The sequence below is a fragment of the Panulirus ornatus genome, chromosome 1 (genome assembly GCF_036320965.1).
Source record: "Panulirus ornatus isolate Po-2019 chromosome 1, ASM3632096v1, whole genome shotgun sequence".
NCBI lineage: Eukaryota > Metazoa > Arthropoda > Malacostraca > Decapoda > Palinuridae > Panulirus > Panulirus ornatus.
Window position 1 is genome coordinate 68,213,820 of NC_092224.1, and position 144,179 is coordinate 68,357,998.

The window sequence follows — 144,179 nt, forward strand, 5'->3', positions numbered from 1 at the left end:
ATTCTAAGGACCACAGACTTTACATCGATACGATGACATTCAAGACCCGTTTGAGGCTCATTAAGGACAGATTTGGAAGCTAATTGTACAAGAGCAAAACACAAGTCGCGAAAAGTAACATGAAACAACGGTCTCTGAAGAGTCTTCACCATAACAACATTAACCAGGAAGTCATGAAGAAGGCCCAAGTTACGGGACTACAGAAGCCTCGATCTTAACCCGAACAGCCGAGGCCGAAAAAATAGTACCAGGGAATCGGAATACTCCTGTAAAAGTTTATCAAAATAAGAGGAAATATGCATAGCAGTATAATGATAGCAATGATATTGTATAGCAAGCACAGAACAATTGACTACTACGAGCAAGAGAAGGTTAAGAGCAGATCTCGCAAAAAGCAAAGGACCGATTATCATAGCCACGAATACCTCTCTCCTACCCTTTTATAACACTCGATCAAACCACCTTACAGCACATAATGTCTCGATCATTTCATTTCCAACATGTTCACCCTCCCCCGCGCATCCTCATCTAGAGTTCATGCCTCGCACTCATACGTCAAGACTGCATTTCCTTAAAACATACCCATTTTCACCCCCAGATAACGACCTCCCTCTCTACAAATTCTTCAATGCTCCCAGAACCTTCGCCCCTCACGCATCATATGACACTTCCGCTTCATTGATCCCATTCGCTGCCATGTCCACTCTCAGGTATCTAAAACTCCAGTCAAAATTTTCTCTAATCATACTCACACCCCCAACTAACCTGCCCCTCTGCTCTGCTGAAACTAATAACCTTGTTTTTATCCACATTTACTCAACTTCATCCTTTCAGACTCTTCCGAACTCGGCAATCAGCTTATGCAGTTTCTCACTCGAATTTGTTACCAGCAAACGATAATTGGCTCACTTTTCAGGAATCCCTCATCCTCAACAGACTTTGCATTTAATTCTTTCGCCACCCAATCCCTAAACAAATGAATCAGCCATGGTGACATTACACACTCTTGCCGCATATCCACCTTCACCTGGAACCACTCACTCTCTTCACTACCTACTCGAACACACGCTTTACAATCATTATAAAAACTTTGCTTCTAGAAGCTTACCCCGTACACCATATATTCATAAGTCTTTCCACAAGGTATCTCTATTAACCATATCATATGCTTTCTCTAGATCCATAAATGCCGCATACAAAACCCTCTGTTTCTCCAAGTATTTCTCACACATTCTTTAAATCAAACACCTGATTCACACATCCTCAAGAACTTCTGCAACCACACTTCTCTTCTCCAATGTGATGCTCTGTACATGCCTTCATCCTCTCAATCTTACTCTCCCATACAACTTACCAGGTATACTCAACAGACTTATACCTCTTTAGTTTGAGCACTCACCTTTATTCTACTTACCTTTATACAGTGACACTGTACAAGCATTCCGCTAATCCTCAGGCACCTCTCCATGATCCATACATACATTGAAAATACTAACTAACAATTGACAACACAGTTACCCCTCCCTTTAATAGATTCAATAGCATTACCGTCCACCTCAGCCGCTTTGCCGCATTTCATCTTACATAAGGCTTTCATCACCTCTTTTCTTCACAAAACCACTCTCCATGGCTCTCACTTCGCATACCACCCCGACCCAAACGCTCTACACCTGCCACTCTATCATCAAACACATTCAAATGTCCTTCAAAATACTCTCATCTCCGATTCACATCATCACTACCTATTACCACTTCCTCGTATGCCCCCTTCACCAATGTTGTTTGTTCTCATTTTTTTTTTTCGCATTATTGATTTCCTTCCAAAATGTTATTCTCCCTAAAGTTTATTGATGCTTACCTTAACTCTCAATTGCCTTCTTTTTCAACTCCTGCACCTTCCTCTTGACCTCCTGCTGCTTTTTCTCGTACATCGCCCAATTATTTGCACTCCTTCCATGTAAATACTGCCCATACGTCTCTCTTTTCTCTTTGACTAACAACAACAACTTCAACCCACCTCTCACAACCCTTTCTAATCTGCCCACCTTCCAACTGTCGCCTGCCACATGCATCTATCGCACATGCCAACATTGCTCCCCTGAATTTCACCCATTTCTCACCCATTCCCTTTGCTTCACTTCCTCTCCCCTTTTGCCTTAATACATTCATTCTTTCTTTGTATGTCTTCACAGAAGTCTTTTCCGAGCTCACTTACTCTCACCACTCTCTTGTCACGGATATTGTTTCCACAAGATAGTGATCAGACATTCCGTCAGCTGCCCCTCTCAGCACATTTACATCCAAGAGTCTTTCCTCTATATGCCTGTCAATTAATATGAAATCCAATAATGCCCGCTGACCATCTTTCTTACTCATGCGTTCACTTATTTAGTTCCTTTTAAACAAATTATTCCCAACCACCACTTTTTTTCAGCAAACTACTCCAAAAGCTGTTCACCATTTCCATTCATGATAGTAGATATCTCATGCCCCCCAGTTATACCCTCAGTTGCCATATTACTTACCTTCGCATTAAAATCACCCACCATTGATTAATACCCGGGTTCCTGATCAAAACTGCTGACACACCTACTCAGCTGCTCCCCAATACACATGCCTCTCGTAATCTTTTTTCGTGGCCAGGTGTATAAACAATGATTATCACCCATCTCTCATAAGCCACTTTCACTTTTACCCACATCAGTCCTGAATTTACTTTCTTACACTCTTTGGCACACTCCCACAACTCCTGCCAGGGAGAATAAAAGATGTTTTTGAAGGAGGTAAATAAAGTGCGTAAGACAAGAGAACAAATGGGAACATCGGTGAAGGGGGCAAATGGGGAGGTAATAACAAGTTGTGATGAATTGAGAGGGAGATGAAGTGAGTATTTTGAAGGTTTGTTGAATGAGTTTGATGATAAGAGTGGCAGCTATATATATATATATATATATATATATATATATATATATATATATATATATATATATATATATATATATATGTATATATATAGGGTGTTTTGGTCGAGGTGGTGTGCAAAGTGAGAGGGTCAGGGAGAATGATTTGGTAAACATAAGAGATAGTGAAAGCTTTGCGGAGGATGAAAGCCGGTAAGGCGGCGGGTTTGGATGGTATTGCTGTGGAATTTATTAAAAAAGGGGGTGACAGTGTTGTTGACTGGTTGGTGAGGATATTCAGTGAATGTATGGTTCATGGTGAAGTGCCTGAGGATTGGCGGAATGCATGCATAGTGCCATTGTACAAAGTCAAAGGGGATAAAGATGAGTGTTCAAATTACAGAGGTATAAGTTTGTTGAGTATTCCTCGGAAATTATATGGGAGGGTATTGACTGAGAGGGTCAAGGCATGTACAAAGCATTAGATTGGAGAAGAGCAGTGTGGTTTCAGAAGTGGTAGAGGATGTGTGGATCAGGTGTTTGCTTTGAAGAATGTATGTGAGAAATACTTAGAAAAACAGATGGATTTGTATGTAGCATTTATGGATCTGGAGAAGGCATATGATAGAGTTGATAGAGATGCTTTGTGGAGGGTATTAAGAATATATGGTCTGGGAGGTAAGTTGTTACAAGTAGTGAAAAGTTTTTATCGAGGATGTAAAGCATGTGTACGAGTAGGAAGAGAGGAAAGTGATTGGTTCCCAGTGATTGTCGGTTTTCGGCAGGGGTGCGTGATGTCTCCATGGTTCTTTGATTTTATGGATGGGGTTGTTTGGGAGGTGAATGCAAGAGTTTTGGAAAGAGGGGCAAGTATGCAGTCTGTTGTGGATGAGAGAGCTTGGGAAGTGAGTCAGTTGTTTGCTGATGATACAGCGTGGTGGCTGATTCGGGTGAGAATCTGCAGACGTTTGGTGACTGAGTTTGGTAAAGTGTGTGAAAGAAGAAAGCTGAGAGTAGATGTGAATAAGAGCAAGGTTATTAGGTTCAGTAGGGTTTAGGGATAAGTCAGTTGGGAGGTAAGTTTAAATGGAGAAAAACTGGAGAAAGCGAAATCTTTTAGATGCCTGGGAGTGGATTTGGCAGCGGTTGGAACTATGGAAGCGGAAGTGAGTCACAGGGTGGGGGAGGGGGCGAAGGTTCTGGAGGCGTTGAAAAATGTGTGGAAGGCGAGAACGTTATCTCGGAAAGCAAAAATGGGTATGTTTGAAGGAATAATGATCCAACAATGGTATATGGTTGTGAGGCATGGGCTATAGTGAGGATTGTGCGAAGGAGGGTGGATGTGTTTGAAATGAGATGTTTGAGGACAATATGTCGTGTGAGGTGGTTTGGTCGAGTAAGTAATGAAAGGGTAAAAGAGATGTTTGGTAATAAGAAGAGTGTGGTTGAGAGAGCAGAAGAGGGTGTATTGAAATGGTTTGGTCAAATGGAGAGATTAAGTGAGGAAAGATTGACAAAGAGGAACGAGAAGTGGGAGACTAAATTGGAAGTGGAAGGATGGGGTGAAAAAGATTTTAAGCGATCGGGGCTTCAACATAGAGGAGGATGAAAGGCGTGCAAGGTATAGAGTGAATTGGAACAATGTGGTATTCATGGGTCGACGTGCTGTCAGTGGATTGAACCAGGGCATGTAAAGCGTCTGGGGTAAACCATGGAAAATTTTGTGGGGCCTGGATGTGGAAAGGGAGCTGTGGTTTCAGTGCATTACACATGACAGCTAGAGACTGAGTGTGAACTAATGTGGCCTTTGTTGTTTTTTTTCCTAGCGCTACATTGTGCGCACGCGGTGGAGGGTGGTGCCATCTCATGTGTGGCGGGGAGCCGGCGGAAATGGATGAAGGCAGCATGTATGAATATATGTGTATATGTGTATATATGTCTGTATGTGTATGTATCCATTAAAATGTATAGATATGTATATGTGCATGTGTGGGCGTTTATGTATATACATATATGTTGGTGGGTTGGGCCGTTCTTTCGTTTTTCCTTGCGCTACCTCGCTAACGCTGGAGACAGCGACAAGGTATAATAAATATTTAGAAAAAGAAATTATATATATATATATATATATATATATATATATATATATATATATATATATATATATATATATATATATATAGTTTTCAAGTTAAATCCATGCATACTAGATGTAAGTTCGTGACTTCGTCTCTCGCGACAAGAAGACAAATACTATCCACGTTACCACCTCGTCTTTTGAAGGAGAGGTGTGGCTAGCTGAATGTTAGGGAATGGGGAATGTTCATAATAAGCCTTGGAATGTGTTATGAGAAATATTGAGTTGTTCTTACTGATTTGGGGAACTTGTTGAGAAAGATTTTATTTTTGGAGGCCAAATGTGAATATACGATTACACACACGGACACAGTCCTCGTGAATTACAATGCATTGAATATGCAGTGGTCTTATTTCGTGTGGATAAGATGGCCAAGTCGGTCTTTTCAATCATTGTCATCATAGATGAAGGGGTTTTTGAAATAAACAATATATTCAGTATGCCTGAGAAATAATGACATAGTAAATATTTATACGAACTCTCATTGAGGAATCTCAAGGTAGAAGTGTCGTTAAGGTAAAAACAATATTTTTTTTATATATATAGATTTTTAAGTGTACACATATTTTTGTATGATTTTCATGCTTTGTTTGTTAAGAAGATCCTGTTAAGTAGTGTAAAGCTCCTATCCTCATGTCATTTCATATGGTTAATCGTAAAAGGTTGACAGTAAATGTATGTGTGCACTTCTAGTCGGATGTATGAGTAGATGAGGAATTTAATGCAATATATCGTCGTAAGTGTTAAGCCGGTAACAGTGAAAAATGATGAAAAAACGATGCTGTGAGAAAAATTTATTATCATTTACTGAACTGTTATGACGAAGTAGGCGTACCTCAGGGTTTTCTCTTGGGTCCCCCGGCTAAAGTAACAGTTAACATAAACGTGCTTCCTAAGGCATTTTAGTTAGGTATTTCTCTTTTAAGTTCCTTACTTCAGCAAATTATATAATCCACAAGCCTCCTTACTTTAATACCAGTACTCCTATCCAGTAATTTTATATGTTGATAGCTTGTTCCTGTATAGGCGAATGTTTTGCAGGAATTATATTCTGGAGTTTAAGAGACACTTTTATTTATGAAAAATATTGTATAGAGAATAGATATGTGATGAGGATTGTGATTTTGGTCAGTTTTCCCCATGAATTCGAAAATAAAAAGTTGAGAATGGGGAGGGTTATGAAGATCAGGGAAGATGTCAGGTTGATTAATGCAAAAGTATGCAAAACATTTGTATAGGGTATCAGAACCAATAAAGATCTCTCCAGACTTCCACTAGCAACAAATGTGTATCTTTTTTGATGTATTTTTAAAAATATGTGGCTTATAGTCTCCACTTTACATGCTTTTGCTGGGAGGATTTTGCATTCATGAGTTCAAATGTACAGAAATGCATTAGGTAGTATGTAAAAGTAGTACACAGTACTGTACATCTTGAAATGAAATGATAGAAAAGATGATGGTGATGCCTGTATCACAGTTGGTCAGGGGGACCATGGTTAGGTTAGACTGGAGGAATATTGCAAGGTTGTTGGTTGTTGCATGGAAGATTGGTCAGTTAGGTGTTCCTTGGTGATGTCTGTTCTCTGGATATGTTCTGTAAGGTTCTCGCAGCATCAGGAATGGAGGATTGTTAAGAATATAAGTATAGAGGACCCTGTATTCCAGTGTTTTGTCTCCTAATGATTGGTTTATTTTCCTTAATGTGAGAAACTTTGAGTACTGACAGTTTTTGTATGTTGTTACATTATTTCTAAGTGCTTATGTTTTCATACATGATTTATCTGGTGAGGGTAAGTTACTGCGATTATGTGGTTCTTGGATCCCTCTTTTTGTAAGTGACTGGTGATGTGTCTTAAGTGTGAGATTTATTTTTTGAATTCCTTTTTAGATTTGATCACCTATTTCTGCATTGGTGAGGTAGTGCCAGGAACAGATAAAAAAGGTCACATTTCCTGATATCCATTCTTTAACTGTCATGTGCAATGCACTGAAACCCCAGCTTCCTATCTACAATCAGGCCCTACTGACCCTTCCATTGTTGACCACAGCTGCTTCACATGAATCTTATACCAATATGATTCATGTTATTCTGAAGTTTGCATTCTTCACTGGGCATTTGAATAATGTTTAACTAAAAATTGGACATCTTCAGGTGAACTACAAGCTTGTTGACAGTATGTAAGATTAACACAAGTGAATCTGTATCTTAAAATGATAGATGCAGTGTGGAGGAACATGACAAGATTGTTGGCTGCTGTATGGGAATCAGGTCAGAAGATATTTTCCTTAATGATGTCTCTTTTATTGGTGTATTCTGGTTGTCGAGATAATGATTTTAATGTGTGCTGTATTTCGATTTTTGAATACTTATGTCTAGGTTGTATGTCATGACATTGGTTTGATATCCTTTTGTTTTCAGCCATGATTTCTGTCTTGAAAATAGAATTTTGATGATTTTTCGTGTTGTAGTTTGTGCATTTCAGTACACAAGCATTTTCTGATGCAAATACTTTGCCAAAAGGAAAGACAATAACAAATGACAATAATGTTGGTATATTTTTTCTATAACATGGAAATTTAAGGCAAATCTTCGGTGAGACTCTTCCGATTTTAGGATAGTAAGGTAGCAAGTGTGCCCTTTTTGCTACTCAGCAGGGTTATGGCAGCATTCCCCAGTTCTTTGAATGCACCACATAAAAGGTGCTTGCAGCCTTAGATAAAAGTGGCATTCCTGCAGGTACTCTCTGGAATTGTAGGTGTGTGTGGAGTGGAATGTGAGAGGAATAAATGATAAGGGATGAATTTAAGTTGTAGATACTTTCCTTTTTTCATTCATAGTTGTTAGCTGCTTCATGTGTTATCATGGTAGCACCAGGAACATACATAGAAAGGCTGCATTTGTTCACATCCATTCTCTAGCTTTCATGTGCAATGCACCAAAACCACACCCTATTGATGACCAAGCCCCAAAGATCTTTCCATTATTTCCCCTTTCCACTCACAGTGACAGCATGTCACCCCTGTTATACCATATCGTTCCAATTCGCTGTGTCCCATGCATGCCTTTTATTAAAGGAAAATTAGTCATGGTATATTTGTGTGGAAGAGGGTAAAGGACAATGGGCTCTTGAATAAGGGACCCCATACCCACCTATCACTCCCTCCCCTACTTAGTCATATTCTCTCTCTCTCTCTCTCTCTCTCTCTCTCTCTCTCTCTCTCTCTCTCTCTCTCTCTCTCTCCAAAAGCCATTTGAAGTTCTCCCCAGAGAGTGTCCTTGATTTCTCTTCTCTCTCATTACACACTCCATATGCAGTCATGACAGTTACACTTGATGTTTTGCAACTATTAATTTTGCACTAATAAACTTGCAACTAAACATTTTTCAAACTATTATAATTCATGAACCAATACCTGTATTCCACTCAAATGGCAATGGTGACAGAACACTGATTGTATGCAACAGCATTCATGTTGGAAGTACATAATTTAGATGGAAAGATGTTCATAAATACATGCCGTATTGACACGGTAGACAAGAGCATGACATTTGTTTTTTGTAAGAAATGACACTGTGGATAGTTTGCTTGATATGCAGTCAATGAGGGTGGGGGATTGTTATATCAAATGATATTAAGATATAGGTTTGTGCTTTATTGAAGATGGTACAGTATTTAAATAGGAATGACAAAATATGAAAAAGTGGAAATATTGAGGCATGAAAGATTCAAGTGTATATTCTCGGATTTAGCAGAGAGAATCTGAAATTGTTTAGGATGGGAGTGGCAGCAGTTTAAGCCTGCTTTTGTGGAAGCTTCTCAGGAAATATGTAGTACATCTCATATAGGGTGTGGAAAGGGAAAGACAATATATATGGTAACATGATTTGAGGAAGCTTGTGGAGGAAGAATGAAAAAGACTCAAGTTTACAAGGATAAGGTAAATTTTCTAGAAAAGAGTGATGAACAGAGGACTAAGAGAGTAGAACTGTAGCACTGAGTAGTGATAAGGATGGTATATATCAATATAGGAAAGGAAATAACGCTCTCAGAGGAAAAGTAATGGACACTTTAAAGTTCATAATAAGCTAACCTGGATGGAAGTGAGTCAAAGTAGAAGAGAATTATGTGAAAGGAGTGAAAGTATGTTAAGACATGTTTTGGAGAGTGCAGATGACAAAAGATGGAGATGAAAAAGATGTATCTGTTATTACGATAAGAGTAGAGGTAGCATAGAGGAAAAGGTATATGGAAGAGGAAGGCATGACAAAGGAAGAAGTAATATGCTCATATATATGCCTATGCATTTCAATGTATACACACATATACATACACAGACATATACATATATACACATGTACATATTCATACTTGCTGCCTTTATCCATTCTCGTCGCCACCCCACCACAAATGAAAAACAGCACACACAGATGCACAAACACCCCAATGCGCACAAGGTAACTCTAGAAAAAGACAACAAAGGCCACTTTCGTTCACACTCAGTCTCTAGCTGTCATATGTAATGCACCCAAACCACAGCTCCCTTTCCACGTCCAGGCCTCACAAAACTTTCCATGCTTTACCCCAGATGCTTCACATGCCCTGGTTCAATCCATTGACAGCATGTTAACCCCGGTATACCACATTGTTCCATTTCACTCCATCCCTTGCACGCCTTTCACCCTCCTGTATGTTTAAGCCCCAATCGCTCAAAATCTTTTTCACTCCATCCTTCCATCTGCAATTTGATATCCCACTTCTCATTCCCTCCACCTCTGACATATATTCTCTTTGTCAATCTTTCCTCATTCATTCTCTCCATGTGACCAAACCATTTCTATACACCCTCTTCTGCTCTCTCAACCACACCCTTTTTAGTATCTCACATCTCTCTTACCCTTTCATTACTTACTCGATCAAACCACCTCACACCACATATTGTCCTCAAACATTTCATTTGAAAGACATCCAACCTCCTCCGCACAACCTTATCTATAGCCCAGGCCTCGCAACCATATAACATTGTTGGAACCACTATTCCTTCAAACATACCCATTTTTGCACTCCAAGATAATGTTCTCGCCTTCCACAAATTCTTCAACACTCCCAGAACCTTCGCCCCCTCCCCCACCCTGTGACTCACTTCCACTTCCATGGTTCCATCCGCTGCTAAATCCACTCCCAGGTATCTAAAACTTCACTTCCTCCAGTTTTTCTCCATTCAAACTTACCTCCCAATTAACTTGTTCCTCAACCCTAGTGAACCTAATTACCTTGCTCTTATTCCCCTTTTTCCCAGCTTTCTTCTTTCACACACTTTACCACACTCAGTCACCAGCTTCTGCAGTTTCTCACCCAAATCAGCTACCAGTGCTGTATCATCAGCTAACAACAACTGACTCACTTCCCAAGCTCTCTCATCCTCAACAGACTGCATACTTGGCCCTCTCTCGGAAACTCTTGCATTTGCCTCCCCAACAACCCCATCCAAAAACAAATTAAATGGCCATGGAGACATCAGGCACCCCCGCCGCAAACCGACATTCACTGAGAACCAGTCACTTTCCTCTCTTTGTTCTCATACACATGCCTTACATCCTTGATAAAAACTTTTCACTGCTCCTAGTAACTTACCTCCCACACCATATACTCTTAGTACCTTCCATAGAGTATGACTATCAACTCTATAATATGCCTGCATACAAATCCATTTGTTTTTCTAAGTATTTCTCACATACATTCTTCCAAGCAAACACCTGATCCACACCTCCTCTACTACTTCTGAGACCACACTGTTCTTCCCCAATTTGATGCTCTGTACATGCCTTTACCCTCTCAATCAATTACTTCCCAATCAGTACCCTCCCATATGATTTCCAAGGAATACTAAACAAAATTATTCCTATGTAATTTGAGCACTCACCTTTATCCCCTTTGCCTTTGTACAATGGCACTATGCATGCATTCCACCAATCCTCATGCACTTCACCATGAACCATAAATTGAATATCCTTACCAACCAGTCACCAATAGTCACCCGTTTTTTTAATAAATTCCACTGCATTGCCATCGAAACCTGCCACGTTGCCAACTTTCATCTTCCGCAAAGCTTTCACTACCTCTTCTCTGTTCACCAAACCATTCTCTCTGACCCTCTCACTTCGCACACCACCTTGATCAAAACACCCTATATCTGCCATTCTATCATCCAACACATTCAATAAACCTTCAAAATACTCACTCCTTCTCACTTTACCACTACTTGTTATTACCTCCCTATTAGTCCCCTTCACCGATGTTCCCATTTGTTCTCTTCTCTTATGCACTTTATTTACCTCCTTCTAAAACACATTTTTATTCTTTCTAAAATTTAATGATACTCTCACCCAACTCTCATTTGCCCTCTTTTTCATCTCTTGCACCTTTCTCTTGATATCTTGCCTCTTTCCTTTATACATCTATCAGTCATTCGCACTACTTCCCTGCAAAACTCATCCAAACACCTCTCTCTTCTCTTTCACTAATGATCTTACCTTTTCATACCACCACTCACTACCCTTTTTAATTTGCCCACCTCCCACCTTTCTCATGCCACAGCATCTCTTGTGCAAGCCATCACTGTTTCCCTAAATACATCCCCTTACTCCCCCACTCCCCTTACGTCATTTGCTCTCACCTTTTTCCATTCTGCACTCAGTCTCTCCTGGCACTTCCTCACACAAGTCTCCTTTCCAAGCTCACTTACTTTCACCACTCTCTTCACCCCAAAATTCTCTTTTCTTTTCAGAAAACCTCTACAAATCTTCACCTTCGCCTCCACAAGATAATGATCAGATATCCCTCCAGTTGCCCCTCTCAGCTTATCCCTGGAGATCGGGGAGAAAGAATACTTCCCTTGGATTCCCTTCTTGTCGTAGAAGGCAACTAAAGGGTACGGCACCAGGGGGGCTAGAAACCCTCCCCTCCTTGTATTCTAACTTTCTAAAAGGGGAAACAAAAGAAGGAGTCATGCGGAGAGGGCTCAGATTGGGATGTCTAAATGTGTGTGGGTGTAACCAAGATGAGAAAAAAGGAGAGATAGGTAGTATGTTTGAGGAAAGGAACCTGGATGTTTTGGCTCTGAGTGAAACGAAGCTCAAGGGTAAAGGGGAACATTCCAGTGGTTTGGGAATGTTTTGGGAGTAAAGTCAGGGGTTGGTGAGACAACAAGAGCAAAGCAAGGAGTAGCACTACTTGTGAAACAGGAGTGTTGGGAGTATGTGATAGAATGTAAGAAAGTAAACTCTAGATTGATATGGGTGAAACTGAAAGTGGATGGAGAGAGATGGGTGATTATTGGTGCCTATGCACCTGGGCATGAGAAGAAAGATCATAAGAGGCAAGTGTTTTGGGAGCAGCTTAGCGAGTGTGTTAGCAGTTTTGATGCACGAGACCGGGTTATAGTGATGGGTGATTTGAATGCAAAGGTGAGTAATGTAGCAGTTGAGGGAATGATTGGTGTACATTGGGTGCTCAGTGTTGTAAATGGAAATGGTGAAGAGCTTGTAGATTTGTGTGCTGAAGAAGGACTGGTGATTGGGAATACCTGGTTTAAAAAGAGAGATATATACATAAGTATACATATGTAAGTAGGAGAGATGGCCAGAGAGCATTATTGGATTACGTGTTAATTGATAGGCATGTGAAAGAGTGATTTTTGGATGCTAATGTGCTGAGAGGTGTAACTGGAGGGATGTCTGATCATTATCTTGTAGAGGCGAAGGTGAAGATTTTTAGAGGTTTTCAGAAAAGAAGAGAAAACATTGGGGTGAAGAAAGTGGTGAGAGTAAGTGAGCTTGGGAAAGAGACTTGTGTGAGGAAGTGCCAGGAGAGGCTGAGTGCAGAATGGAAAAAGGTGAGAGCAAAGGACGTAAGGGGAGTGGGGAAGGAATGGGATTCATTTAGGGAAGCAATGATGGCTTGCTCAAAAGATGCTTGTGGCATAAGTGTGGGAGGTGGGCAGCTTAGAAAGGGTAATGAGTGGTGGGATGAAGAATCAATCAATACCCTCCCATATGATTTCCCAGGAATATTCAACAAACTTATACCTCTGTAATATGAGCACTGACTTTTATCCCCTTTGCCTTTGTACAATGGCACTATGCAAGCATTCCGCCAATCCTCAGGCACCACACCATGAGTCATACATACATTAAATAACCTTACCAACCAGTCAACAATACAGTCACCCCCTTTTTTGATAAATTCCACTGCAATACCATCCAAATGCGCTGCCTTGCTGACATTTATCTTCTGCAAAGTTTGTACTACCTCTTCTCTATTTCCCAAATCATTCTCCCTAACCCTCTCACTTTGCACACCACCTTGACCAAAACACCCTATATCTGCCACTCTATCATCAAACACATTCAACAAACCTTCAAAATACTCACTCCATCTCCTTCTCACATCACCATACTTGTTATCACCTCCACATTAGCCCCCTTCACTGAAGTTCCCATTTGTTCCCTTGTGTTACGCACTTTATTACCCTCCTTCCAAAATGTCTTTTTATTCTCCCTAAGATTTAATGATACTCTCTCACCCCAACTCTCATTTGCCCTCTTTTTCACCTCTTGCACCTTTCTCTTGACCTCCTGCCTCTTTCTTTTACACACCTCCCAGTCATTTGCATTATTTCCCTGCAAAAATCATGGAAATGCCTCTCTCTTCTCTTTCATTAATAATCTTACTTCTTCATCCCACCACTGACTGCCCTTGCTAATCTGCCCACCTCCCACACTTCTCATGCCACAAGCATCTTTTGTGCAAGCCATCTCTGCTTCCCTAAATACATCCCATTCCTTCCCCACTCCCCTTACGTCCTTTGTTTTCACCTTTTTCCATTTTGTACTCAGTCTCTCCTGGTACTTCCTCACACAAGTCTCCTTCCCAAGCTCACTTACCCTCACCACTCTCTTCACCCCAACATTCTCTCTTCTTTTCTGAAATCCTCTACAAATCTTCACCTTCGCCTCTACAAGATAATGATCAGACATCCCTCTAGTTGCACCTCTTAGCACATTAACATCCAAAAGTCTCTCTTTCACACGCCTATCACTTAACACATGATCCAATAACGCTCTCTGGCCATCTCTCCTACTTACATACGTATACTTATGTATATCTTTCTCTTTAAACCAGGTATCCCCAGACACCAGTCCTTTTCCAGCACATAAATCTACAAGCTCTTCACCATTTCCATTTACAACACTGAACACCCCATGTACACCAATTATTCCCTCAACTGCCACATTACTCACCTTTGCATTCAAATCACCCATCACTATAACCTGGTCTCGTGCATCAAAACTACTAACACACTCTCTCATCTGCTCCCAAAACACTTGCCTCTCATGATCTCTCTTCTCATGCCCAGGTGCATATGCATCAATAATCACCCATCTCTCTCCATACGTGTAGGAAGAGAGGAAAGTGATTGCTTCTCATTGAATGTTGGTTTGCGGCAGGGGTGTGTGATGTCTCTATGGTTGTTTAATTTGTTTATGGATGGGGTTTATAGGTAGGTGAATGCAAGAGTTTTGGAAAGAGGGGCAAGTATGCAGTCTGTTGTGGATGAGAGAGCTTGGGAAGTGAGTCATTTGTTCGCTGATGATACAGCGCTCGTGGCTGATTCGTGTGAGAAACTGCAGAAGCTGGTGACTTAGTTTGGTAAAGTGTGTGAAAGAAGAAAGCTGAGAGTAAATGTGAATAATAGCAAGGTTATTAGGTACAGTAGGGTTGAGGGACAAGTCAGTTGTGAGGTAAGTTTGAATGGAGAAAAACTGGAGGAAGTGAAGTGTTTTAGATATCTGGGAGTGGATTTGGCAGCGGATGGAACCATGGAAGCGGAAGTGAATCATAGGGTGGGGGGGGATTCTGGGAGCCTTGAAGAATGTGTGGAAGTTGAGAACATTATCTCGGAAAGCAAAAATGGGTATGTTTTAAGGAATAGTGTTTCCAACCATGTTGTATGGTTGCGAGGTGTGGGGTATGGATAGAGTTGTGTGCAGGAGTTGCAGGAGGGTGGATGTGCTGGAAATGAGATGTTTGAGGACAATATGTGGTGTGAGGTGATTTGATCGAGTAAGTAATAATAGGGTAAGAGAGATGTGTGGTGATAAGAAGAGTGTGGTTGAGAGAGCAGAAGAGGGTGTTTTGAAATGGTTTGGTCACATGGAGAGAATGAGTGAGGAAAGATTGACCAAGAGGATATATGTGTCAGAGGTGGAGGGAACAAGGAGAAGTGGGAGACCAGATTGGAGGTGGAAAGATGGAGTGAAATAGATTTTGTGTGATCGGGGCCTAAACATGCAGGAGGGTGAAAGGCGTGCAAGGAATAGAGTAAATTGGAACGATGTGGTATGCCAGGGTTGATGTGCTGTCAGTGGATTGAACCAGGGCATGTGAAGCATCTGGGGTAAACCATGGAAAGTTCTGTAGGGCCTGGATGTGGAAAGGGAGCTGTCGTTTCGGTGCATTATTACATGACAGCTAGAGACTGAGTGTGAACGAATGTGGCCTTTGTTGTCTTTTCCTAGTGCTACCTCGCACACATGAGGGGGGAGGGGGTTGTTATTTCATGTGTGGAGAGGTGGCGATAGGAATGAATAAAGACAGACAGTATGAATTATGTACATGTGTATATATGTATATGTCTGTGTGTGTATATATATGTATACATTCTTCCCCTTCTACTTTCACTGCTTTAGTTATTAGAAAAATGACAAACAAGTTTAGAAAAAGAAAATAAGAAAATGTATACCTGTTATACGCAGGGGTGATAATGTAAGTTGATAAAAAGTGTCAGGAAATTGCACTATTTGATTATTCAGTCAGTTCTGTAAAAATAAACTTTAGGCATGTATTTTGAAACTTTTTCCATGGTACAAAATTTTTATGGTAGCCTTTTAACCATTTTTATTTCATGCTTTATCATATGTCAGTTCCAAAGTTGTTTCCCACAATATCATTTAGAATTATAGCAAGCAAGTCTCAAAAGATCTTATGCTAATGTAAGTAAAGGTGCAGGTATTGTGTTGGAACTGTTAGAATACCACATTACTAATGACCTTACAGATGTACTTGCATCCGTGGAACAATGTTATATATGATAGTGAAACAGCACTTAATTTTTTAGTCGTGGTTGCTGATGCAGTGTTATGTTTTTGGGAAATTTACTGCTAAGGAAGGGAATTATCTCCTGTATCCACAAGATCCTGATATACATCAAAATACTTTGCAGAGTTACCATGCTTTATAAAGTATTGTGAATAGTTAAAGGTGTGACTTACCAGGATTTTGCTTCATCATACCCTAAATTATTGTCCATTAGTGAGAGCATTAGTGGCAAGGCAGTGTCCTGACATTGGATTAGATTATCTTGTGTAACTGACACTGATATGAAGAGATAATGAGATAGTAAACAATGGGTCGGTATCATGTTCTTTAGGTACGCATTTGTGACCCCATTAGTTCATAGGCATGCATTGCCTGTGAATTTGCCAGTGATTTTGCTGTAGGAGTCTTGCATAAGCCAAAAAATATATAAAGAACCATTGAACAAGACAGTTTTGATATGAAAATGAAACAATAGTGTTTACCTTCTATGAACTGATTTTGGATATTTTATTTTTTCTATTGTTTTATTTATAATTATTTAATTGCTTTTTTTGATGGTGGATCTGATATTTGGAGAGAAGATTTGAAATCAGAATTAAAACATCAAGAGTCCTCAGGAATATCAAGAATCGTCAATCGCTCTGACAGCACACAACCATAGACATGAAGAAGAGTAAAGACTCAGCCTATTTACTATCTGTTCCTTTAGATGATGCTTCATCTTTAGACAGTCAAGTTTTTGTGAAAATGCATGAAATTACTAACAGTTCCTCTGTATCAGAATTTGCTGATGCTGAAGAAGACAGCCAGAAAATGAACACTGGTCACCAAAGCCAGATATCTCTGAGGATGTATGAAGTTCATCCCAATTTTTCCCCACCAGAGTGTTTTGAATCAAAAGATGATGGTCACTGTAATATTTCCCAAGACGTTTGGACTTACTCAATGAATAGGATGAATCAGGATGAGTGTAATGGTATCTTGTATTTAGACATGGACAGCATTTCTGATGCAACAGATGGGAAAGAGAGTGCAGACTCGGATGACAAATACAAGGAATCGTCTGGCAGTGGCTATTTTACGTGCCATTCAAGAAATGATGAAATAGATGGTATTATGTGAGTCTTTTTCAGTATTTGTATTTTTATTGTAATTTCATATGATAATCTTTGAATTTATCATTTTAGATTTACTGTAATGTAGAAAGTCTTTTACTGATATTGTAAAATGATGAAATACATGTTGTATTATTGGCATGATTGATGACTAAACAAACAGCATAGGTCAGCATCTCTCAGCTTTCACATTGGAATAATGCTCTCAGAATATTATGGCACAATTGTTATCACTGAGTCATAAAGCTTGCAAAACTGAGTGTGGTAATGCAGTTGGGTCGATATGGATTGCTTTTGTTATGGGCAGGTTTGATCACCTTTGAGTGAGATACTGTCTAAAGTGGAAAGTAGCAATGGCTATTTTTGTAATTTAGGTAGATGAAAGATTTGCAAAATACTGTTTAAAGGACTGAGTCTTTGGGTTAATTATGTGGCAGGCAAGAGCTCTATATATGTTTGAGAAATAGATATGGAAAAAGATATTGATATTCAAATGAAGGAAATTTTTTATTATTATTATTATTTTGCTTTGTCGCTGTCTCCCGCGTTTGCGAGGTAGCGCAAGGAAACAGACGAAAGAATGGCCCAACCCGCCCACATACACATGTATATACATACACGTCCACACACGCAAATATACATACCTATACTTCTCAATGTACACGTATATATATACACACACGGACATATACATATATACACATGTACATAATTCATACTGTCTGCCTTTATTTGTTCCCATTGCCACCCCGCCACACATGGAATAACAACCCCCCTCCCCCCTCATGTGTGCGAGGTAGCACTAGGAAAGACACCAAAGGCTCCATTCGTTCACTCATATTTCTGCTTTAAAGGTGGTGTCTGTGTTTACTCCAACATCAACACACATGTTGCATGCCTCAGGGACCTTGAGTCTTCAAACTTGGGCTCAAGGTATGTCTCCCAACTACCATGCTTTTCCTTTTTCACCTATTGCTGTCCTAAATTTTACAAATTGTATATCATTCTTTGACTATTTGAACTCCTGCCATGAGACTGTGGCATCGTCTCATCCAAAAGCCAAGATCATTTACTAATGGGATATCAGTGTTTGCCAAAGGGAATGGTTTTATTCCTCCTATACGGCTGGTGGGGAATTGGAGCCATCACATTCTACATTCTCAGCAATCTAGAGCAAGTTATCTCTCACCCTACCCATATTCCTGACGGCTGATATTCTGGATCTGTTTTTCTTCTCTAGTCCATCCCGCTGTGACGACACAATCTCCTTGCTAATTGGTTCATCAGATCACATTCTCATAAATGTATCTGTTTTAATGGCACCTCCCCATCCAGCAGCCCCTTCCAAGCACAGACATTGGCACTTCAATAAAGCTGACTGGAATAACTTACAAATATTCTTTTCTGACTTTCCTTGGGTAAATTACTGTTTTTCAATTGGTGAAGCTTCTATTTCAGCCAAGCGCATAGCAGAGGCTATTGTTTTAGGAATGGAATCATTTAATGGCTCTTCCTCTAAGATGGACCTCTTCTGCCAATCTGCCAATCCATGGTTCAACTGCTCCTGTTCTGAGGCCATTCAGATAAGGGATCAGGCTTATTAGGCTTTTATCACTGCCTGTAATCATTGCAAGTACATTATCCATGAGGCAAGGCATTCCTTTACACAAGGGAAGTGCAATAACTTCTCCCCATCATCCACTGATAGGTCATGCAGGCCTTTGGATAAGGGCATTGCTAACAACAGCTGTCGCTCCATCTTTTCCTCACTTTTCTCTTTTGTTGGTACTGTAGCTATCTTTTCCCAAGAGAAAGCAACTCTCTCTGGTCCCCATTTCTCTTAACTTTACTTAGGATGATTCTGGTATTCCTTCACCCCCTGATGCTCCTCTTGCTAATCTTATGCCCCTCTTTGTAATCTCTTTTCAGACTTTCAGAAAAGTGCTTCTCTCTTTGGACACCTGCAAGGCTTATGGTCCTAATGGCATCCATCCCCTTATACTGAAAGAGTGTGACTCTGAACTTGCACCTGTGATTGCTCATCTCTTCTGATTCTGCTTAAGAACCAGAACTTTTCTTAAAAGTATGCATTGGTACATCCCATCTCTAAGAAGGTTGACCATCCAAACCCTTCAAACTGTCGTCCTGTTGCTTTGACATCCACAGTTTCCATTTGTTCTCTTGGCTTTTGCACATTATATGCCTCCTTCCAAAGCATCTTTTTTTTTTATTATTATTATTATTTTGTTTTGTCGCTGTCTCCCGCGTTTGTGAGGTAGCGCAAGGAAACAGACGAAAGAAATGGCCAAAACCCACCCCCATACACATGTATATACACACACGTCCACACACGCAAATATACATACCTATACATCTCAATGTACACATATATATACACACACAGACACATACATATATACCCATGCACACAATTCACACTGTCTGCCTTTATTCATTCCCATCGCCACCCCACCACACATGGAATACCATCCTCCTCCCCCCCTCATGTGTGCGGGGTAGCGCTAGGAAAAGACAACGAAGGCCTCATTCGTTCACACTCAGTCTCTAGCTGTCATGTAATAATGCCCGAAACCACAGCTCCCTTTCCACATCCAGGCCCCACACAGCTTCCCATGGTTTACCCCAGATGCTTCACATGCCCTGATTCAATCCACTGACAGCACGTCAACCCCGGTATACCACATCGATCCAATTCACTCTATTCCTTGCCCGCCTTTCACCCTCCTGCATGTTCAGGCCCAGATCACTCAAAATCTTTTTCACTCCATCTTTCCACCTCCAATTTGGTCTCCCACTTCTCCTCGTTCCCTCCACCTCCAACACATATATCCTCTTGTTCAATCTTTCCTCACTCATTCTCTCCATGTGCCCAAACCATTTCAAAACACCCTTTTCTGCTCTCTCAACCACGCTCTTTTTATTTCCACACATCTCTCTTACCCTTACATTACTTACTCGATCAAACCACCTCACACCACACATTGTCCTCAAACATCTCATTTCCAGCACATCCACCCTCCTGCGCACAACTCTATCCATAGCCCACGCCTCGCAACCATACAACATTGTTGGAACCACTATTCCTTCAAACATACCCATTTTTGCTTTCCGAGATAATGTTCTCAACTTCCACACATTCTTCAAGGCTCCCAGGATTTTCGCCCCCTCCCCCACCCTATGATTCACTTCCGCTTCCATGGTTCCATCCGCTACCAGATCCACTCCCAGATATCTAAAACACTTTACTTCCTCCAGTTTTTCTCCATTCAAACTTACCTCCCAATTGACTTGACCCTCAACCCTACTGTACCTAATAACCTTACTCTTATTCACATTTACTCTTAACTTTCTTCTTTCACACACTTTACCAAACTCAGTCACCAGCTTCTGCAGTTTCTCACATGAATCAGCCACCAGCGCTGTATCATCAACGAACAACAACTGACTCACTTGCCAAGCTCTCTCATCCACAACAGACTTCATTCTTGCCCCTCTTTCCAAAACTCTTGCATTCACCTCCCTAACAACCCCATCCATAAACAAATTAAACAACCATGGAGACATCACACACCCCTGCCGCAAACCTACATTCACTGAGAACCAATCACTTTCCTCTCTTCCTACACGTACACATGCCTTACATCCTCGATAAAAACTTTTCACTGCTTCTAACAACGTGCCACCCACACCATATATTCTTAATACCTTCCACAGAGCATCTCTATCAACTCTATCATATGCCTTCTCCAGATCCATAAATGCTACATACAAATCCATTTGCTTTTCTAAGTATTTCTCACATACATTCTTCAAAGCAAACACCTGATCCACACATCCTCTACCATTTCTGAAACCACACTGCTCTTCCCCAATCTGATGCTCTGTACATGCCTTCACCCTCTCAATCAATACCCTCCCATATAATTTACCAGGAATACTCAACAAATTTATACCTCTGTAATTTGAGCACTCACTCTTATCCCCTTTGCCTTTGTACAATGGCACTATGCATGCATTCCGCCAATCCTCAGGCACCTCACCATGAGTCATACATAAATAACCTTACCAACCAGTCAACAATACAGTCACCCCCTTTTTTAATAAATTCCACTGCAATACCATCCAAACCTGCTACCTTGCCGGCTTTCATCTTCCGCAAAGCTTTTACTGCCTCTTCTCTGTTTACCAAATCATTTTCCCTAACCCTCTCACTTTGCACACCACCTCGACCAAGACACCCTATATCTGCCACTCTATCATCAAACACATTCAACAAACCTTCAAAATACTCACTCCATCTCCTTCTCACATCACCACTACTTGTTATCACCTCCCCATTAGCGCCCTTCACTGAAGTTCCCATTTGCTCCCTTCTCTTACGCACTTTATTTACCTCCTTCCAGAACATCTTTTTATTCTCCCTAAAATTTAATGATACTCTCTCACCCCAACTCTCATTTGCCCTCTTTTTCACCTCTTGCACCTTTCTCTTGACCTCCTGTCTCTTTCTTTTATACATCTCCCACTCAATTGCATTTTTTCCCTGCAAAAATCGTTCAAATGCCTCTCTCTTCTCTTTCACTAATAATCTTACTTCTTCATCCCACCACTCACTACCCTTTCTAATCAACCCACCTCCCACTCTTCTCATGCCACAAGCATCTTTTGCATAATCCATCACTGATTCCTTAAATACATCCCATTCCTGCCCCACTCCCCTTACTTCCATTGTTCTCACCTTTTTCCATTCTGTACTCGGTCTCTCCTGGTACTTCCTCACACAAGTGTCCTTCCCAAGCTCACTTACTCTCACCACCTTCTTCACCCCAACATTCACTCTTCTTTTCTGAAAACCCATACAAATCTTCACCTTAACCTCCACAAGATAATGATCAGACATCCCTCCAGTTGCACCTCTCAGCACATTTACATCCAAAAGTCTCTCTCGCGCGCCTGTCAATTAACACGTAATCCAATAACGCTCTCTGGCCATCTCTCCTACTTACATACGTATACTTATGTATATCTCGCTTTTTAAACCAGGTATTCCCAATCACCAGTCCTTTTTCAGCACATAAATCTACAAGCTCTTCACCATTTCCATTTACAACACTGAACACCCCATGTATACCAATTTCCTCAACTGCCACATTACTCACCTTTGCATTCAAATCACCCATCACGATAACCCGGTCTCGTGCATGAAAACCACTAACACACTCATTCAGCTGCTCCCAAAACACTTGCCTCTCATGATCTTTCTTCTCATGCCCAGGTGCATATGCACCAATAATCACCCATCTCTCTCCATCAACTTTCAGTTTTACCCATATTAATCGAGAATTTACTTTCTTACATTCTATCACATACTCCCACAACTTCTGTTTCAAGAGTACTGCTACTCCTTCCCTTGCTCTTGTCCTCTCACTAACCCCTGACTTTACTCCCAAGACATTCCTAAGCCACTCTTCCCCTTTACCCTTGAGCTTCGTTTCACTCAGAGCCAAAACATCCAGGTTCCTTTCCTCAAACATACTACCTATCTCTCCTTTTTTCACATCTTGGTTACATCCACACACATTTAGGCACCCCAACCTGAGTCTACGAGGAGTATGAGCACTCCCCGCGTGACTCCTTCTGTTTCCCATTTTTTTAGAAAGTTAAAAATACAATAAAATCTTTTTATTCTCCCTCATCTTTAATGATACTCTCTCACCCCAACTTTCATTTGCTCTTTTTCAGCCCCTGCACCTTCCTCTTGACCTCCTGCTGCTTTTGCTTATACTTCCCTCCTCAGATCCCATATCCTTAGACATCTTTAATCTCACAGTCTTCTCTCAGATCACTTGTATGCTTTCCATAAGGCAAGGTACAAGGGTGATATTCTTTCCTATTTCACTGATATCCAATCATCATCCCTGAAAGATTTTGGGGAATCCTGTGTGGTTGCCTTTGACATATCCAAAGGTTTTGACAGGAATTGGCATTGGGGTTTCATCACTTAGGTTCCCATCTTTTGGCTTCCCTCCCTCAGTTTGCTTCCTTATATCTAGTTTTCTCTTTTGCTGATCTGTCTCATTGGTTGCTGATGGATCAGCCTTCCTCCTTTCTCCATCAACAGCGGTATCCCTCAAGATTCTGTCCTGTTCCCTATGCTTTTTCTCCATTTTATCAGTGATTTTCTCTTTTCCACAAATAGCTAAAAGCACTCATACGCTGATTATTCAACAGTACAATCTTCTACATCCTTCAATTCTGCTTCTACTTCTCTCATATGAACTGCATCTCATCTCAACACATTTTCCTCAATAAACTTAGACTTGGACAGGATACCTCAGTGTGGTAGATGAAATCTGGTTAATGCCTTCAAGCCCAGTTTCTACTCATTTTTGTATAAAGATTCTTTACAAGTTTCCCCTCTCCTTTGATGGTTCTGTTATTCCACCCCTTAACTCTTATGAACATACTTGGTGTTACTGTAATATCCACTTTCTCTTGGAAACACCACATTAAGGAAATAGCTAAGTCTACCTCTAAGAAACTAGGAGTCCTGTTAAGATGTGGAAATTTCTTTACTTATAAACACTTTCTCCATTTATGCAAAGGATTGATCTTTCTTGTTCTCACATCTGGGGCATTGCTAGTTCTGCACCTTACTTGACAGAGTTAAGTTGAAAGTGGTCTGACATAAATTCCAAGGCTAACTTCAAAACTTGCCCTATTGTCCTATGCTGCAATGTTGGTTCACTTTCCATTTTCTACAGGTATTACTTCGGTTTTTGCTTCTAAAGAACTGGCTGCTTGCATTACCCCACCAATAGCTAGACCATGCAGTACTCAGCAAGCTGCTGCATCACATGGTTACTCTGTGGCTGTTGGCAGCTCATGGGTGGGCCGCTTTGATAATTGTTTCTGTTCCTACTCCGCATATCTTTGGAAGTCTGTAGCCTCTCATGTCTTAACCAATACCTATGACCTAGCACATTTTAAACAACAGGCTTCTCACTTCCAAAATTCGTAAATACTTTCCCTTGTCTCTTCTTTTACCTTTTCATTACCCTCTTTATATTTCTATTAAGGCCAGGCCTTGATGTAGACTTCTGTCCATGACTGGAGTCTTGAAAAAAAAAATGGTAGGAAACGCTGTCTTATTGAGAGGGCTGACAAGTGTGCATTGAAATGGTTTGGATGTATGAAGGGAATGAGCTAAAAAAAAGTTTAATCCTTGAAGGGCTATTGTTGCAACATTTGTGGACTTCTGACTTAACAAGTCTTGCAACTGATTTAGGCCAGATTTTTACACCCACACTTAAAGTCCCGCCATGCTTGCTTTTTTTTTCTTTTTTTTTTATTACCAGAGGTAAATATAGATGCCACATGTCACCCCAACTCCAACTAGCATATAGAACTATCAGTAGAGTGTACATGGAAATAATTTATGGTGAAAAGACATTATATACTCCTTCCACTCAGGCCCCCCTTACCACGTTGAGTAAACAAACAAGACAGATGATGAAAATAACCATCTGTTTTATCATTCCATGTCAGGGGATCATGGAGAGTGATCTGGGATATATTATTAGTGGGAAAGATCAGTCTTCAAGCACAGAAATTAGAATTACAAGGAGGATTATATTCAGGGACAGTAGTTACACATTTGGATTTAATGGCAATGGTATGTAGAGATCCAGTTATATTTTAGGAATTGATTAAATGGCTGGGGTTGTTTAAATGGTTAATAATTATTATTTTCACTATTTCAGTTATAATTAAAGATCAACCATTTGTGGGATACAACCTTTGGAGACAACCTTATAGATTCCACCATTCCAAAAAATGTTAAGAGAGTCAGTGTGTCAGAAGTGGCATTTATAAGGGGAAGACTGTGGAGATGGAAGGAGAGCATGAAGGATACTTTAAGGTACTGGGGCATGAACATTCAGGGCATGCTGTTAGTGGGCTGAACCAGGGCAGATAACGTATTCAAGTTACACTTAGGAGTTGTGTATGGGGCTTGGCCTTGAATGCTAGGCTCTGGTTTTGTTGGTTTATACATAATTGGATGTGTGCAGGTGAGCCTATTTTTCATCTTTTTTGATATCACCTTGCCCTGGCATAAAAGGCAGTTAGTTAAAGATTTTAAGCTTGTATAACAGTAAGTTCATTTTGAATAATATGAATAACAGTAAGTTATTCATATTTATTGACTACATTTTTGCAGATCTGATATCCGTGGCATTATGTCCCGCCAGCGCTCAGAATCTATTGCTTCTTTGGAATACTACCGTTCACAGGATGTTCATTTACAGGTATGCTTTTTTTTTATGAGTGGCACATAAGTTTTTTATGTGGAAATTAAGGGACCTTCTTTTCACATGCTATATCCATGCCCTGAAATCAGTTCTGAGATGTTTTATCTTCAAAAACTCATCCCAAAATAAGAATACTTCAGGTCCCTTTCATAGCACCTCACCTCCACTGACAACAGTAACATTTTAGTGCCAAATTTAAAAGTGACAGATATATTCATACATATGTATAAACTGAATGTAATTTTGTGATAAATACTAAATGCGCTTTGTTTAATTTTTTAATTTCCCTTTTCAGTTGGCTGACCAGGTTGTTTATGTTATAATGAGAGATCTTTGTGTGAATGAGTTAGAACCACTTAGAGAATAGATGTGAGCAAATGCAGCCTTTCTTCATTTTTTCTGGCACTACCTTGCTAATGTGGGAAACAGTGAATAAGTATGAAAAAATAACAATAATGGTAGTCGTAGTGATGATAGAAATGATAGAATTACATCAAAATGATAGTAAAAGAAATAGATTTTATAGCAGGAGCACTGTCCCGCCATATATCCCTAGTGACAGTTATAATTGCTGAGGTGTAAACAGGTGAGCATAAGTATATTAAAAAGAAAAAGGACTGAGAATTTCTGTATATGTGAGAATTCCTTCAACAGTCATTAGGGAACTGCTTGCTTATAAGAAAACCTGTTGCATCAACTATGCAAGCATAAACTGTAACATGATAAAAAGATATCAGCATTGCTTTACAAGCAAACGTTGTTTGTTGGTTATATACTGCAGACACACATCTTGCTTTTAGATATATTAAATGGGAATCTGAGGCAGATAAAGAAAAGTTTATGAAAGCACTACAGCACTACCCTCACTCTACAAGTGGATGAAGTTACAGGACTTCAATCCCATCACGGGGTTGGACAGTAACTTGGAAACAGGAAATGCTGTAGTGGTGATTATTTGATAGACTTCATCGACCCTGACACAGCTATAGAGGGAGAGTTCAGAGTGAAAATTTATGTTGAAAGTGTTCACAAAACATCAACCACATACATGAGCACAGAAGGGGACAGAGATGCTGATTTAGGCATGGAAGGAGAGAGAGAAAAAGCAAGCCATGATATGGCAAGCACAGGCCACGATATAGCAAGCACAGCCATGATTGCAGAGGCAGACACTGACTCAGATATGGAAGGAGAGGAAGAAAATGGAGGCCAGAAAACATCTAGCACAGGCGAGTGCAGGAGACAGAGATTCTGACTTGAGTGTGTAAGGAATAGGGGAAGAAGAAAGTGGAAGCCAGGAAACTCTCACAGGCTTGGCCATGGATATGAGGAGTGTGACATATGACAACATGAAAGAACAACAAATCCAAAGGGTGCTCAGAGTCTGTAGATATTATGCATGAATTGCATGTATAACAAAACTGTCACATCTTACTAGGGGAAAAGATAAATTTGATCACCTTAGAAAATTTTTGAACTGGCTTAGAAAAGGTAAATGCCAGTTTAGGATAGAATGCAGATTTTACTATCCAGGAGTATGCACATCATCACTAGAGAATTGGCACTGTTTGAATGAATAATCTGAGGACACCTGTGTATCAAGGACAACAAGACATATTCCTCATACCCTTTAAAATGCACATCCTTTTATATTTACAGACACAGCCAAACAGAGGCAAGGAAGAACTACCAGAGGAAATGACACTGGTCTGTCTCTTCTGAATTATGAAGGTCTTTCTCTTCTGAATGATGAAGGAACTGAAAGCACTTTGCCAAGTTCAGGAGAACAGAGCAAATAAACCCCCTAAAACAACATAGACAAACCATGTAGCATATTTTGTATATGCCAGCATTTATAGATTTAACTCACATAGAACAAACAGAATCTCATTTATATGTGGCTTGCAAAATGAGTCAGAAGCAGTATTTGTAGCCATCACTGAAAGACACATGTTAAAGATGGTATTAACGTTAAGGTCAACATCCCAATCTACAACCTGTACAGATGCAACTGGAGTGGATCAAGTGAAGGAGTTGGACTGTATATAATAGATACTCTTATAGCAACTAAGCTCTTGAAATCTCCAAGTGATTTAGTAGATGCACTCATTTTCATGGTTGAAGACCCAAATCTGGTCATTGTAGACCTTCCAGAGAAGCTACAGCTCACCCAATGAAGGAAAGAAAACCTACCAAATGGATTATCGGATATATGTCTGAAACTAAAAATGTCACTGGAAACACTGTAAAAAGAAGAAAATGCCATTTTTTTTTTTTTTCAATTTTCCAAAAGAAGGAACAGAGAATTGTGCCAGGTGAGGGTATTCCCTCAAAGGCCCAGTCCTCTGTTCTTAACGCTACCTCGCTAATGCGGGAAATGGCGAATAGTTTGAAAAGAAAGAAAGAAGACTTTTACTTGTATGCAAAATGCAAATCCAAGACCTCAAACTCCGTTATCCCTCTTAAAACAGAGGTTATTTTTACAGGTGATTGCCAGATGAGCGAGTTTCTAAAAAGGCAATATGAATTTATATTCATTGAGCCAAAAACCGCACTAAGGGTAAGTGGTCTAATAGACATCTTCCTAAACAGTGTTCCCCAAGTCTGAACATAGCAAATATCACCACCTCAACAAAGGATTTCAAAAGGGTTATTAAGAGCATGCCCATGCACTCAACCCCTGGTCCAGACTCATGAAACTAAGTCTTCATAAAAAATGCAAAACACGCCTAGCATGAGCACTAGATATCCATTTGAGAGAAGTCTAGATTCTGGCATCATTCTGAAGTGGCTGAGAATGACTCTCATCACTCCACTTCACAAAGGTGGAAGCTAAGCATTCCCAAAAAGCTTTTGACTAATAGCATTGATATTGCACATTATTGAAACCTGAAAGAGTCCTCCAAGGCAAACTGACAGAATTTATGGAATGAACAAAATGCATAACCCAAGACAACATAGTTTCAAGGCAGAGAGATCTTTCCTGTCTTAGTTGCTTGACCACAATGATAGGATCATTGAAGCTGTGGAAAACAAACAAAATGCTAATGTGATTTACACAACCTTTTGCAAAAGCTTGATAGATGTGACCATAGTTTCATAGTACATTAAATGCAAACTATGGGGATAACTAGAAAATCTTGGGAATGGAAATACAACTTTTTACTAGCATGTCACGGCACATAGTGGTAAAACCATACCAAGTGCCTCCACCGTTAAAAGCTCAGTTCCCAAAAACTATACTTGCACCCTTCCCTCTTCCTCATTCTTTTATGTAACTTTAACTTAAGCATCCTTGCAGATGATAAAAAAGAAATGAAAATCACATTAGAAAGGATGCTGAAAGGCTACAAACATAAATGAAGTCTTTAACTGGGCAACCGAGAACAAAAACTTTTCAGTGGGGATAATTTTCAACACTTCCAGTATGGGGAAAATGAAGAAATCAAAAACAAAGCAGAATGTTGGACAAACACACATGCTATCATAAACCAGTTGACTAATGTGAAAGAGACCTAACCTTCAACAAACACTATTAAACATTGGTTGCATCCTGCTGGTGGATGGCAGGCTGGATCCTGTGAATCTTCAAGATGAGAAAAAAAAATATTACTCAAGGTGCTAATTCTCTCTTGAATTGATTATGAAGCTGTGTAGGTATGTATAATTGCGTGTGTGGACGTATGTATATACATGTGTATTGGGGGGGGGGGGTTGGGCCATTTCTTTCGTCTGTTTCCTTGTGCTACCTCGCAAACGCGGGAGACAGCGACAAAGTATAATAAAAAAAAAAATAATAGTTGTCAAGAATAACATGATATCCACATAGATTTTTGACATTTTCATGATGGCTGCTATGTTTTCCAGTATAGTGTCGTAGCTTCACACAATGAAGAATTTATCATATTTTAAGATGAAATATGAAATTTTGCAATTGCTAGTCATTTTAAGATTGTACAGAATATATTTTAAAAACAAAGGGTTGCTATATTTTAGAATGGCCACCGAAACTGTTTTGATATGAGGATAAGGTGTACTCTCTGGTATAGTAATAATCATTACTCAGTTGAATAATTTAGATGTGTTACCATGTCACATTGGTCTAAACTACTGCTGTGAAACTCAGCATTGAGTTTAGCATCAGCTACTAAAAGCTCCTTGACAAACCCCAATAAAAGCCAGTGGGTCACACCCTAACCGACAGTTGTATGAGCAGAGGCTGGTGTAGTTTTGGAACCTAGTTTTGACTTTAGAATTAGTTATGCTGGTGTTCATATCCTTATGTAGAGAAGCAAACTTCCAGTTGTATAAAGAAACTCTCTCAGAAATCATTCCATACATATATTTGCTCTTGATCATATCAACCATGCTTGCTGACTGCCCATTCATCAGCATTCATTGATATGAACCATATGAATGTAGTATCAGTGTTTCTGAAGGGGAGACTCTGATGTTCATAAATCTGAAATAGAGTTGTCAGCAATTACCGTTGACCATGCGCATGCGCAAAACAATGCTCTTGTCAAAGGAGTGGTGGAGCAGTTGGCCTAGCAGCAGATCCTGTAGCATTGAAAAGTTGAATGCTTGCTGGATGAGAGATTGCTCACCTTGTTGAAAAAATTTAATCCTCTGACAGTGTCTAAAAGAACAAATTATATTCTTCACAGTGAGACAAGAGCAAACCAGACAGTGTTTATGGAAAATGTTAAAAGAATGTCAAGTGTAATCAAAGAAGTAGGTAATCCCTTTCAGGAAGAATCCAAAGATTTCATTGTATTTGATGTAAAGGAAATCATTGACCCCAAAGTATTTGAAGCAGTGGCAAATTTCACATCATTTAGGAAAAACCAACATAAGGCTTTCATGAATGTTTATTTGATACAACAGAGAATTCAGCATTTTATGAGTTGATCAAAATGAACAAATTGTGTCCTTTCAGCCAAAAGCCTTAATGAGAAAATGCTTCAAGTAAATCTAAATTACTGAGCATAAAAGACAGTTGTCAGCTGTGTTCATGCTAGTTCATATGATGTCATACAAGGTAATGTGACCTTGATATTAAGTTCTTCATCCATGTATAACCTTACACAGAAAGGAGAACTTCGTATTGGGTCTAAGCCCCAGTTGATAGGGATACAAGAAAATCAGGTAAACCCTATAGAAAATTATCCAGTTGCTGATGTAAACATCATAGACAGAGCTGCCTTGGTCACTTCAAGAGTTCCATTGGCTGCAAGAACCCTTCATGATTATACCAAAGGTTGTTATGATACCAACAGTAGCATCATATGATCAGAAATGTCATAGATCATGCTTGGTGTTTGATATTTATAAACCCATCAGTCTGAAATCAGAATTGAGAACGAGAATGGGGACTGGCATACAATGAAAAGTTATTGGCACAGGTAGATATCTGAGCAGTTGGAGCAATTTCCTTAAGTTAGTTGAAAATAAGACAGAACTGTTTAGTTTTTTCACACCACACATTGTTTTGTCTTACAGAGGATATCATCCAATTAACTGTCACCATAGGTTAATACATTACCAGTGACTGTTGTGTAGCGAAAGATGAATTAGCATCGTGCAGTCAAGTGGAAGCTTATACTTGATTGCTTCTTTATGCCAAGCATACTGATAATGATGCTAAAGAGTACTGATAATGTTGTTGTGATTACCAAGTCTTGTTACCACGATATTAAAGCAGATGAACTTTTTATAGCTTCTGAAAAAGACAAGGACTTTAGATAGGTGCCAGTTCATGAAAGTGCTACTTCATTAGGTCCAAAAGCTCATAGACTTCCTTTCATGCTTTTACTGGTTTTGACACAGTTTGTGTATTCCATGCCAAAGGTAAAAAATTAGCATAGCAGGCTTGGTATGTTTTTGATAAAGCAACAGATAATTTTTCTCAAACTTAGTCATATGTATGAATCAGCCAGTGATGCTGATATGTCTATCTTTGAAGAAGTCATTGATGTTATGTATGACATCAAATACAGTACAGAAAGTGAAAAAGGCAAGGCTGCATATGTTTGCTTGGCAATATCAGTCTTATGATGTTATTCCACCAACCCAAGGTGTACTTTTGCAACTTTCTAAGAGAACTGCATTCAAAGCTGGATATGTATGGGGTCAAGCTACAGTGTGTTAGCCTCATTTACCATGTTGATTTTGGATGGAAAAATTGATGAAACTTGACATTCTTACTAGACTCCACTGACTGCAGTTGCAGTATCATGCCAAGAATTATTGAAATGCAGTTGCAAAGAGATAATATGCACATGATATTGCAAATGCTATCACTTATGTCTTGCATGCTTGGCTCTTTATAGCTGCACTAGAGATGCAGTCATGTGTGAATGAGGTGTATAAAATGTTTAGAGGAAGATTGTCAAAGGTTATAGAATTAGTAGTTGAATACAAGGTTGTGAGATATAAGAATGAAAGGGGAAATGCAAATGAGATTAGAAATATTTTGGAAGAAGAAAGAATTGTATGGTAGATTGCTTGAAAGGAATGTACCATTGGAAGTTCAGCAGAGGAGGAGGGAAGAATATAAGATGTATAAGTGGAATGTTAAGAAGCTAATAGAGCAAAGTAAAGAAAGAGTAGATGATCTTGGAAGAAAGTTGAGTGAAATGTTTAGGGAGAATAAGAAATTTTACTGGAAGGAGTCAGAAGAGGAAAGAGATGGATATAAGAGTGGAAATATTAATGTGTGAAGTAAGGAAGGGAGGTCGCTGAATCAAAAGAAAGAAGTGAAAAGAAGATAGACAAAATATTTTGAAGTATTGATGAAGGTAGGTGAGGCAGCAGTTGTTACATGCATGGATATGGAGGATGGAAGGAAAAGGATACAAGTGCAGGGAGGGAGGCAGAAATATAATTTAAGTTGAAGGTAGGAAGAGCACCTGGAGTGGATGATATCATGACTGAAATGCTGAAGCATGGAGGAGAAATTGTGGAAGAGTGGATGCATTTGATAGGTAATTTAGCATGGAAACATAAGATTGTGCCTGAGGATAGGGTGAAAGCTATTAGTGTTCCTTTTGAGGCAAACTTAGCTATTTCTGTAATTTGGGGTTCCCAAGAAAGAGTGGATGTTACAGTAACACCAAATATGTTCATTGAGTTGAGGTGGGATTACAGAGACGTGGAAGGAGAGAGGAAAGTTGAGGAAATTAGAGAGATGGGTAGAAACTGGGTCTTTAAGGCATGAAAGTAAACCATATTTTGTCAACCCCACTGAGATATCCTGTCCAAGTGTGAGTTTATTGAGGAAGTTGTGTTGAGATGAGGTGCAGGTTGAGTGAGAGAAAATTGAAGCATGTGGAGGAATGTATTGTTAAGTTGTCAGCATATGAGTGCATTTGATTATTTGTGGAAGACAGAAAATCATTGATAAAAAGGAGAAAAAGTGTAGGGAACAGGACAAAACTTTAATGGTTACCACTGTTGATGGTAAAAGGGAGGGGAGGCTGATCTATCAACAACCATGGAGATTGGATGGCCAAAGAGGAATGTAGATATGAGGGAGCAAAGTGAGGGAAGAAGGCAAAAAGCTACTATAGGGGAGCTTTAGGATGAGACCCTGATCAGAACCTTTGGATATGTTAAGGGCAACTACATAGAATTCCTGAAAATCTTTCAGAAATGATGACCAGACATTAGTAAGATAGGAAAGAATATCACCGGTGAATCTTGCCTTATGGGAGCCATATTGGTAATTGCAGAGAAGACTGTGAGATTCAAGATGTCTGAGAATATGGGGGTTGAGGTGGGATTCAAAGATTTTAGAATGGTAGATGTCAAGCAACAGGACAATAGTTCAAGGGGTTAGAATTTTCACCCTTCTTAGGGATGGGATGTACTAACGTGTGCCTTCAAGAAGGAAGAGTTCAAATTTTTACTCAGAATCAGAATAGATGAGCAAGCTCAGAGGCACACTCTTTCAGTACACAGGGATAGATGCCATCAGTACCTTAAGCCTTGGTTGTGTCCTATCAGAGAAGCACTTTTCTGAGAGTTCAAGAAGAGATTATGGGGAGGTGCATGGGATTAATAAGAGGAGCATCAGGAGATGAAGGAATTGTAACAAAATATGTTACATCAGCCAACATAATATCACATGGTGAAATGTATAAACTTACTTTGGATGGCTTGGCAAGCCATTCACTCTACCCTAGACCCACTTCACTACCACTTACCTCAATCCCTCATCACCAGCATTATTAGTAAGAATCTATAGACTTCATCTGATTTGCTAGTGAAATGGCACTAGTTGCTGAATCAGAAACAGATTTACATCATGATAGATTGTGGTATATTGATGGTAAGCTGTTTCTGGTATAATCCATAAATGAGAATTGAACTGGGGAAATTTTTTGGTGTGGAACATAACCTTGCATATTATATGGGTTTCAGTTACTTATGTAGCTACATTTCTCAAGAATGATAGATTGCCTGGAGTGAAACTCCATCATTCTCTGAGAACCCTCTGTGCTTAGTTTTGTTAGATTCCTTGCCATTTCCATCAGCATTACTGTTAAAATTCGTATAACATTTTGGTTATATTGCTGCTTATGTTTTGAAAATGAGGGTTAAGTAATTATGAGGATGTAGTGAAGATGAAAGTGTAGTGAAATGGCCTTTGACCTGACCTCTAAGGGTGAGGTCAAAAGCCACTGGTATTGAGAGTTTAGTAAAGATGAGGGTGCAGCACAGATAGACTTTGACCTGACCCACAAGGGTTAGGCCAAAGACTGTTGGTGCTGAGGGTAAAGATAATTTTGTTGTAATTGAGTCCACTGTCATTCGTGTCAATGGTGTAGTGGTGATAATGTTATTAACCAGAGTATCCTAGATGCATAAATTTAAGGAAGATGAATTATGTCCTTTGTTACTCATCATGATGTTCATTTCAGTCATCCTCATGCTCACCTTCATGTACTATCACTCCGGCTTTATGTGCAGTATCACTTTGTGCCAATACATCATTATCAACAGGATATTAATTGATACTGATGCCTTGGCATAATTATATTTTAGGTGTATATAGAGCGAGACACAGTGCTTTCATTTGCTAATGTCAGCATTTCTAGTTTACCTGATAATTTCTAGTCCAAAGACTAGATTTAGGTAAAATGGGTCTACTGTGATACCCTCATCTTACCAGCTTTTAGATTCAGGAAGGGTCCACCAAAATCAAAATGGTTTCTGTTATTCTTAAATATTTGATGCTTTCATCTGTGGTTGTTCTAAGCATTTCACAAGTACTGATTGCATTTCAGATATCTGCTAGAGAAGAACTGCAGGGCCAAGTGCAAGATGTTCCAGTTAATAATAGACATATGCGGCAGTCAAGAAGACTCCCCTTCTGGCTCTGGTTCATTATAGCTAAAAGTTTAGGCATCAAGCTTAATCCTCAGGATAAACCAATAGCAGCAACTGTTTTATATACTCTCACTTTCATGAGTGCACTAGGTAAGATTTCAGTATCATGATACAAGAGCATGGAGAACTTATTACACATAGCTTAATTTTAGTATTTATTTTTGTTTACCTACTTGCCAAAATAAGGTGTATACATTAGCACTTACCCCCTTAAACCTTCATATAGCATATGACATTGGTAAATTCATGTCTACAGGATTTTTAACCACACGACAACCTGCCCAGGTCTATGACATTACAACACAGTGAGGTGATAGCAAGTGACAGTGTGCTCACATTCATTTTCATTTGCTCACTGGTTTTTGTATGGACTAACTGTTCATTGCCTGATATCATCTGCTGTCTTTACTCTCCCTCTAACCTTCAGAGATGTTGGATGTGCTTCAAAGCCTTTTTTTTCTCAGCCAGTCCAGCTATTGATCCTACCCTTGAGGCTGGTCGATGAATGGCTGGGATGAATGTATGTACGTGTATAGCATATATGAGATGGCTTTGTCTGGGCAATCAGTTTCCTATGCTGTCTTAGCTACCATAAAAGAGTGAAATAGTTTTATCCAATGTTTAGTGTAGAGATAATACCAGTATCTGTTCTGACATTATAGTGTCAACTGTAGGCTGTGTTCGTGGGTTAGTCTTTCCACTACTTTTTGCTTATTCAGTATTTTTATTATTTTTTTTTGGTTATTATGTGTTTGTAAAGTTTTTCTTATAAAAATGTGCTAGTTTATGGTATATTTAAGATGTATTGCTTTTCCCCCATAGTAGGGTACAAACAGGGACAAGCAAACAATACCTACTTTCACACACCCACTCTTTATCTGTCATGTGTAATGTATTAAAACCAAAGCCTACTTTAAGGGGCCAGTATCGTCAGACTTTTCAAGAGTTTGCCTTTACCACTTCATATGCATACCCTGCTTTTGTAAACTGAAGAGACTTTGCCTTCCCCTCATTTATGTCATTGATTCAGTTCATTCTATGTTGAGCATGCTTCTCACCTTTCTGAATATTCAGGCCCCAGTATGAAAATCTTCATCGTCAGTCTTTGTTCAGTTTTTCCATGTGTCCAAACTTTTTAACACATCCTCATCAGCTTTTGTAATCAGAGTGCATTTAGTACTACACTTTTCTTTTATACTGTCACTCCTTACATGAGCAACCTGTCTCACAGCATATTTTGTTTACATGAGTTTACATAAGAAAGACACCACGCTAGGACTGATTGGCCCACAAATGGGTTGTCTGGTAAAAAAAGAAAAACAGGATTTTAACTTGGCAAGAAAATGTAATTCTGCTTAGCAGTTTTTTAAGGTGTCATTAACTCCCCTCTGCTGCACATTATCCTTCTAGTGTCCCCGTTACGGCTGTCACTTAATACATTTTATTTCGGCATTTTCCTCAGCATATACCTGAATTTATAAGATATTTGTCTTTTGAAGGTATCTATATTCTTAGTATTACTACATCTGATGGTAACTTATTCCAGTGCTCAACACACCTGTAAGAAAAGAAGCTTTTCCCATGTCTGTACTATGTCTTTTAGCTTTGAGATTTATTTCATTTGTCGTAACTGTATTTTCTTGTACTTCGAAAAGATGTGTATGATTTACTTTATTGAACTTGTTCGGGATTTTGAGTGCTTGGATTAAGTTGCTGCGAATTCTACATTTTCTAAGGGAGAAGAGATCCAATTATTTTAGCCTCTTTTCGTATGCCAAATTTCTAAGGGATGGGATCAGTTTTGTCATGCATCTTTGTACATGCTCTGATTTTTCCTCATCTTTTTTTATAGTTTGAGGACCACAACTGGATTGCATGTTCAAGGTGTGGTCTTACTAGAGAATTCTAAAGTGTTAGAATTGTTTCTGATGGCTTGTAAGGAAATTAAAGTAGAGCTGTAGAACAAATGATATGCACTATTAGAGATGGAACAAACAAGGTAGTTGATAAAAGGTTTAAAAGATACAGAACATACAGAACCACTGCTTGTTACCTAAATGGGAAATTGAGGAAGTCAGGTACACAATGATTGACAATTCAACAGTGAAGGCTGTAGCAGAATAGAGGGTGTCACCGTAATTAGAAAGATTAGTAAAACAGGAGGTCAGTAGATGTAAATCATTAATTATTTTTGGTTGCAGTGATCATACACTAGATAAGAAAGAAAGGGTAAGAAGGAATAAATGTTTGTCAAAAGATTTTTGGAGGCTATGGAACTACCAGATGCAATTACATTGAGCATTTTTGATGAGGACAGTTGTGATTACATTTGAATTGAATCATCTAGCCAGGAGGTACTTTGGCAATCAAAGAAACTTGAAGACGTGAAATTCAGTGGGGTATTTATATCTATAACTGTGCCCTTTTTAACCCTCACACAGTAGCAGTATTATCCCTTTTTCATCCCTATATGTGAAAAAAGTAAAACTTTTTTCCTTACAGAACATGTTTGTGTCATGTTCTGTTAAAGAAAGTACCCCCAATTTTAGTATACTTTATGTTGATGTAGGAGGGTAATGTTGAGTGGAAAAGGGATATCCTATAAGAGTTTTTACATATCTCACATGTTTTACTTATGATAAACATATTATACATGTTTTCATGTGTTTGAATGTCATTTACAGAAGTAGAACATTATTTACAGAGATTATTTTTTTTTATTATACTTTGTCGCTGTCTCCCTACACGTACACATGCCTTACATCCTCGATAAAAACTTTTCACTGCTTCTAACAACTTTCCTCCCACACCATATATTCTTAATACCTTCCACAGAGCATCTCTATCAACTCTATCATATGCCTTCTCCAGATCCATAAATGCTACATACAAATCCATTTTCTTTTCTAAGTATTTCTCACATACATTCTTCAAAGCAAACACCTGATCCACACATCCTCTACCACTTCTGAAACCACACTGCTCTTCCCCAATCTGATGCTCTGTACATGCCTTCACCCTCTCAATCAATACTCTCCCATATAATTTACCAGGAATACTCAACAAACTTATACCTCTGTAATTTGAGCAATCACTCTTATCCCCTTTGCCTTTGTACAATGGCACTATGCACGCATTCCGCCAATCCTCAGGCACCTCACCATGAGTCATACATACATTAAATAACCTTACCAACCAGTCAACAATACAGTCACCCCCTTTTTTAATAAATTCCACTGCAATACCATCCAAACCTGCTGCCTTGCCGGCTTTCATCTTCCGCAAAGCTTTCACTACCTCTTCTCTGTTTACCAAATCATTTTCCCTAACCCTCTCACTTTGCACACCACCTCGACCAAAACACCCTATATCTGCCACTCTATCATCAAACACATTCAACAAACCTTCAAAATACTCACTCCATCTCTTTCTCACATCACCACTACTTGTTATCACCTCCCCACTTGCGCCCTTCACCGAAGTTCCCATTTGCTCCCTTGTCTTACGCACTTTATTTACCTCCTTCCAGAACATCTTTTTATTCTCCCTAAAATTTAATGATACTCTCTCACCCCAACTCTCATTTGCCCTTTTTTTCACCTCTTGCACCTTTCTCTTGACCTCCTGTCTCTTTCTTTTATACATCTCCCACTCAATTGCATTTTTTCCCTGCAAAAATCGTCCAAATGCCTCTCTCTTCTCTTTCACTAATACTCTTACTTCTTCATCCCACCACTCACTACCCTTTCTAATCAACCCACCTCCCACTCTTCTCATGCCACAAGCATCTTTTGCGCAATCCATCACTGATTCCCTAAATACATCCCATTCCTCCCCCACTCCCCTTACTTCCATTGTTCTCACCTTTTTCCATTCTGTACTCAGTCTCTCCTGGTACTTCCTCACACAGGTCTCCTTCTCAAGCTCACTTACTCTCACCACCCTCTTCACCCCAACATTCACTCTTCTTTTCTGAAAACCCATACAAATCTTCACCTTAGCCTCCACAAGATAATGATCAGACATCCCTCCAGTTGCACCTCTCAGCACATTAACATCCAAAAGTCTCTCTTTCGCACGCCTGTCAATTAACACGTAATCCAATAACGCTCTCTGGCCATCTCTCCTACTTACATAAGTATACTTATGTATATCTCGCTTTTTAAACGAGGTATTCCCAATCATCAGTCCTTTTTCAGCACATAAATCTACAAGCTCTTCACCATTTCCATTTACAACACTGAACACCCCATGTATACCAATTATTCCCTCAACTGCCACATTACTCACCTTTGCATTCAAATCACCCATCACTATAAGTGAACAATTAACTTTTTTTGTACCAAAGATATCAGCAAACATACCCCAGAAATTGTTTTTTGTATTCCAATACTAGCTAGAAATGAAGCATGTACACCTGGCATCATAGCTAGGTTAAGTAGAAGCACTCATTTTGATATTTTGTGAGTAACTGAGATGTGATATTTGTATTGTTTGTGGGATTAGGGTGCTTGTGACACCTATTGATGACTGGCAAAAACAATTAGCTGAAATTTTAAAAAGGCAGGAAGCTTTAAATATTCATGTGATGATGGGAGCAGTCCTGTAAGGGTCATCAGAAGATGAAGGAATCAGAGAAAGGGTTAATGTATCAGTGATTCACTAGAGGAATTGAGTTTGAAAGTGTTTATCATAAGAGAAGCCTTTTGATACTTCAGATTTTTTTTTCTTGGCCACAAGATTTTGACTGTTTTAGTGCATGGAATCCTAGTTGTTGCTATGCCTTTGTTAGGGAAGGCAAAGATTGATCTAAGTCATAGGTCCATAATCCAACGAGTGTAACAATGATATACATTAGGAACTGAGTCGGAAAATATCTACCACCTGATAGACCTTGTAAAACTTGATGGTCATTCACTGAACTCACTGGGGCTTTCATCATCTTCAGGACACAAAACTCTAACTGTTGCTGCTTTATGGCATGACTTGCTTAGACTAAGATCATCTCATAATGTTACACCATTGATACGGGAAAGGAAGACAGACCTTCTGGCCAGAGGTTCATTGCCCTTCTCATTTATTGATAATACACAGGGGGAATTGAGTCAGAGGCTGTTTTTCTGGATGGATTCCCTGTGATACCTAATGGGATTCCTTCTTTATGGAATTTTAATGAGGTTTAGATTGTCCTACTTATACAAAGCCCCAGTTGTTGTTGCTAAACTGTTTGACTTTGGAGTCAAGATCATTGTGTAACTTTTTTCTTTGATAGGAAAAGAGAAAACTGATCCAGAGGCTTGCCCTAAATAGTGTACCACTTATATGCCGGAACTGTTTTGGAGGGTTCTACCCAGACAGCCTTTGGAGTTCCTCATGGGGCTGAAATCTCAATGCAGATTTGGTCATGTGCAGAGCAAGAAGCTTAGTTCATGTTGTTGATCATGAGTTACAGCCTCTGGATTTATGACCTCAGGATGTTTGTTTATCAGACATGGGATTTTGACCCTTTAACTCCTTATTAGGTTTCCTTACTTATCTGTGAATCTCAGGTTTTGAAGTTGTTTAATATGCTTATTAAACCTTAAAGTTTCAAAGATACTCGTATAACAATGAAAAAATAATCACTTCAGAAGTACATTTTATCAAATAAGTCTTTTTCACTATGATAAAGTGTAGAACTTTGGAGGTGTTCAGCATGGTGCAAATAAAATGTGGGAATAAGACCTTAGTATCAAGCGAGTTGTCATGGCACAAGTTTTACAGTTTATTTCACCTTTTTTCATATTAGCTGAGATGGAACGGGCAGCTGAGGCCCAAATCAAGGCCATCCCATTACTGCTATATAGATTTATTATTCATTTTATTATACCTGACTGCATCAGTGAGATAGCACCAGGGAACAGATGAAGATGGCCCATCCATTCATTATTATTTTTATACTTAATTGCTTTTTCCCACATCAGCAAGGTAGCACAAGGAAGCAGATGAAAGAATGGTCCAACCACTCATATAAACATTATATATATAGATGCCCATACATGCACACATGCAGACATATACATATATACACATGTACATATTCATACTTGCTGCCTTCAAACATTTGCGTCACTACCCCGCCACACAGGAAACAGCATCATTCCCCACCAGCAAGGTACTTCCAGGAAAAGACAAAAGTAGGCCGCATTTGTTCACACTCAGTCTCTAGCTGTCATGTGTAATGCACCCAAACCACAGCTCCCTTTCCACATCCAGGCCTAACAAAACTTTCCATGGTTTACCTGAGACGCTTCACATTACCTGGTTCAGTCCATTGACAGCACGTTGACCCTGTTAAACCACATCATTCCAATTCACTCTCTTCCTTGCATGCCTTTCACCCTCCTGTATGTTCAGGCGCTGATCGCTCAAAATCTTTTTCACTCCATCCTTCCACCTCCAATTTGGTCTCCTGCTTCTCCTTGTTCCCTCCACCTCTGATACATATATCCTCTTTGTCAATCTTTCCTTACTCATTCTCTCCCTGTGACCAAACCATTTCAACACACCCTTTTCTGCTCTCTCAACCACACTCATTTTATTACCACACATCTCTCTCACCCTTTCATTACTTACTTGATCAAACCAACTCACACCACATATTGTCCTCAAGCATTTCATTTCCAACACATCCACCCTCCTCCGCACAACCCTATCTATAGCATATTCCTTGCAACCATCCACTCATATGTATATATATACATATACATAAATACACCCCAGTCTGAGCCTTCGAGGAGGATGAGCACTCCCCGCGTGACTCCTTCTTCTGTTTCCCATTTTAGAAAGTTAAAAAAATACAAGGAGGGGAGGATTTCTGGCCCCCCGCTCCCGTCCCCTCTAGTCGCCTTCTACGACAAGCGAGGAATGCGTGGGAAGTATTCTTTCACCCCTATCCCCAGGGATAATATATATATATATATATACATATACATACACATACATACGCACATATACACTCACACACACATATACATATATATACATATGAAAAATGTAAGAAATAATTTAGAAACTGAAACTTCTAGCTTGAAATGAAATGCAAAAATGAATGTCACATAATGGTTCAACCTCTGGCAATGGAAAAGGGAAAATGTATAATTCATGTACACAAACGTCAATAGTAGTTCTCATCACAAGTGGTAGAGGATGTGTGGATCAGGTGTTTGCTTTGAAGAATGTATGTGAGAAATACTTAGAAAAGCAAATGGATTTCTATGTAGCATTTATGGATCTGGAGAAGGCATATGATAGAGTTGATAGAGATGCTCTGTGGAAGGTATTAAGAATATATGGTGTGGGAGGCAAGTTGTTAGAAGCAGTGAAAAGTTTTTATCGAGGATGTAAGGCATGTGTACGTGTAGGAAGAGAGGAAAGTGATTGGTTCTCAGTGAATGTAGGTTTGCGGCAGGGGTGTGTGATGTCTCCATGGTTGTTTAATTTGTTTATGGATGGGGTTGTTAGGGAGGTGAATGCAAGAGTTTTGGAAAGAGGGGCAAGTATGAAGTCTGTTGGGGATGAGAGAGCTTGGGAAGTGAATCAGTTGTTGTTCGCTGATGATACAGCGCTGGTGGCTGATTCATGTGAGAAACTGCAGAAGCTGGTGACTGAGTTTGGTAAAGTGTGTGAAAGAAGAAAGTTAAGAGTAAATGTGAATAAGAGCAAGATTATTAGATACAGTAGGGTTGAGGGTCAAGTCAATTGGGAGGTAAGTTTGAATGGAGAAAAACTGGAGGAAGTAAAGTGTTTTAGATATCTGGGAGTGGATCTGGCAGCGGATGGAACCATGGAAGCGGAAGTGAATCATAGGGTGGGGAAGGGGACGAAAATCCTGGGAGCCTTGAAGAATGTGTGGAAGTCGAGAACATTATCTCGGAAAGCAAAAATGGGTATGTTTGAAGGAATAGTGGTTCCAACAATGTTGTATGGTTGCGAGGCGTGGGCTATGGATAGAGTTGTGCGCAGGAGGATGGATGTGCTGGAAATGAGATGTTTGAGGACAATGTGTGGTGTGAGGTGGTTTGATCGAGTGAGTAACGTAAGGGTAAGAGAGATGTGTGGAAATAAAAAGAGCGTGGTTGAGAGAGCAGAAGAGGGTGTTTTGAAATGGTTTGGTTACATGGAGAGAATGAGTGAGGAAAGATTGACCAAGAGGATATATGTGTCGGAGATGGAGGGAACGAGGAGAAGTGGGAGACCAAATTGGAGGTGGAAAGATGGAGTGAAAAAGATTTTGTGTGATCGGGGCCTGAACATGCAGGAGGGTGAAAGGAGGGCAAGGAATAGAGTGAATTGGATCGATGTGGTATACCGGGGTTGACGTGCTGTCAGTGGATTGAATCAGGGCATGTGAAGCGTCTGGGGTAAACCTTCCATTGGAAAGCTGTGTAGGTATGTATATTTGCGTGTGTGGACGTATGTATCTACATGTGTATGGGGGTGGGTTAGGCCATTTCTTTCGTCTGTTTCCTTGCGCTACCTCGCAAACGCGGGAGACAGCGACAAAGCAAAAAAAAAAAAAAACAAATGCACATATACGTATAAACTTGTACACATATTGATATGTACACATACAGAGACATACATATATACACATGTACATATTCATGCAGCAGGGTTTGTGATGTCTCCATGGTTGTTTAATTTGTTTATGGATGGGGTTGTTAGGGAGGTGAATGCAAGAGTTTTGGAAAGAGGGGCAAGTATGCAGTCTGTTGTGGATGAGAGAGCTTGGGAAGTGAGTCAGTTGTTGTTCGCTGATGATACAGCGCTGGTGGCTGATTCACGTGGGAAACTGCAGAAGCTGGTGACTGAGTTTGGTAAAATGTGTGAAAGAAGAAAGCTGAGAGTAAATGTGAATAAGAGCAAGGTTATTAGGTACATTAGGGTTGTGGGACAAGTCATTTGGGAGGTAAGTTTGAATGGAGAAAAACTGGAGGAAGTGAAGTGTTGTAGATTTCTGGGAGTGGATTTGACAGCAGATGGAACCATGGAAGCGAAAGTTTTGGGAGCGTTGAAGAATGTGTGGAAGTCGAGAACATTATCTCGGATAGCAAAAATGGGTATGTTTGAAGGAATAGTGGTTCCAACAATGTTGTATGGTTGCGAGGCATGGGCTATAGAGAGAGTAGTGCGGAGGAGGGTGGATGTGCTGGAAATGAGATGTTTGAGGACAATATGTGGTGTGAGGTGGTTTGATCGAGTAAGTAATAATAGGATAAGAGAGATGTGTGGTAATAAAAAGTGTGGTTGAGAGAGCAGAAGAGGGTGTTTTGAAATGGTTTGGTCACATGGAGAGAATGAGTGAGGAAAGATTGACCAAGAGGATATATGTGTCAGAGGTGGAGGGAACGAGGAGACGTGGGAGACCAAATTGGAGGTGGAAAGATGGCGTGAGAAAGATTGAGTGATCGGGGCCTGAACGTCCTGGAGGGTGAAAGGCGTGCAAGGAATAGAGTGAATTGGAATGATGTGGTATATATATATGTATACGTTGAGATGTATAGGTATGTATTTTTGCGTTTGTGGACGTGTATGTATATACATGTTTATGTAGGTGGGTTGGGCCATTATTGTGTCTGTTTCCTTGCGCTACCTCGCTAATGCGGGAGACAGCGACAAAGCAAAATAGATAAATAAATAAATAGATATAATATTCATGCTTGCCTTCATCCACTCCAGGTATTATCCTGCCCCACAGGAAACAGCCTGAGACAGGTACCCATTTTGCTGACCAACCCCTAGGGGTGGATGAACAGCTGGGTTGGCTGTGGACCAACTGCTGCAACCAGGATTCGAACATATGCACTCAACTCTGGGTGCCCTTTAAATAAATACTAACCGTTACATCATGGGAGTCAAACTTGTTATTGATTAACAACTCATTGTTATGTTTTATCTTATACAGTAATTTGTTTCTTATTATAAGTTTGATTCCTTCATAATTATTTTCATGACAGCAAAATTATAAAAGTTCATTGAAGTCTGTAAAGTTACTGGCTACACCAGTCAGATACAGTGTTATCTAGGTCAGGTAGGCACCTGCATCACTACCTCCACTTTTCCACTTTGCTAGAAACACCTTCTCCTGCCTCATCTTTGACAAATTTCACTGTTGAAGAGTTAGTGTCTGTGAAATTATTCTGCTTACATTCTGAAGACAGTTGATCATCAAGTAATTCAAGAACTTCTGCTTGGTCCTGTATATCTAGCTAAAAGCCACTCAGTTTCGTTCCTGGAAAACTGAAGGTAAAGTGTTCTCAGGGATATGGCTGCAGTATGACTGACTTGGTGAGACATTATCATGTACTGCCATGTTGGCTCATTGCGTGGCTTGAAATAGAGGTATGAAACTCATGGTATGAATTTACATATGGAGGAGTTGTACAGTTGATGTAAATATCTGTCAAGAGGAGTTAAGATATTAAAGAGCACAGTTCATGTTGTTGGCCTGGTGTTTCACATATGTGGATAATTCCTGTGAAATGGAAGTTCAGTAGTTCTTTGGATATATGTCATAAACAGAATCCTAACAGGATCTTATTTTCTCCTAGGTTAAAGGTCAAAGCATCTTACAGTTTGGCCAAACATATAAGATTCTAGATGGGGCTACTGTTCTTTGGAGGGTCGCATAAAAGCAAGAATTTGGACTGAGGTTTAGAGTTGTTGTTACGTCAGTAAGACACAGGTGATAGTTTTCTGGCTGTTGCTGTTTCTTAATAATTAGAAGTAAGGCTGAAGGGTCTAGTTTTGGGTGGACAGTGCCACAGCTCTGCATGGTTTTGCAAACAGAAGTTTGAGAATGACGGATCAAATTTTTACTTTCACAGCATTGAAGAGATTTTTTATTCAGACATTTTCTGGTGCAGAATTTGCAGTGTTTGGGCAGATGCCTTAATGAAGTCAGGGACTATGTTATCCAAGATGAAACAGGGAATGGCTGCTTTCAAGTGAATCTTACTATATGTTATCCAAGAGGAAACTAGGAATGGCTGCTTCCAAGTGAATCTTGCCATTAGGAGTATATCCTTATGTAGCTTTCTTTACCTTTTTACTGACTTTTGTTTCTCCAATTTTTGCTTCAAATTTATTATGTGTCAGTGCCATGGTCTTATATTGAAATATGTGGACTTTTATGTCTCCTCTAATAAAGATCGTCGAGAAAGTTATCTGCATGCTGACTTTTCTCAAGGTTTAGTAAGTCTAGTATCCCTAAAGTGGGTTAAACAGTTCCTTTTCAAGAGGCTGCTGCAGACGTGTCAATTTCCTAGTGAGATTTTTCAGTCTCTCGGTGAGTCCTCATCATTTTAGAGAGATCTAGTATCAAAATTTTGGGATGAGAGTCTTCATATCTGGAGTATTCTAACAGATGTTTAAATTTTTGCCTTTCCATTTACAGACAGTACCCGTCATTTTAAAACATTTTTTAGGCATTTCTAAGTGATACTGAAAAATTTACTGAAACTCAATTGATGTGCTTAGTTTTCCCTTGTCTTTTTCATGATGAATATAGATTGATTCATGTAAGAGTGCTTTGTAGGAGCGTTTGGCTTAGCGAATTTACATTAATGTCTATCCCTATGTGGAGTAGATAGATTTTTTTAGTAGACCTGTAGGATCTTCATTTTCAGCCCAAAGAAGAATTGTCAGTGTTCCAGGGTCTTTTACAATGGTAGCTTTATAGACACTACTGCTCTACAGTGCCTTCTTATGAAAACTGTTTTAACTTTGGGTTGACAAAGAAGAGTCCTTGAAATCATGCGATGTTTATCTTTTTTGAGCAGAGATTAATCCAAGCTCATTTATTTAAAGATAGAGGCAGCTAAATATAGAAATAACATCTTGATAAAGTCTGCAAAAACTCCACCATGTGGACTTTGTCCTTCACATCCAGTTAGAACTGTCAAAAATTTTCATGGTCTTCGAAAATTACGTGCAGAAAATTGGTTTGTATATTTAGGCTCCTTTAAACTTTTGCTGTCAAGATATACACCCAGTTGGATTATAAAGTTGGGTCTCCTCTCACAGCAAGGGCAGTCTATTGAAGTCTGATATGTAAAGACTATGGCTTCTGTCTCTTAGTTTATGAGATTAGCAAAAGGGTCTTTGGCATTCTACAGACTTTTTTGTTTGATGATATTTAAGTAGATCTAGTTTTTTTCTTGAATGTTTTTGGATATGGTGTCATCAGAAGAGGATGATCCAGCACAGGGGCCATATTGTCATATGGGTAATGATTGTCTTTGACATTTCCATAAATTTATTTCTAAGTACCCTTTTTTCATATGGAAAGGGAACATTTTATACTCTCATGCATCTCTTTAAATTTATGTATGCTGTGTGCATTAACTGCATCCTCAGGCATTTTATTCCATTCATCTACCACTTTTATACTTCAAAATTACTTCTTTATATCTTTTTAACAAGTACCTTGTTTGCTCTCAGATGTCCATAGCATTCTGTCCGTAGGTAAGAAATATAGCTTTTGAAGGATAAGGAAAGTATTTATCTCCACTATAGACAGAGTCCTCTGAGCATCCATCAATTTCTGTTCCCCTCTTTCCCCTTTCAAAAACTACTACTTGGTTCTAGACAGCAACAGGCTTAAGGCACAGATACAAACTAGTCCATGAATTCATGAGGTGGATGGTTGCTTAGCAATACCTCATCTTTGTGCAATGAATTTAAAAACCTGTGTAGGTCTCTGTATAGTCACTAAGTCCTGTGAGCAGGCAGCTACCAACTATGTATGTTTTAAGATGGCTGATAATGTGAACTCCTGTAGATACACCTAATTTGGGGAATTAAATGGTGTTTTAACCTCACAGTGAATAGGTGCTCTCTGATGTGCTCAAAGGGATAAACCTACTTTAGAGAAGAGGATTTTTATCTTTCAGAACCTGTTTTTCTGGCTTTGAGACATGCACTTCATAGAAGCTTTATTCAGTCTACAGTTTTTCCCTTCTGGAATATTCATTGCAACTTCAATTTGCTGACTTGCAAAACTCTTCTCTCAACTTAAGCTATCCAGATTTCATCATTATTGAAGTTTACTCCCAGTCCCTAAACTCATTCATTGCTTCCTATTCTTCATTATGCACACTGTCATTATACTGTGACAACCCACTGCAGTCAAAAACTGAACTTTTACTTTCAGTTTTATTCCCTTTCAGCATCTTCATTCTTCATCAAAGATGCCACTCATTAAATGCAACTCCTCTTTTTTAGCTGAGAGCACAGCACAGTTGCATACAGTGACTGTGGTAGCTTCCACTTTGTTTCACCATGATATAGCAGTATGCAACTGTCACTCCACTTCAGTCTTCTTGTAATACTCCACATATAGAATCATAAAACAACTTTGTTGCTGTCATACAACTTTGGCATATTCCCACATTTACTTCAAGCCTTTAACTGACACTACTGTTTACTTGCACATATGCATTATTTCCATTAGAAAACCTCTTAGTTTTGTTTAAAGTCTTATCTAAACACCAAGTAGAGTCTGATCACTGTTATCTGCAAAATAACACATACTGTAGTTGTGATTGTGCATTTGATTTTTATAAAGATTTTTATGGTAAGTATTCATGAACTATGTTTCACCATTAGATATTAGGCAAAAGACTACAATAATGCAGTGAAACTCCATTTTAACAATTTCTACTGTATGAAAGTTTGGTTTCTGATAGACCCTTCAGACCCCGTCAGACTAAGTTTGGTAACTAACAGAAAATTTTTAGAAAGTCTGTTGCATTGCATATATAGTCCTTAAGAGTAATGACCCGTTGGACTGAGTTTGGGGATGTAGTGGAATAGTCCTTTAGTACCTGACCTTGGTCTGAGTGAGACATTGGGCATCTGAGAAACATGCAGCAGCCTGTTGTGCATCATCTTAGTGTTCATTTTCTTTACTTAACTAACAGATAATGTTTTCTCGGCACACATACACAGTTTTACAATAATGCACAGTAGTTGGGTGTGCAAAACTAATCTTTGAAATTTTATGCCAACAAAGATGATTTAATGATAAATTTCAAGGTGAAACAAGATCTAACTTGGTCACTTCCTTCCAATCTGAGATAAGCACGCACTTGGTTGACACATAAGCGATTTTGATGCTAGTGTATATTCATGCTGTTGCGGTGATTTTTGTGGTGCAAAGGTCTGTTGTTTTCTATGATATAATGGCAGATGAGAATGCGATCAACACTGCATGTGCTGAGAGAACAGGAAATCCCTCAACTTTGCTTAAAAGCTGAAAATGATTGAGCATCATGAGTGTGCAGATGGATGCTTGCACCTCATCTGCACCTAATTTCTAACCAGAAGGTGATTCTGGTGACTCTAGGTAACCCTGGGACTATTTCCTATTGATTCAGAGCAGTTTTTTTATTCTATTTGAATACCTTCAGCATAGATAGGTGATGTAAAAAACACATCATTGTCATTGAATCAAGTTAGATTTAAGTTCATTTGTTGTTTAGTGAATTCCTTTTGCCCTTGGGGGAAATTTTGGGATGTGATTGAATCCTGCTTTTAGTAAACTGCCTCTCTCCTAAATTATTCCAATAGAATGGAGGTTCACTGTATTGCATAATTTACTGGATTTGGTTATACTTGGTAAGTCATTGAATAGAAAATTTCATTTTGCGCAGGCTATTTCCTGAGCAACTGGTGGTTTACAGCTTATGACATTGTGAGTGATTATACGAAGACAACAGTCATTGATGGGACAATCAGCATTTTCTTTTGCTTGTTGTGGGGGGCCCTTGGAATTTATGCCAACAAGTTGGCTTACAAGTGAGTATTTAATTTTTCAGTTTTCCATTGCTAATTATTGATGAAATAGATATTGATTCATTGCATCCAGAAATCCAGAAAAAAATTTCATTGAAGAAAATGTAATTCATTCAACCAATACTGTAGGAAAATCAATTTTTTTGAGAATTAGAATTCTGTGATTTTTTTTTTTAGATTAAATTCATATTTGCAAATGATAACCCAGAAATATATATATATGTACTGTTAAGTTTATCTCTGATATATAAGCATTTCTTAATTGTCAAAGAATTATAAGCACAATATGACTTTTGTTTTAAGAATCAAGGGATCAGGGACACTGTTTAGATGTATTTGCCACAGGTGTCTAGGGTGTAGTGAAGGTTCACAAATCATGCTATCTCAGTTGAAATTGATTCTTTCTCTCTACTAATTTTCATTACTTAGTGTGCTGCTTGTGAAGTCATTCATTTGTCATGTTGGTAGAATCACTGAGCCAAAATCTGTTTCTCAAAATTTGAGATGTTCCATAGATATTATAATTATTTTTCTTGTGAGCAGCTGTTCTGTATCTATAGAGGTTTTGTTCACCTTAGTATGAAGAGTTGCTCACATATCTGGGATAACTTACCCTCAACCTGTCTCTTGGCCAGAGTGGATTCATAAGAGTTCTGTCTCATTAACTCTCCTTTTGTCCACTGTGATGCTTGTGCTCTTTCTTGTTTGTAGGCATTATTTTGCCCTCATTGTCATGCAAATGTCATAGTTTTTTTTTTCTCAAAGTTTCTGTCGGGAGACCAGTCATATGACAATTGACTGTTATGATGTCTCCTCTTCTTGGACGTTGAAGTTGTGGAATTTTCTTCTCCATTTGTAATTATCCAGTTACCTATTTCTACTGTATGAACATTCTCTGAGATCATACAGCTTCTTAGAATTGAGTATGTCATCAGTCATTTTATTCCTTTCATCCAACTCTCTTCTTTAATCTTTTTCAACAGGTTTCTTGTATAATTTCATCCTGTGGTCAGTTTTGATATTGGAACCACCACAGATGTGAGCAGTACTCCATACAGGGACAAGTAAGTTGGTATGAACGGAGCAACTTTTCAGAAGAAAAGAAGTTTCGACATCTAAATAGGACGCCTAGTTTCTTAGAGGGAGACTTAGCTATTCCCTTAATGTGGGTTTTCCAAGAAAGAGTGCATGTTGCAGTGATACCAAATGTGTTCATTGAGTCAAGAAGTGGAATTACAGAACCGGCATAGGAGAGGCATGAGTTGTGAGGAGTTTTCGATAGAGAGATGGGTAGAAACTGGGTCATGGAGGCATTAAGCTTAACTAGACTTTGCCTACCCCACTGAGATGTCCTGTTCAAGTCCATCTTGTAATAAGGCTACACCCAGTCCATACTTTGAAGTATCACACTACAGTATGACATCACTTTTTCCATCTAAGTATTTCAGTATTGGTGCATTTGCTATCAGTTTCTTAATTTTCTCAAGTGCATCATCATGACATGCATCCCATTGCCAAACTACATTTTTCTTTTCAAGCTGTCCCAGAGATATGGTTACATTTAACAAACTTGGTAGAAATTTGATAGGACATTGACCATTATAAGGAACCTTCTGAGTGATTTTATATCATTTGAAGTTTTCATATTTTTTTTATAGCTTCTTTTTTCTTGAGGGTCTGCTCAGACACCATCTTTTGTCAACAAATGTGCAATTTCATTTTGTCTTTATTTAACTTTATGCCTTTTTCATGGTCTTTCTAGTATCTTCAGCAGGCAGACGTTATTGATCCCTTTGAGCATTCTCTGTTGTCAATCCTTCTTCATACATGAGGATATCATCATCTGTCTCCTTAAGACCCTTTAAGCCCTGTAATGTGACATGCATATGTCTCTGGTACTCCTCAAGTGCAGAGCTGATACTGAATGGAGTTCTTGTCCAACTGAATCTTCCATATGAAGTACTGAAGGTAGTTATGAAACTTGACTTTTCATTTAATTTCACTTGCCAGAATCCATTCTTTGCATCTAGTGGTATTATTTCTTTTATTGTTGGCAAAGGGTAATGAGGTCTCTTGATTGCCCTGTTTAAGTCTGTTGAATCATGACATATTCTCAGTTCTTTGGTCTGGGGCTTGGCGAGCAACATCACGCTAGATGCCCAGTGTGTTGCCTCTGTGACTTTTTCTTTGACATTGCCCTCCATAGTTCTCAACTGTCCTTTTGATTTCTTTTGTAGAGCAAATGGCACTCCTCTGGGGAATGAATCACTGGCTGCAATGTTGGGTCTGAATCAATCCTGCAAGGACCTGGAGCTCTAGATAACCTATCCCCAGAAAAAGATAGGAGAAACTGCTCACTATTTTCTCTTTATTTGAGCTGCCACTCACTTGTCACATCCTTTACTTTACAATCTCCTATCATTTGTGAATTATCATAAAACAGAATCTTCATAAGGTGTACTTTAACTTCTGTCTCTCAACAATATCTGTGACTGAAAAAACATTTTCTTTGACAATATTAAACCTGGTCCTATGATGTACTTCATCTCTCTCACAATTATGAACTTTTGTAATTGTGTAAATCACATTTTAGCAAACATTTGCAATTTTACAGCATCTCTTGATTTGGTATCTCCTACTTTACCACCAACTTGTGTAAAGCCCTTCATTGAGATTACCTCGCTTGTTGCATCAGAATCAATTTGAGAATTTTAACATGTTGCTTTTTATATTTTGGCTCACTAATGCTTCCTACCAGGTCCTTTAGTACGCTGATACTTTGAATTTCATCTTTGCTATTAGAATCATAATTATCTTCACTTTTGACTGTATTCTGGAGTTTGTATGATTTAGACTGCTTGGCAAAATGATCAAGTTTACCACACATGGCACATTTCCTTTAAAATGCCTCATTCATCATCACCTTGTGATCAAATCTATGAAATCTATAATCCTTTATCTCTTTCTGTTATGTCTGTTACTTCACTGCAGTTTCCCCAACTACATGAATGAATGCAGGTACTCTCCTGTCATTATCTTTTTCAAGGCCTACTGTTATTTCATGATTCTCCCAAGACACCTTGAATCTTTTCCACTTGAATGCATTATCAGTACCAATGGCAGGGGCTGCAAATTCAGAGCCTTGTTGTCTCTTAGTATAATTGTAAGCAAGACACGGCTTTCAGAACATCCAGTACTGTCCCTTTAATTAGCTGCTTGTGACCTGCAGACTCCACTGTCATACCTTGGCTGACCCCTAGATCCAAGACTGTTTTTTCTGGGATCCCACTCTTGACACTATGATTCAAGGGTTGGTCATATTAAAAACAATACTAGCCTTACCATTGTATATTTGGGAAGGAAGTGGAGCAACCCTCAAACAATGTCTAATTAACTTCTGGGAGTTGCAGTCTCTATCTCTTTCAGCTTTGAGTGCCCAAATGTATCTATCATCATTGTTATTGTCCACTGTCTCCAGAGAGTCTATAAAACAAAATAACTTCAACATGAAAAGAGCACACCTTTATGTAACATATTCGAATACCATAATAGTAATTTCCAGTAACACAAAAATAGTAACATGCCCAATTTATATAAAAATTGTGAACAACATTCCTTAAATATTGTTACCCCCTCAGATTCTTGTTACTCCCACCCTTATTTGTGTATAAAATGGTTCATCCAAAACCTTGAAATAACAGGGGGCAGTGTTTAGAGCTCTTCTCTGGTCAACTGCTGGTCCTCTCTTTCCTTCTTCATACAGTCTTTTCATCTTTGTGAGTCATGCTTACAGACATGTAAGGCATTTGAGTTGATATCAATTTTTTGACACTCGTTTTTGCTTTCATCTGAGATGGCCATGATTTGAGCAATTTTTCACCTTTGCCATTTGGTTACTTTTAAAGAAAAAAATCAATGGTGTCGACAGAACAACACATTGCTTCTTATTTGAAATACAGTCTGAATTGTTACAGGGCTAGCTTAAGAAGGTAGTAAGTTGGTTTATCTTAGTCTAAGCTGAAGGGTACAGGCTGAATCCTTGCCCAAGTATTGCCAGGCAAATGTTTGTGAGACACTGTCTTGGAGAGAAAAGGTTTGTCAGTTTACAAGATCTACTTTTTCCTTCTTTTATTTTCCCCTTTTCAGGTTATTCAGCCACAAGAAGTTTTTGGATATGCTACGGCTTCACTCCAAAACTATACTGAAAATGAATGCCTCAGTTGTTTTGTTCACACTTTTGCTAATGATTGCCATCTTTAATGATGTTAATGCTTACACAAACTTTCTGGATGAAACTTGTCATAAAGGTGAGTATCCTTAATCACTAGAAATGTGGTTCATCACTAATGGCTTTATAATTTTTTTTTTCCCTAGATCAGTTATGTAGGTACAGGCAGGTCCGGCCCAGTCTCGATTAAGTCAACTGACAAAACCCATCTGATAGTCTAGAGTTATAATTACTTTGTTGAGCTTTACCGAGCAATATTTACACCACACTGTAGTATTCTGTATAATATTCAACACAGAATCTGTTCTATGGTAGTGTTCGTCAGCGACCTAGGTGCACATACAAAGGCCTGACTGACATCAAGGGTTTTGTTTTGTGGAGAGTGCAGCGCTTAGTGAAACACCTTGAGTGAATCCATGTTTCCTAAAAAAAACTCATGTACTGAGACAAATTACAGTCCTTGTGACTCCTGTGGTGTAGTGGTTAACATTTCTGACCATGACACATTCATGGTTCACCCAGGGTTGTGCACGTAGGTTCGAATCCTGGGATGGCCGTGATTAGGGCCTCAGCTGCCTGTGCCGTCTCAACCTCACAAAAGGAAAATAAAAAAAGAAATTTTCTATGATAAAAGACAGAAAGGTGTACAGTACAGTATAGTACATAGAAGTATGTTGATATTATTTTGATATTGCAATTTTTGGTATTGCAATTGAATTTATTAAGAAAGTGGGTGACTGTGCTGGTCATTGGATGGTAAGGATTTTTAGTGTATGTATGGATCATGGTGAGGTGCCTGAGGATAAGAAGAATGCATTTAGATTTACATTGGATAAAGGGAAAGCAGATAAAAGTGAATGTTCAGATTACAGAGGTGTAAGTTTGTTGTTTTTACCTAATAAGTTGTATGGGATGGTAATGATTGAGAGGTTGAAGGCATGCACAGAGCATCATATATTGGGAGGACCTGTATGGTTTCAAAGTGATAGGGAATGTTTGGATTTGGTGTTTTCTTCAAAGAATGTGTTTAAGAAATACTTAAAAAAACAGATGTATTTGCATACGAGAAATACTTAAAAAAAACAGATGTATTTGTATGTGACATTTATGGATTTGAAGAAGGCATACGATATGGTTAATAGAGATGCTTTATAGAGTGAGAAAGATTGTGTGATTGGGACCTTGAACATGCAGGAGGGTGAAAGGCAGTGAATTGCAGTGATTTTTTATTGGGGTTAACTTGCTGTCACTGGACTGAACCAAGGCATTTGGAGCTTGTAGGATAAACCATGGAAAGGTCGGTGGGGTCTGGCTGTGGATAGGGGACTGTGGTTTTGGTGCATTAGATATAACAACTAGAGAATGGATGTGGCCTTTCTTCTGTTCCTGCCACTGCCTCACTAACATAGGAAATGGCAATCTAGTTTGAAAAAAAGTGTTGACAAGCAGATAGAAGTAAAAAAGTTAGAGAGAGAATACAGAAAGACTTTACAAGTAAAGCTGACTAACTGAAACATGTGAATTATCACTGAAGATTAAGAGAGGTGTAGCTACACAGTCTCGAGCACCATAGAGAAAGAGATATGATATTTTATGCTTGGCAACTAATAGAGCACCTCAACAAGGAAGATACAGAATCTTTAATTCAAAAGTATTTGTTGGTAGTATATAAAAAAATGTCAAAGATTCACAATAGCTTAGTAAGGAATTTGGAACATTTGTTTGATAGGATACCTAGAGCCATAAGAAATATCCATGGGAGTGACTAAAGAAACATTCGAAATGAAATTATACTCTTTTGAAAACGATACCAGATGAACCCTGAATAGGCAACTGTGCCGAGGAGTAGCTGCTGAAAAAGCATTATACAACAAGTAGAACAAGTGCTAGGAAGAGGAGAGATAGTTAACAGAAAAGTTGATATTCTCCAGAGAAATCAAGTAGTGAGCACCATCCCTCTAGCTTTGTTTTCACGGCAAAATCTTGTCGTAGATACTTGTAGGTAGGTAGGTACTTACCATGTGCATGACTTTTTTTTGGATCGTCAGGCTATATATAACCTGCCAGGGATATTGTTTGTACCATATATGGCATATCAGCAGTAAGTGTGCTAATGATATATAAGAATATGTAATTTTGAAGAAAACTTTGTATTTAAGGTATAGGAATAAGATCATGTAAAATCATTTTTTCATTCATTTTCGTACTGAATATTATCTTTTACTGTTTTCTTGTCTGTATCTCCCACAGTGAGTGTTGAGGTGTTAGTCTGCAAAGTGAGGTATATATTCCGTGTGTTGTATTCAGCATTTGCTGTGATATGGAATTACCTGGTGGCTTTTGTCCTCATCTCTACCTGCCGCACCCATGTCATAGGTATCATCTGTTATTTTTAGTATTCCATTTAGGAAAGTCAAGGTATCAGGAAATTGAATACATGTTCTTGCATGATGTAGCTGAATACTAACTAAAAGGATTATGCTGGGTGTAGGAACCTCATCTCTAGAAAAATTTCTTTCATGATAAATGCCTTTGGATTCAGACATGGATGGTGCCCCATCATCTTTGTATAAAAGTAATGGGATGATCATGGCTAAGGATGATGTGACACTGAAGACGGAGATAGCAAGAATATGGAAGAGTATGTGCTGAAATGATTTAGACATATGTAGAAATTGAGTGAGGACAGGTTAACTAAAAGGTTATACATGTCAGAAGTGGTGGGGACAAGGAGACGGGAAGGGGGGGACCAAATTGGACATGGAAAGATAGAGAGCAAAAGACTTTGTGTGATCAGGGCCTAAATGTAAAGGAGGGTGGAAGAGGTGCATGAGGTAGACTGAATTGTAATAATGTGGTTTACAGCACGACGTCCTTTCTATGGATTGAACCAGGGCATGTGAGCTGGCCGGGGGGAACTGTGGATAAGTATGTGGGGCATGGTTTTGGAACCCTGCACATCACAGCTAGAAAATGAATGTGAGTAAATGTGGCCCATCTTTGTCTGTTCCTGGTGCTACCTTGATAATGCAGGAAATGGTGAACAAGTGCTCGTCCTCCTCAAAGGCTCAGACTGGGGTGTCTGAATGTGTGGGGATGTGATCAAGATGATAAGAAAGGAGAGATAGGTAGTATGCTTGAGGAAAGAAACCTGGATGTTCTGGCTCTGAGTGAAGCAAAGCTCAAGGGTAAAGGGGGAAGAAGGGTTTGGAAATGTCTTGGTAGTAAAGTCAAGGGTTGGTGAGAGGACAAGAGCTAAGGAAGGAATAGCACTACTCTTGAAGCAGGAGTTGTTGGAATGTGTGATAGAGTCTAATGAAGTAAATTCTAGATGGATGTGGGTAAAACTGAAGGTGGATGGTGAGAAATGGATGATTACTGGTGCTTATTCACTTGGCCAAGAGAAGAAAGATCATGAGAGGCAATTGTTTTGGGAAGAGCCGAGTGAGTGTTTCAACAGTTTTGGTGCATGAGACGGTATTAGGGATGGGTGATTCAAATGCAGAGGTAAGTAATGTGGTAGTTGAGGGTATGATTGGTGCACATGGGGTATTCAGTGTTATGATAGGAAATGGTGAAGAGCTTGTGGAGTTTGTGCTGAAAAAAGATTGGTGATTAGGAGTACCAGATTTAGACTGAGAGATATACACAAGTATATGAATGTGAGTAGGAGAGGTGTTCAATGGGCATTATTAGATTATAAATTGATAAGCATGTAAGAGAGAGACCTTTGGATGTAAATGTGCTATTAGGGGCGAGGATGAAGATATGTAGAGATTTTCAAAAAATAGGCAACAGTGTTGAGAAGAGTGGTGAGAGTAAGTGAGCTTGGAAAGGAGACTTTTGAGAGTGAATACCAGGAGAAATTGAGTTTAGAATGACCAAAAAAAATTGAGAGCAAATAAAGTGAAGGGAGTGGGTGAGGAATGAGAGGTATTTAGGGCAGCATTGATGGCATGTGCAAGAGATGCATGTGACATGCGGGAGATGGGAGCTGGGCAGATTAGAGTGGGTATTGAGTGGTGGGATGAAGTTAAGTTGCTATCGAAAGAGAAAGCAGAGGCATTTGGGCAGTACTTACATGGAAGGAGGGCAAATGATAGGGGTATGTATAAGAGTAAGTGGCAGGAGGTCAAGAAGAATGTGCAGGGGTTGAACAAAAAGGGCACCTTCCACCTCATTATCGCTCTTTTCACCTCCCTGCATTTGCATTCTTTTCATTCCCTCCTTCTCCATACCCATGCATGTAACTACTGCTCTCATGTTTTCTTATATTCATTGGTTCTTCAGAGTAATCTTCCCATCGTCCATTCACTTCCTTCTTTTGATTCAGCAAATCCCTTTCCTTCTCACATTTACATTTCCACTGTTACATCCACCTCTTTCCTCTTTAACTCCTTCAGGTACAGTTTCTTATTTTCCCTAAACTTTTCTTAACTTTCTTCCTAAATCTTCATCTCCTCTTTCTTTGCTTTCCTCTATCAGCTTCTTAACATTCCACTAACACTTCTTATATTCTTTTTTCCTCCTTTGCTGGACTTCCAATGTCACATACCATTCAAGCAATCTATCATAAGCCTTTTTTTCTCTCTTTCACAGCATTCCTAATTTTATGTCAAACCTGCATTTTCCCATTTATTCTTATATATCACAGCCTTGTATCCAACTGCTAATTCTACAATCTTTAACAGTCTTTATCTAAACATTTTAAACACCATTCACGTATGGCTGCATCCCTACATTTTCTGCATTTTCATCTAAACTTTGTCACTCTTCTCATACTCTTCATTGCATTCTTTTTGATTCATCTTCTCTCTTCTTGCCAACACTTTTACCTATCCATTCTTCTTTATGCCATATCTCCACTTCTTGATCCTCACCTCCTCACAAGAACTGCAAAATTGTCAGAATATCCACAGAATCCTCTCACAAACCTTCAGTCTTTCATCCACTGCCGCATAGTCGATCAGACACTTTTGTTCTTCTCTTGCATCTTTTCTCATCCATGTATATCTGTGGATCATCTTGTGCTGAAAGGTGTTTGCAAGGAATAACCCCTCTCAGCACAGATAGATATCCACAGGTTAACTTCCATTCTCATCTACTCCAGGCATTCCCCATTTACCAACAATCTTGCCAATTCCATCACATTGGTACAGTCATTCAAATTTCTCTAGAAATACTTCATTTAACTCATACTTCACACAGTCTACATATTCACAAGCACATACACACATACCTGTGCATTCATCACAGTTCCAAACTTTCCTTTCACCCACATTACTCTTGATCCAATCCATTTATGCTGTTACTCCTTTTCATCCTCTGGGTGATAGCGCATTTGCACATCCTTCTTTCCATCTTTCCTAATGATTTTCATTCATTCTTATCCATACCAATCCAACTTCAGTGCCCTCCCACAACTTGCATTCAAATACCCATCACATCCAAACTATAACTTTTAAATTTTCCCAAAATTCTCCATAAGCTCACTCCTTTTATCCTCACGTCATTCCATTGATATTCAGAACCATCATCCTCAGTCATTCATTCTTAACATTTACTCCCTGGCTTAACTAGTGAACCCCAGTCCTGCTTCTTATCCTTTAGTGCTGCACAGCCTACTAGCAGAGGTTAGCTCTAGCACATTGTTTTCCAGGGGCAGCATGGCTCTCAGATTGTCCCCCCAAAAATTAAAATTCATATCACCTTAGATGTTTTTCTGTTTTGAAAACATTTGCTCTGATACAGTTGGGAAACTCCTCCCCCTTAGGTACCACCACTAATGATGATGCATAATGAGATTACCACAAGGAGGCAGGGTGAGACTATGATACTATAATCATTCAGCTCTCTATTGTAGTAGCATTACCAACTAATCTCATGTGTTACATTATTGCGATTGCACAAGTGGAATTTATTGGGAGGATCTTTGTTTTCTAATGTAGACGTTATGTGATTGTGGTTGCAAGGCAGCCAGTGCTTTGTGTGAGTTACAACTTTTTTGTATTTGCTTTGAATAGGGTGGAAGGTCATGCAGATGAGGTTTAGTTTAAAGTGAAGCAAATGAATTGTTTGTAGGGGATGCTGAGGGATTATTTTTTTTTTTTCCATTTTTGGTGCCACTTTGTGTTCTGAGGATGAGAGAGGTGAATGAATGGAGTTGAATTACTGAGGACATGGTTAATGAAGTAAGTATGCATAGATTTAAGTTCTCTGATGGTAGAGAATGTTAGAGATGGGTCCCTACTTTATGAACTTCCTCCCTCTGCAGTACTACTAGGTAAATGCCAGCTATTGCCATTTGTCTTGAGTCTACCACCACAGTTGTGTCATCTGCAGACACCAGCTGACATACATCCCAGGTGATTCCATACCATATATGTTATATGCCTCTTTTCCAAGGAATTGCTCTCAGTATTTTTGGTGTTTAGTACAAATTATCTTATGATAGAGTTTAATATAGCCCTAAATGTATGATCCATTAATATTTCCTCACATTGGCAGGAATTCGCAGATTCATGCAAGCTCTTGAACAGGATGCTCGAGCTTATGAATCCAGGTATATGGGCTTAGCACAGCAGGGGAGCTCCGAGAGGCCAGTTCTAGAAGGTAATTATAATTAGGTTTTAGAAGAACGCACTGTCATATCTATCTATCTATATATATATATATATATATATATATATATATATATATATATATATATATATTTATTTTGCTTTGCTTTGTCGCTGTCTCCCGCATTAGCGAGATAGCGCAAGGAAACAGACAAAAGAATGGCCCATCCCACCCACATACACATGTATATACATACACGTCCACACACGCAAATATACATACCTATATATCTCAACGTATACATATATATATATATATACACGCAGACATATACATATATACACATGTGCATAATTCATACTGTCTGCCCTTATTCTTTTTCATCGCCACCTCGCCACACATGAAATAACAACCCCCTTCCCCTCATGTGCGCAAGGTACCGCTAGGAAGACAACAAATGCCCCATTCGTTCACACTCAGTCTCTAACTGTCATGTGATAATGCACTGAAACTACAGCTCCCTTTCCACATCCAGGCCCCACAGAACTTTCCATGGTTTACCCCAGATGCTTCACATGCCCTGGTTCAATCCATTGACAGCACGTCGACCCAGTTATACCACATTGTTCCAATCCACTCTATTCCTTGCACGCCTTTCACACTCCTGCATGTTCAGGCCCCGATCACTCAAAATCTTTTTCACTCCATCTTTCCACCTCCAAATTGGTCTCCCACTTCTCCTCGTTCCCTCCACCCCTGACACATATATCCTCTTGATTAATCTTTCCTTACTCATTCTATCCATGTGACCAAACCATTTCAAAACACCCTCTTATGCTCTCTCAACCAAACTCTTTTTATTACCACACATCTCTCTTACCCTTACATTACTTACTCGATCAAACCACCTCACACCACATATTGTTCTCAAACATCTCATTTCCAGCACATCCACCCTCCTGCACACAACTCTATCCATAGCCCACGCCTCGCAACCATACAACATTGTTGGAACCACTATTCCTTCAAACATACCCATTTTTGCTTTCCAAAATAATGTTCTCGACTTCCACACATTCTTCAAGGCTCCCAGAATTTTCGCCCCCTCCCCCACCCTATGATTCACTTCCGCTTCCATGGTTCTATCTGCTGCCAAATCCACTCCCAGATATCTAAAATATTTCACTTCCTCCAGTTTTTCTCCATTCAAACTTACCTACCAGTTGACTTGACCCTCAACCCTACTGTACCTGATAACCTTGCTCTTATTCACATTTACTCTCAACTTTCTTCTTTCACACTTTTTACCAAACTCAGTCACTAGCTTCTGCACTTTCTCACATGAATCAGCCACCAGCGCTGTATCATCAGCGAACATCAGCTGACTCACTTCCCAAGCTTTCTCATCCACAACAGACTGCATACTTGCCCCTCTTTCCAAAACCCTTGCATTCACCTCCCTAACAACCCCATCTATAAACAAATTAAACAACCATGGAGACATCACACACCCCTGCCGCAAACCTACATTCACTGAGAACCAATCACTTTCATCTCTTCCTACACGTACACAAACCATTCCAAGACACCCTCTTCTGCTCTCTCAACCAAACCATTCTTGCCCCTCTCTCCAAACCTCTTGCATTCACCTCCCTAAGAGCACCAATCCTCAGGCACCTCACCATGAGTCATACATACATTAAATAACCTTACCAACCAGTCAATGATACAGTCACCCCCTTTTTTAATAAATTCCACTGCAATACCATCCAAACCTGCTGCCTTTCCGGCTTTCATCTTCCGCAAAGCTTTTACTACCTCTTCTCTGTTTACCAAATCATTTTCCCTAACCCTCTCACTTTGCACACCACCTCGACCAAAACACCCTATATCTGCCACTCTATCATCAAACACATTCAACAAACCTTCAAAATACTCACTCCATCTCCTTCTCACATCACCACTACTTGTTATCACCTCCCCATTTGCGCCCTTCACTGAAGTTCCCATTTGCTCCCTTGTCTTACGCACTTTATTTACCTCCTTCCAGAACATCTTTTTTTTTTTTTTTTTTTTTTTTTTCTCGCTGTCTCCCGCATTTGCGAGGTAGCGCAAGGAAACAGACGAAAGAAATGGCCCAACCCACCCCCATACACATGTATATACATACGTCCACACACGCAAATATACATACCTACACAGCTTTCCATGGTTTACCCCAGTCGCTTCACATGCCTTGATTCAATCCACTGACAGCACGTCAACCCCGGTATACCACATCGCTCGAATTCACTCTATTCCTTGCCCTCCTTTCACCCTCCTGCATGTTCAGGCCCTGATCACACAAACATCTTTTTATTCTCCCTAAAATTTACTGATACTCTCTCACCCCAACTCTCATTTGCCCTCTTTTTCACCTCTTGCACCTTTCTCTTGACCTCCTGTCTCTTTCTTTTATACATCTCCCACTCAATTGCATTTTTTCCCTGCAAAAATCATTCAAATGCCTCTCTCCTCTTTCTAATAATCTTACTTCTTCATCCCACCACTCACTACCCTTTCTAATCAACCCACCTCCCACTCTTCTCATGCCACAAGCATCTTTTGCGCAATCCATCACTGATTCCCTAAATACATCCCATTCCTCCCCCACTCCCCTTACTACCATTGTTCTCACCTTTTTCCATTCTGTACTCAGTCTCTCCTGGTACTTCCTCACACAAGTCTCCTTCCCAAGCTCACTTACTCTCACCACCCTCTTCACCCCAACATTCACTCTTCTTTTCTGAAAACCCATACAAATCTTCACCTTAGCCTCCACAAGATAATGATCAGACATCCCTCCAGTTGCACCTCTCAGCACATTAACATCCAAAAGTCTCTCTTTCGCGCGCCTGTCAATTAACACGTAATCAGATAATGCTCTCTGGCCATCTCTCCTACTTACATACGTATACTTATGTATATCTCGCTTTTTAAACCAGGTATTCCCAATCACCAGTCCTTTTACAGCACATAAATCTACAAGCTCTTCACCATTTCCATTTACAACACTGAACACCCCATGTATACCAATTATTCCCTCTACTGCCACATTACTCACCTTTGCATTCAAATCACCCATCACTATAACCCGGTCTCGTGCATCAAAACCACTAACACACTCATTCAGCTGCTCCCAAAACACTTGCCTCTCATGATCTCTCTTCTCATGCCCAGGTGCATATGCACCAATAATCACCCATCTCTCTCCATCAACTTTCAGTTTTACCCATATTAATCGAGAATTTACTTTCTTACATTCTATCACATACTTCCACAACTCCTGTTTCAGGAGTACTGCAACTCCTTCCCTTGCTCTTGTCCTCTCACTAACCCCTGACTTTCCTCCCAAGACATTCCCAAACCACTCTTCCCCTTTACCCTTGAGCTTCGTTTCACTCAGAGCCAAAACATCCAGATTCCTTTCCTCAAACATACTACCTATCTCTCCTTTTTTCACATCTTGGTTACATCCACACACATTTAGACACCCCAGTCTGAGCCTTGGAGGAGGATGAGCACTCCCCGCGTGACTCCTTCTTCTGTTTCCCATTTTAGAAAGTTAAAAAAAATACAAGGAGGGGAGGATGAATATCTGGGGTTAAAACATAGTTTGGTCATCTTCATGACCTTTAATCAAGCTGTTAAATGAAGATATTTTTAAGGAATTATCTGATCATTTGCATTGTATTCACTGGGTATCTGTCAGTAAATGACAGGATTATGATATGTTTTCCATGATTATTTCAAGTATAGAAGTGTTTGAATATGTTAAGTTTCAATTTTGAAATAAAAAGTTTTCTGAGCTGAAAAATGCCCTAAACCATTACCTGCATTTTTTCGACATTATCTGAGAAAAAATTATTTTCTTTGAAACCTCATTATAAGGAGTATTATTCATGCTGAATAAATATCTGGGGCTAAAATATTGGTTGGTCGTGTTTATGATATTTGATAGGGGAGAAAGAATACTTCCCACGCATTCCTCACGTGACGTAGAAGGCAACCAAAGGGGACGGGAGTGGGGAGCTGGAAACCCTCCCACCTTGTATTGTAACTTTCTAAAAGGGGAAACAGAAGAAGGAGTCATGCGGGGAGTGCTCATCCTCCTCCAAGGCTCAGATTGGGGTGTCTGAATGTGTATGGATGTAACCAAGATGAGAAAAAAGGAGAGATAGGTAGTATGTTTGAGGAAAGGAACCTGGATGTTTTGGCTCTGAGTGAAAAGAAGTTCAAGGGTAAAGGGAAAGAGTGGTTTGGGAATGTCTCGGGAGTAAAGTCAGGGGTTAGTGAGAGGACAAGAGCAAAGGAAGGAGTAGCAGTACTCCTGAAACAGAAGTGGTGGGAGTATGTGATAGAGTGTAAGAAAGTAAACTCTAGATTGATATGGGTAAAACTGAAAGTTGATGGAGAGAGATGGGTGATTATTGGTGCATATGCACCTGGGCATGAGAAGAAAGATCATGAGAGGCAAGTGTCTTGGGAGCAGCTGAGTGAGTGTGTTAGTAGTTTTGATGCACGAGACCGGGTCATAGTGATGGGTGATTTGAATGCAAAGGTGAGTAATGTGGCAGTTGAGGGAATAATTGGTGTACATAGGGTGTTCAGTGTTGTAAATGGAAATGGTGAAGAGCTTGTAGATTTATCTGCTGAAAAAGGACTAGTGATTGGGAATACCTGGCTTAAAAAGAGAGATATACATAAGTATATGTATGTAAGTAGGAGAGATAGCCAGAGAACGTTATTGGATTACATGTAAATTGATATGCGCGTGAAAGAGAGAGTTTTGGATGTTAATGTGCTGAGAGGTGCCACTGGAGGGATGTCTGATCATTATCTTGTGGAGGCAAAGTTGAAGATTTGTAGAGGTATCCAAAAAAGCAAAGAGAATGTTGGGGTGAAAAGAGAGGTGAGAGTAAGTGAGCTTGGGAAGGAGACTTGTGTGAGGAAGTACCAGGAGAGACTGAGTACAGAATGGAAAAAGGTGAGAACAAAGGACATAAAGGGAGTGGGGGAGGAATGGGATGTCTTTAGGGAAGCAGTGATGGATTGCACAAAAGATGCTTGTGGCATGAGAAGCATGGGAGGTGGGCAGATTAGAAAGGGTAGTGAGTGGTGAGATGAAGAAGTAAGATTATCAGTGAAAGAGAAGAGAGAGGCATTTGGACGATTTTTGCAGGGTAATAATGCAAATGAGCGGGAGATGTATGAAAGAAAGAGACAGGAGGTCAAGACAAAGGTGCAAGAGATGAAAAAGAGGGCAAATGAGAGTTGGGGTGAGAGAATATCATTAAATTTTAGGGAGAATAAAAAGATGTTCTGGAAGGAGGTAAATAAAGTGCATAAGACAGGGGAACAAATGGGAACTTCAGTGAAGGGGGCTAATGGGGAGGTGATAACAGGTAGTGGTGATGTGAGAAGATGGAGTGAGTATTTTGAAGGTTTGTTGAATGTGTTTGATGATAGAGTGGCAGATGTAGGGTGTTTTAGTCAAGGTGGTGTGCAAAGTGAGAGGGTTAGGGAGAATGATTTAGTAAACAGAGAAGATGTGGTAAAAGCTTTGCGGAAGATGAAAGCCGGCAAGGCAGCAGGTTTGGATGGTATTGCAGTGGAATTTATAAGGGGGTGACTGTATTGTTGACTGGTTGGTAAGGTTATTTAATGTATGTATGACTCATGGTGAGGTGCCTGAGGATTGGCAGAATGCTAGCGTAGTGCCATTGTACAAAGGCAAAGGGGATAAGAGTGAGTGCTCAAATTACAGAGGTATAAGTTTCTTGAGTATTCCTAGGAAATTATATGGGAGGGTGTTGATTGAGAGGGTGAAGGCATGTACAGAGCATCAGATTGGGGAAGAGGGGTGTGGTTTCAGAAGTGGTAGAGGATGTGTGGATCAGGTGTTTGCTTTGAAGAATGTATTTGAGAAATACTTAGAAAAGCAAATGGATTTGTATGTAGCATTTGTGGATCTGGAGAAGGCATATGATAGAGTTGATAGAGATGCTCTGTGGAAGGTATTAAGAATATATGGTGTGGGAGGCAAGTTGTTAGAAGCAGTGAAAAGTTTTTATCGAGGATGTAAGGCATGTGTACGTGTAGGAAGAGAGGAAAGTGATTGGTTCTCAGTGAATGTAGGTTTGCAGCAGGGGTGTGTGATGTCTCCATGGTTGTTTAATTTGTTTATGGATGGGGTTGTTAGGGAGGTGCATGCAAGAGTTTTGGAAAGAGGGGCAAGTATGAAGTCTGTTGGGGATAAGAGAGCTTGGGAAGTTAGTCAGTTGTTGTTCGCTGATGATACAGCGCTGGTGGCTGTTTCATGTGAGAAACTGCAGAAGCTGGTGACTGAGTTTGGTAAAGTGTGTGAAAGAAGAAAGTTAAGAGTAAATGTGAATAAGAGCAAGGTTATTAGGTACAGTAGGGTTGAGGGTCAAGTCAATTGGGAGGTAAGTTTGAATGGAGAAAAACTGGAGGAAGTAAAGTGTTTTAGATATCTGGGAGTGGATCTGGCAGCGGATGGAAACATGGAAGCGGAAGTGGATCATAGGGTGGGGGAGGGGGCGAAAATTCTGGGAGCCTTGAAGAATGTGTGGAAGTTGAACATTATCTCGGAAAGCAAAAATGGGTATGTTTGAAGGAATAGTGGTTCCAACAATGTTGTATGGTTGCGAGGCGTGGGCTATGGATAGAGTTGTGCGCAGGAGGATGGATGTGCTGCAAATGAGATGTTTGAGGACAATGTGTGGTGTGAGGTGGTTTGATCGAGTAAGTAACGTAAGGGTAAGAGAGATGTGTGGAAATAAAAAGAGCGTGGTTGAGAGAGCAGAAGAGGGTGTTTTGAAATGGTTTGGGCACATGGAGAGAATGAGTGAGGAAAGATTGACCAAGAGGATATATGTGTTGGAGGTGGAGGGAACAAGAAGTGGGAGACCAAATTGGAGGTGGAAAGATGGAGTGAAAAAGATTTTGTGTGATCGGGGCCTGAACATGCAGGAGGGTGAAAGGAGGGCAAAGAATAGAGTGAATTGGATTGATGTGGTATGACGGGGTTGACGTGCTGTCAGTGGATTGAATCAGGGCATGTGAAGCGTCTGGGGTAAACCATGGAAAGCTGTGTAGGTATGTATATTTGCGTGTGTGGACCTATGTATATACATGTGTATGGGGGTGGGTTGGGCCATTTCTTTCGTCTGTTTCCTTGCGCTACCTCGCAAACGCGGGAGACAGCGACAAAGCAAAAAAAGAAAAAAAAAAATTTATTGAGCATTAGTAATGCTCCTTATAATCCCACATTTGTTATGTGGGATTTGAACAGCCACTGTCAATACAATTCACATGTTGCGTATCTTGAAGGGTATCAAGAATGAAATGATGTTTGATTTTGGTCCGGATTTTGGTATCAGATGTGAACACACTTATGTTGTAAGTTACTGCTTCTGGGATATTGTTCACATAGATATGAAGCAGTAGTGGGCCTAACAAGGAACCCTAAGTGCTACACTGTATAAATCATACCCAGAATACCTTTCTGTTGTCTTCCTGTCAAGAAGTCCCTGATGTAGCACAGAGATTTGTTGTCAACACCAAAGCATGCAATTTACAAAGGAGTCTTCTTTGAGGTATTGTGTCAAACACCTTTGGGTCAGCTAAACTTATTTAATCTTCTCCAAGCCCAGTCAGGTGTGAGAGCAAATGTTAAGTTTTGAACATTCATTACCTTCCTCAGGAATTTTAGAAGCTTGAATTGAAGGACTGAAGGAGGAGATGTAATCATGGAATCTATACAGAACTTAACAATATCTGTGGTAACATAGATTGGGAAATGGCATTCAATAACCAGGTGCCAGGATATTTTGGTGGACTAGCACTGCTTTATGGATAGAAAGTAAATCTGTTGTTGAAAAGAGATTAATTGAATGTTAATTTTAACAAACCTATCCAAATTGAGGATGATTTTAACAAATTTGTATCAGTTGTAGGGGATTCTAACAAACCTAGCATAATTCAATTTCACATCAGGTGATTAAAGAAAAGCAGTTAAATCAGTCAGCTGGAGGTAGCTATTTTAGTCAAATGATCATATACTTCTTGAGAGGTAATAGAATATCAGATGGTGAAATCTACAAACTCATATCTAATTAGTTTCTTTGAGGTCAGTAAAAAGCTAGGGAGCAGTGATATATATATATTACCGTATTACCTATTTCACTGTAAATTTCTGTTTGGAGTTTAAAGATAGCAGCTTGAAGCTATTTAGCTTTAGAATATCAAATTTCAGTAAAATGTGTCAGTATGCAAGTTATTTGGACAGGAGTAGGTGTCTAGATGCAGACACAGTTTGAAAGATGTGGGGTTAACTTCAAAACTTGTATATTTCTCATTGAGAAAGAAAGTGTTCCCAGAAAGGAAGGAAGGAAGTTTTATAACAAACACTTATAACAATGAACAACCTGTAAACCATGCAGAAAATTTAATGTGCTGAATTTGAACAGATGCTAAGCAGCCTTACATTGCCAACTCACAAGCATTCATCAAAAACATCATGCATTATCATGGTATATGTTTATGCACTGCAGTACAAAACACACACTTACACAGCATATCTTGACATATATAACCTACATGATTTATCTGAATTAAGATAAAAGCAAAGAAAACAGGAGCACAATGAATGAATTTGCTGGTTCAGTGGTGTCAGCTTGTCTTTTTTTGTTGCGACCTTTAATTTAGCGTGAGTAGATAGCAGCACCTACTGGGTGCTAGTTACATCCATATGACATCCATAACTTTTAATATTATGGTTTAATCAGTTAAAAAAAAATGAAAAAGAATAAAAGATGAATAAATCAATATCAGGGTGGCATGAGTGAGTGAATTAGTCATATATTGCTGTGTCAGGGAGGCTGAAAGCAAAACTATTTGGGTTCCTGAGGCCATTTTCCAATCATGGAAGTGCCAGCCAACTACACAGGCAGTTCAAGCCATTCTTTATATGCCATTGATTTTCATAACTTATCACATTAAGCTGCAATGATCTCTATGTCAGTTTGACTCAGTAATAGCAGCCAAAGGGTTGAATCCTTCCTTCTTATAGGTATGTTTTCAGATGCTCGTAGGGATCTCTCCAAAAGTATAAATGTATGTTTAGTGAGATGAAAAACATTCTTCTACTCAGTGCAGAGCACTTTGAGCATCCATTTAATTTCCTTTCCCCTCCTTCCCCATTCTCCTTTTCAAAGAGCATTTTCTTGTTCCCAGACAATAACATGCCTGATCCCAGCAGTCAATGAATGGATAGCAGGGGCTCAGTGTGCCTTACTACATTACTTCTCTGCTATGACATTGTGCGGCAGGGCAGGTCACTGAATGGTCTTTTAAATCCCTGTGAGCAAAAATCCTTTGTCCTTTGTTGTTGTATGATGGTCAGAGGGGAAAATCTTCATGGAGACATTCCTTAGGTAAAATTATTTTAACCTACCATGAACTAGTGCTCTCACCAATGCTCATAGGGTTTCTGCCTATTTTAGAGAAATGTTTTGTATTTTTTTAAACATAGTGATGTATTGCTGCATTTTTGTACATTTTGTTCTTGTAATGTGCTCTTGAACTTATGAATAATCTTGCAGATTGTTAATGATAAATCACTAAGGCAAGAAGAAAAGTAGTGGAATACAAGGTAATTGATAGTGCAGAATTAGTTAAATGACTTTTGTGGATCCTACTGGGTATGTATCTTCATAGATGAGAAACAGGTGGTTAGAGAATATCATCATAGAGAAAATCACTGAATGATTAGTTAGTATATACTGCTCTGTTAATGTTTTGCTGTAAGTTGTTTATCCTATGTGCCATGGCAGCTATCTCATTTTGTAACCGAGGATCAATCATAATGCTTAAGATTGTGTATTACATGATGATTTTAACTTATCCATGGTAAAGGATAATTTGTTAGGCATTTTTGATATTGAGATTGAGTCAGTATTCAGAATGGTTATTAAGATGTTCAGAGTTTTTCACTTAATGTAAGGAAGAGTTAAATAGGGAAAAAATAATGAGAAGTATAGAGGATACTAAGTGCTATTTCTTTTGAATAAGATTCGGTGTAATGCATGTTAAGTTTATTTTGATAACCTGTTTACTAGTATTTAAGATGTGCATTTGCCTGAAACATTAGAAATATGAAGCAGGGAATGGTTACTTAAACTGTTTTTCCCTTTCAGAGAATGCTCATCCTTCAGAAGGAAATAACTGTTTTGCTGGTAAATGTGAACTGTTGATGCTAATACGTAATGCTTCACCTAATTCAGTCAAAGAGCACCAGACTTAACCTGAATTTTGCATGGGCACTATTAATTTTGATATTAATGAATTAACAAAGCACTCATTAGACACAAAGTATGTGTTATTTCCTATAGTATTAAATGCATGTATTTTAGGTAATAATATTCTACTTTGCTTAGGACTGACATAAGTAAGGTTACTCATTCTAATACTGTAGTATGTAGGAGGCAATCCTGGGAGAGGCGCTTAGTATCTTTTATGGAGGACTAGTTTTATTACCAGAATATTTGCATTCCAGTACTGCGGTACTTTTAGAAATCAGTTCTTTCAAGTTTACATAGCGTAAGATGATTCCTTTACCAGTACATATGGAAAAGGAAAAAGAAAAACATTTGATAAAGCTGACAAGAATGGGTTGTATTATATTTGGAGAAAGGTCCTGGGATCGGTAAAGGATATTTGTATTAATGAACATGGAATATAAAGATAGATACAGTGAGTGGTTTGGGCTTCGTGTTACATTAAGAAATGAATGTGTAAAGTCCTCTATCTGTCTATATCTCTAATGTTCATTCCCTCTTGGAATTCCCCACAAGGGGTGACCATGGTAAAAGAGTCTCTTCTTATCCCTGCTGTTACATGCCTCCCTTGCATGCTCAAGTTCAAGCATTCTTCCACTATTTCTCTCCAAGTGCTATTTCATTCTGTTTCCTCGTGTTACAGGTGGTCTTTCTCTCACGCCAACCCCTTTAATTGTGCTATCATACACTCTGCAGTTAAACTCCCCATCTTCCTTTCTTTCGACATGCCCAAACCATCTCAGTATTATGTTTCACTACTCCTCAATTTATTCCCTTTCATAACAAGTCTCTCATACATCCCTCATTTCTTCGTTTCATGTAGTCATACCACAGCTTTTCTCAAATAGCTCAACATTCATTCCATTCTCTCTTTGATTGAACTTAGGGAATATGAGGTCTTAGATGGACTGATTAATATTCCATTCTTGGCACACTCTGTTTTTCTCTGCACTGTCACAAATAGTTTGTAAAGAAGATTCACTAAGTCAAGGAGCATGTTAGCATCAAAAGTTTGTCTAACTCTCTCATAATGTTGAGACATCCATCCAAATGTCATTAGTGATGACTTTAAGCTTCTTATCACCACTAGTACCAGGAGAACTTAAAACATACTTTGGTACCATGATGCAAGGGGCACTTTGATGCAATATACAGTGTACTGCAGCACTTGATGACTGTAAACTGTATCCATACAATGCGTATGCATGTTTCTCGCATAGCACTGGCAATGCTACGCCATTGCACTGCCAGCCCGGTGATGATTGACTTATTCCAAACTTTTTTTTTTTTTTTTTTTTTTGTCTCCCGCGTTTGCGAGGTAGCGCAAGGAAACAGACGAAAGAAATGGTCCAACCCACCCCCATACACATGTATATACATACGTCCACACACGCAAATATACATACCTACACAGCTTTCCATGGTTTACCCCAGACGCTTCACGTGCCCTGATTCAATCCACTGACAGCACGTCAACCCCGATATACCACATCGATCCAATTCACTCTATTCCTTGCCCTCCTTTCACCCTCCTGCATGTTCAGGCCCCGATCACACAAAATCTTTTTCACTCCATCTTTCCACCTCCAATTTGGTCTCCCACTTCTCCTCGTTCCCTCCACCTCCAACACATATATCCTCTTGGTCAATCTGTCCTCGCTCATTCTCTCCATGTGCCCAAACCATTTCAAAACACCCTCTTCTGCTCTCTCAACCACGCTCTTTTTATTTCCACACATCTCTCTTACCCTTACGTTACTTACTCGATCAAACCACCTCACACCACACATTGTCCTCAAACATCTCATTTGCAGCACATCCATCCTCCTGCGCACAACTCTATCCATAGCCCACGCCTCGCAACCATACAACATTGTTGGAACCACTATTCCTTCAAACATACCCATTTTTGCTTTCCGAGATAATGTTCTCGACTTCCACACATTCTTCAAGGCTCCCAGAATTTTCGCCCCCTCCCCCACTCTATGATCCACTTCCGCTTCCATGGTTCCATCTGCTGCCAGATCCACTCCCAGATATCTAAAACACTTTACTTCCTCCAGTTTTTCTCCATTCAAACTTACCTCCCAATTGACTTGACCCTCAACCCTACTGTACCTAATAACCTTGCTCTTATTCACATTTACTCTTAACTTTCTTCTTTCACACACTTTACCAAACTCAGTCACCAGCTTCTGCAGTTTCTCACATGAAACAGCCACCAGCGCTGTATCATCAGCGAACAACAACTGACTAACTTCCCAAGCTCTCTCATCCCCAACAGACTTCATACTTGCCCCTCTTTCCAAAACTCTTGCATTCACCTCCCTAACAACCCCATCCATAAACAAATTAAACAACCATGGAGACATCACACACCCCTGCCGCAAACCTACATTCACTGAGAACCAATCACTTTCCTCTCTTCCTACACGTACACATGCCTTACATCCTCGATAAAAACTTTTCACTGCTTCTAACAACTTGCCTCCCACACCATATATTCTTAATACCTTCCACAGAGCATCTCTATCAACTCTATCACATGCCTTCTCCAGATCCATAAATGCTACATACAAATCCATTTGCTTTTCTAAGTATTTCTCACATACATTCTTCAAAGCAAACACCTGATCCACACATCCTCTACCACTTCTGAAACCACACCTCTCTTCCCCAATCTGATGCTCTGTACATGCCTTCACCCTCTCAATCAATACCCTCCCATATAATTTCCCAGGAATACTCAACAAACTTATACCTCTGTAATTTGAGCACTCACTCTTATCCCCTTCGCCTTTGTACAATGGCACTATGCATGCATTCCGCCAATCCTCAGGCACCTCACCATGAGTCATACATACATTAAATAACCTTACCAACCGGTCAATAAAACAGTCACCCCCTTTTTTTTTTATAAATTCCACTGCAATACCATCCAAACCTGCTGCCTTGCCGGCTTTCATCTTCCGCAAAGCTTTTACTACCTCTTCTCTGTTTACCAAATCATTTTCCCTAACCCTCTCACTTTGCACACCACCTCGACCAAAACAACCTATATCTGCCACTCTATCATCAAACACATTCAACAAACCTTCAAAATACTCACTCCATCTCCTTCTCACATCACCACTACTTGTTATCACCTCCCCATTTGCGCCCTTCACTGAAGTTCCCATTTGCTCCCTTGTCTTACGCACTTTATTTACCTCCTTCCAGAACATCTTTTTATTCTCCCTAAAATTTACTGATACTCTCTCACCCCAACTCTCATTTGCCCTCTTTTTCACCTCTTGCACCTTTCTCTTGACCTCCTGTCTCTTTCTTTTATACATCTCCCACTCAATTGCATTTTTTCCCTGCAAAAATCGTCCAAATGCCTCTCTCTTTTCTTTCACTAATAATCTTACTTCTTCATCCCACCACTCACTACCCTTTCTAATCAACCCACCTCCCACTCTTCTCATGCCACAAGCATCTTTTGCGCAATCCATCACTGATTCCCTAAATACATCCCATTCCTCCCCCCACTCCCCTTACTTCCATTGTTCCAAACTTAAGCCTGCATAAATTAAGAAATGTTTCAATGGACTGTGCGCATTATTGTGAAAATGACGTAAATCAAGAGCTCCCATTATTTGGAAACTTTAGGTCTACTGTTACTGGAAACTGTGCATAGAATGCCTCAAGAAGTATTAATGAGTGTGGATAAGAGACGTGTAAAGAAATACCAAGGGAGATTGAATGTGGAATGGCAAAAGGTGAAAGTAAGCCAAGCTAGGGGATTGGTTGAGGAATGGATGATGTTTAGGGAAGCACTGCTGTTATGTGCAAGAAAAGTATGTGGAAGGTGGGAGATGGGCAGAGGAGAAAGGGTGGTGAGTTATGGGGTAATGAAGTAAAGTCAGTGGTGAAAGAGAAAAGAGAGGTGTATGGGTATTACTTACAGGAAAGGAGTGAGAATGATTGGGAGAAGTACATGAGAAAGCATCAGGTCAAGATGAAGGTGTAGGGCCTGAAAAAGAGGGCAAAAGAGAGTTAAGGTGAGCAAGTATCAGCACACTTTAAGAAAAATGAGATGTTTTGGAAGGAGGTTGATAGTGCGACAAAAAACAGAGAATGGATGGGAACATCAGTGATGGGGTGACAGGCAGTGATGAGAGGTTAAGTAGAGTTTGAGCAAGTATTTTAAAGGATCTTTCAATTTGTTTGATGACAAGATGGGCTTTGTAGGATGTTTAGGTCAGGAAGTATGCAAAGTGGGAGAGTCATGACAAGTGAAGTGCTTTGGTGAAGAGAGGTGATGAAAGCCAAGCTTTAGCAATGTGGCTGGATTGGATTGGATTGTAGTTGAATTTCTAAAGATAGTGGTTGATTTTGTTGTTGATTGGTTAATTAGGAATTTCAGTGTATGTAGAGATCATGGTGAGGTACCTGTAGATTATGGAATGCATGTATATTTTATACATTTTCTTTTATATTGGAGGCTCCAATCATGGACAAAAGTCCACATCAAGGTTAGGCCTTAATTGATACATAGAGAAATTTGAAAGGGAAAAAGAAGAGACAAGGGAAAGCATTTACAAATTTTGAAGGAAGTGAAAAAACTGTTTTTTAAAGTATGCAAGGCCATAGTTGTTTGGAAAGACATGAGAGGATAGAGAGCTCCAGAGCGTCAAGATGTCAGGAAAGAGTCAGTTATCAAAATGGTTCATCCTTGAGTTGCCAGTGAGCAGCTTGCTGTGTATTGCATGGTCTAGCTACCAGTGGGGGAACACAAGCAGCCAGCTCTCAGGAGAAACAAGCCAAAGTACAGTAAACCCTCTATTCAACAGATTGATTGGGGGAAAGGGGTGTCTGTTAATGTCAAAAGTCTGTTAAATCGAGAATGTAACTTAAGGGCCATTTTTTGATACAATGTACTGTTCACAAGCTTCCTTTTAACTCCTTTATCACTTGATGCCATTTTGAATTGTAAGGAAAGTAAAATTATTTGATAAATAAAGTCAAAATTTTCTGTATACAACCCAACCACATGGTAGCTTGAGGCAGACTGGGACTGAAACAGAGTATACCCCACACTACCAAAAACAAGAAACAAGTGCAATATGAAATGTGCATGGCATAGCATTTGAGATTTTTTTTTATTATTATTAATTAATGTATTATTATTTGCCCAGTCCATTAGATATGAAACCCATTAAATTGGGGCTTGTTAGGTCAAGGGTGTATTGTAATGCGTATAGAATTAATTAGTGTATTATTATTTGCCCAGTCCATTAGATCTGAAATCCATTAAATCGGGATCTGTTAAGTCAAGGGTTTATTGTAATACCTATAGAATAGGGAATATGAGCCAGTGTTGCAGCATAGGGCAAGTGTGTCAAGTTTTGAAGTTATTCTTGGAGGGTTTATAAGTCTGAATGCTTTCGGCTCAGTTAAATAATGATGCAGAGCTAGAACCACTCCAGATATGAGAGCAGTACTCTATACAAAGACAGAGGAAAAGAAATTTCATGACCCAAACAGTACTCCCAGTTTCTTAGTAGCAGACTTGGCAATTTCTGTAAATGGGGTTTCCTAGAAAGAGTTGATGTTCTAGTAATACCAAGTATGTTCATTGAGCCAAGAGTTGGATACCAGAATTGTGTGTGTGTGGAATTTTTGATAGAGATGGGTACATACTGGGTCTTGGAGGCATTAAACTTAAGTAATATTATATCTACCTCACCAAGAAATCCTTTCCAAGTCTGAGTTTATTGAGGAAATTGTGTCGTGATGAGATGCCAATCAAGTGAGAGAAGGAGCAGATTTGAAGGATTTGGAGGAATGTGGTGTTGAGTCATCAGTGTATAAGTGCATTTGGTCATTTGTGGAAGAGAAGAAATCTTTATTTAACAGGAGAAAAAGTGTAGGGAACACAACAGAATCTTGAGGGACAACACTGTTGATAGAGAAGGGGAGTGGGTGGGGAGGCTGATCCATCAATAACCCTAGAGATAGATCAGCCAGAGAGGAAGCTAGATATGAGGTAACAAAGGGAGGGATGGAAGCTAAAAGAGGGGAGCTTAGAGGTGAGACCCCAATGCCACATCCTGTCAAAAGCTTTGGATTTGTCAAGGGTAACTACATAAGATTCCCAAAAATCTTTCAGTGATGATGACTAGATGCTAGCAAAATATGACAGAATATCACCGGTGGATCTCACCTTACGGAAGCCATACTGGTGATCAGGGAGAAATACCATTGTCTAAAGGCAAGGGAGGACAAAGTTTAGTGTTCAAACTACAGAGTTATAAGTTTGTTTAGCATACCTGGAAAGTTGTGTAGGAGAGTGGTGACTGACAGGATGAAGGCTTGTGTAGAGCATCAGATTGTGGAGGGACAATGTTATGTCAATGTTAAGTCAGGAGTGCTAGAGGGTGTGTGAATCAGATGTTTGCTTTGATGAAGAATGACCCATCCACTCATATACACGTATATATACATAAAATGCCCACATACGCACATATACATACATATACATATCATCATATACGTACATATACATATCAACATATACGTATACATACACATAGACATAAACATACATACACATGTACATATCCATACTTGCTTGCCTTCATCCATTCCTATCGCTACCCCAGACAACACGGCTGTGGGTCAATCAGGCCTCCTGTTGTCTGGTTCTCATGTAAACATAGATCCTATTTGTACGCTTCCTTTACTCAGCCTCTCCAAATGACTGAAACATTAAAGGAAACTTTTGATTTGCCTTCTCAGTAAAATTGTGCTCACTCCCACATCTTTATCAGTAAACCATTTCTTGCACAGTCACCATTCTTTATGCCACATATTGTCCTCCTCAGGCATTTAATTTCCATCACATCCTGTTTCTCCCTTTCCCTTGTGTCCAAGGCCTTACTTAGACTGGCATTAGTGCCTCTCAGTGCTTTTATTCCATCAAACTCTTTTGTCATTACCTTGGCAAATGCAGATCTGTTTTTTCATTAACACACTGGGGAACTTTACCCCCTACTCTGTGTTGTGACTCACTTCAGAACCCTGGTTCTATCTGCTGTCATGTCCTCTATCAGGTACTTGAAGCACTTCACATTCTCCAGGTCTTCCCTGTTCAAACTAATAATAAGGTTATCCTGTATCTCATTACCTTTAGTTCACATTTTGTTTTAGCCCTTCTTTTTGAAGTACTACCCAAAACTGTCACCAGACTCTAGAGTTTTTGTTTGGAGTTTGCCACCAGAACCATATTTTATTTCATTACTATACACAATGCACCCTCCCACCCTTCTAAAATACTACACACCCACCCCTCGCTTTAGGTCTGTATCCTGTATGTCCCTCACTATCATATCTATCAACAAATTAAACACCTAATGGTGATATCGCACATTCCTGGCACAGACCCACCTTTACCAGAAACCACTCACAGTATGATTCAACAAGCAAGACATGCAATGAATGCATTGTGCTAGCCCTGCCATTCTTGCAAGATCTTGTCATCGGTACTCATGGGTATGTAGGTAGTTACTCCTCCCTTCCTTGTGACACATGTTCCGTTTAGTAACTTTCCACTTATCCCATATGTCTGTTACAGGTTCCATAAGGCATCCTTGTCAACCATGTCATATGTTTTCTCCAGATCCATTAATGCCAAATTCAAGTTCCTTTCAAGTTTTTCTCTCAAATTTTTTTTCAAACAAATACCTGATCAGAAACCTTCTATCTCCCTTAAACCACATTGCTCTTCCCTCATCACTTGCTTTAAGAACAACACCACCCTTTCAGTCACCAGTTTTCCATACACTTTACTTGTTTTCCTCAATGGCCTTCTACCTCCATAACCTGAATATCATTTTTGTCCCTCTCTTTATAAGGACACTGTACATGTATTCCACCAATCCTTTACCACATTTCATGTTAAGCAAAGCTTTCACTACTGCCTGACTTTTCACCATCTCATTTGCCATAAGTTTCGTACTATGTGTCACATCTTTCTCTTTTCTAGTTTATCCTGCAGTCCACCAAAATACTCACTTCATGTCTTTATCACGCTACCTCGCAAACGCGGGAGACAGCGACAAAGTATAATAAAAAAAAAAAAAAAAGTCTTTATCACATCTACTTTGTTACCGCTTCCCCATATGCTGTCCTTACTGTCATCCCTATTTTTTGTATTGGTCTCTCCACATTATCACCTTTCAGAAAAATGTCAGTCTTTGTAATGGTGGCTCATACTCTTATCTCCCTAATAGGGATCTCATAGTTGCTCATACTCTTATCTCCATATCTCATAGTTGTTCATACTCTTATCTCCTTATCTCTCATTTTAACCTCTTTTTCAGCTCTTTTATATTTCTATTGACTTGCCTTTTTCATGTGTGCCCATCCATACACCTCCCTTTTCTCTTTCAACAGCAACTTAACTTCCTATGTCTCCACCCCACCTTCCACATGTCACTCCATTAATATCTTTTACTCTCACACTGTGCCCATTTCCATATTTCATACCACATCAAAAGTGACACCCCCTTCTTTTATTCTTGTCCTTGCACTTACCGCAAACTTTATTTTCATACCACTCTAATCCCTTACCAGTCATCATTTGTTTTGCCAAGTAGCGGAACATCAAGGTTTCTCTTATCAGATAAAGCCATTGTCTCTCCCTTCCTTTCATCCTGATTAAACCATGCACATTTTTCAGACTCCCCTAGCCTGGGCCTTCAAGGGAAAGTCCCTACTTTGCTCCTTTGTCTATCCCTACTCTTAGAAAGCTATAATATGAGCAAAAAGGGAGTCCATTTCCCTTGGTCCCACTCATCTTAATTCCCTTCCACTGAAAAGCTGAATGTAAACAGTAATAAGATTGTTTGTGATAGTGAAAGAGAATGGAAACTCATGGATTAATGTGGAAGGAGTAGAAAGGCATACAGATTTTTCGGAGCAGAAAACCTGCAAACTTATAGTATTACTAAGGAGGTGCAAATAATATCAGTCGTGGATTTGAAGCAAAATGTTTACAAGTCTGTGCTGGAGACATATGCATGGTTCAGCTATTAACCACTCTTATTGATAAATCAATCCATACATTAACAATTCTGTTGAGGAAAAAGTATTTTGCTTCATTCGAAGTAAAACATTAACCCATTACTATAAGTGATATCTATCCTCATTAGATTTAGATTATAGAAGCCTTTAATGATTTTGTGTGCTTGTATTAGATCACCTATTAAGTTTCTCTAAGTGAAATAGATTCGATTTGTTTGGCTCACAGGATTTGTATCTCAGGCCAGGAGTCAACTTGGTAGTTTGCCTATGTCCTCTCTTCATTCTGTCCTTGTCTTTCCTCAGGAAGAGTGACCAAAAGTGAACATAGCGTTCAAGATGAGGATGTGCCAGTGAGTTATGAAGAGTGAGGATATTTTCCTCAGGTTTAAATTCTAAAGCACTATCCATGAATCCAAAAAGTTTGTTTGCCTTTTTTTACTGCTCCTGTGCACTGCTTATTTGACTTTAGCTTACCAGAGATTATTATTTTCAATTCCTTTTCCTTGATTACTTTTTGTACTAAGTCTAACAGAGCTCATACTGTAGTTTGCCATTTTATTTGTACTAATGATATGTAATGCTTTGCACATATCTGTATTAAGATTCATTTGCCACCTTTTAGCCCAGGCCATTAGTTTTTCCATGTCAGTTTGAAGCTGTAAATGTTCAGTTTCTTTTGTACACTTATTTTCCAACTTAGTTTCATCTATGAATTTAGATATCATACAGTGGAGCCCATTATCAGCATCATTTATATATATATGAGGAAGCAAATTAGTCCCAAGACTGATCCTTGTGCTTGCCACTTGTTATGTCTGACCATTCTCAGGTTTGACCTGTAATCATTACTCTTACTTTATGGCAAGTTGACCAGTTTCCTAACCACCTAAGTGTAACCCCATTTATACCATGTGACTTAGTTAATAACCTTTGATATGGAACTTCAGTGAATACTTTTTGAAAATCAAAATAGATAACATCAACGCTTTACTTACACTATTTTTGTTGACTTTTTAAAAAGAAAGTCAAGTAAATTTGTCAAACGAGCAAATTCATCAGTTTCATCTGTGACATGCAGGAAATATGTGGATATTGTTCTTTCTTCTTTTGACTTCCATGTACCATCCTTTTTTTAAATGTGCTAAAGGCTAACATGTTGCACAAAAATATTATAGTTCTGTGTTTCATAAGTTGCCATGTCTTAGAGTGCAGTAAAGTATATGATGTTATAGTTCAAAGGCACAAGCACTATATATGGTAATTTTTTCTTTTGCTGCCTTTTGTACCTTTTCTTGATTTAGTGGATTAAGTTCTTTCTCATCATATCCTGTTTTCAATGCAGCATCTTGTGGTAACAGAATGACAGAGATAGACTTTGATCAAGTTTGACTTGTATCTTCTCAGATTTTACAGTAGATAGACTGAAAATGGGTGCTTTGGATTGCCTCTGATAATACCTGATGTTTATTTGATTGTTTTCATTGCATAAACCATGAAGATAAGTGCATGTAAAGAATGCTTTGATAGTAGTTAGTAATGAATTTTTTTTTTTTTTAAATATTTTGCAGAATTTTATTTATATGTGTCAGCATGATTAAGCATGATTTTTGTACCATCCTATCTTAAGTGGCAGCATGAATTGGAAGAATTTCATAGTTGTTAAAAAACTTTATTTCTAAAATGAGCTGTTACTTCAAAGTAGATCCTGTATGGTTAACAAGCTTTGCAATTGTGTGAAGTACTTTGTTGTCACAGATTTGTGATCTGGAACCTTGTAGAACCTAGTAAAGAAGAAACAGAATGGCACTAATGCTACTGAAAGACTATTATGAGTGTGCTGCAGGATAATATGTATATGTATGTATATCTCATTGTGTGTGGCCCCATTAAGCTATATTTTACTCATGTATGTTTCATATTTTTTTTTACTCTATTTTCATAGAATAAAGGGTTGGGTTCACTCAAGCACTATAAGCACAATGATAGGTGGAGTGTGCTGCCCTAGTCCAGCATTTGACCAGGACCTAGTAAAGACATGTCAAGCCCCATTGTTACTTTGGATTCCAAGCCCTCTTATTACCCCATCCCTTTTAATTTTCCCCTCCCATCCTTTAGTCAGTCATCATTTTCTTTCTATGAAAATATTCTGGTTAGTTATCATTCTTTTCACCTTGTATGTGGTTGGAATTTTGCCTAATGTTTGCTATACTGGTGAGGCCTACAATAGTACAGTCAAAATACATCTCAAATAGTATTTTCCACTTATTAACATGGTCACAACCATGAAAATAGTCAATATGGCAAAAGCATATTCAAGAAGGAAAAAAAACATCCTCAGTGAATGAATCAAACTTATGAAATACAGTGATTTGTAAAAGAAATTGTGAGACTTCTGCAATTTTATATTCAGAATGTTAACCTACTCATTTTCTTTGGAGTTTTCAAATCTGCTTTGTAGTGGCAAGTTTCATATATGATTAACCTTGAAAATGTACATTTTACATAGCTGGAGAAAAAGATGCAATATAGATTTGATCTTTGCCATAGTACTCTATGGTATTATCATAATAGTAACAAATCATCATTTATTAGCTTCATGATTATGCTCTTGATTATTACTGCTGACCTAGCTTTATAAAGTCGATAGAAAGGAATATACACCCTTTTATTTATTTTTCATACTTGATTGCCATTCCCTGCATTAGTGAGATTTTTGTTTGATAATCGTATTTTTATGTGTGCTATAAGCACATACACATTGAAGTATCCTGACGTGCAGTAAACACCTGCCTTCCCAACTCAGTCTTAAGCATTACCCTGCTATTGCTACATATATTAGGAACCACACTTCCCAGAGAAACACAAGTCACACTTTCCTGTCTGTGCTCTGGACATTACCTATGTCTTTATTTTTTCAAATATTGACTCAGCACTTCCCAAGGCCCTTTATATAAGGCTCATGATGCAACAATCACAATGAAGACACTAAACATTCACTACTCAGATACCATGCACTTTCATCACATAGATACACACACAGCATGATTACACTTTATGCCCTATGACCTATGGTCCTGCTCAGGAGTTTCATAGATATCGAAGGGACCGCTGGAGTAGGAAGAAAGTAAATATGCTCTAAATTGCATATGAAATAAACAAATACACAATAAAAAAGACCAACTGACTATTTGATTTAAGGTCATGGGTGTTGGGCCCATGAAGTGTGTTCAGGGGTGACTGAGGCTTGGGCATCTCAAATTTTTCTAACATATTAGATACCAACAATGCCTCCTTTTCTGTGGTATAAGTAATATAGTATCTAATTAGACTAATAGAATGAGAGGGATAGTCGTAATAGAATAAGAGGGATAGTCGTAGTTGTACAAGCATTGGGATAGCAGAAGAGAAAAAATAGGAAAATGTGGATGTACAGAGTGCTTCATATATATTCTTTCTTGTGTGACTGCTGCCAGTGAGAGGGATGGCTCAGGTAGTAGAGTAATGGCCCTGCCCACAACCCCTGCATATTTGAGGTATACTCCTATAACCACACTTTCTTATGTGACTCAGCTGCCGGGGAGAGTGAAGGCTGAGGTGGTAGGATATTGGCCTTTCCCAGTAACCCAGCCAAGTTAAGGAATATCTCATCCCCCACTCTTGGAACAATCCCATAGATAGTAGGCTTTTAACAGCAGCTGTCCAGGGTGGTACTGCCATTCCGACTCAGGAGGATTAAAGTAGTGCCAATAACCATAATACGCCCTTCATACTGAGATTGCTAGTGTTACTTTCTGCTTCTGTAGAACAGGACTAATGGGCTAGTCCTGCCATCTTCCCCTTACAGGCACCATACGCCTACTCAAATTTCACTTATCTTCTTCACATAAGTTCTCTTGCCACCTCATGTCTGCACAATCGTTTTTAGATATAGTCATGAAAAATCCAACAAGTTTATAGTCCCTAGTCTCAAGCTTCATGCAGTGGTAAGAACCTCTGGGTTCTCATCTGACTCTACTGCCAACGAGAGGGAGCTTTTGCGCAAGCCATCACTGCTTCCCTAAATACATCCCATTCCACCCCCACTCCCCTTACCTCCTTTGTTCTCACCTTTTTCCATTCTGTACTCAGTCTCTCCTAGTACTTCCTCACACAAGTCTCCTTCCCAAGCTCACTTACTCTCACCACTCTCTTCACCCCAACATTCTCTCTTCTTTTCTGAAAACCCCTACAAATCTTCACCTTCGCCTCCACAAGATAATGATCAGACATCCCTCCAGTTGCACCTCTCAGCACATTAACATCCAAAAGTCTCTCTTTCGCGTGCCTATCAGTTAACACGTAATCCAATAACACTCTCTGGCCATCTCTCTTACTTACATATGTATACTTATGTATATCTCACTTTTTAAACCAGGTATTCCCAATCACCAGTCCTTTTTCAGCACATAAATCTACAACCTCTTCACCATTTCCATTTACAACACTGAACACCCCATGTATACCAATTATTCCCTCAACTGCCACATTACTCACCTTTGCATTCAAATCACCCATCACTATAACCCGGTCTCGTGCATCAAAACCACTAACACACTCATTCAGCTGCTCCCAAAACACTTGCCTCTCATGATCTTTCTTCTCATGCCCAGGTGCATATGCACCAATAATCACCCATCTCTCTCCATCAACTTTCAGTTTTACCCATATTAATCGAGAATTTACTTTCTTACATTCTATCACATACTCCCACAACTCCTGTTTCAGGAGTACTGCTACTCCTTCCCTTGCTCTTGTCCTCTCACTAACCCCTGACTTTACTCCCAAGACATTCCCAAACCACTCTTCCCCTTTACCCTTGAGCTTCGTTTCACTCAGAGCCAAAACATCCAGGTTCCTTTCCTCAAACATACTACCTATATCTCCTTTTTTCACATCTTGGTTACATCCACACACATTTAGACACCCCAGTCTGAGCCTTCGAGGAGGATGAGCACTCCCCGCGTGACTCCTTCTTCTGTTTCCCATTTTAGAAAGTTGAAAAAAAAAAATACAAGGAGGGGAGGATTTCTGGCCCCCCCGCTCCCATCCCCTCTAGTCGCCTTCTACGACAGGCGAGGAATGCGTGGGAAGTATTCTTTCACCCCTATCCCCAGGGATAATATATATTATATACATACATACATACATACATACATACATACATACATACATACATACATACACATACATAAGCACATATACACACACACACACACACACACACACACACATATATATATATATATATATATATATATATATATATATATATATATATATATATATATATATATATTGGTTCTCAGTGAATGTAGGTTTGCGGCAGGGGTGTGTGATGTCTCCATGGTTGTTTAATTTGTTTATGGATGGGGTTGTTAGGGAGGTAAATGCAAGAGTTTTGGAAAGAGGGGCAAGTATGAAGTCTGTTGGGGATGAGAGAGCTTGGGAAGTGAGTCAGTTGTTGTTCGCTGATGATACAGCGCTGGTGGCTGATTCATGTGAGAAACTGCAGAAGCTGGTGACTGAGTTTGGAAAAGTGTGTGGAAGAAGAAAGTTAAGAGTAAATGTGAATAAGAGCAAGGTTATTAGGTACAGTAGGGTTGAGGGTCAAGTCAATTGGGAGGTGAGTTTGAATGGAGAAAAACTGGAGGAAGTGAAGTGTTTTAGATATCTGGGAGTGGATCTGGCAGCGGATGGAACCATGGAAGCGGAAGTGGATCATAGGGTGGGGGAGGGGGTGAAAATCCTGGGGGCCTTGAAGAATGTGTGGAAGTCGAGAACATTATCTCGGAAAGCGAAAATGGGTATGTTTGAAGGAATAGTGGTTCCAACAATGTTGTATGGTTGCGAGGCGTGGGCTATGGATAGAGTTGTGCGCAGGAGGATGGATGTGCTGGAAATGAGATGTTTGAGGACAATGTGTGGTGTGAGGTGGTTTGATCGAGTGAGTAACGTGAGGGTAAGAGAGATGTGTGGAAATAAAAAGAGCGTGGTTGAGAGAGCAGAAGAGGGTGTTTTGAAGTGGTTTGGGCACATGGAGAGGATGAGTGAGGAAAGATTGACCAAGAGGATATATGTGTCGGAGGTGGAGGGAACAAGGAGAAGAGGGAGACCAAATTGGAGATGGAAAGATGGAGGGAAGAAGATTTTGTGTGATCGGGGCCTGAACATGCAGGAGGGTGAAAGGAGAGCAAGGAATAGAGTGAATTGGAGCGATGTGGTATACCGGGGTTGACGTGCTGTCAGTGGATTGAAGCAGGGCATGTGAAGCGTCTGGGGTAAACCATGGAAAGCTGTGTAGGTATGTATATTTGCGTGTGTGGACATATGTATATGCATGTGTATGGGGGGGGGGGGGGGGGGTTGGGCCATTTCTTTCGTCTGTTTCCTTGCGCTACCTCGCAAGCACGGGAGACAGCGACAAAGTATGTGATAGAGTGTAAGAAAGTAAATTCTCGATTAATATGGGTAAAACTGAAAGTTGATGGAGAGAGGTGGGTGATTATTGGTGCATATGCACCTGGGCATGAGAAGAAAGATCAAGAGAGGCAAGTGTTTTGGGAGCAGCTGAATGAGTGTGTTAGTGGTTTTGATGCACGAGACCGGGTCATAGTGATGGGTGATTTGAATGCAAAGGTGAGTAATGTGGTAGTTGAGGGAATAATTGGTATACATGGGGTGTTCAGTGTTGTAAATGGAAATGGTGAAGAGCTTGTAGATTTATGTGCTGAAAAAGGACTGATGATTGGGAATACCTGGTTTAAAAAGCGAGATATACATAAGTATACTTATGTAAGTAGGAGAGATGGCCAGAGAGCGTTATTGGATTACGTGTTAATTGACAGGCGTGCGAAAGAGAGACTTTTGGATGTCAATGTGCTGAGAGGTGCAACTGGAGGGATGTCTGATCATTATCTTGTGGAGGCTAAGGTGAAGATCTGTATGGGTTTTCAGAAAAGAAGAGTGAATGTTGGGGTGAAGAGGGTGGTGAGAGTAAGTGAGCTTGAGAAGGAGACCTGTGTGAGGAAGTACCAGGAGAGACTGAGTACAGAATGGAAAAAGGTGAGAACAATGGAAGCAAGGGGAGTGGGGGATCAATGGGATGTATTTAGGGAATCAGTGATGGATTGCGCAAAAGATGCTTGTGGCATGAGAAGAGTGGGAGGTGGGTTGATTAGAAAGGGTAGTGAGTGGTGGGATGAAGAAGTAAGAGTATTAGTGAAAGAGAAGAGAGAGGCATTTGGACGATTTTTGCAGGGAAAAAATGCAATTGAGTGGGAGATGTATAAAAGAAAGAGACAGGAGGTCAAGAGAAAGGTGCAAGAGGTGAAAAAAAGGGCAAATGAGAGTTGGGGTGAGAGAGTATCAGTAAATTTTAGGGAGAATAAAAAGATGTTCTGGAAGGAGGTAAATAAAGTGCGTAAGACAAGGGAGCAAATGGGAACTTCAGTGAAGGGCGCAAATGGGGAGGTGATAACAAGTAGTGGTGATGTGAGAAGGAGATGGAGTGAGTATTTTGAAGGTTTGTTGAATGTGTTTGATGATAGAGTGGCAGATATAGGGTGTTTTGGTCAAGGTGGTGTGCAAAGTGAGAGGGTTAGGGAAAATGATTTGGTAAACAGAGAAGAGGTAGTGAAAGCTTTGCGGAAGATGAAAGCCGGCAAGGCAGCAGGTTTGGATGGTATTGCAGTGGAATTTATTAAAAAAGGGGGTGACTGTATTGTTGACTGGTTGGTAAGGTTATTTAATGTATGTATGACTCATGGTGAGGTGCCTGAGGATTGGCGGAATGCATGCATAGTGCCATTGTACAAAGGCAAAGGGGATAAGAGTGAGTGCTCAAATTACAGAGGTATAAGTTTGTTGAGTATTCCTGGTAAATTATATGGGAGGGTATTGATTGAGAGGGTGAAGGCATGTACAGAGCATCAGATTGGGGAAGAGCAGTGTGGTTTCAGAAGTGGTAGAGGATGTGTGGATCAGGTGTTTGCTTTGAAGAATGTATGTGAGAAATACTTAGAAAAGCAAATGGATTTGTATGTAGCATTTATGGATCTGGAGAAGGCATATGATAGAGTTGATAGAGATGCTCTGTGGAAGGTATTAAGAATATATGGTGTGGGAGGAAAGTTGTTAGAAGCAGTGAAAAGTTTTTATCGAGGATGTAAGGCATGTGTACGTGTAGGAAGAGAGGAAAGTGATTGGTTCTCAGTGAATGTAGGTTTGCGGCAGGGGTGTGTGATGTCTCCATGGTTGTTTAATTTGTTTATGGATGGGGTTGTTAGGGAGGTAAATGCAAGAGTTTTGGAAAGAGGGGCAAGTATGAAGTCTGTTGTGGATGAGAGAGCTTGGGAAGTGAGTCAGTTGTTGTTCGCTGATGATACAGCGCTGGTGGCTGATTCATGTGAGAAACTGCAGAAGCTGGTGACTGAGTTTGGTAAAGTGTGTGGAAGAAGAAAGTTAAGAGTAAATGTGAATAAGAGCAAGGTTATTAGGTACAGTAGGGTTGAGGGTCAAGTCAATTGGGAGGTGAGTTTGAATGGAGAAAAACTGGAGGAAGTGAAGTGTTTTAGGTATCTGGGAGTGGATCTGGCAGCGGATGGAACCATGGAAGCGGAAGTGGATCATAGGGTGGGGGACGGGGCGAAAATTCTGGGGGCCTTGAAGAATGTGTGGAAGTCGAGAACATTATCTCGGAAAGCAAAAATGGGTATGTTTGAAGGAATAGTGGTTCCAACAATGTTGTATGGTTGCGAAGCGTGGGCTATGGATAGAGTTGTGCGCAGGAGGATGGATGTGCTGGAAATGAGATGTTTAAGGACAATGTGTGGTGTGAGGTGGTTTGATCGAGTGAGTAACGTAAGGGTAAGAGAGATGTGTGGAAATAAAAAGAGCGTGGTTGAGAGAGCAGAAGAGGGTGTTTTGAAGTGGTTTGGGCACATGGAGAGAATGAGTGAGGAAAGATTGACCAAGAGGATATATGTGTCGGAGGTGGAGGGAACGAGGAGAAGAGGGAGACCAAATTGGAGGTGGAAAGATGGAGTGAAAAAGATTTTGTGTGATCGGGGCCTGAACATGCAGGAGGGTGAAAGGAGGGCAAGGAATAGAGTGAATTATAGCGATGTGGTATACCGGGGTTGACGTGCTGTCAGTGGATTGAATCAAGGCATGTGAAGCGTCTGGGGTAAACCATGGAAAGCTGTGTAGGTATGTATATTTGCGTGTGTGGACCTATGTATATACATGTGTATGGGGGGGGGGTTGGGCCATTTCTTTCGTCTGTTTCCTTGCGCTACCTCGCAAACGCGGGAGACAGCGACAAAGTATAAAAAAAAAAAAAAAAATATATATATATATATATATATATATATATATATATATATATATATATATATATATATATATATATATATATATATATAGGTAGCGCAAGGAAACAGACGAAAGAAATGGCCCAACCCCCCCCATACACATGTATATACATAGGTCCACACACGCAAATATACATACCTACACAGCTTTCCATGGTTTACCCCAGACGCTTCACATGCCTTGATTCTATCCACTGACAGCACGTCAACCCCGGTATACCACATAGCTCCAATTCACTCTATTCCTTGCCCTCCTTTCACCCTCCTGCATGTTCAGGCCCCGATCACACAAAATCTTTTTCACTCCATCTTTCCACCTCCAATTTGGTCTCCCACTTCTCCTCGTTCCCTCCACCTCCGACACATATATCCTCTTGGTCAATCTTTCCTCACTCATTCTCTCCATGTGCCCAAACCATTTCAAAACACCCTCTTCTGCTCTCTCAACCACGCTCTTTTTATTTCCACACATCTCTCTTACTCTTACATTACTTACTCGATCAAACCACCTCACACCACATATTGGCCTCAAACATCTCATTTCCAGCACATCCACCCTCCTCCGCACAACTCTATCCATAGCCCACGCCTCACAACCATACAACATTGTTGGAACCACTATTCCTTCAAACATACCCATTTTTGCTTTCCGAGATAATGTTCTCGACTTCCACACATTCTTCAAGGCTCCCAGAATTTTCGCCCCCTCCCCCACCCTATGATTCACTTCCGCTTCTATGGTTCCATCCACTGCCAGATCCACTCCCAGATATCTAAAACACTTTACTTCCTCCAGTTTTTCTCCATTCAAACTTACCTCTCAATTGACTTGACCCTCAACCCTACTGTACCTAATAACCTTGCTCTTATTCACATTTACTCTTAACTTTCTTTTTTCACACACTTTACCAAACTCAGTCACCAGCTTCTGCAGTTTCTCACATGAATCAGCCACCAGTGCTGTATCTTCAGCGAACAACAACTGACTCACTTCCCAAGCTCTCTCATCCCCAACATACTTCATACTTGCCCCTCTTTCCAAAACTCTTGCATTCACCTCCCTAACAACCCCAACCATAAACAAATTAAACTACCATGGAGACATCACACACCCCTGCCACAAACCTGGGGATAGGGGATAGGGGAGAAAGAATACTTCCCACACATTCCTCATGTGTCGTAGAAGGCGACTAAAGGGGATGGCAGCGCGGGGCCAGAAACCCTACCCTCCTTGTATTTCAACTTTCTAAAAGGGGAAACTGAAGAAGGAGTTATGCGGGGAGTGCTCATCCTCCTCCAAGGCTCAGATTGGGGTGTCTAAATGTGTATGGATGTAACCAAGATGAGTAAAAAGGAGAGATAGGTAGTATGTTTGAGGAAAGGAACCTGGATGTTTTGGCTGAGTGAAACGAAGCTCAAGGGTAAAGGGGAAGAGTGGTTTGGGAATGTTTTGGGAGTAAAGTCCTCAAACATCTCATTTCTAGCACATCCATCCTCCTGCGCACAACTCTATCCATAGCCCACGCCTCGCAACCATACAACATTGTTGGAACCACTATTCCTTCAAACATACCCATTTTTGCTTTCCTAGATAATGTTCTCGCTTCCACACATTCTTCAAGGCTCCCAGGATTTTCGCCCCCTCCCCCACCCTATGATTCACTTCCGCTTCCATGGTTCCATCTGCTGCCAGATCCACTCCCAGATATCTAAAACACTTTACTTCCTCCAGTTTTTCTTCATTCAAACTTACCTCTCAATTGACTTGACCCTCAACCCTACTGTACCTAATAACCTTGCTCTTATTCACATTTACTCTTAACTTTCTTCTTCCACACACTTTACCAAACTCAGTCACCAGCTTCTGCAGTTTCTCACATGAATCAGCCACCAGCGCTGTATCATCAGCGAACAACAACTGACTCACTTCCCAAGCTCTCTCATCCACAACAGACTTCATACTTGCCCCTCTTTCCAAAACTCTTGCATATATATATATATATATATATATATATATATATATATCCCAGGGGATAGGGGATTAAGAATACATCCCATGTATTCCCTGCGTGTCGTAGAAGGCGACTAAAAGGGGAGGGAGCGGGGGGCTGGAAATCCTCCCCTCTCTCTCTCTCTCTCTCATTTTTTTTTTTTTTCCCAAAAGAAGGAACAGAGGGGGCCAGGTGAGGATATTCCAAAAAAGGCCGAGTCCTCTGTTCTTAACGCTACCTCGCTATTGCGGGAAATGGCGAATAGTAAAAAAAAAAATATATATATATATATATATATATATATATATATATATATATATATATATATATATATATATATATATATATATTATCCCTGGGGATAGGGGAGAAAGAATACTTCCCACGCATTCCTCACGTGTCGTAGAAGGCGACTAAATGGGACGGGAGCAGGGGGCCAGAAACCCTCCCCTCCTTGTATTTAACTTTCTAAAAGGGGAAACAGAAGAAGGAGTCACACGGGGTGTAATTATGTACATGTGTATGTATGTATATGTCTCTGTGTGTATATATATGTGTACATTGAGATGTATAGGTATGTATATTTGCATGTGTGGACGTGTGTGTATATACATGTGTATGTGGGTGGGTTAGGCCATTCTTTCGTCTGTTTCCTTGCGCTACCTCGCTTACGCGGGAGACAGCGACAAAGTAAAATGAATAAATTGATATATCTATATACATACATACATACATACATACATACCCATTCACACACATATACATAACATATACTTGCTTGCCTTCATTCATTCCTGGCACTACCCTGTCCCACAGTAAACAGCATCTCTACCCCATGCTTCAGCGAAGTAGTGCCAGGAAAATAGACAAAAAAGGCCACATTCATTCACACTCGGTCTCAAGCTGTCTTGTATAATGCACCAAAAGCACAGTTTACCCCACGTGTTTCATATGCCGTGGTTCACAGCATGTCGACCCAGGTATACCACATCATTCCTTGCACATCCCTCACCCTCCTGTATGTTCAGGCCCTGATCGCTCAGAATCTTTTTCACTCCATCCTTCTGCCTCTAGTTTGGTCTCCTGCTTCTCCTTGTTCCCTCCACCTCCGACACAGATATGCTCTTTGTCAATCTTTCCTCACTCATTCTCTTTATATGTCCAAACCATTTTAGCATACCATATATCTAGTACCTCTCCTAATATCTTTCTTCTCTCTGAGACCCAAATGTCTAATGATGTTCTCATTAGCTCCTCTCTCATATCCAACAGTTCTCTTCACTTATGATTCCAGGTCAGAGGTGGTGTCTGTGCTTATTTCAACATCAACATAGATATGACACACCTCAAGGACCCAAGGTCCCCAAACTTTGATGTTACTTGGCTCAAGGTCTATCTCTCAGCTACCACTGCTTTCTTCTGTTTTGCCTGCTATTATTCTAATTCTGCAGATTTTATAAATCTCTTCAACTGTTGAAACCTTGCCATGGGGCAATGACTTCCTCTCATCCATAAGCTAAGATCCTGTACCTAGCAGGATTTCAATGTTCACCATAGGGAATGGTTGACCTCCTACCATATGGATAATGGGAGAGTTGAAGGCCTCACATTTACCATTCTCAGTGTTATAAAGCAAATTATCACTCACCCAACCCATTATAACTTGACCACTGTGAGCGCTCTTCTAATATTCTTGATCTGTTTTTCACCTCAAATTCTTTGCACTGTTACTGTACAAGATCGCTTCCATTTGGCTCATCTGACCTTACTCTCATAAATGTGTGCTTCCATTTGGCTCATCTGACCACACTGTCATAAATGTGTCTATTTTAACAGCACCTCCCCCTCCAGCAGCACCTTCTAAACATAATTATTGGCACCTCAACAAAACCGACTGGGATAACTTGCAGAAATAATTTTTTTAAATTCCTTTGGTAAATTATAATCTCTTTTATGATGATTTTCTGTCTTAGACAAATGCATATTAGAGGCTGTTGTGGAAATGGAAGCATTTATCCCCTCGTCCCCCAAGGCAGCCATTTCGTGAATGCATGGTTCAATTGTTCCAGTTCTGAGGCCATTCAGGCATATCAGACTTGAAAAAATTCATTCCTCCAACTCCCATTCATCATTTATGACTGCCCATGATCGCTGCAAGTACGTTATCCATGAGACAAAACATTCTTTCATTCTAAGAAAATGAGATAACATCTCTTCATCTGCTGATATAGGTCCTTCTGGTGTTTAGCCATTGGTGTCATCAACAACCCCTGTCACTACCTTTCCTTCACTCTTTCATTCTGACAGTACTATAGCTGTCTCTGGTGGACAAAGCAATTCTCTTTGGTTCCTATTTTTCCTCTAACTCTACCATAGATAACTAACATTCTTGCATCCCTGATGAAACCCTTATAAATGCTATGCCCCTTCCTGTAAGTTCTTTTCAAACTGTCTGAAGAGCACTTCTTTCTCTCTGGACACAAGCAAGGCTTGTGGAACTTATGGCATCTATCCCTTTGTACTAAAGAATTGTACCTCCAAACTTGCTCCTGTGCTTGCTTGTCTGTTCCATTTCTGTTTAAAAATAAGAACTTTTCTTTCTTCTTGGAAGCATATGTTGGTACATCCCAAGAAGGATAATTGTTATAACTCCTGTAGCTATTGCCCTGTTGCTTTGACATTTACAATTTCCAACTCCATTATCCTCAGAAATCTTAAATCACACAGTCTTCTCTTTGATCACTGGTATGACTAACATAAGGCAAGATTCAATAGTGATATTCTCCCCTATCTTAACTGATGTCTAGTCATCATCCCTGAAAGATTTTGGGGAATCCTGTGTGGTTGCGTGTGATATATCCAAAGCTTTTAACTGGGTGTGTCAATAGGGTATCATCTCTGAGCTCCCCTCTTTTGATTTCGTGCTTCACTTTGATTTTTCTTAGACCAGTCTATCGCTATGGATGTTGATGGATCAGTCTCTCCCCCTTTCTCCATCAACAGTCATGTTCCTCAAGGTTCTGTCCAGTCTCCAACACTTTTTCTGCTATTTATCAACAATTTACTTTCTTTTGCATATAGCCAAATGCACTCATATGCTGGAATCTTAAAACTGCATTCCTCCACATCCTTCAGATCTGCTTCTTATCACCTGAGCTGCATCTCTTCATGACACAACTTCCTCAATAAACTCAGAGAGAATATCTCAGTGAGGTAGGTGAAATCTAGTTATGTTTAATGCCTCCAAAACCCAGTTTCTGCCCATGTCACTCAAAAATTCCCTAAAAGATTCCTCTTTCCTTTGATGGATCTTACTGTACTTCCACCTCTTGAGTCGTTGAACATACAAGGTATTGCTGTAACATCCTCATTTTCTTGGAAATCTTACATTGCAGAAATAGCTAGGTCTGCCTCTAAGAAACTGGGAGTCCTGTTCAGATGTCAACATTTCTTTTTCTGTGAACATTTGCTCCATATATACAAAGGCTTGATCACTCCTTGAGTTGCCAGTGACCACATAGAACCTTACATAGTACTGCATGGTCTAGCTAGTTGTCAGAGCATATAAGCAGCCAGCTCTCAAGAGCAAAAACAGAGTAATACCTGTAAATGTGGGAAAGTGAACCAAGATTGTGGTGCAGGGCAAGTGGGTCAAGTTAAAAGTTTGCCTGGTAGAGTTGATAAGTTGGACTGCTGTCAACTAAGCTCTGTGAAACAGGGTCACAAAGCCAGAACCACTCCAGATGTGAGAGTAGTACTTTATACAAGGTTGGTTCAATTGTTTATGTAAACAGAGTAACTGATCAGAAGTATAATGATTTTGACATCTAAACAGGACTCGCACTTTCTTAGAGGAAGACTTAGCTAGATCTCTAATGTTGGGTTTCCAGGATAGTGTGGATGTTACACTGAGACCAAGTAAGTTCACTGACTTGAAAGGTGGAATAACACATCTGTCAAAGAAGAGAGGAAAAGTTTGAGAAGTTTTCGATAGAGAGATGGGCAGAAACTGGATCTTGGAGTCATTGACCTGTGCCAGATTTTGTCCACTCTACTGAGGTATCCTGTTCAAGTCAGTTTTTTGAGGAAGTTGTGCCAAGATGAGATGCACATTGAATGAGATAAGAAGGAGCAGAGTTGAAGGAATGCAGTGTTCAAGTCAATATCATAGTGCATATGTTTATTTGCAGAAGAATGGATGTCATTGATGTAAAGGAGAAAAAGTGTAGGAGAAAAAGTGTAGGAGATTAATCAGAACCTTGAGGAACACTGCTGTTGATGGAGAAAGAGGGAGTGTCTGGTCCATCAACAATCACGGAAATGAACTGACTAGAGAGTAAGCTAGATATGAGGGAGCAAAGTGAGGGAAGGAAGCCAGAAGAGGGGATCTTAGAGATGAGACCCTAGTGCCACACCCTGTTAAAAGCTTTGAAAATATCAAGGGCAATCAAATAGAATTCCCAAAAATATTTCAGGATGATTACCAGACATTGGTAAGATAGGAAAAAATATCACCTACAGATCTCACTTTGCAGAGACCATACTAGTGATCAGGGAAAAAACTGTGAATTCAAGATATTTGAGGATATGGAAGTCAAGAAGGGATTCAAAAACTTTGGAAACAGTAGATGTCAAAGCACCAGGACAATAGATAGAGGGGTTAGAACAGGTCACCCTTCTCAGAGATGGGATGTACCAACTTGTGCTTCCAAGAAGAGAGAAAGGTTCTAGGCTTTAAGCAGAAACAAAACAGACGAGCAAGCACAGGTGCAAGTTCAGAGGTAAACTTTTTCCGTACATGCAGATGATGCCACCAGCTTTTTGGATGGTTTGAAGATATGGGGAGCAGAATAGGATTAGTAAGAGGAACATCAAGGGATGAAGGAATGTTTGAGTCGTCCAGTTTGGAGTTAAAAGAGAAACAAACGAAAAACAGTTGCTTTGTTTATGGGAGAGACAGCTGTAATACTGTCAGAATGGAAAAGTGAAGGAGAGGTAGAGCAACAGAAGTTGTTGGTGATGCCCTTAGCTAAAAACCAGAAAGACTTATCAGTGGATGAAAAGGAAAGGTTAATGGACTTCCTTTGAATGAAGGAATGCTTTGCTTCATGGATAATGAAATTGCAGTGATTACGGGAAGTGTTAAATGCTGAATGGGAGTTGGAGGAAAGAGAGTTTTTCCAAGCCCAATATGCCTGATCCCTTACCTGAATGGCCTCAGAAGAGGAACAGTTGAACTATTGGTTAGAAGTGTTGGTTGTCTTGGTGGAAGAGGGGATGAATACTTCCATTCCTACAATAGCTTCTGCTATGCCTTTTACTGAGACAGAAGCATCACCACATAACAGGAAGTAATTTACCCAAGGAAAGTCAGAGAAGAATTTCCCTAAGTTATCCTGGGAAGCTTTTTTTAAGATACCGATATTTATGTTTAGAAGAGGCTGGTAGAGGGGGAGGTGTTATTAGAATAGATACATATAAGAGATTGTGGTCAGATGGATCAGCTGGGGGCAATGTTATGTAGCTACAGTGTAAAGGATTAGAGGTGAAAAACAGATCCAAAATATGAGAAGAGTGCTCACAGCTGTCAGGAATAAAGGTGAAAATTTCCTCTAGATCATTGAGAATGGAGAACTTGAGGGTTTCCATCCCCCTGCCATCTGCCTGGGAGGAGTGCAACATTCCCTATGATGAATGTTGAAATCCCATATGTTAAGGATCTCAGCCTGCATGTGGGAGGATATCTCTGCCTCATGGTAGGGGTTTAGATAGTTGAAGAATGTTAAGAGATTTGCAGGATTAGGAGTGCAGTAGGTGACACTAAGGAGAACAGTGGTGGTTAGAAGACATTATAAGCCAGATTGTAGCAAAGTTTTGGGACTTGAGGTTTTCGAGGCATGCCACGTGTGTTGATGTTGGAATATGTACAGACACTGCCTTTGAACTAGAATCATGAGTGAAGATTATAGATGAATATGAGAAAGGGGCTAGTGAGAACATCATGAAATAATTAGGCCTCAGAGAGGAGGAAAATATGAAGAGAGGTACAAGACAGATGGTGTTCAACAGGAAGAGAGTTAATATAAAGACCATAAATGTTGGGGTAGTGAACAGGAAAAAAGGTAGGTCTGTTAGAAAAGAAAAGATCATGGGAGGGTCTGGGACTACTCCTGTCTGAGCCTTCCCTCTCATTAGCAGTAGAGTCAGGCAGGGACCCAGAGATTCTCAGCACCTCATGATGCTAGGGACTAGGGGCCATAAGTTTGTTGGACTCTATCATGATTACAGTTAAAAGTGATAGTGCAAACATGAGATGGCAAGAGAAGTTTATTCATTTATTATACACAATTGCTGTTTCCCGCATCAGCAAGGTAGCGCTAGGAAACAGATGAAGAATGGCCCATCCTCTCATATACACGTATATATACTTATGTGAAGAAAATAAGTGCAATTTGAACAGGTGTAGAGTGTCTGTAAGGAGAAGATGGCACAACTAGTCTGGTAGTCCTGTTTGATGAGATAGAAAGTAATACCAGCATTCCTAGCATGGAGAGTGTAAGGTGGTTTGGGCACTCCCATAAAGCTGCTATCAACAGCCTACTATTGAGCATTCTTTCCTTTTAAGTGTTTATTAATTTGGTACTATATATTTTGATACAGGTTTTACTTCTCTAATATGGCACTCCCATGGTCTGGAACTTTTGAATCTGCCACTATTAGTTTGTGGATCTGCCACCAGGGTGGTGCTACTAGCAAGTTAGCAGTGTTAAGGCAACAAAATCTGTTTACTATGCAGCCAAGCTAATTAACAGTCCTTATAATTTCTTGTATTCAGCTGTATTTTAGCCCTTCAGGATGTCATCCAAAAGACCGAGGGTGCAGATTGTGCTAGTGCTAATAAGCATAAGCGTAAATCATGATCTGTGCTTGAAAAGTTTGAGCTACTGAAAAAATTAGATAAAAGAACTTCTGTGAAGACTTTGTGTGAGGACTATGAGATCAGAAACAAAAGAAGCAGATTTTGTAATTTTTTGCTGAAAATGAAAACCAGAAAAATTTAAAGTTTCAGATAACTTTGAAAGGTGCCAGGAGTACAGAATTAGACTGTGCATTTTTATAAAGTGGTTTAAGCTCTGACATAATGAAGGTGTAAACATCTCTGGGGAGATGCTTAGTGAGCAGGCTAAAGTTTTTCATAGAGAACTAAAGCTAGACCATGACTGTGAATATTTGCACGGATGGTTACACAAGTTTAAGTGGAGACATGGAATTTCAGTACATAATGTGTGTGGTGAAAAGCGTAGTGCTGACACAGAAGCTGCGACAAAGTTTGTAGATGAATTTGCACAGTCAGTGGCAGCAGAGAACTTGGTCCTAGAACACCCTGTATTGGCGTCATATGCCACGAAAAATCCTTGCTCAAGATATTGGGGGAGTCTCTATCTGGGGAAAGGATGCTAAAGATAGGGTAACAATGCTTGGCTGCAGCACTGCTGCAGGAACACATAAAACCAAGCTTATGGTGATTGGTAAGTGTTCACCCAAGGGCCTTTGAAGGGGTGAAAATTCTTCCATTCATCTATCGTAATACTTAAAAAAGGGTGGATAACAAGTGAACTTTTTCTTGAATGGTTTGAAAATTACTTCGTGCACAGTGCTAGACACTGTAACTCTGCTGGCTTCAATCCAAAATGTAGAAATATTTTTGATTTTAGATAATTGTTCAGCACACCCCAAAGCAGAACTTTTAATGAAATACAATGCTTTTGGTTTATACCTCCCTTCTAACTGCATCTCTCTGATTCATCCCGGTGACTAGGGCATATTACGTTAATTGAAATCTAAATACAGATTGGAGCTCATGCACCATTTCCTTGTCACATTGAATAATGGGAAGCTACCTGCAGATTTCATGAGGGAATTTAACTTAAAAGATATGATATGGTCCTTAGCTTCTACCTGGAATAAAGTTGAGAAAAGTACACTGCAAGATTGTTGGCACAAAGTGTGGCCAAGCTTAATGTATCTGGACGAGGAAAGGAATGAACTTGACTTCTCTGGATTTAGAGTTTCTAGTGATAAGATATTGATCCAAGAATTGGTTGAGTATGCTAGGAATATGACTAACCCAAAGTGTTCTGCAATAACCAAAGAGATTGCAGAGGAAAACCTAGAGAAATGAATGAACATTGATAATGATGAGCCTGTTGTTTATCAACCAACTGATCAAGAAATCAAGGAAGTGGTTCAGCAAGGTGAGAAGAAACAAGATCATCTTGAAGAAAGTGCAGAGGAAAACAAGGAAGAGGAAGAAGGAATTCCTGTTGATAAATGTATCCAGATAATGAGAGATTTAATTGCAGGACTGGAGCAAAGGCCAGAATAAGAAATTATGTCTGTTTATTTGATTTAGAAGATTAACTAAGGAAAAGCCAAAGTACCAGAAGCAAACTGCATTGCAACAGTGGTTGAAGAAGATTGTTGATAACACTGCCAAAGCTCATTCCAACCTAGAAAATCCACTTCCCTGAACTTCCTCTGCCCCTAATTTGCAACTATCTGCTGACCATGAAGACCATGCTGATCTTGATGTACTTCTGATGTAATCTGATGTAACATTTTCTGTGGTCTGGCAATGGCCAGTCCGAAGGTTGCCAGATTACAGAGATACAGCAGGTTAAAAAAAAAAGAAGAAAAAAGTCATATTCTTGTACTGTGGTACCCCCGAAAGAAACAAATGGTTATGTTGACAGTGAATACAAACTTATAATCACCTTATTCCCTGCATGTTTTAGAAGGCAACCAAAGGGAGCAGGAGTGGAATGCTTCTCGTATTTCATTTTCTAAAAGATGGAACAGAAGTAGCAGCCAAGTGGGTAGTGCTCATCATCCTTGAAGGCTCAGGCTGGGTTGTCTAAATGTAACCAAGATGGGAAGAGAAGAGAGATAAGTGGTATGATTGAGGAAAGAAACCTGGATGTTCTGCCTCGTGAGTGAAACAAAGTTCAACATTAAAGGGGAAGAATAGTTTAGAAATGTCTTAGGGGTAAAGTCATAGGCTGGCGAGAGGACCAGAGTTGTGGAAGGAATAGCTCTACTTGTGAAGCAGGAATTGTATGAGGGTTTGAAAAAATGTAAGGAAGTGAATTTTAGCCTGATATTGGTAAAACTGAAAGTGAGTGGCAGGAGATGAATGATTGTAGTGCTTATGCACTTGGGCATGAGAAGAAAAGTCACAAGAACACATATTTTGAGAGCAGCTGAGTGAGTGTATCAGCAGTTTTGATGTAAGTGAGTAGATATTAATGATGGGTGATTTGAATGTGGTGAATAGTGTGGCACTTAAGGGTATACATACGGGGCATGGGGTGTTCAGTTTTATGAATGGAAAAGGTGAACTGCTTGTAGAGTGGTGTGATGCAAAAAGACTGGTTATTGTATTATATATTATATTATTTTTATGTTTTATATTATTATTTATTATTATTATTATGTTTGAGGAAAGGAACCTGGATGTTTTGGCTCTGAGTGAAACGAAGCTCAAGGGTAAAGGGGAAGAGTGGTTTGGGAATGTCTGGGGAGTAAAGTCAGGGGTTAGCGAGAGGACAAGAGCAAGGGAAGGAGTAGCAATACTCCTGAAACAGGAGTTGTGGGAGTATGTGATAGAATGTAAGAAAGTAAATTCTCGATTAATATGGGTAAAACTGAAAGTTGATGGAGAGAGGTGGGTGATTATTGGTGCATATGCACCTGGGCATGAGAAGAAAGATCATGAGAGGCAAGTGTTTTGGGAGCAGCTGAAGGAGTGTGTTAGTGGTTTTGATGCACGAGACCGGGTTATAGTGATGGGTGATTTGAATGCAAAGGTGAGTAATGTGGCAGTTGAGGGAATAATTGGTATACATGGGGTGTTCAGTGTTGTAAATGGAAATGGTGAAGAGGTTGTAGATTTATGTGCTGAAAAAGGACTGATGATTGGGAATACCTGGTTTAAAAAGCGAGATATACATAAGTATACTTATGTAAGTAGGAGAGATGGCCAGAGAGTGTTATTGGATTACGTGTTAATTGACAGGCGTGCGAAAGAGAGACTTTTGGATGTTAATGTGCTGAGAGGTGCAACTGGAGGGATGTCTGATCATTATCTTGTGGAGGCTAAGGTGAAGATTTGTATGGGTTTTCAGAAAAGAAGAGTGAATGTTGGGGTGAAGAGGGTGGTCAGAGTAAGTGAGCTTGGGAAGGAGACCTGTGTGAGGAAGTACCAGGAGAGACTGAGTACAGAATGGAAAAAGGTGAGAACAATGGAAGTAAGGGGAGTGGGGGAGGAATGGGATGTATTTAGGGAATCAGTGATGGATTGCACAAAAGATGCTTGTGGCATGAGAAGAGTGGGAGGTGGGTTGATTAGAAAGGGTAGTGAGTGGTGGGATGAAGAAGTAAGAGTATTAGTGAAAGAGAAGAGAGAGGCATTTGGACGATTTTTGCAGGGAAAAAATGCAATTGAGTGGGAGATGTATAAAAGAAAGAGACAGGAGGTCAAGAGAAAGGTGCAAGAGGTGAAAAAAAGGGCAAATGAGAGTTGGGGTGAGAGAGCATCATTAAATTTTAGGGAGAATAAAAAGATGTTCTGGAAGGAGGTAAATAAAGTGCGTAAGACAAGGGAGCAAATGAGAACTTCAGTGAAGGGTGCAAATGGGGAGGTGATAACAAGTAGTGGTGATGTGAGAAGGAGATGGAGTGAGTATTTTGAAGGTTTGTTGAATGTGTTTGATGATAGAGTGGCAGATATAGGGTGTTTTGGTCAAGGTGGTGTGCAAAGTGAGAGGGTTAGGGAAAATGATTTGGTAAACAGAGAAGAGGTAGTGAAAGCTTTGCGGAAGATGAAAGCCGGCAAGGCAGCAGGTTTGGATGGTATTGCAGTGGAATTTATTAAAAAAGGGGGTGACTGTATTGTTGACTGGTTGGTAAGGTTATTTAATGTATGTATGACTCATGGTGAGGTGCCTGAGGATTGGCGGAATGCATGCATAGTGCCATTGTACAAAGGCAAAGGGGATAAGAGTGAGTGCTCAAATTACTGAGGTATAAGTTTGTTGAGTATTCCTGGTAAATTATATGGGAGGGTATTGATTGAGAGGGTGAAGGCATGTACAGAGCATCAGATTGGGGAAGAGCAGTGTGGTTTCAGAAGTGGTAGAGGATGTGTGGATCAGGTGTTTGCTTTGAAGAATGTATGTGAGAAATACTTAGAAAAGCAAATGGATTTGTATGTAGCATTTATGGATCTGGAGAAGGCATATGATAGAGTTGATAGAGATGCTCTGTGGAAGGTATTAAGAATATATGGTGTGGGAGGAAAGTTGTTAGCAGTGAAAAGTTTTTATCGAGGATGTAAGGCATGTGTACGTGTAGGAAGAGAGGAAAGTGATTGGTTCTCAGTGAATGTAGGTTTGCGGCAGGGGTGTGTGATGTCTCCATGGTTGTTTAATTTGTTTATGGATGGGGTTGTTAGGGAGGTAAATGCAAGAGTATTGGAAAGAGGGGCAAGTATGAAGTCTGTTGGTGATGAGAGAGCTTGGGAAGTGAATCAGTTGTTGTTCGCTGATGATACAGCGCTGGTGGCTGATTCATGTGAGAAACTGCAGAAGCTGGTGACTGAGTTTGGTAAAGTGTGTAGAAGAAGAAAGTTAAGAGTAAATGTGAATAAGAGCAAGGTTATTAGGTACAGTAGGGTTGAGGGTCAAGTCAATTGGGAGGTGAGTTTGAATGGAGAAAAACTGGAGGAAGTGAAGTGTTTTAGATACCTGGGAGTGGATCTGGCAGCGGATGGAACCATGGAAGCGGAAGTGGATCATAGGGTGGGGGAGGGGGCGAAAATTCTTGGGGCCTTGAAGAATGTGTGGAAGTCGAGAACATTATCTCGGAAAGCGAAAATGGGTATGTTTGAAGGAATAGTGGTTCCAACAATGTTGTATGGTTGCGAGGCGTGGGCTATGGATAGATTTGTGTGCAGGAGGATGGATGTGCTGCAAATGAGATGTTTGAGGACAATGTGTGGTGTGAGGTGGTTTGATCGAGTGAGTAACGTAAGGGTAAGAGAGATGTGTGGAAATAAAAAGAGCGTGGTTGAGAGAGCAGAAGAGGGTGTTTTGAAGTGGTTTGGGCACATGGAGAGAATGAGTGAGGAAAGATTGACCAAGAGGATATATGTGTCGGAGGTGGAGGGAACAAGGAGAAGAGGGAGACCAAATTGGAGGTGGAAAGATGGAGTGAAAAAGATTTTGTATGATCGGGGCCTGAACATGCAGGAGGGTGAAAGGAGGGCAAGGAATAGAGTGAATTGGAGCGATGTGGTATACCGGGGTTGACGTGCTGTCAGTGGATTGAATCAAGGCATGTGAAATGTCTGGGGTAAACCATGGAAAGCTGTGTAGGTATGTATATTTGCGTGTGTGGACGTATGTATATACATGTGTATGGGGGGGGTTGGGCCATTTCTTTCGTCTGTTTCCTTGCGCTACCTCGCAAACGCGGGAGACAGCGACAAAGTATAATACAAATAAAAAAAAAATAATTATATTATACCTAGTTTAAAAGAATACGTCCCACGTATTCCCTGCGTGTCGTAGAAGGCGACTAAAAGGGAAGGGAGCGGGGGGCTGGAAATCCTCCCCTCTCATTTTTTTTTTTTTCCAAAAGAAGGAACAGAGAAGAGGGCCAGGTGAGGATATTCCCTCAAAGGCCCAGTCCTCTGTTCTTAACGCTACCTCGCTATTGCGGGAAATAGCGAATAGTATGAAAAAAAAAAAAAAAAATTAAGTTTCAATGTGTGTGTGTGTAAACTACAAATTCTGTTGTATGTGAATATTGAGAAATATGTAGCAGAGAGATAATGGAGCTGAAGAGTTTGTGATTGATAATTTAGGATATAGAACCTCTTGTTATGAAAATCATGTTTGCACAATAAGAATGTTGATTGAAAAATGATAAGAGAAAACTTCAAATGTTTTGGTTCATTTAAAGAAAAATTTCTCCTCCAGTGCTATTCATGGTCTGTAATGCAATTTCTTTGAATAAGTATAATCCTATAATTTTTCTATCTGTTTCTTTTGTTCTTAACCCTTTCATATGCCACACACATGTAGGTTTCCTATTATGGTTTAGTTCCCTTCATTCTCCTTACTTCCTCTTTTAATGGTAGCAAAATGTAACTGCACCTTACCTTTTGAGGCAAAACCAACTTGCATAGTTCCTTTGCTTATGTTTTAACATTAGTGCAGGCTGGAGATACAGAACAACAGAAGTGTTTGAGGAAAATTCTTCATGAACTACTATGTTTTACATTTTGGAATAAAGTTGATTTGATACGATTAGATAAAAGTATTGTTAGTAATGTTCGTTGATAACAGGGTTTAAGTCATAGTTGTAGAAGAGATGTGAAAATATAAATCTGTTGAGTTTTCACCACCAGCTATAGCTTCTTGTAGATATAAACACTAAGTATTACATGTATTTTTCATCAAATATGCTTTTTAGTTACCTTAGATATATACTTCTCTTATTTGCTTTTGAACCTTGTGTATAAACCTTCTTAAATCTTAATATCATCAGAGTATACGTGGGTCGATGAAGACTATTTAGATGAACTGTGTGACCCTGGTGGAAGCGACTTTGATTCAAACTCCTCTGCCCTCATTCCTCAACAGGTAAAGTATATCAGTATGCATTGAAGTTGATTTTAACATAGGTATGTTACTACAGCACTGGAAAGGAGCTCAACATCGTAAGTATACAATTGAACTATTTTTTTTAGTAAGTAACATGTAGATAGCCCATTTCACATCCAATATCATGTAACTAATCTTGTTTCAAGCCAAAACCACATGGCTGGAAATGTCTTAGGGCTCTTTCAGTAGTTAGTGGGGACATTTGGCTCTATGGAAAGTGCAATAACACTTATAATGTCAATCAGTAGGAGGAAATTAGAAGTGTTCAAGGTTAGGCTAGAAAAACTTACCAAGTCTAACCTTGGAGGGAGGCAGACAGTTTTGATAGAAGCTGCCATTAGGATGCTTGATAAGTCAAATTTAGATTTTTAGTTTGACTTTGAAGGATTTTTGTTGTTAAGAAGGGAGGCTTAGAGAATGGCTGAGGGATGAAACAGTTGGGATCTCTCCTATGGTGTAGCGGTTGGCATTCATGATTGTGATGCATTCGTGGACCACCCAGGGTCGAGCGCATAGGTTCGAATCCTGGTTGCAGCAATCATCCCAGATGTTCATCCACCCCTTGGGGATGGTTAATAAAATGGGTACCTGGCTCAGGCTAGTGTATAGAATCCCTCCCCTCCTTATATTTTAACTTTGTAAAAGGGGAAACAGAAGAAGGAGTCACGTGGGGAGTGCTCATCCTCCTCGAAGGCTCAGTTTGGGGTGTCTAAATTTCTGTGGATGTAACCAAGATGAGAAAAAAGGTGAGATAGGTAGTATGTTTGAGGAAAGGAACCTGAATGTTTTGGCTCTGAGTATAACAAAGCTCAAGCGTAAAGGGGAAGAGTGGTTTGGGAATGTTTTGGGAGTAAAGTCAGTGGTTGGTAAGAGGACAAGAGCAAGGGAAGGAGTAGCACCACTCCTGAAACAGGAGTGGTGGGAGTATATGATAGAGTGTAAGAAAGTAAACTCTAGATTGATATGGGTAAAACTGAAAGTGGATGGAGAGAGTTGGGTGATTACTGATGCCTATGCACCTGGGCATGAGAAGAAAGATCATGAGAGGCAAGTGTTTTGGGAGCAGCTGAGTGGGTGTGTTATTACTTTTGATGCTTGAGACCGGATTATAGTGATGGGTGATTTGAATGCAAAGGTGAGTAATGTGGCAGTTGAGGGAATAATTGGTATACATGGGGTTTTCAGTGTTGTAAATGGAAATGGTGAAGAGCGTGTAGATTTATGTGCTGAAAAAGGACTGGTGATTGGGAATACCTGGTTTAAAAAGAGAGATGTACTTAAGTATACGTATGTAAGTAGGAGAGATGGCCAGAGAGCGTTATTGGATTACGTGTTAATTGATAGGCGCACAAAAGAGACTTTTGGATGTTAATGTGCTTAGAGGTGCAACTGGAGGGATGTCTGATCATTATCTTGTGGAGGCGAAGGTGAAGATTTGTAGTGGTTTTCAGAAAAGAAGAGAGAATGTTGGGGTGAAGAGAGTGGTGAGAGTAAGTGAGCTTGGGAAGGAGACTTGTGTGAGGAAGTACCAGGAGAGACTGAGTACAGAATGGAAAAAGGTAAGAACAAAGGACATAAGGGGAGTGGGGGAAGAATGGGATGTATTTAGGGAAGCAGTGATGGCTTGTGCAAAAGATGCTTGTGGCATGAGAAGCATGGGAGGTGGGCAGATTAGAAAGAGTAGCGAGTGGTGGGATGAAGAAATAAGATTATTAGTGAAAGAGAAGAGAGTGGCATTTGGACAATTTTTGCAGAGAAATAGTGCATATGAGTGGGAGATGTATAAAAGAAAGAGGCAGGAGGTCAAGAGAAAGGTGCAAGAGGTAAAAAAGAGGGCAAATGAGAGTTGGAGTGAGAGAGTATCATTAGATTTTAGGGAGAATAAAAAGATGTTTGGGAAGGAGGTAAAAAACGTGCATAAGACGAGGGATCAAATGGGAACTTTGGTGAAGGGGGCTAATGGGGAGGTGATAACAAGTAGTGGTGATGGAGTGAGTATTTTGAAGGTTTGTTGAATCTTTTAGATGATAGAGTGGCAGATATATGGTGTTTTGGACGAGGTAGTGTGTGAAGTGAGAGTGTTAGGGAGAATGATTTGGTAAACAGAGAAGAGGTATAGCAGTGGAGTTTATTAAAAAAGGGGGTGAATGTGTTGTTGACTGGTTGGTAAGGATAGTTAATGTATGTATGACTCATGGTGAGGAGCCTGAGGATTGCCGGAATGCATGCATAGTTCCATTGTACAGAGGCAAAGGGGATAAAAGTGAGTGCTCAAGTTTGTTGAGTATTCCTGGGAAATTATATGGGAGGGTATTGATTGAGAGGGTGAAGGCATGTACAGACCATCAGACTGAGGAAGAGCAGTGTGGTTTCAGAAGTGGTAGAGGATGTGTGGATCAGGTGTTTGCTTTGAAGAATGTATGTAAAAATACTTAGAAAAGCAAATGCATTTGTTGTGGCATTCATGGATCTGGAAAAGGCACATGATAGAGTTGATAGAGATGCTCTGTGTCGATTTTAGGTTTAGAAAATCACTCCAACTCATTCGAGTATTTTATCAAAAAAACTTTGTTCGACTCCCAGAACACTCTCCAGCACCATAGGTCCGTACCTGTGTCGATTTTAGGTTCAGAAAAGCACTCCAACCTAATCAAATATTTTATCTCAACTTTCTAATCCCAGGATGGCCTCAAGCACCACAGGTCCCTACCTGTGTCGATTTTAGGTTTAGTAAAGCACTCCAGCTCATTCGAGTATTTTATCTCAACAAATTTTTTCGACTGCCAAGAGGCCCTCCAGCACCACAGGTCCGTACCTGTGTCAATTTTAGGTTCAGAAAAGCACTCCGACCTAGTCGAGTATTTTATCTCAACAACTTCGTTCTACTCTAAGGATGGCCTCAAGCACCACAGGTCCATACCTGTGTCGATTTTGGGTTCAGAAAAGCACTCCGACTCATTTTAATATTATATCTCATCAACTTCGTTCGACTCTCAGAACACCCTCCAGCACCACAGGTCCATACCTATGTCGATTTTAGGTTCAGAAAAGCAGTCCAACCCATTCAAGTATTTTAACAACTTCTTTCAACTCCCAAGATGCCCTCCAGCACCACAGGTCCGTAACCTGTGTCGATTTTAGGTTAAGAAAATCACTCCGACTCATTTGAGTATTTTATCTAAAAAAAATTTGTTCGACTCCCAGAACACCCTCCAGAGCCACATGTCTCTACCTGTGTCGATTTTAGGTTCAGAAAAGCACTCGGACCTAATCAAGTATTTTATCTCAACTTCTTTCGACTCATAGGATGGCCTCATGCACCACAGGTCCGTACCTGTGTTGATTTTAGGTTCAGAAAATCACTCCAACTCATTCGAGTATTTTATTAAAGAAACTTCATTCGACTCCCAGAACACCCTCCAGCACCACAGGTTCGTACCTGTGTTGATTTTAGGTTCAGAAAAGCCCTCCGAATCATTTGAGTATTCTATCTCAACTTCGTTCCACTCCCAAGACGCCCTCCAGCACCACAGGTCCATACCTGTGTCGATTTTAGGTTCAGAAAAGTAGTCCGATCCATTCGAGTGTTTTATCTCAACAACTTCGTTCGACTCCCAAGATGCCCTCCAGCACCACAGCTCCGTACCTGTGTTGACTTCAGGTTCCGAAAAGCGCTCTGACTAATTCTTATATTTTATCTTATCAACCTCTTTCGACTCCCAGAACGCTCTCAAGCACCACAGGTCTGTACATGTGTCGATTTTAGGTATAGAAAAGCCGTGATTGAATCGAGTATTTTATATCAACAACTTCATTCGACTCCAAGAATGCCTTGAAGCAACACAGGTCCATGCCTGTGTCGATTTTAGGTTTAGAAAAGCACTCAGACCTAATCGAGTATTTTATATCAACAACTTCTTTCGACTTCCAGGATGGTCTCAAGCAATACAGGTCCATACCTGTGTTGATTTTAGGTTCAGAAAATCACTCTAACTCATTCGAGTATTTTATCTAAAAAACTTCGTTCGACTCCCAGAACACCCTCCAGCACCACAGGTCCGTACCTGTGTTGTTCGTAGGTTCATAAAAGCACTCTGACCTAATTGAATATTTTATCTCAACAACTTCTTTCTACTCCCAGGATGGCTTCAAGCACGACAGGTCCGTACCTGTGTCGATTTTGGGTTCAGAAACGCACTCCGACTCATTTGAATATTATATCATCAACTTCGTTTGACTCCCAGAACCCCCTGAAGCACCACAGGTCCGTACCTGTGTCGATTTTAGTTTCAGAAAATCACTCCAACTCATTCGAGTATTTTATCTAAAAAACCTCGTTCGACTCCTAGAACACCCTCCAGTACCACAGGTCCGTACCTGTGTCGATTTTAGGTTCAGAAAAGCACTCCGACCTAATTGAATATTTTATCTCAACTTCTTTCTACTCCTAGGATGGCCTCAAGCACCGCAAGTCCGTACCTGTGTCGATTTTACGTTCAGAAAAGCACTCCAACCTAACCGAATATTTTATCTCAACAACTTCTTTCTACTCCCAGGATTGCCTCAAGCACCACAGATCCGTACCTGTGTCGATTTTGGGATCAGAAAAGCACTCCGACTCATTGGAATATTATATCTCATCATCTTCGTTTGACTCCCAGAACGCCCTGAAACACCACAGGTCCATACCTGTGTCAATTTTAGGTTCAGAAAATCACTCCAACTCATTCGAGTATTTTATCTAAAAAACTTTGACTCCCGGAACACCCTCCAGCACCACAGGTCCGTACCTGTGTCAATTTTAGGTTCAGGAAATCACTCCAACTCCTTCGAGTATTTTATCTAAAAAACTTCGTTTGACTCCCAGAACACCCTCCAGCACCACAGGTCCGTACCTGTGTCGATTTTGGGTTCAGAAAGCACTCCGACTCATTCGAATATTATATCTCAACTTCGTTTGTCTCTCAGAACGCCCTGAAGCACCACAGGTCCGTACCTGTGTTGATTTTAGGGTAAGAAAATCACTCCAACTCATTTGAGTATTTATCTAAAAAACTTCGTTCGACTCCCAGAACACACTCCAGCACCACAGGTCCATACCTGTGTCGATTGTAGGTTCAGAAAAGTAGTCCAATCCATTCGAGTGTTTTATCTCAACAGCTTCGTTCAACTCCCAAGATGCCCTCCAGCGTGGTACCACAGGTCCGTACCTGTGTTGACTTCAGGTTCCAAAAAGCGCTCTGACTAATTCTTATATTTTATCTTAACAACTTCTTTCGACTCCCAGAACGCTCTCAAGCACCACAGGTCCGTACATGTGTCAATTTTAGGTATAGAAAAGCGCCGTGATTGAATCGAGTATTTTATATCAACAACTTCATTCGACTCCAAGAATGCCTTGAAGCAACACAGGTCTGTACCTCTGTCGATTTTAGGTTTAGAAAAGCACTCAGACCTAATCGAGTATTTTATATCGACAACTTCTTTCGACATCCAGGATGGTCTCAAGCAATACAGGTGTCGATTTTAGGTTCAGAAAATCACTCCAACTCATTCGAGTATTTTATCTAAAAAACTTCGTTCAACTCCCAGAACACCCTCCAGCACCACAGGTCCGTACCTGTGTCGTTCTTAGGTTTATAAAAGCACTCTGACCTAATCGAATATTTTATCTCAACAACTTCTTTCTACTCCTAGGATGGCTTCAAGCACGACAGGTCCATACCTGTGTCGATTTTGGGTTCAGAAACGCACTCCAACTCATTTGAATATTATATCTCATCAACTTCGTTTGACTCCCAGAACCCCCTGAAGCACCACAGGTCAGCACCTGTGTCGATTTTAGTTTCAGAAAATCACTCCAACTCATTCGAGTATTATATCTAAAAAAAACCTCGTTCGACTCCTAGAATATCCTCCAGTACCACAGGTCCGTACCTGTGTCGATTTTAGGTTCAGAAAAGCACTCCGACCTAATCGGATATTTTATCTCAACTTCTTTCTACTCCCAGGATGGCCTAAAGCACCACAGGTCCGTACCTGTGTCAATTTTGGGTTCAGAAAAGCACTCCGACTCATTCGAATATTATATCTCATCAACTTCGTTTGACTCCCAGAATGCTCTGAAGCACCACAGGTCCGTACCTGTGTCGATTGTAGGTTCAGAAACTCACTCCAACTCATTCGAGTATTTTATATAAAAAACTTCGTTCAACTCCCAGAACACCCTCCAGCACCACAGGTCCATACCTGTGTCTATTTCAGGTTCAGAAAAACACTCCGACCTAATCGAGTATTTTATCTCAACAACTTTCTACTCCCAGGATGGCCTCAAGCACCACAGGTCCGTACCTGTGTCGATTTTGGGTTCAGAAAGCACTCTGACTCATTTGAGTATTTTATCTCATTAACTTCGTTTGACTCCCAGAACGCCCTGAAGCACCACAGGTCTGTACCTGTGTCGATTTTAGGTTCAGAAAATCACTCCAACTCATTCAAGTATTTTATCTAAAAAATGTCTTTCGACTTCCAGAACACCCTCCAGCACCACAAGTCCGTACCTGTGTCGATTTCAGGTTCAGAAAAGCACTCCGACCTAATTGAGTACTTTATCTCAACAGCTTCTTTCTACTCCCAGGATGGCCTCAAGTACCACGGGTCCGTACCTGTGTTGATTTTGGGTTCAGAAAGCACTCCGACTCATTCAAATATTATATCTCATCAACTTCGTTTAACTCCCAGAACGCCCTGAAGCACCACAGGTCCATACCTGTGTCGATTTTAGTTTCAGAAAATTACTCCAACTCATTCGAGTATTTTATATAAAAAACTTCGTTCAACTCCCAGAACACCCTCCAGCACCACAGGTCCATACCTGTGTCTATTTCAGGTTCAGAAAAACACTCCGACCTAATCGAGTATTTTATCTCAACAACTTTCTACTCCCAGGATGGCCTCAAGCACCACAGGTCCGTACCTGTGTCGATTTTGGGTTCAGAAAGCACTCTGACTCATTTGAGTATTTTATCTCATTAATTTCGTTTGACTCCCAGAACGCCCTGAAGCACCACAGGTCTGTACCTGTGTCGATTTTAGGTTCAGAAAATCACTCCAACTCATTCAAGTATTTTATCTAAAAAATGTCTTTCGACTTCCAGAACACCCTCCAGCACCACAAGTCCGTACCTGTGTCGATTTCAGGTTCAGAAAAGCACTCCGACCTAATTGAGTACTTTATCTCAACAGCTTCTTTCTACTCCCAGGATGGCCTCAAGTACCACGGGTCCGTACCTGTGTCGATTTTGGGTTCAGAAAGCACTCCGACTCATTCAAATATTATATCTCATCAACTTCGTTTAACTCCCAGAACGCCCTGAAGCACCACAGGTCCATACCTGTGTCGATTTTAGTTTCAGAAAATTACTCCAACTCATTCGAGTATTTTATCTAAAAAACCTCGTTCGACTCCTAGAACACCCTCTAGTACCACAGATCCATACCTGTGTTGATTTTAGGTTCAGAAAAGCACTCAGACCTAATCGAATATTTTATCTCAACTTCTTTCTACTCCCAGGATGGCCTAAAGCACCACAGGTCCGTACCTGTGTCAATTTTGGGTTCAGAAAAGCACTCCGACTCACTCGAATATTATATCTCATCAACTTCGTTTGACTCCCAGAAAGCTCTGAAGCACCACAGGTCCGTACCTGTGTCAATTGTAGGTTCAGAAACTCACTCCAACTCATTCGAGTATTTTATATAAAAAACTTCGTTCAACTCCCAGAACACCCTCCAGACCACAGGTCCATACCTGTGTCTATTTCAGGTTCAGAAAAACACTCCGACCTAATCGAGTATTTTATCTCAACAACTTCTTTGTACTCCCAGGATGGCCTCAAGCACCACAGGTCCGTACCTGTGTCTATTTTGGGTTCAGAAAGCTCTCCGACTCATTCGAATATTTTATCTCATCAACTTCGTTTGACTCCCAGAACGCCCTGAAGCACCACAGGTCCGTACCTGTGTCGATTTTAGGTTCAGAAAATCACTCCAACTCACTCAAGTATTTTATCTACAAAAATGTCTTTCGACTTCCAGAACACCCTCCAGCACCACAGGTCCGTACCTGTGTCGATTTCAGGTTCAGAAAAGCACTCCGACCTAATTGAGTACTTTATCTCAACAGCTTCTTTCTACTCCCAGGATGGCCTCAAGTACCACAGGTTCGTATGTGTGTCGATTTTGGGTTCAGAAAGCACTCCGACTCATTCGAATATTATATCTCATTAACTTCGTTTGACTCCCAGAACGCCCTGAAGCACCACAGGTCCATACCTGTGTCGATTTTAGTTTCAGAAAATCACTCCAACTCATTCGAGTATTTTATTTAAAAAAACTTCGTTCGACTCCCAGAACACCCTCCAGCACCACAGGTCCGTACCTGTGTCGATTTTAGGTTCAGAAAAGCACTCCGACCTAATTGAGTATTTTATCTCAACAACTTCTTTCTACTCCCAGGATGGCCTCAAGCACCTCAGGTCCGTACCTGTGTCAATTTTGGGTTCAGAAAAGCACTCCAACTCATTTGAATGTTATATCTTATCAACTTCGTTTGACTCCCAGAACGCCCTGAAGTACCACAGGTCCGTACCTGTGCCAGTTTTAGGTTAAGAAAATCACTCCAACTCATTTGAGTATTTTATCTAAAAAAAACTTCGTTCAACTCCCAGAACACCCTCCAGCACCACAGGTCCGTACCTGTGTTGATTTTAGGTTCAGAAAAGCACTCTGACCTAATCGAGTATTTTATCTCAACAACTTCTTTCTACTCCCAGGATGGCCTGAAGCACCACAGGTCCGTACCTGTGTTGATTTTGGGTTCAGAAAATCACTCCGACTCATTTGAATATTATATCATCAACTTCATTTGACTCTCAGAATGCCCAGGAGCACCACAGGTCCGTACATGTGTCGATTTTAGGTTCAGAAAATCGCTCTAACTCATTCGAGTATTTTATCTAAAAAACTTCGTTCGACTCTCAGAACACCCCCCAGCAGCACAGGTCCGAACCTGTGTCTCTTTTAGGTTCAGAAAAGCACTCTGACCTAATCGAATATTTTATCACAACAACTTCTTTCTACTCCCAGGATGGCCTGAAGCACCACAGGTCCGTACCTGTGTCGATTTTGGGTTCAGAAACGCACTCCAACTTATTCAAATATTATATCTCATCAACTTTGTTTGACTCCCAGAACGCCCTGAAGCACCACAGGTCCGTACCTGTGTTGATTTTAGGTTCAGAAAAGCACTGCGACTCATTCGAGTATTTTATCTCAACAACTTCTTTCGACTTCCAAGACACCCTCCATCACCACAGGTCCGTACCTGTGTCGATTTTAGGTTCAGAGAAGCAGTCTGACCCATTCGGGTATTTTATCTCAACAACTTCGTTCGATTCCCAAGATGCCCTCTAGCACCACAGGTCCTTACCTGTTCTGACTTCAGGTTCAGAGAAGCACTCTGACTTATTCTAATATTTTATCTTAACAACTTCGTTCGACTTCCAGAACGGTCTCAAGCACCACAGGTCCGTACCTGTGTGGATTTTAGGTACAGAAAAGCGCCCCGATTGAATCGAGTATTTTATCTCAACAACTTCATTCGACTCCAAGAATGCCTTGAAGCAACACAGGTCCATACCTGTGTCAATTTTAGGTTCAGAAAATCACTCGGACCTAATCAAGTATTTTATATCAACAACTTCTTTAGACTCCCAGGATGGCTTCAAGCACCACAGGTCCGCACCTGTGTCGATTTTAGGTTCAGAAAATCACTCCAACTCATTCAAGTATTTTATCTAAAAAACTTCGTTCGACTCCCAGAACACCCTCCAGTAGCACAGGTCCGTACCTGTGTTGATTTTAGGTTCAGAAAAGCGCTCTGAACTAATCAAGTATCTTATCTCAACAACTTCTTTCTACTCCCAGGATGGCCTCAAGCACCACAGGTCCATACCTGTGTCCATTTTAGGTCCAGAAAAGCGCTCCGATTCATTTGAATATTTTATCTCATCAACTTCGTTTGACTCCCAGAAGGCCCTCAAGCACCACAGGTCCGTACCTGTGTCGATTTTAGTTTCAGAAAATCACTCCAACTCATTCGAGTATTTTATCTCAAGAACTTTGCTCAACTCCCAGAACACGCTCCAGCACCACAGGTCCGTAACTGTGTCGATTTTAGGTTCAGAAAAGCACTCTGACTTATTTGAGTATTTTAACAACTTTGTTCGACTCCCAAGACGCCCTCCAGCACCACAGGTCTGTACCTGTGTTGAGTTTAGGTTCAGAAAAGCACTCCGACTAATTCTAATATTTTATCTGAAAAGCTTCGTTCAACTCCCAGAACGCCCTCAAGCACCACAGGTCTGTACTTGTGTCGATTTTAGGTTCAGGAAAGCGCTCCGACTCATTCGAGTGTTTCATCTCAATAACTTTGTTTGTGCCCCAGGATGGTGTCAAGCACCACAGTTCCATACCTGTATCAATTTTAGGATCAGAAAAGCATTTCTACCCAGTTGAGTATTTTATCTCAACAACTTTGTTTGACTTCCAGAACACCCTGAAACAACATAGGTCCATCCGTACTTCTGTCGATTTTAGGTTCAGAAAAGCGCTCTGACCTAATCGAGTATTTTATCTCAAGAAATTCATTCGACCTCCAGGTTGGCCTCAAGCACCACAGGTCCGTACCTGTGTCAATTTTAGGTTCAGAAAAGCATTCTGACCCAATCGAGTATTTTATCTCAACAACTTCATTCAACTCCCAGAATGCCCTCAAGCACCACAGGTCCGTACCTGTGTCGGTTTTAGGTTCCGAAAAGCCCTGCGACCTAATTGAGTATTTTCTAGCAACAACTTCTTTCAACTTCCAAGTTGCCCTCCAGCACCACAGGTCTGTACCTGTGTCGATTTTAGGTTCAGAAAAACACTCTGACTCATTTGTGTCAATTCTAGGTCCAGAAAAGCGCCCCAACCTAATCGGGTATTTTATCTCAACAACTTCATTTGACTCCCAGGACACCCTCAAGCACCTTGTTGTGGGTAGGGGGCTGTGGTTTTGGTACATGATGTACAACAGCTAGAGACCAGGTGTGAATATGCATGACCTTTGTTCCCAGTGCTGCCTTATGAATGCAGGAAACAGTGAACAAGTATGAAAAGAATATAGAGAAGACATAAGCAGAATATTAAAATGATCCATAGAAAGCTTCCTTTTGGTGCTGATACACTAGTTAACCTCTTACATACTGGTTATGAGGTCACTTGAGAGATGCATTATGCCAAGGGAATGGAAAAGGGCAAACATCATATGTAATGTAAGAAAGAAGGCTTTGAACTACATACCTATCTGAGTGTTGTCTGTAAGGTTCTAGAAATATTAGAAAGCAAGTAGAAGACCTTCTGTAGAGGAGATATAACTTTGTGAGATATAGCATAGTTTTAGGGAAAAGAGGTCATACGTAACAAACCTCTTTAAACCTATAGACTTCTATGAGAGATTGAGCTCTGCCTTAGACAAAATGAAGGCCGGATGGATTGTTTATATTTAGACTGGCAGAAAGCATTTGACACTTTATTACAGGAGAGGCTTGATTATGGAGCCGAATCACCAAGCAAGAATCAGAAAGAAGCTCTTTCAGTGAGTTGAAGATTATTTCAGTGGAAGGGAACAGGGGATGCATATCAGAGAAGCCTTCTCGAAATGGGTCATGGTGACCAGTGGAGTGCCACATTCTTCCCTTTTGGAGTCATTGCTCTTCTTGATTTAAGAGATATACCTGAGGGTATGGACTTCTACCTGAATATGTTAGCAGATGATGCAAAAGTCATGATGGTAGTGTAAAGTGATGAGGATTGCATGGGGACCAAAATAGGCTCCAAATTTGTTTTCATACAAGGTTGATGAAATTCAGCCCAAGCAAATGTAAAGTATTGTGGATGGGACAGGGTAAAAGAAGGCCTCAATATGATTGTTATCTAGGAGGAAGTAAACTTCAGGAGAATAGTTGAGGAGACAAACTGTGTAATGGCAGGTATTGGAATAGTTTTCAAATATATTTGCTTCTCAAGAATAGTCAGTACATCTAAAAAAAAGGCTCAAATAGGACTATGATAGAGAAGGTTCAATGGAGGGCAACAAAAATGTTACCAGAATTGAGAAAGTTGAGTTATGGGGAAATGCTAGAGACTTTAGATTTGCTCACCTCAGAAGAGAGAAGGGTGACCAAATCATATCCTTTAAGGTTTAAAAACATGTCGATGATGTGGACAGTGAACAGTTCTTTAAGAGATGTAGTGATAGAGCAATCAGAGGACCTAACATGAAGTCAGACAAACAACTTGTTAAATATGTAAAGAAGTACTTTTATAGTATATGAGTGGTGGATGAATGGAGTAAAATAACTGAGGACATGGTAATGTATGCAGAATACATATATTTAAAAAGTTGTATGAAAATAGAGGATATTCGAGAGATGGGGCCTCACAAGGGTATAAATACCCTTTCCATAGAGTACAAATGAGTAATTACAGAGGGCCAAAGAAAACTGTGTATATCTATTATTGTTAGAAATAGCATTTACTTTTCCATTTTTTCTCCAGAGGAATCGAGAAGATTTAGAACAAGGTGAGAATCAAAATTCGTCTGGGTTGCCATCAACTAGAGTGTTATCCTCCACCACTTCAGAGGAAAGTGTACCCTCTTCAGCAAGTTCACCAAGTGATAATTCTCTCGAGAATTCTCTTCCACAGCCTGCAGAAGTAACTCATTCCAATAAGGTGCAGATACTGTTTTACAAATATTGTTCATAAAGACATTTCATAAAAACCACATGGTTAACAGCCTAAGACAATGAAGTTTGAAGTTTCAATATTCTTGAAATGTATATGTCTTTCTGTATTATATAGAGCTTTCATGATGCAATACCATCACACTCCATGAGCTTGGCACCATTTCCAAAGATTAAACAACTGAGGCACTTTCCTTGTAGATACTCCAACATTCTGTCATTCCATCTTATTTTTGGTCTCATCTTTCATTTATTTCTAATCACCAAAAATATTCTCTTATTCATTTTCTCCTTTTCTGCTGTTTCCACTCGTGCAGTTATCCAGCAGTTTGATATTTTTTCGTAATCACTTGTACCACTTTATTCTTCCATTTTTTACTCTGTAACACAGTACTTCAAAATTCAGCATCTTTTGTTTTCCTTCTCCCTTTTTTGTTCCGTCTTCTCAGGTTAAAGAACTCATTTCAACTGTTGTATTTTCCTGGCCACCCTTTTATTACATTTCACTAGCATAACATATAGGTTCCATCGCTTTTCATGGGTTCTATCTCTGATACCCATTCCCTTCAGGAACTCCCTCAAGGGTGTAGCAACAGCAAAGGTCTTCATAACTGGTGAACTCCAGTGCTGCTTCTAAGCCTTTGGTGCCTCACCCTGAACAGGCCACTGGCAGAGGGCAACTCTTGCATAGTGTTTGCAGAGGCTCCTAATTAATTTTCCTTCTGACTACGTCTACCTAATGTTCCAGCCTAAGTAATGAAAGGTTAAGGGATGTGTGGAAATAAAAAGAGCATGGTTGAGAGAGCATAAGGGGTGTGTTGAAGTGGTTTGAACAAGTGGAAAGAATGAGTGAAGAAAGGTTGACAAAGAAGGTATATGTGTTGGAAGTGGAGGGAACAAGAAGAAGCAGGAGACCAAATTGGAGATGGAAGGATGGAGTGAGAAAAATTTTGAGTGATTGGGGCATGAAGATGCAGGAGGGTGAAACTCATGCATGGAATAGAGTGCATTGGCATGATGTGGTATACTGGGTTCAACATACTGTCAATGGACTTATCCAGGCTCGTAAAATGTCGGGGATAAACCATGGAAAGGTGTATGGGGCCTGGGTGTTGATAGGGAGCCATGGTTTCAGTGCATTACACATGATAGCTAAATAATGTGTGAGCAGGTATGACCTTTCCTTGTCTATTTCCTGGCAGTACCTCATTGATGCAGGATGTGGGGTAGGAAAAGGGCATGTATATGATAGCTTTTTTCTTTACCTTTGTGCTGTTTCCTTTGGGGCATTGGGAATGGGTGAAGGCAAGCAAGTATGAATATGTATACTTGCTTGCCTTCATCCATTCCTGGCACAACCTTGGCCCACAGGAAACAGCCTTGCTACCCCTTGCTTTAAGCAAGGTAGCACCAGGAAAACAGACAAAAAAAGGCCACATTCATTCACACTCAGTCTCTAGCTGTCATGTGTAATGGAGAAAAATTGGAGGAAGTGAAGTGTTTTAGATATCTGGGAGTGGACTTAATAGTGGGTGGAACCATGGAAGCAAAAGTGAGTCACAGGGTGGGGAGAGGGTGAAGGTTCTGGGAGTGTTGAAGAATGTGTGGAAGCAAAAACGTTATCTTGGAGAGCCGAAATGAGTATGTTCGAAGAAATAGTGGTTCCAACAATGTTATATGGTTGCGAGGCATGGGCTGTAGGGTTGTGTGGAGGAGAGTGGATGTGTTAGAAATGAGGTAGTTTGATTGAGTAAGTAATAAAAGGGTAAGAGAGATGTGTGGGAATAAAAAGTGTGGTTGATAGAGTAGAAAAGGGTGTGTTGAAATGGTTTGGACACATGGAGAGAATGAGTGAGAAAAGATTGACAAAGAGGATATATGTGTCAGAGGTGGAGGAAACAAGAAGTGGGAGACCAAATTGGAGGTGGAAGGATGGAGTGAAAAAGATTTTGAATGATCGGGACCTGAACATGCAGGAGGGTGAAAGGCATGCAATGAATAGAGTGAATTGGAACGATGTGGTATACCGAGGTCGACATGCTGTCAATGGATTGAACCAGGGCATGTGAAGCGTCTGGGGTAAACCATGGAAAGTTCTGTGGGGCCTGGATGTGGAAAGGGAACTATGGTTTCGGTGCATTACACATGACAGCTGGAGACCAATTGTGAACAAATGTGGCCTTTGTTGTCTTTTCCTGGCACGACCTTGCTGGAGGGGGGGATATGCTATTTGGCACTTGCTGCATCAGCGAGGTAGTGCTAAGAAACACAGGACTGAACCTTACATGGAATATCCTCACTTGGCCCCCTTCTCTGTTCCCTCTTTCAGAAAAGTACAAACAGGAGGAGAGGACTTCCTGCCCTCTGCTCCCTCCCCTTTTAGTCACCTACAACATGCAGGGAATACATGGGAAGTATTCTTTCTCCCCTATCCCCAGGGATAATATAAAGAGTGTAGAATGACAAAAGGTGAGAGCAAATGACATGAGAGGAGTGGGTAAGGAATGGGATGTATTTAGGGAAGCAGTGATGGTTTGCACAAAAGATGCATGTGGCATGAGAAAGGCAGGAGGTGGACATATTAGAAAGGGTAGTGAGTGGTGGGATGAAGAATTAAAGTTGTTAGTGGAAGAGAAAAGAGAGATGTTTGGACAATACTTGCGAGGAAGGAGTGCAGATGACTGGGAGATGTATAAAAGAAAGCAGCAGGAGGTCAGGAGAAAGGTGTAAGGGTTGAACAAGAGGGCAAATGAGAGTTTAGGTGAGAAAGTATCATGAAACTTTAGGGAGAATAAAAAGATGCTTTGGAAGGAGGTGGGTAACGCATTATACAAGAGAACAAATGGGAATATCGGTGAAGGGGCAAGTGGGGAAGTAATAATAGGTAGTGAGAAGGAGATGGAGTGAATATTTTGAAGGATTGTTGAATGTGTTTAATGATAGAGTGGCAGATATAGGGTGTTTTGGTTGGGGTGGTGTGTGAAGTGAGAGGGTCAGGGAATATGGTTTGGTGAAGAGAGAAGAGGTAGTGAAAGATTTGTCTCTTAACCCTACTGAACCTAATAACCTTGCTCTTATTCACATTTACTCTCAGCTTTCTTTCTCACACTTTACCAAACTCAGTCACCAACTTCAGTTTCTCACTCCAATCAGCCACCAGTGCTGTATCATCAGCAAACAACAACTGACTCAATTCCCATGCCCTCTCATCCACAACAAACTGCATACTTGCCCCTTTCTCCAAAATTCTTGCATTCACCTTCCTAACAACCCCATCCATAAGCAAATTTAACAACCATAGAGACATCACACACCCCTGCCACAAACCGACATTGACTGGAAACCAATCACTTCCCCCTCTTCCTACTCGTACACATGCCTTACATCCATGATGAAAATTTTTCTCTGTTTCTAGCAACTTACCTTCCACACCATATACTCTTAATACCTTCCACAGAGCATCTCTGTCAACTCCATCATATGCCTTCTCCAGATCCATAAATGCTACATACAAATCCATCTGTTTTTCTAAGTATTTCTCACAAATATTCTTCAAAGCAAACACCTGATCCACACATCCTCTACCACTTCTGAAACCATACTGCTCTTCTCCAATCTGATGCTCTGTACCTGCCTTTACTCTCTCAATCAATACCCTCCCATATAATTTTGGGTGTATGTCGACTTGAGGAAGCAATGTGAGATATTTTCCGTGATCGTTCAAATATAGAAGTGTTCCATTATGTCATATTTCACTTTTCAGTCAAAAAGGTCGTTGGGCCAAAACCTAACCCTGACTTATTAGCTTCAATTTTTGGAATTTTTGCGAGGGTAATTGATTCGTTTGAAAACCTCAGTATAAGGTCTACTCTTCATGCCGAAATCAAGTATGTAGTAGAAATATATGTTTGGGGCATTAAGGCATGTAAATAAGTAATTTGTGGTCAATCTTTTTGAAGATTTTGTGATTATTTGGTTCCCATTTACTAGGTATATGTCACCTTAGGGAAGTATTATGTGATATTTTCTATGAACATTTGACGTATATAAGCATTTCATTAAGTTATATTTGAATTTCAAAACAAAAAGTTTTTTCGCTTGAAAAATATCCTGAACTATTACCTGCAATTTTTGGCAATTTTGTGATGGTAATGGATTTGTATGAAACCCTAAGTATAAAGGGTATTTATCATGCTGAAAATGAATCTGGGATTGAAATATATGTTGGAATATATTAAGGCCTGTAAATAAGTAATTAACTCTTATTCTTTTCAAAGATTCTGTGATTATTCGGTTCATATTTAATGGGTATATATTCACTTTGTGGAAACATTGAGATATTTTTTGTGATCATTTCAGATATAGAAGTGTTTCATCATGACATATTTCACTTTTAAAACAAAAAGTTTTTTTTGGCCAAAAAATTCCCTGAACCATTACTTTCCATTTTTGGTATTTATGTGAGGGTTATTGATTTGCTTGAAAACCTCGGTATAAGGACTTTTCTTCATGGGGAAATTAGAAATGGAGTTGAAACATATGTTTGGAGACCTTAAAGCATAGAAATGAGTAATTAGTGGGTAATCTTTTTGAAGATTTTTTGATTATTCGGTTCACATTGATTGGGTATCTATCACCTTAGGGAAGTATTATGTGAGATTTTCCATGATCATTTGAAATATAAAAGCATTTTTTCATTGTCATATTTCAATATTTGAATAGTTTTTTGCAGGAAAAACACGTAAATTTTTTTATGACGTTAATAGATTTGCTTAGAAACTTCAGTAAATGGAGTATTTTTCATGCTGAGTATCAATCTAGGGTTGAAATTTATGTCGAGAGTACACTAAGGCCTATAGATGAGTGATAATTTCTCACTTTTGTCTCATCTAATATTATTCATTTTATGTGCATTAACATATTAAAAATTATATAGAAAATAACTGACTGAAACTGTAGGATCCTGAGTAGAGGCACTTGAGATGGTTATGTATGGCAACTGCAGAGAACTCTGCAGAGGGTACTCTACTTAAAGTTGCATTTGATATCGACATATATGGCACTTCAGGAAAGAATGATGGAGTGAAAAAGATTGTGGGTGGTCGGGGCCTGAACGTGCAGGAGGGTGAGAGACATGCAGGGAATAGAGTGAACTGGAATGATGTGATATGTCGGGGTCGACGTGTTGTCAGTGGATTGACCCAGCGCATGTGAAGCGTCTGGGGTGGACCATGCAAAGGTATGTGGGGCCTGGATGTGGAGGAGAGGCTGTGGTTTGGTGCGTTGCACATGACAGATAGAGACTGAGTGTGAACGAATTGGCCTTTTTGTCTTTTCCTGGCACTACCTCGCTGGAGGGAAGGCAGGGAGAATGCTCTTTCCTGCGCAGCTGGGTGGTGACGGGAATGGATGAAGGCAGCAGGTATGAGTATGTACATGTGTATATATGCATGTCATTGTATGTATATGTATGTATACATTGAAATGTATATGTATATATGTGTGCGTATGGACATTTATGTATATATATATATATATATTTATCCCTGGGGACAGGGGATTAAGAATACTTCCCACGTATTCCCTGCATGTCGTAGAAGGCGACTAAAAGGGGAGGGAGCGGGGGGCTGGAAATCCTCCCCTCTCGTTTTTTTTTTTTTTTTTTTTTTTTTTTCTTTTCCAAAAGAAGGAACAGAGGGGGCCAGGTGAGGATATTCCAAAAAAGTCCCAGCCCTCTGTTCTTAACGCTACCTCACTAACGCGGGAAATGGCAAATAGTTTAAAAGAAAAGAATATATATATATATATATATATATATATATATATATATATATATATATATATATATATATATCCCTGGGGATAGGGTATTAAGAATACTTCCCACGTATTCCCTGCGTGTCGTAGAAGGCGACTAAAAGGGGAGGGAGCGGGGGGCTGGAAATCCTCCCCTCTCGTTTTTTTTTTTTTTTTTTTTTTTTTTTTTTTTTAATTTTCCAAAAGAAGGAACAGAGGGGGTCAGGTGAGGATATTCCAAAAAAGGCCCAGTCCTCTGTTCCTAACACTACCTCGCTAACACGGGAAATGGCGAATAGTTTAAAAGAAAAAAAGATATATATATATATATATATGTATATATCCCTGGTGATAGGGGAGAAAGAATACTTCCCACATATTCCCTGCCTGTCGTAGAAGGCAACTAAAAGGGAAGGGAGCGGGGGCTGGAAATCCTCCCCTCTCTTTTTTCTTTTTTTCTTTTCTTTTTCCAAAAGAAGGAACAGAGAAGGGGGTCAGGTGAGGATATTCCCTCAAAGGCCCAGTCCTATGTTCTTAACGCTACCTCGCTATCGCGGGAAATGGCGAATAGTATGAAAAAAAGAAAAGAAAGAAATATATATATATATATATATATATATATATATATATATATATATATATATATATATATATATATATATATATATATATATATATATATATATATATATATATATATATATATATTATTTTTTTTATTTATCATACTTTGTCGCTGTCTCCCGCGTTTGCGAGGTAGCGCAAGGAAACAGACGAAAGAAATGGCCCAACCTCCCCCCATACACATGTATATACATACGTCCACACACGCAAATATACATACCTACACAGCTTTCCATGGTTTGCCCCAGACGCTTCACAAGCCTTGATTTAATCCACTGACAGCACGTCAACCCCGGTATACCACATCGCTCCAATTCACTCTATTCCTTGCCCTCCTTTCACCCTCCTGCATGTTCAGGCCCCGATCACACAAAATCTTTTTCACTCCATCTTTCCACCTCCAATTTGGTCTCCCTCTTCTCCTCGTTCCCTCCACCTCCAACACATATATCCTCTTGGTCAGTCTTTCCTCACTCATTCTCTCCATGGGCCCAAACCACTTCAAAACACCCTCTTCTGCTCTCTCAACCACGCTCTTTTTATTTCCACACATCTCTCTTACCCTTACGTTACTCACTCGATCAAACCACCTCACACCACACATTGTCCTCAAACATCTCATTTGCAGCACATCCATCCTCCTGCGCACAACTCTATCCATAGCCCACGCCTCGCAACCATACAACATTGTTGGAACCACTATTCCTTCAAACATACCCATTTTTGCTTTCCGAGATAATGTTCTCGACTTCCACACATTCTTCAAGGCCCCCAGAATTTTCGCCCCCTCCCCCACCCTATGATCCACTTCCGCTTCCATGGTTCCATCCGCTGCCAGATCCACTCCCAGATATCTAAAACACTTCACTTCCTCCAGTTTTTCTCCATTCAAACTCACCTCCCAATTGACTTGACCCTCAACCCTACTGTACCTAATGACCTTGCTCTTATTCACATTTACTCTTAACTTTCTTCTTCCACACACTTTACCAAACTCAGTCACCAGCTTCTGCAGTTTCTCACATGAATCAGCCACCAGCGCTGTATCATCAGCGAACAACAACTGACTCACTTCCGAAGCTCTCTCATCCCCAACAGACTTCATGCTTGCCCCTCTTTCCAAAACTCTTGCATTTACCTCCCTAACAACCCCATCCATAAACAAATTAAACAACCATGGAGACATCACACACCCCTGCCGCAAACCTATATATATATATATATATATATATATATATATATAAAAAGAGCGTGGTTGAGAGAGCAGAAGAGGGTGTTTTGAAATGGTTTGGGCACATGGAGAGGATGAGTGAGGAAAGATTGACCAAGAGGATATATGTGTCGGAGGTGGAGGGAACGAGGAGAAGAGGGAGACCAAATTGGAGGTGGAAAGATGGAGTGAAAAGGATTTTGTGTGATCGGGGCCTGAACATGCAGGAGGGTGAAAGGAGGGCAAGGAATAGAGTGAATTGGAGCGATGTGGTATACAGGGGTTGACGTGCTGTCAGTGGATTGAATCAAGGCATGTGAAGCGTCTGGGGTAAACCATGGAAAGCTGTGTAGGTATGTATATTTGCGTGTGTGGACGTGTGTATGTACATGTGTATGGGGGGGGTTGGGCCATTTCTTTCGTCTGTTTCCTTGCGCTACCTCGCAAACGCGGGAGACAGCGACAAAGTATAAAAAAAAAAAAAAAAAAAAAAATATTATTATTATTATACTTTGTCGCTGTCTCCTGCGTTTGCGAGGTAGCGCAAGGAAACAGACGAAAGAAATGGCCCATCCCCCCCATACACATGTATATACATACGTCCACACACGCAAATATACATACCTACACAGCTTTCCATGGTTTATCCCAGACGCTTCACATGCCTTGATTCAATCCACTGACAGCACATCAGCCCCGGTATACCACATCGCTCCAATTCACTCTATTTCTTGCCCTCCTTTCACCCTCCTGCATGTTCAGGCCCCAATCACACAAAATCTTTTTCACTCCATCTTTCCACCTCCAATTTGGTCTCCCTCTTCTCCTCGTTCCCTCCACCTCCGACACATATATCCTCATGGTCAATCTTTCCTCACTCATTCTCTCCATGTGCCCAAACCACTTCAAAACACCCTCTTCTGCTCTCTCAACCACGCTCTTTTTATTTCCACACATCTCTCTTACCCTTACGTTACTCACTCGATCAAACCACTTCACACCACACATTGTCCTCAAACATCTCATTTGCAGCACATCCATCCTCCTGCGCACAACTCTATCCATAGCCCACGCCTCGCAACCATACAACATTGTTGGAACCACTATTCCTTCAAACATACCCATTTTTGCTTTCCGAGATAATGTTCTCGACTTCCACACATTCTTCAAGGCCCCCAGAATTTTCGCCCCCTCCCCCACCCTATGATCCACTTCCGCTTCCATGGTTCCATCCACTGCCAGATCCACTCCCAGATATCTAAAACACTTCACTTCCTCCAGTTTTTCTCCATTCAAACTCACCTCCCAATTGACTTGACCCTCAACCCTACTGTACCTAATAACCTTGCTCTTATTCACATATATATATATTCCTATGAGTCCACGGGGAAAATGAAACACGAAAAGTTCCCAAGTGCACTTTCGTGTAATAATCACATCATCAGGGGAGACACAAGAGAGAAATATAACAGTCAGTTGATATATATATATACATCGAAGAGACGAAGCTAGGACGCCATTTGTGCGCAGGAGGGTGGATGTGCTGGAAGTGAGATGTTTGAGGACAATATGTGGTGTGAGGTGGTTTGATCGAGTAAATAATAATAGGGTAAGAGAGATGTGTGGTAATAAATAAGAGTGTGGTTGAGAGAGCAGAAGAGGGCGTTTTGAAATGGTTTGGTCACATGGAGAGAATGAGTGAGGAAAGATTGACAAAGAGGATATATGTGTCAGAGGTGGAGGGAACGAGAAGTGGGAGACCAAATTGGAGGTGGAAAGATGGAGTGAAAAAGATTTAGAACAAGGTGAGCATCAAAATTCGTCTGGGTTGCCATCAACTAGAGTGTTATCCTACACCACTTCAGAGGAAAGTGTACCCTCTTCAGCAAGTTCACCAAGTGATAATTCTCTCGAGAATTCTCTTCCACAGCCTGCAGAAGTAACTCATTCCAATAAGGTGCAGATACTGTTTTACAAATATTGTTCATAAAGACATTTCATAAAAACCACATGGTTAACAGCTTAAGAAAATGAAGTTTGAAGTTTCAATATTCTTGAAATATATCTGTCTTTCTGTATTATATAGAGCTTTCATGATGCAATACCATCACACTCCATGAGCTTGGCACCATTTCCAAAGATTAACCAACTGAGGCACTTTCCTTGTAGATACTCCAACATTCTGTCATTCCATCTTATTTTTGGTCTCATCTTTCATTTACTTCTAATCACCAAAAATATTCTCTTATTCATTTTCTCCTTTTCTGCTGTTTCCACTCGTGCAGTTATCCAGCAGTTTGATATTTTTTCGTAATCACTTGTACCACTTTATTCTTCCATTTTTTACTCTGTAACACAGTACTTCAAAATTCAGCATCTTTTGTTTTCCTTCTCCCTTTTTTGTTCTGTCTTCTCAGGTTAAAGAACTCATTTCAACTGTTGTATTTTCCTGGCCACCCTTTTATTACATTTCACTAGCATAACATATAGGTTCCATCGCTTTTCATGGGTTCTGTCTCTGATACCCATTCCCTTCAGGAACTCCCTCAAGGGTGTAGCAACAGCAAAGGTCTTCATAACTGGTGAACTCCAGTGCTGCTTCTAAGCCTTTGGTGCCTCACCCTGAACAGGCCACTGGCAGAGGGCAACTCTTGCATAGTGTTTGCAGAGGCTCCTAATTAATTTTCCTTCTGACTACGTCTACCTAATGTTCCAGCCTAAGTAATGAAAGGTTAAGGGATGTGTGGAAATAAAAAGAGCATGGTTGAGAGAGCATAAGGGGTGTGTTGAAGTGGTTTGAACAAGTGGAAAGAATGAGTGAAGAAAGGTGGACAAAGAAGGTATATGTGTTGGAAGTGGAGGGAACAGGAAGAAGCAGGAGACCAAATTGGAGATGGAAGGATGGAGTGAGAAAAATTTTGAGTGATTGGGGCCTGAAGATGCAGGAGGGTGAAACTCATGCATGGAATAGAGTGCATTGGCATGATGTGGTATACTGGGTTCAACATACTGTCAATGGACTTATCCAGGCGCGTAAAATGTCGGGGATAAACCATGGAAAGGTGTATGGGGCCTGGGTGTTGATAGGGAGCCATGGTTTCAGTGCATTACACATGATAGCTTAATAATGTGTGAGCAGGTATGACCTTTCCTTGTCTATTTCCTGGCAGTACCTCATTGATGCAGGATGTGGGGTAGGAAAAGGGCATGTATATGATAGCTTTTTTCTTTACCTTTGTGCTGTTTCCTTTGGGGCATCGGGAATGGGTGAAGGCAAGCAAGTATGAATATGTATACTTGCTTGCCTTCATCCATTCCTGGCACAACCTTGGCCCACAGGAAACAGCCTTGCTACCCCTTGCTTTAAGCAAGGTAGCACCAGGAAAACAGACAAAAAAAGGCCACATTCATTCACACTCAGTCTCTGGCTGTCATGTGTAATGGAGAAAAATTGGAGGAAGTGAAGTGTTTTAGATATCTGGGAGTGGACTTAATAGTGGGTGGAACCATGGAAGCGAAAGTGAGTCACAGGGTGGGGAGAGGGTGAAGGTTCTGGGAGTGTTGAAGAATGTGTGGAAGCAAAAACGTTATCTTGGAGAGCCGAAATGAGTATGTTCGAAGAAATAGTGGTTCCAACAATGTTATATGGTTGCGAGGCATGGGCTGTAGGGTTGTGTGGAGGAGAGTGGATGTGTTAGAAATGAGGTAGTTTGATCGAGTAAGTAATAAAAGGGTAAGAGAGATGTGTGGGAATAAAAAGTGTGGTTGATAGAGTAGAAGAGGGTGTGTTGAAATGGTTTGGACACATGGAGAGAATGAGTGAGAAAAGATTGACAAAGAGGATATATGTGTCAGAGGTGGAGGAAACAAGAAGTGGGAGACCAAATTGGAGGTGGAAGGATGGAGTGAAAAAGATTTTGAATGATCGGGACCTGAACATGCAGGAGGGTGAAAGGCATGCAATGAATAGAGTGAATTGGAATGATGTGGTATACCGAGGTCGACATGCTGTCAATGGATTGAACCAGGGCATGTGAAGCGTCTAGGGTAAACCATGGAAAGTTCTGTGGGGCCTGGATGTGGAAAGGGAACTGTGGTTTCGGTGCATTACACATGACAGCTGGAGACCAATTGTGAACAAATGTGGCCTTTGTTGTCTTTTCCTGGCACGACCTCGCTGGAGGGTGGATATGCTATTTGGCACTTCCTGCATCAGCAAGGTAGTGCTAAGAAACACAGGACTGAACCTTACAGGGAATATCCTCACTTGGCCCCCTTCTCTGTTCCCTCTTTCAGAAAAGTACAAACAGGAGGAGAGGACTTCCTGCCCTCTGCTCCCTCCCCTTTTAGTCACCTACAACATGCAGGGAATACATGGGAAGTATTCTTTCTCCCCTATCCCCAGGGATAATATAAAGAGTGTAGAATGACAAAAGGTGAGAGCAAATGACATGAGAGGAGTGGGTGAGGAATGGGATGTATTTAGGGAAGCAGTGATGGTTTGCACAAAAGATGCATGTGGCATGAGAAAGGCAGGAGGTGGATATATTAGAAAGGCTAGTGAGTGGTGGGATGAAGAATTAAAGTTGTTAGTGGAAGAGAAAAGAGAGATGTTTGGACAATACTTGCGAGGAAGGAGTGCAGATGACTGGGAGATGTATAAAAGAAAGCAGCAGGAGGTCAGAAGAAAGGTGTAAGGGTTGAACAAGAGGGCAAATGAGTGTTTAGGCGAGAAAGTATCATGAAACTTTAGGGAGAATAAAAAGATGCTTTGGAAGGAGGTGGGTAACGCATTATACAAGAGAACAAATGGGAATATCGGTGAAGGGGCAAGTGGGGAAGTAATAATAGGTAGTGAGAAGGAGATGGAGTGAATATTTTGAAGGATTGTTGAATGTGTTTAATGATAGAGTGGCAGATATAGGGTGTTTTGGTTGGGGTGGTGTGTGAAGTGAGAGGGTCAGGGAATATGGTTTGGTGAAGAGAGAAGAGGTAGTGAAAGATTTGTCTCTTAACCCTACTGAACCTAATAACCTTGCTCTTATTCACATTTACTCTCAGCTTTCTTTCTCACACTTTACCAAACTCAGTCACCAACTTCAGTTTCTCACTCCAATCAGCCACCAGTGCTGTATCATCAGCAAACAACAACTGACTCAATTCCCATGCCCTCTCATCCACAACAAACTGCATACTTGCCCCTCTCTCCAAAATTCTTGCATTCACCTTCCTAACAACCCCATCCATAAACAAATTTAACAACCATAGAGACATCACACACCCCTGCCACAAACCGACATTGACTGGAAACCAATCACTTCCCCCTCTCCTACTTGTACACATGCCTTACATCCATGATGAAAATTTTTCTCTGCTTCTAGCAACTTACCTTCCACACCATATACTCTTAATACCTTCCTCAGAGCATCTCTGTGAACTCCATCATATGCCTTCTCCAGATCCATAAATGCTACATACAAATCCATCTGTTTTTCTAAGTATTTCTCACATACATTCTTCAAAGGAAACACCTGATCCACACATCCTCTACCACTTCTGAAACCACACTGCTCTTCCCCAATCTGATGATCTGTACATGCCTTCACCCTCTCAATCAATACCCTCCCATATAATTTACCAGGAATACTCAACAAACTTATACCTCTGTAATTTGAACACTCACTCTTATCCCCTTTGCCTTTGCACAATGGCACTATGCACGCATTCCGCCAATCCTCAGGCACCTCACCATGAGTCATACATACATTAAATAACCTTACCAAAGAGTCAACAATACAGACACTGGATGGTATTGCAGTGGAATTTATTAAAAAATAAATTCCACTGCAATACCATCCAAACCCACTGCCTTGCCAGTTTTTATCTTCCGCAAGGCTTTCACTACCTCTTCTCTGTTTACCAAATCATCATTCATATACACTTTATTCGTATTCATATAACTCCGCGTTGTACAGTCAGGTTCGGTAAAACGCTCTCAGCTGGCTATGTGTTCTGTACGGAAACAACCGATAGACCCCGTTGCTCACCATAGTGAGACGAAGGGTATTCGAGTACTTAGTATTTCGAATAGTTGTTTCCTATTATACAGCCCCTTAGCCTAGCGGTTAGCATGCCTGCCTCTTGCACAAGGGGTCCCAGGTTCGATCCTGACTGATGGAGCTTTGTATGTTCTATGAAGGTGCGCGTTCATATACACTTTATTCGTATTCATATAACTCCGCGTTGTACTGTCAGGTTCGGTAAAACGCTCTCAGCTGGCTATGTGTTCTGTTCGGAAACAACCGATAGACCCCGTTGCTCACCATGGTGAGATGAAGGGTATTCGAGTACTTAGTATTTCGAATAGTTGTTTCCTATTATACAGTCCCTTAGCCTAGCGGTTAGCATGCCTGCCTCTTGCACAAGGGGTCCCAGGTTCGATCCTGACTGATGGAGCTTTGTATGTTCTATGAAGGTGCGCATTCATATACACTTTATTCGTATTCATATAACTCCGCGTTGTACAGTCAGGTTCAGTAAAACGCTCTCAGCTGGCTATATGTTCTGTTCGGAAACAACCGATAGACCCCATTGCTCACCATAGTGAGACGAAGGGTATTCGAGTACTTAGTATTTCGAATAATTGTTTCCTATTATACAGTCCCTTAGCCTAGCGGTTAGCATGCCTGCCTCTTGCACAAGGGGTCCCAGGTTCGATTCTGACTGATGGAGCTTTGTATGTTCTATGAAGGTGCGCGTTCATATAAACTTTATTCGTATTCATATAACCGCGTTGTACAGTCAGGTTCGGTAAAACGCTCTCAGCTGGCTATGTGTTCTGTTCGGAAACAACCGATAGACCCCATTGCTCACCATAGTGAGACGAAGGGTATTCGAGTACTTAGTATTTCGAATAGTTGTTTCCTATTATACAGTCCCTTAGCCTAGTGGTTAGCATGCCTGCCTCTAGCACAAGGGGTCCCAGGTTCGATCCTGACTGATGGAGCTGTGTATGTTCTATGAAGGTGCGCGTTCATATACACTTTATTCGTATTCATATAACTCCGCGTTGTACAGTCAGGTTCGGTAAAACGCTCTCAGCTGGCTATGTGTTCTGTTCAGAAACAACCGATAGACCCCGTTGCTCACCATAGTGAGACGAAGGGTATTCGAGTACTTAGTATTTCGAATAGTTGTTTCCTATTATACAGTCCCTTAGCCTAGCGGTTAGCATGCCTGCCTCTTGCACAAGGGGTCCCAGGTTCGATCCTGACTGATGGAGCTTTGTATGTTCTATGAAGGTGCGCGTTCATATACACTTTATTCGTATTCATATAACTCCGCGTTGTACAGTCAGGTTCGGTAAAACGCTCTCAGCTGGCTATGTGTTCTGTTCGGAAACAACCGATAGACCCCGTTGCTCACCATAGTGAGACGAAGGGTATTCGAGTACTTAGTATTTCGAATAGTTGTTTCCTATTATACAGTCCCTTAGCCTAGCGGTTAGCATGCCTGCCTCTTGCACAAGGGGTCCAGGTTCGATCCTGACTGATGGAGCTTTGTATGTTCTATGAAGGTGCGCGTTCATATACACTTTATTCGTATTCATATAACTCCGCGTTGTACAGTCAGGTTCGGTAAAACGCTCTCAGCTGGCTATGTGTTCTGTTCGGAAACAACCGATAGACCCCGTTGCTCACCATAGTGAGACGAAGGGTATTCGAGTACTTAGTATTTCGAATAGTTGTTTCCTATTATACAGTCCCTTAGCCTAGCGGTTAGCATGCCTGCCTCTAGCACAAGGGGTCCAGGTTCGATCCTGACTGATGGAGCTTTGTATGTTCTATGAAGGTGCGCGTTCATATACACTTTATTCGTATTCATATAACTCCGCGTTGTACAGTCAGGTTCGGTAAAACGCTCTCAGCTGGCTATGTGTTCTGTTCGGAAACAACCGATAGACCCCGTTGCTCACCATAGTGAGACGAAGGGTATTCGAGTACTTAGTATTTCGAATAGTTGTTTCCTATTATACAGTCCCTTAGCCTAGCGGTTAGCATGCCTGCCTCTTGCACAAGGGGTCCAGGTTCGATCCTGACTGATGGAGCTTTGTATGTTCTATGAAGGTGCGCGTTCATATACACTTTATTCGTATTCATATAACTCCGCGTTGTACAGTCAGGTTCGGTAAAACGCTCTCAGCTGGCTATATGTTCTGTTCGGAAACAACCGATAGACCCCGTTGCTCACCATAGTGAGACGAAGGGTATTCGAGTACTTAGTATTTCGAATAGTTGTTTCCTATTATACAGTCCCTTAGCCTAGCGGTTAGCATGCCTGCCTCTTGCACAAGGGGTCCAGGTTCGATCCTGACTGATGGAGCTTTGTATGTTCTATGAAGGTGCGCGTTCATATACACTTTATTCGTATTCATATAACTCCGCGTTGTACAGTCAGGTTCGGTAAAACGCTCTCAGCTGGATATGTGTTCTGTTCAGAAACAACCGATAGACCCCGTTGCTCACCATAGTGAGACGAAGGGTATTCGAGTACTTAGTATTTCGAATAGTTGTTTCCTATTATACAGTCCCTTAGCCTAGCGGTTAGCATGCCTGCCTCTAGCACAAGGGGTCCAGGTTCGATCCTGACTGATGGAGCTTTGTATGTTCTATGAAGGTGCGCGTTCATATACACTTTATTCGTATTCATATAACTCCGCGTTGTACAGTCAGGTTCGGTAAAACGCTCTCAGCTGGCTATGTGTTCTGTTCGGAAACAACCGATAGACCCCGTTGCTCACCATGGTGAGATGAAGGGTATTCGAGTACTTAGTATTTCGAATAGTTGTTTCCTATTATACAGTCCCTTAGCCTAGCGGTTAGCATGCCTGCCTCTTGCACAAGGGGTCCAGGTTCGATCCTGACTGATGGAGCTTTGTATGTTCTATGAAGGTGCGCGTTCATATACACTTTATTCGTATTCATATAACTCCGCGTTGTACAGTCAGGTTCAGTAAAACGCTCTCAGCTGGCTATGTGTTCTGTTCGGAAACAACCGATAGACCCCGTTGCTCACCATAGTGAGACGAAGGGTATTCGAGTACTTAGTATTTCGAATAGTTGTTTCCTATTATACAGTCCCTTAGCCTAGCGGTTAGCATGCCTGCCTCTTGCACAAGGGGTCCAGGTTCGATCCTGACTGATGGAGCTTTGTATGTTCTATGAAGGTGCGCGTTCATATACACTTTATTCGTATTCATATAACTCCGCGTTGTACAGTCAGGTTCGGTAAAACGCTCTCAGCTGGCTATGTGTTCTGTTCGGAAACAACCGATAGACCCCGTTGCTCACCATAGTGAGACGAAGGGTATTCGAGTACTTAGTATTTCGAATAGTTGTTTCCTATTATACAGTCCCTTAGCCTAGCGGTTAGCATGCCTGCCTCTTGCACAAGGGGTCCAGGTTCGATCCTGACTGATGGAGCTTTGTATGTTCTATGAAGGTGCGCGTTCATATACACTTTATTCGTATTCATATAACTCCGCGTTGTACAGTCAGGTTCGGTAAAACGCTCTCAGCTGGCTATGTGTTCTGTTCGGAAACAACCGATAGACCCCGTTGCTCACCATAGTGAGACGAAGGGTATTCGAGTACTTAGTATTTCGAATAGTTGTTTCCTATTATACAGTCCCTTAGCCTAGCGGTTAGCATGCCTGCCTCTTGCACAAGGGGTCCAGGTTCGATCCTGACTGATGGAGCTTTGTATGTTCTATGAAGGTGCGCGTTCATATACACTTTATTCGTATTCATATAACTCCGCGTTGTACAGTCAGGTTCAGTAAAACGCTCTCAGCTGGCTATGTGTTCTGTTCGGAAACAACCGATAGACCCCGTTGCTCACCATAGTGAGACGAAGGGTATTCGAGTACTTAGTATTTCGAATAGTTGTTTCCTATTATACAGTCCCTTAGCCTAGCGGTTAGCATGCCTGCCTCTTGCACAAGGGGTCCAGGTTCGATCCTGACTGATGGAGCTTTGTATGTTCTATGAAGGTGCGCGTTCATATACACTTTATTCGTATTCATATAACTCCGCGTTGTACAGTCAGGTTCGGTAAAACGCTCTCAGCTGGCTATGTGTTCTGTTCGGAAACAACCGATAGACCCCGTTGCTCACCATGGTGAGACGAAGGGTATTCGAGTACTTAGTATTTCGAATAGTTGTTTCCTATTATACAGTCCCTTAGCCTAGCGGTTAGCATGCCTGCCTCTTGCACAAGGGGTCCAGGTTCGATCCTGACTGATGGAGCTTTGTATGTTCTATGAAGGTGCGCGTTCATATACACTTTATTCGTATTCATATAACTCCGCGTTGTACAGTCAGTTTCGGTAAAACGCTCTCAGCTGGCTATGTGTTCTGTTCGGAAACAACCGATAGACCCCGTTGCTCACCATGGTGAGATGAAGGGTATTCGAGTACTTAGTATTTCGAATAGTTGTTTCCTATTATACAGTCCCTTAGCCTAGCGGTTAGCATGCCTGCCTCTAGCACAAGGGGTCCAGGTTCGATCCTGACTGATGGAGCTTTGTATGTTCTATGAAGGTGCGCGTTCATATACACTTTATTCGTATTCATATAACTCCGCGTTGTACAGTCAGGTTCGGTAAAACGCTCTCAGCTGGCTATGTGTTCTGTTCGGAAACAACCGATAGACCCCGTTGCTCACCATAGTGAGACGAAGGGTATTCGAGTACTTAGTATTTCGAATAGTTGTTTCCTATTATACAGTCCCTTAGCCTAGCGGTTAGCATGCCTGCCTCTAGCACAAGGGGTCCAGGTTCGATCCTGACTGATGGAGCTTTGTATGTTCTATGAAGGTGCGCGTTCATATACACTTTATTCGTATTCATATAACTCCGCGTTGTACAGTCAGGTTCGGTAAAACGCTCTCAGCTGGCTATGTGTTCTGTTCGGAAACAACCGATAGACCCCGTTGCTCACCATGGTGAGATGAAGGGTATTCGAGTACTTAGTATTTCGAATAGTTGTTTCCTATTATACAGTCCCTTAGCCTAGCGGTTAGCATGCCTGCCTCTTGCACAAGGGGTCCAGGTTCGATCCTGACTGATGGAGCTTTGTATGTTCTATGAAGGTGCGCGTTCATATACACTTTATTCGTATTCATATAACTCCGCGTTGTACAGTCAGGTTCGGTAAAACGCTCTCAGCTGGCTATGTGTTCTGTTCGGAAACAACCGATAGACCCCATTGCTCACCATAGTGAGACGAAGGGTATTCGAGTACTTAGTATTTCGAATAGTTGTTTCCTATTATACAGTCCCTTAGCCTAGCGGTTAGCATGCCTTGCCTCTTGCACAAGGGGTCCAGGTTCGATCCTGACTGATGGAGCTTTGTATGTTCTATGAAGGTGCGCGTTCATATACACTTTATTCGTATTCATATAACTCCGCGTTGTACAGTCAGGTTCGGTAAAACGCTCTCAGCTGGCTATGTGTTCTGTTCGGAAACAACCGATAGACCCCGTTGCTCACCATAGTGAGACGAAGGGTATTCGAGTACTTAGTATTTCGAATAGTTGTTTCCTATTATACAGTCCCTTAGCCTAGCGGTTAGCATGCCTGCCTCTAGCACAAGGGGTCCAGGTTCGATCCTGACTGATGGAGCTTTGTATGTTCTATGAAGGTGCGCGTTCATATACACTTTATTCGTATTCATATAACTCCGCGTTGTACAGTCAGGTTCGGTAAAACGCTCTCAGCTGGCTATGTGTTCTGTTCGGAAACAACCGATAGACCCCGTTGCTCACCATAGTGAGACGAAGGGTATTCGAGTACTTAGTATTTCGAATAGTTGTTTCCTATTATACAGTCCCTTAGCCTAGCGGTTAGCATGCCTGCCTCTAGCACAAGGGGTCCAGGTTCGATCCTGACTGATGGAGCTTTGTATGTTCTATGAAGGTGCGCGTTCATATACACTTTATTCGTATTCATATAACTCCGCGTTGTACAGTCAGGTTCGGTAAAACGCTCTCAGCTGGCTATGTGTTCTGTTCGGAAACAACCGATAGACCCCGTTGCTCACCATAGTGAGACGAAGGGTATTCGAGTACTTAGTATTTCGAATAGTTGTTTCCTATTATACAGTCCCTTAGCCTAGCGGTTAGCATGCCTGCCTCTAGCACAAGGGGTCCAGGTTCGATCCTGACTGATGGAGCTTTGTATGTTCTATGAAGGTGCGCGTTCATATACACTTTATTCGTATTCATATAACTCCGCGTTGTACAGTCAGGTTCGGTAAAACGCTCTCAGCTGGCTATGTGTTCTGTTCGGAAACAACCGATAGACCCCATTGCTCACCATAGTGAGACGAAGGGTATTCGAGTACTTAGTATTTCGAATAGTTGTTTCCTATTATACAGTCCCTTAGCCTAGCGGTTAGCATGCCTGCCTCTAGCACAAGGGGTCCAGGTTCGATCCTGACTGATGGAGCTTTGTATGTTCTATGAAGGTGCGCGTTCATATACACTTTATTCGTATTCATATAACTCCGCGTTGTACAGTCAGGTTCGGTAAAACGCTCTCAGCTGGCTATGTGTTCTGTTCGGAAACAACCGATAGACCCCGTTGCTCACCATAGTGAGACGAAGGGTATTCGAGTACTTAGTATTTCGAATAGTTGTTTCCTATTATACAGTCCCTTAGCCTAGCGGTTAGCATGCCTGCCTCTTGCACAAGGGGTCCAGGTTCGATCCTGACTGATGGAGCTTTGTATGTTCTATGAAGGTGCGCGTTCATATACACTTTATTCGTATTCATATAACTCCGCGTTGTACAGTCAGGTTCGGTAAAACGCTCTCAGCTGGCTATGTGTTCTGTTCGGAAACAACCGATAGACCCCGTTGCTCACCATGGTGAGATGAAGGGTATTCGAGTACTTAGTATTTCGAATAGTTGTTTCCTATTATACAGTCCCTTAGCCTAGCGGTTAGCATGCCTGCCTCTTGCACAAGGGGTCCAGGTTCGATCCTGACTGATGGAGCTTTGTATGTTCTATGAAGGTGCGCGTTCATATACACTTTATTCGTATTCATATAACTCCGCGTTGTACAGTCAGGTTCGGTAAAACGCTCTCAGCTGGCTATGTGTTCTGTTCGGAAACAACCGATAGACCCCGTTGCTCACCATAGTGAGACGAAGGGTATTCGAGTACTTAGTATTTCGAATAGTTGTTTCCTATTATACAGTCCCTTAGCCTAGCGGTTAGCATGCCTGCCTCTAGCACAAGGGGTCCAGGTTCGATCCTGACTGATGGAGCTTTGTATGTTCTATGAAGGTGCGCGTTCATATACACTTTATTCGTATTCATATAACTCCGCGTTGTACAGTCAGGTTCGGTAAAACGCTCTCAGCTGGCTATGTGTTCTGTTCGGAAACAACCGATAGACCCCGTTGCTCACCATAGTGAGACGAAGGGTATTCGAGTACTTAGTATTTCGAATAGTTGTTTCCTATTATACAGTCCCTTAGCTAGCGGTTAGCATGCCTGCCTCTTGCACAAGGGGTCCAGGTTCGATCCTGACTGATGGAGCTTTGTATGTTCTATGAAGGTGCGCGTTCATATACACTTTATTCGTATTCATAAAACCCCGCGTTGTACAGTCAGGTTCGGTAAAACGCTCCAGCTGGCAAAGTTTTTCTGTTGGGAAAAAACCGATAGACCCCTTTGTCCCATGTGAGCCAAAGGGTATTCGAGTATTAGTATTTCGAATAGTTGTTTCCTATTATACAGCCCCTTGCCTAGGGGTTTTGCATCCCTTGCCTCTTGCAAAAGGGGCCCCGGGGTTCGTTCCTATTGATGGAGCTTTGTATGTTTTTAGGGAAGGTGCGGTTATATACACTTTATTCGTATTATATAACCCCGGGCGTTGTACAGTCAGGTTCGGTAAAACGCTTCGTGGCTATGTGTTCTGTTCGGAAAAAAACCGATAGACCCCGTTGTCACCTGGTGAGAGAAGGGTATTCGAGTCTTAGTATTTGGGAAAAGTTTTTTCCTATTATAAAAGTTTCTTCTTTTCTTTCAAACTATTCACCATTTCCCCCATTAGTGAGGTAGCGTTAAGAACAGAGGACTGGGCCTTTGAGGGAATATCCTCACCTGGCCCCCTTCTCTGTTCCTTCTTTTGGAACATTAAAAGAAAAATGAGAGGGGAGGATTCCCAGCCCCCTGCTCCCTCCCCTTTTAGTCGCCTTCTACAACACGCAGAGAATATGTGGGAAGTATTCTTTCTCCCCTATCCCCAGGGATGATACATATATACACATGTACATATTCATACTTGCTGCCTTCATCCATTCCTGTCGCCACTGTGCCACACATGAAATAGCATCCCCCATGCACACACACACACATACATATATACACATATACACATTTGTACTTGCTCGCCTTTATCCATTCCCAGTGCCACCCTGCCCCACAGGAAACAGCCTTGCCACCCCTTGCATCAGTAAAGTGGCTCTAAGAAACAGATGAAGAAAAGGACACATCCGCTCACATTCATTCTCTTGCTGTCATGTGTAATACACCGAAACCACAGTTCCCTATCCACATCCAGGCCCCACAGACCTTTCCATGGTTTACCCTAGATGTTTCACATGCCCTGGTTCAGTCCATTGATAGCATGTTGACCCTAGTATACTACATTGTTCCAGTTCACTCTTTTCCATGCACACCTTTCACCCTCATGTTTTTTCAGGCCCCAATTGCTCAAAATCTTTTCTCTCTATCATTTCACCAACTACTTCTCCTTGTCCCCTCCACTTCTGACACATTTATCATCTTTGTCAACCTTTCCTCACACATTCTCTCCATATGCTCACCTTTATCCATTCCCAGTGCCACCCCGCCCCACAGGAAACAGCCTTGCCACCCCTTGCATCAGTAAGGTGGTTTAAGAAACAGATGAAGAAAGGACACATCCACTCACATTCATTCTCTTGCTGTCATGTGTAATACTCCAAAAACACAGTTCCCTGTCCACATCCAGGCCCCACAGACCTTTCCATGGTTTACCCTAGATGTTTCACATGCCCTGGTTCAGTCCATTGATAGCATGTCGACCCCAGTATACTACATTGTTCCAGTTCTGTCTTTTCCATGCACACCTTTCATCCTCCTGTTTTTTCAGGCCCCAATTGCTCAAAATCTTTTCTCTCCATCATTTCACCTCCTACTTCTCCTTGTCCCCTCCACTTCTTACACATTTATCCTCTTTATCAACCTTTCCTCACTCATTCTCTCCATATGCCCTTGCCCTTTCAACACATTCTCTTCTCTCTCAACCACACTCTTTTCATTACCACACTTCCCTTACCCTTTCATTATTAAATCAAGCAAACCACCTCACCCCATATATTGTCCTCACACATTTCATTTCCAACACATCCAGTCTCCTCCACAAAACTCTATCTATAGCCGATGCCTTGCAACCATATAATATTATTGGAACTATTATTCCTTCAAACATACCCATTTTTGCTGTCCAAGATAATGTGATCTCTTTCCACAAATTCTTCATTGCTCCCAGAATCTTCACTTCATCCTATGACTCACTTCCATTTCTGTGGTTCCATTTGCTGCCACATTCACTCCCAGATATCTAAAACACTTCACTTCCTCCAATTTTTCTCCATTTAAACTTACATCCCAACTAACTTGTCCCTTAATCCTGCTGAACCTAATAATTTCACTTTTATTCAAATTTGCTCTCAACTTTCTCCTTTCATGCACACTTCCAAACTTGGTCACCAACTTCTGCAGTTTCTCGCCTGAATCAGCTGCCAGTGATGTATCGTCGGTAAACAACAACTGATTCACTTCCAAGGCCCTCTTATCCCAAATGGACTGCATACTCACCCCTCTCTCCAAAACTCTTGCATTTACATTCCTCACCTTACCATCCATAAACAAATTAAATAGCTGTGGTGACATCATACACTCTTAGTACAAACCAACCTTTACCGAGAACCAGTCACTCTCCTCTCTACCTATTCATACACATGTCTTACACCCTTGATAAAAACTTCTCTGCTTCTAGCAGCTTACTTCCCAAACCATATATTCTTAAGACTTTCCACAAAGCACCTTTGTCAACCCTGTAATATTGTATCTCTGAAAATTCATAACTCAAACCTTCAAAAGTGGAAGAGTAAGGAAGGTATTGCATGACTTTTTATTGACATATATACCCTTTTCTTTATGATTTTACACATTTCATGCTGTTTTGGCTTACTAGTGGGTAAAAAGACATATCTTTGTTGCATCATGACCCATGTGGAGTCAAAATTCCTTAACTCATATACAAGTGTCAAAAACCAAAATGGTGGTATTTGCTCCCATGATTTATCCACTTGTCCAGTGTTGACATAGAACTCTACTTTTATGGGGCTTTATTTCTTGATCTTTCTTTGCCATCATGTAGCCCTTTAAACCTTTAAAATCTGCCAGCATTTATTGTCTCATTGGTTAGTTTATTCCAGTCATCCATCACCCTAACACTAAACCAGTACTTCTTAACTTCCTTTTCACCCAGTTTTTTGTTATGGCCTCTGGTTATTCTCATGTCTTGAAGACACAGCTCCCTGTCAACATCATTCAGCTTATTTAGAACTGTGATATCAGGTCTCTCCTCTCTCTTCCATGGGGTACAGTTTTATAGCCCATTTAGAACTGTGATATCAGGTCTCTCCTCTCTCTTCCATGGGGTACAGTTTTATAGCCCACACTTTCATTGCAGTTCAATTGCCTTAATGCATGTACCATCTTAGTTGCTCCTCTCTGTACCTTCTCAGTCAGATCTTTGTGTTGCTTTAGATGTGGTGACCAGGCTTGTGAAGCATAAACCAATTTTGGTCTGATATATGTAGTGGTTGTGATTCATGTATTTGTCAACAGATAGTTTGCTTCTCTCACACTTCTCCTATTGTATAGATCTGGTGAGAACTTTGGCGCAGTTTCAGCTCTTAGATTTCTTTCACAGGAAGTTGCCTTTAATTTGTATCCTGCTAGGTGATAATCTTACCAAAGCCTTCTTTCACTTTTCCCATCTTCATCCCCTTGCACTTACTTGGCTTGAATCCCACCATCCATTTTTCTGACCAACTTTGGAATTTTCCAGGTTCCTAATTAGGTTGATGCAATCATCATCATTCTTCAGCTCTCTCATAACTTTGGCATTGTCTGCTAATATGTTTAGATATAATTTCAATCCATTAGTAAAGACATTTACATACGCTGAGTATAGCATTGGGCCCAAGACTGAGAATTGGGCACTTCATCCATTCAGTAAGATAATCTTCTGTCCAGTGTAAGAGCCCACCCCTCATTCTTGCCTGTAGATCCAGCTTTTTTAATCATCCTCTGATGAGGAACTGTGTCAGAGGCTTTCCGGTTTGTCCAAGAATTCGGTCTACCCATCCCTCTCTTTAGTCGAAGATAGAGCTCATCCTGTAAAAGAAGTTTAGAAGATTGGCTGTGTATGACCTCCTTTCCCTAAAACTATGTTGTCTTCCAGTCAAAAAATTGCTTCTTTGCAAGAACAGTAGTCATTCATTTGCTTTTTGATTGTCTTTTCCTGTGTGTCATAAACCAAACTTGTAACAAGTTTGGCCTGTAGTTTAGTGCAGTTTACCGATGCCTTTTCGCAAACAAAGGCATCAACATTTGCCTTCCACATCTTTGGAGCTGCACTTTCCTCTTATAACTCATTGAACATTGCAGATTGTCTAGCAAGTGCTCCCACACGTCCTCACAGCAGTGCCATGAGCTTTATTTAGGTCAGGTTGTTTTAATAGCCTGATTATGTGATTTCTGTAGACTGGTATACATTGCAAGATGTCATCCTCCTCCCATATATTTCTACATCAAGATGTGTTCCCTTCATGTCTCTTAGAGTGATTAGTTGCTCTTTCATTGAGAGTTTATTTCTGCTGAACTTATGCAAAAGTTTTGGATTGTCTTTTGCTTATTCAAAATTCTGTTCTACTCCTTCCTTATCTTACAGTACTTATTCCTTCCATTACTGTATCTGTTATATGCTGGCTGCTCAGTTTCCTCCATGGTACATCTTGGAGGTCTCTTGTTTTATATATCTTGTTGAAACATCACTCACCATTTTGATCTCCCACCTCTGTAGGTACCAATGTTCTAACCACTTCATTGTAGATTGCAATGGTCCATTCTCTTATCACTTATCTACCAGTCAAAACCCTCCAAGAACTTAATCATTTCCATGTTGTTGCCATGACTGTACTTCCTCTTTGATTCCTGCACCCAATGATCCTCCTCTTGCAGTTTTCACCACCATATATTGAAAAACAAGCACTGCATGATTACTCTTTCCAGTTGGAGCATCGTATCA

At 40.5% G+C, this 144,179-nt stretch overlaps 1 protein-coding gene across 8 annotated transcripts; it reads left to right on the plus strand.

The window, feature by feature from the left end:
- The first annotated feature begins 5,277 nt into the window (after window positions 1–5,277).
- On the plus strand, window positions 5,278–118,472 carry LOC139749349 (uncharacterized). 8 transcript variants are annotated; one of them, XM_071663115.1, is made up of 11 exons: window positions 5,278–5,553; window positions 11,826–11,969; window positions 25,556–25,643; window positions 34,937–35,129; window positions 49,736–49,880; window positions 54,024–54,184; window positions 56,356–56,481; window positions 60,613–60,717; window positions 70,926–70,964; window positions 105,148–105,242; window positions 117,924–118,148. In XM_071663115.1, the coding sequence occupies exons 3-11, from the start codon at window positions 25,575–25,577 to the stop codon at window positions 118,131–118,133; spliced, it is 1,143 nt and encodes a 380-aa protein (XP_071519216.1). In that variant the 5' UTR covers window positions 5,278–5,553; window positions 11,826–11,969; window positions 25,556–25,574; the 3' UTR covers window positions 118,134–118,148. The 8 variants fall into 8 exon arrangements, 7 of the variants coding, with proteins under 7 accessions (XP_071519216.1, XP_071519225.1, XP_071519234.1 ...); XM_071663124.1 differs by lacking the exon at window positions 11,826–11,969; XM_071663133.1 differs by lacking the exons at window positions 5,278–5,553; window positions 11,826–11,969 and adding an exon at window positions 5,727–5,773.
- Window positions 118,473–144,179: the final 25,707 nt, after the last annotated feature.

Excerpts from the sequence above, each read along its gene's own strand:
- LOC139749349 (XM_071663071.1), top strand. The coding sequence starts at position 16,862 with ATGAAGAAGAGTAAAGACTCAGCCTATTTACTATCTGTTCCTTTAGAT. Across the intron at positions 17,317-25,555 it reads GATGAAATAGATGGTATTAT|ATCTGATATCCGTGGCATTA; the intron begins GTGAGTCTTTTT and ends ACATTTTTGCAG. Across the intron at positions 25,644-34,936 it reads CACAGGATGTTCATTTACAG|ATATCTGCTAGAGAAGAACT; the intron begins GTATGCTTTTTT and ends ATTGCATTTCAG.